The sequence below is a fragment of the Bufo gargarizans genome, chromosome 3 (assembly GCF_014858855.1).
Source record: "Bufo gargarizans isolate SCDJY-AF-19 chromosome 3, ASM1485885v1, whole genome shotgun sequence".
NCBI lineage: Eukaryota > Metazoa > Chordata > Amphibia > Anura > Bufonidae > Bufo > Bufo gargarizans.
In genome coordinates, this window is record NC_058082.1 from 27,947,217 (window position 1) to 28,091,395 (window position 144,179).

The window sequence follows — 144,179 nt, forward strand, 5'->3', positions numbered from 1 at the left end:
TATGCAAATTAGTTTTTACATGACAAAACTGTATTGAAAGGTTATTGAATATTATGTTAGGATTCTGAAAAAAATGTTGTCGCCCTAATGATATTAATCTAGGTGCGCAGGTCCACCCAAGCCATCCAACAGATAAAAAAAAATAATAATAATATTTAGGTTTACTGGTTCTCAGTCAGATGAGAGCTGGTTTAGAATATCTCATAGTGCACAAGGCTGCCATTGTAAGGTATGCTTGCTGTTATCTGTCTTATGGATAGAAGGGCCACATACCTGACTATTGGCATATACCATTTGTGTAGTTGTATGTAATAGGAGTCTAAAATTCATCCAGCCATCCTTGTAATGCTGTTTCCAAAGAATTTTGATAGGTTATCCATTAATTTCTAACCTATTTTTACCAGACACCCTCTTTTCCAACCAGGGGGTGCCTGGTTGTTTCCCATTGAGTTCCATTATATATGAATACTTTGGTGCTCACTCATCACTAATCATTAAATTAACATCTTATTAGTCATATGCTTAGATTGTCTCCTTAATCTTCATTGTGGGTGCTAGCCACATACTAGTACTCTTGACGCTTGTTAAGATTCCCTTCTAAGGGAGGGGCTAGGAATGACCTTTAAGTTACAGTAACTTTCCACAAAAAGCTCACAGTTTATTACACACAAAATGGCAGCATGAAATACAAACATGGAGGCTGAGGACACAACATGGAGCCTTAACCCTCACAATTCCCCCATTTTGAGATATTCACTCACCACAGGCATCAGATACATATACTTAAGCTAGACATTCCCCTTGCAGCTGGTTTCCCGGATTCTGCATATCTGCACCTGTGTGAGGGATCATCTCAACATGTCTCATAGTCTTTTCTACCTTTGTTCCTGTTACACACTCTGCTCAAGCACATCAATGTGAGCTTAATTACAATGTAAATGAGTGCAACATTCAACACAATCTGTATTATTCCCTGTACTATACCCATAAGCCACCCACCAACATTTTTAAACCAGTTTGCTGGATTCAAGAAAAAGAAGGTATCTGACTACCAAGAGTCCTTGTCAGCACTGTGCATCCAGCCATTTATCTCTGGTTTCTTTCATCTATTCGATACCTGCTCTCACTTGAAGGTTACCTTGTGGATCTATATAATGACAACAATCAGATCCTATTACTTGACACATTCCTCCTTCCTTAGCAGTAAAAGCGTCTAAAACTAGAGTATGCTGGTTAATAACTATGATTAACTGAGATTGTAGATTATTAGTTTGGTTTACAAGGCCTAACACATCCCATATTTGGTCATCTAGGTAGTCAGTGGAGTTAAACTTAAAACTAAAATGTTCTGGTATTCAGATAGATAAGAAGTCTCTACAATTTATGTCAGCAAGTTCTAACCACGGTAACGGAATCACTAAATAAGGCATAGTCTTTGAACTCACGGGACTATGAGTACAGATCCAACAGTTTTGATAATTGTCCGCATCTGTCATATATATTTTTTCTTTTAACATGACCTGATGATGCTTAATAAGAGCATTGTCCCAGTCACATTTTAGGTTCACATGTAGAGCTTGAATGCTCAGACCCAGGAGTAGCAGTGCAAGGATCTCCATCCTCAGGGTTGGGCATCTTTTTTGCAATGGAAGGCGTGAATCCAGTTAGGCTTTCCTTGCACCTTTACAGAGGCTGCAATTTTCAACAGGACTTGGAAGGGACCATCAAATCTGGGCTCAAAGGTTTTCCTCACATGCCTCTTTATCATCATCATCCAATCTCCAGGCTCAAGACTGTGTGTGCCTCCTACTGAATCAGGGTCTGGAATGGAAGCAAACACTTGTTTATGAGTGTGATCTAACCTTTAAGTAAGTGCCTTCATGTAACTGACCATACTATCAGTCTGCAACTGCAACTGTTGAAGAAAATACAATCCTAGCCTTGGAGCACTGCTAAACAATACCTCAAAGGGGGACAACCCTGTCTTCTTGTTCGGGGTGGTTCTTATGGAATATAAGGCTAGAGGCAAACACTCTGTCCATGGTCTACCTGTTTCCTGCATGGCTTTCTGAATTTTCAGTTTTATTGTCCCGTTCAAGCGTTCGTCGGGGCCGCTGTTTTGTGGGTGGTACTCTGTATGAAAGGCTTGGGTCACCCCTATGGCTTGCATAACCTCTCTCATTACTTCACCTGTAAAGTAGGAACCTCTATCTGACTGAATAACTTCAGGAACACCATACCTGCATATCAGTTCACTGACCAGTTTCTTTGCTGTGCTCTTTGCATTTGCCTTAGACACTGGATAAGCTTTCGGCCACCCTGAAAAGAGATCAATACACACAAGAACAAACTCATATACACCTACATTAGGCAGTTGTATATAGTCTATCTGCAGTCTCTGAAACAGGTAAAATGGCCTAGGAGTGTGCTTGCTTGGAGTCTTCACCACTTGGCCGGGGTTGTTCAATGCACAGACCATACATCCTTGTACAAATCGAGCGGCTACTGCAAAAAACCCTGGAGCAATCCACCCTTCATTTACCACACTTACCATGGCACCTTTCGACAGATGTGTAGGCCCATGGGCCTTCTGAGCCATAGCTGGGTACAGAGGGCATGGCAGACAGATTCTGTCTTTGTTTCTCCATAGTCCTTGGTCATCTGGCCCAGCCCCTTGTTTAGTCCATAGTTCTTTTTTTTCAAGTGGGGCCTGCTCATACAATTTGATCAGAGTGTATTTGGATATATTCACAGGTTTTAAGGCTCTTACCAGGCTGGAATCAGCATTCAGTAGCCAGGGCACAGCTTGCTTGGCTGCCTTATCAGCTCTGTCATTGCCTTTTACCTCTGCCATGGTACACCTTGTGTGAGCCTTTACTTTCACAATAGCAACTTCTTCTGGAAACAGTAAAGAGTTCATTAGTTCAAGCACAGAGTCTTTGTTTGTAATGGGCTGACCTGCAGAAGTCAAAAAGCCCGCCATATGGGTCCATAGTCATGTGCAATACCAAAAACATACCTGGAGTCCGTGTAGATGTTCACCTTCTTCCCTTTGGCCATTTTACACGCCTCAGTGAGTGCATTCAACTCTTGCCCAGACATGTGCGGAGGGAGTGGTTGAGCAACGGCTACCTCATGCTGTGTGACCACTGCATATCCAGTGTGGAACCGGCCATCTTCTCTTATAAACCTGCTTCCATCTACAAAATACTCAACATCAGGGTTATCAAGAGGTTTTTCATGCACATGAGAAAATCCAGAAGAGTCTTGTTGCATCAACTGTATCATGAGGATCATATTCAGCTAAATCAGACAAAAGCTACCTGTGCTACCCTCCCCCATTTCTGAATCTGTAATTGGTAAGAAAGTAGCAGGATTCAGAGTAGTACATCTTTTGAAAGAAATATTGTATGGCATGAGGAGGGCACATTGGAGTCTGAGTTGTCTAGCCATGGACATGTGTTTTGGCTGAACTTGAAAAACAATACAATAGAAGCTCTAAACGTGTTTAGGCTTATATAGCACTCCAGTGTCAATAGGCGAATAGGCCCCCTAGAGAGGGAGGAGTATCACTGTCTAAAATATAACTTTTAGTTCAAAATGCAACACAATGATGCAATATCTATGAAACATATGGGGTCCAAGCCTGGTATCCCAGTACTGGTAGAGAAATAATAAACCTGCTCAACCTGGTGAAAGGTGCGAGCAGTCTTACCAGACCAATGAAAATACTGGGATCAGCGAGGGTGTCCAGGTAGATCAATCCAAGGACATCAGGTATATACCGGATACGAGGTCACACTATGGGGTGGCGTCTGTAAAGTCGATGCAGATCCGGATACCTGTCCCTACTTCGGGCCTGATCCCTAAATCTAAAGAAAGTGGCCAGTTAATAAATTCCTAGTGACCTCCCAACGTGGCACGTTTCTGTCCGTGTCGACTCTTGGATAGATCTACCTGGAAACCCTCGCTGATCCCAGTATTTTCATTGATCTGGTAGGACTGCTCGCACCTTTCACCAGGTGGAGCAAGTTTATCATTTCTCTACCAGTACTGGGGTACCAGGCTTGGACCCCATATGTTTCACAGATATTGCATCATTGTGGTGTGTTTTAGTTGCAGTTTTAATTAAAAGTTATATTTTAGACAGTTATACTCCTCCCTCTCTAGGGGGCCTATTGGCTAAACTTGACTAAGAATAAGAATACCCTGGATGTCATGTGGTGTTTGTACCACTAGCGGGTAGTAGAGGACTATCTCAGATGCTTTTTTCCACCATGAGCTGGACAGCCGCCACAGCCCTGACATATGAAGGAGCTCCTTGAGATACAGGATCTAGTCTGGCAGAGAAGTATGCTACTGGTCTCAGCCTATCTTCATGTTTCTGGGTTAACACTGCTATGCTGTGTCCCTGGAGTTCTGAACAAAACAGACTAAACAATTGATCATAGTTTGGGATTCCTAATGCTAGTGCAGATAATATAGCCAATTTCAGAGTGAAAAAAAGACTTGATTGCATGTTCCGTCAGACAAAAAGGTTCTGATGATAGGCAACCATGCAAAGGCTGCATAAGCATGGATGCATGCCTTATCCAGGGTCTGCAGTATGAGACCAGACCCAAAAACATCCTGAGGGGTTTTGGCCCCTGAAATATGACACTTGCAGCTTGTCTCTGGAAACTTTGCAACCACTTTCTGCAAGAAATATTAACAATGACAGCGTATCTTCCCTACAGATTTTCCAGTTTTCTGCACACAGGAGTAAATCATAAACATATTGAAGTAACACAACATCATCAGGAATTGACCAACCAGATAAAAACTGACTGGAGGGCCTGCGTATACATAGTAGGCGAATTCTGTCCTCCCTAGAGTAAAACTGTCCAGGCATATTGATTACCTATAAATGTAAACGCAAACAGATATTGACAATCAGAATGTAGGGAAAAACTGAAAAATGCATTTGCTAGGTCTATCACAGTGAAATTTGTGGCAGTTGGTGGCACCTGGGACAACAAAGTGTGCGGGTTTGGCACAATGGGAGTCTGCAGCATCGTGACCTTATTGACCTCCCTAAGATAATGAACCATCCTGTATGTTACTGGTTGTCCCTTTACAGGCTTCTTAACTGGATACAGTAGTGTGTTTGCTGGTGAACTGGTCCTTACTAAGACCCCTATTCTCTCATACTGCTTCACCTGTAAGGCCACTGCATGCTCTTGGCCATGACTCAAGGGGTGCTGTTTTAACACAAGGTGGTTGGAAACCTGGTTTGAGTTGAACCATGAAAAGGGTAACATTAAGTTTCCCAATGTCCAACTTTGTGGATTCCAACAACTTGTTCCGCAGTAAGAGGTGGACTTAAATAGAGCCTCTAAAACAGCTAACGAGCAGAACCTGTGGAGAGGTGGGATCCAGCCCACAACAACAAACAGAGAGGAAACACAGAAAGACCTGTCAGATAGACTCACGTGCTGCAAGTCTTTATGATCTTCTCAGATCTCTCACAGGGCAGCCAGTGACAATTATAGAGAATATTTTCTTTGACTAACAATTGTGTTACAGCTGTGCCATCTTTAATTCTCAATTTTAACAGCATTGTTTCTTGAACAAAAATGATCTTCCCTGTGAAACCTGCTGCAGGTACATAATCTCCACTCATCTGGCATGATTGAATAGGTTTTGGATTTATCACTGTTTTGGCTGCCCCCATGTCCACCAAGAAAGGGACTTGTTTATTCCCCACTTGTACTGGTATTTGAATTTGAAACCCTTGCTTAGCTATACTCATGGCAGATAAGGACACTTGGTCTCCTATTGTGAACCAGCAGAGACAGGGTTTACGTCTGAGGTTTCCTGGGTCTGTTGATTCTCCTGCTGCTGGGGAGGAGCACGGCGGTTTCTCCTAATGTGTCCTGGCTTTCCACAGCTGTAACATTTGAAATCATTCCTCCTCTGCCTTCCCTGTCCCTGCGGACCTGACCATGTTTTCTGTTGACCTTGGACCATGTTTACTTTGGCTGGTCTGGAGCTAGACATGTCCAATTCTAGACCCTTGGCAGCAGCAACAAGTTGAGGCAGTGGTGACCCTCCACTCAGGCTTAGAGTTTAGCCTTCAAGGCTAGTCTCAGTCTTTCCATGAAGGCAGACGTGAGAAGTTTTTCTCTCATTTGCCCCGCGGCATCCCAACCCATGTCAGTCCAGACAGTTCTTAGTCTTGACTCAAAGGAGACTACATCCTCTTTAGCCTCCTGCACTACCATCTACCAAAAGTCCTGCAGTACTCTGTCCATGACTGTTCTGTCTTCTCCTAATCCCTCCAGGCCACATTTGGGTAATTTTTCACTCTGTCACACTCTAGGGTATTCTTAAGCGAGCTATACTGTGCCTCCCCTAACTTCAGGGCTGCCAAGTCATTTAATAAGTCTGCCCATGTTGCTCTTTAAGTGGCCTGTATCTGTTGTAACATTCGGGATGTTGGCATGGGTCGCATCAGTGGGTCAGGTATCCTTGACAGTAGTCTCAGTTGGTCCTTAGGACTCTATGGAACATACTGTATAACGTGTTGTTGAAAATAATGTAGAGCCTGAGGAGGTAGTGCTGCCTGTTGGCTATCTTTGTCATCTCCACCACCAGCTCCATAGGCGGCGGCAGGCACCTGAGGGACCTGTGGTATCATCCCTGTTGTCAATAGCACTGGATATAATCCAGTATGGTATCTGGGGGCACCACACGCTTTGCAGGTCTCAGTCCAATCTGGATTCTGATTCTCACAAGTCCTGCATATCCATCCCTCTGGTCCCTGTCCAGGGGCCGTGGGATAGGCATGAGCCCTTGGAGGATTATAAGGTGGTGGACCTCCAGATTTAACCTTTTCAGTTTACTCTTCAGGGGGTTTGTAATACAACTTTCCCCTGTAAACTTGTGGCTTCCAACCTTCGGTTTCTATCTATCTTGCTATCTTAATCCAGATGTTAACTATATCTTCACATGCATGGACCTTAATCCACCCACTGTGGGTGGGCTTAAACCTTTCCCAAACCTCTAAATAGGGTTTTCCATGTTTCATACCTGCTTTTTCCAACACTTTGTAAACTTTCTTTAACGTATCTTTGCCACCTGTCTAGCTACTGTTTAGCTACTGTATCTCATACTCTTTGGGAACGCTGTTCTGATTACCCATTGTCTATTCCTGAATCTGTGATTACTAGGGGGAACCTTAGACGTCTATTTTATCCACAAAAGGCTTCCCCACCCTATCCTTAGGGTTAATAAAGGGCTGATCTGAGATCCGATTGGGGTTAATAAAGGGCTGATCTGAGGTCTGATAGGGGTTGATAAAGGTCTGATCTGAGATCTGTTAGGGGTAAATAATGGACTGATCTGAGGTCTGATAGGGGTAAATAAAGGTCTGATCTGAGGTCTGATAGGGGTTAATAAAGTCAGTGAGGAGGGGGGAAGGGGGGGATGGTGTGGAAATTGGCATTTGGCACTAGTATATTCACAGATTATCGGTATTGGCTCTAAAAAATCTATATCGGTCAATCCCTAGTCAAAATGCCAGATGAGCGGTGGACTCCGAATTAGAAGTTATGGATATCCATAGAGAAAAACCAACACCGGCATAGAGCTGTGTTTCAAGAGTTTCTACTATATTAAAGAAAGCAGTGGTTAATAAAGTGATTTTCTGGATAATTTTTAACAGAAGACGTTGTCATTTATGTCATTAACTCATTAAAAACACAATCTGAAATAAGCATCTTCTTGGCTATATGCCTAGAACATCTCCTTAATCATAACTGTGGGTGCTAGCCACATACTAGTACTCCTGATGCTTGTTAAGATTCCTTTCTAACAAGCATTGGACGGGGCTAGGAGTGACCTTGAAGTTACAGTAACTTTCCACAAGAAGCTCACGGTTCGTTACACAAAAAATGGCAGTATGAAATACAAACATGGAGGCTGAGGACACAAAATGGAGTCTTAAAGGGGTTCTGCAGTTTGTTTAAACTGATGATCTATCCTCTGGATAGATCATCAGCATCTGATCGGCTGGGGTCCGACCCCAGGGACCCCCGCCGATCAGCTGTTTGAAAAAGCAGCAGAGCCGCCTTCTCACTGTTTACTGCTCGCCCAGTGACGTCATGACTAGTATCAACTTTCCTGGGCGGGGCTAAGCTCCGTTCACTTGAATGGAGCTTAGCCCCGCCCAGGCTAGTTGATACTAGTCGTGATGTCACTGGGCCAGCGGTAAATAGTGAGAAGGCCGCGGCGCAGCTGGAGTGCCGCTGCCTTCTCAAACTGCTGATCGGCGGGGGTCCCGAGTGTCGGACCCCCGCCAATCGGATGCTGATGATCTATCTAGAGGATAGATCATCAGTTTAAACAAACTGCAGAACCCCTTTAACCCTCATAATCCTGAGTTACATCCTGTATTATACTCTAGAGCTGCACTCACTATTCTGCTGGTGGAGTCACTGTGTAGATATATTACATCATTTACTGTGTACTAATCCTGAGTTACGTCCTGTATTATACTCCTGAGCTGCACTCACTATTCTGCTGGTAGATGTGGCATTTTTTTCCGCAAATTTTTCTATAGACATCTTACCAGAGGACGTTTAAGAAAAACTGTGTGGCAAAACCCCCCAAAAAAATTGAATGTGAAAACCCAGCTTTGACCAAGTTCATAGTTCAGTTATTTGGTCAGTTATTTCCATCAGTTATTGGGAGCCAAGACCCCCTGCGGGTCAAAATCACAGAACAGATAGATGCAGATCTTTCTATTATACTGTATCTTTGAGGAGACCACTACTGGTTTTGGCTCACAATAACTGATGGAAATAACTGAAGTGTGAACTCAGCCTTAGTATTTGTGAGATAAGGCAGCATAAAATGATGGAAATGAAAGGATTGAAGGTGCTGAAAATGTGCTGGAGCAATGAGACATCTCCATGAGAAGCCATTTCACTCTGAAACAGCCATTTACATACCCTAGTTTTTTAAGACAAGGTATTACTGAACAGTATAATGAAAGCCGGACGCTAGTACAGAATTTTAATTTACTTTCATTTATCTGAATATTTTAAGTGGTTGTAAAAAAAATTCATGTAGCCAACTTAACCCCTTAAGGAAGTAAGCTTTTTTGGACTTTAGGAAGCAGCCATTATTTCCATTTTTTTTCCTTTCAGCATTTCAGAAGTCATTTTTATTTTACCATCACTGCATGAGGGTCTGTTTTGTTACAGAAAGACTTGTGGCTTTTAATATCATTTTGGGTTGCATCTAATGTGTAATATTTTTTGTTTGTTTGTTTAATTTTTTTTTGGGGGGGGGGGAAGGGGCAGCATGATAAAAACACATTTATTTGTATTTTTGGGTTTAGTTTTTATGGCATTTTTGATAACTAAGACAAATTTTGTTTACTTTAGTTTATTTTTTTCATTTTTCCAAGCATTAGTTTTTTTTACCTTTTTGACTTTCTATATCCTACTAGTAGACCCCTATATAATACACTGCTAGACTTCTGTATTTCAGTATGTTAAAGGAAATCTGTCACCAGGATAATCGCTATTGAAGTAAATTCATGGCCTAATAGCACTTAGTACCTTATTTCCAGATGTCCCTTTGTTTCAGCAATAGATGTTTTCCATCTTCTGAAAATCCAGTTTATTTGGTACGCAAATGAGCCGGTAAGGTGCCCAGAGGGGCGTCACTCTTGCAGGAAGGAGCCCAGGTACGCCTCCTGCTAGTGCCCAAGCCCGCCCTCATGCTGGGAGCAGGGAAAAGGGGGGCAGAGTTATGGCTTGAATGTGATGTAGGAGGGGTGGGTGGACACATTCTGACAGGAGCCATGCCTGGGCTCCTTTCTGCCTCTGGGCACCTTACTGGCTCATTTGCATGCCAAATAAACTGGATTTTCAGAAGATAGAAAACATCTATTGCTAGAACAAAGACACATCTGGAAAATAAGGTACTAAGTGCTATTAGGCTAAGGCTTTACTTCAATAGTGTCTAAAAAAAGGTACAAGGAATCATCATGGATGATAGGTACGTGTCAGAGGTTCCTGGCCTCGGTGGATTATGAGCCGGTTTTTATGTGTCAGCAGCAGTTGCTGCTTGACACCTTGATACTTAGTATGGCTATAATAGCTGATCCGGGACAGCTCTTACTGGGAGTAGTCAAAGTGCTGGGTGGGTGACTACTCCCCATGTTCCAGACCGGGTTTTGCCAGGCATAAAAACCAGACAGCACTGCCAGGTAGAGAGGATTACCCCTGTCTGACAGTGGAGCTCAGGAGGTCTGTTTGCTGTGATCTGAGGGCTGTGTTGGGATCTGCAGCTTGAGCCGGGCTGGAGGGCTCAGACCCCTGTGAGGGCGAACAGGCCGCCTAACATCTGCCTGTGGACTTGACAAGGCAGAACTTCCAACAGGGTATGAAGTAACACCCAGGAGAAAATGTGACTGTTTTGTATATGAACTTTTCATGTGTGTTAACGATCACCAAGCAACTTGCGTTTTTGTTTTGCTTTCACGTATGAATAAACATTGATGTTTTGAACCAAGAACTTATACTTTGCCTCTGTGCTGCACCCGCTAATCCTAACTACCAGAGAGAATCCCCACAAGTGATTATCCTGGTGATAGATTTCCTTTAAGTCAGTTAAATTAAATCTGACATAATGCTTATTAGGCCTAATAGGCACCCGTATGTCGCAGGCCTAGAGGCCACTGTTAGGCCGTAGCATTCCCTGCAATCACATTAAAGGTGACCAATAGGGTGAGAGAGGGAGCCTAATTCTCGAAGTCGACCCTCCACCCCGCACACCGTATTTTACTGTACTTGCTATAAAGCAGCACATACCCCTCAGATCCAGGGCCTCCCAGGTGACATCTCCTCTGATCTCTTTCATCAGCTTCTCCATTCGGGTAGGACAACTTCTTTCAGCCCAGTCTCTGCAGAGTGTGACACACAGACATCTTAGCTTCCGCACTTTTCTATCATCATCCCTGAACCTCGAGTCCTAACAGTGTTATCCTGCTGTGCTCCCCAATACCCCCAAATACTATCCTGAATAAAAAACAGTGCCATACAGATAACCCCCCCCCCCAATATTAATAGTACTCCTCAAAGTCTCACCAATAGTAATTCCCTTCTAAAATGTCCTCATTAGTAATACTGCCCCTACAGTGCCCCTAACAGTGATAGTGCTCCCCAAGAGTGCCCCCATTAGTAGAAGAGCCCCCCAGTATTAATAATACCCTCACAGATCCCCCAGTAGAAATAAGGCCCCGCCTATTGTTCCCCCAGTGGTAATAAAGCTCTAAACATACCCCTCAGTAGTAATAAAGGGGTGGGATTCAAATTCTTAACAACAGGTTCCCTGCTCAACGGCCCACATGTTCACATATACATACACCATATACTGTATATGCAACACACATACACATAAATCCACCATATACATGGTACACATACAAACCGGATTCCCAAAAAGTTGGGACACTAAACAAATTGTGAATAAAAACTGAATGCAATGATGTGGAGATGGCAAATGTCAATATTTTATTTGTAATAGAACGTAGATGACAGATCAAACGTTTAATCCGAGTAAATGTATCATTTTAAAGGAAAAATACGTTGATTCAAATTTTCACGGTTTCAACAAATCCCCAAAAAGTTGGGACAAGTAGCAATAAGAGGCTGGAAAAAGTAAATTTCAGCATAACGAAGAGCTGGAAGACCAATTAACACTAATTAGGTCAATTGGCAACATGATTGGGTATAAAAAGAGCTTCTCAGAGTGGCAGTGTCTCTCAGAAGCCAAGATGGGTAGAGGATCACCAATTCCCACAATGTTGCGCAGAAAGATAGTGGAGCAATATCAGAAAGGTGTTACCCAGCGAAAAATAGCAAAGACTTTGCATCTATCATCATCAACTGTGCATAACATCATCCGAAGATTCAGAGAATCTGGAACAATATCTGGGCGTAAGGGTCAAGGCCGTAAAACCATACTGGATGCCCGTGATCTCAGGGCCCTTAAACGACACTGCACCACAAACAGGAATGCTACTGTAAAGGAAATCACAGAATGGGCTCAGGAATACTTCCAGAAACCATTGTCAGTGAACACAATCCACAGTGCCATCCGCCGTTGCCAGGTGAAACTCTACAGTGCAAAGAAGAAGCCATTTCTAAGCAAAATCCACAAGCTCAGGCGTTTTCACTGGGTCAGGGATCATTTAAAATGGAGTGTGGCAAAATGGAAGACTGTTCTGTGGTCAGACGAGTCACGATTCGAAGTTCTTTTTGGAAATCTGGGACGCCATGTCATCCGGACCAAAGAGGACAAGGACAACCCAAGTTGTTATCAACGCTCAGTTCAGAAGCCTGCATCTCTGATGGTATGGGGTTGCATGAATGCGTGTGGCATGGGCAGATTGCATGTCTGGAAAGGCACCATCAATGCAGAAAAACCGCAATTAGACTTACCGGTAATTCCGTTTCCTTGAATCCACCATGACGGCCCACAATGAGATTGACCCTTGACCTCTGTAGGGGCAGGAACACATAGAGATTTTAAGAACCCCCCACCCCTCCACCTCCTCAGTGCTTTACAATTACCCGAAAGGTGGAACAAAAAGTAAAAGGATATTGATCCATACCCTTAAACTCCTACTTATCTTATGTATATATATATATATATATATATATATATATATATATTATTTATTTTTTGGGAAGGGGAATAGTATGGGCCGTCATGGTGGATTCAAGGAAACGGAATTACCGGTAAGTCTAATTGCGTTTTTTTCCATTTCATCCACCATGACGGCCCACAATGAGATATATCAGATAACTAAGGCTACTTTCACACTAGCGTTCGGCTGTCCGCTCGTGAGCTCCGTTTGAAGGTGCTCACGAGCGGACCCGAACGCTTCCGTCCAGCCCTGATGCAGTCTGAATGGATGCGGATCCGCTCAGACTGCATCAGTCTGGCGGCGTTCAGCCTCCGCTCCGCTCGCCTCCGCACGGACAGGCGGACAGCTGAACGCTGCTTGCAGCGTTCGGGTGTCCGCCTGGCCGTGCGGAGGCGTGCGGATCCGTCCAGACTTACAATGTAAGTCAATGGGGACGGATCCGTTTGAAGATGCCACAATATGGCTCAATCTTCAAGCGGATCCGTCCCCCATTGACTTTACATTGAAAGTCTGGACGGATCCGTCCGAGGCTATTTTCACACTTCGCTTTTATATGCCAAAATAATGCAGACGGATCCGTTCTGAACGGAGCCTCCGTCTGCATTATTATGATCGGATCCGTTCAGAACGGATCCGATCGAAAGCTAGTGTGAAAGTAGCCTAAGTGGGTGGGGATATCGCCTTTAAAACCCTCCGGCCGAAAAGAGCTTCATTCGAGTCCGGAAGATTAAGACGATAATGTCTTACAAAAGTATTAGGGCTTGACCAGGTTGCGGCTTTACAGATCTGGTCCAGCGAGACCCCTCCTTTCTCAGCCCAAGAGGAGGCAGTGGCCCTAGTAGAGTGGGCCTTAACATTACCAGGACTGGGCTTATTCTGAATCCTGTAACAGCATTCAATGGTGGATCTGATCCATCTGGCTATGGAAGATCTAGCTAACTTCTTTCCCTTATTTCTTCCTAAAAACTGAATAAGGAGATGGTTATCAATCCTAAAATCTTTGGTAGAATCCAGGTAATGGATAACTGTATCCCTAACATCTAAGAGATGTAACTTATCGCTAGACCCTGTATACTCGGATTTAGGGATAGAGGGTAGGAAGATCTCCTGTTCTCGATGAAAAGAAGAGACTACTTTAGGGAGGAAACCTGGATCGAGAGTTAGACGGATGTGATCTTTGCTGATCTGGAGGTAGAGCTCACTACAAGAAAGGGCCTGGATCTCTCCAACACGTCTGGCTGAGGTGATTGCAATCAGAAAGGCAGTCTTCAGGGAAAGGTGTTTTAAAGAGATCTCCGACAATGGTACAAAGGGAGGTTTTGTTAGGCCTTCTAGGACGATGTTAAGATCCCAAGTAGGAGCTCTGGATCTCAGAGAGGGTCTCAATCTTGAAACCGCTCTAAAGAACCTCCTGATCCATCTGTGATTGGCTAGGCTGCAGTCGTAGAAGGAGCTGAGCAGAAATTTGGACCTTCAGAGTACTAGGTCTCAGGCCTAATTCCAGGCCGCACTGTAGAAAGTCTAAAATCCTATTGATGGGAGGAGAGGAGGTGTCTGGGCGCTCAACTCCTAACCAAGAACAGTATTTCTTCCAGATCTTTAGGTAGATGGAGGAAGTCACCTTTTTCCTAGCCCTTAGAGTAAGTATCACTTTTTCCGAAAGACCCCAGCTTCTTAACGTCTCGCTCTCAGGATCCAGGCTGACAGCTTGAATATACCTGGATCTGGATGAAGAAGAGGGCCCTGGACTAGAATGTCCCTCTGGAAAGGAATCTCCCACGGATCTTCCAGCGATAGCTGTTTTAGAGTGGAGAACCAACTCCTCTTTGGTCATAGAGGGGCTATTTGGATGAGAGTAGTTGGTTCCCCTAGGAGCTTCTGGATAACCCGAGGTAATAGAGGTATTGGGGGAAAGGCGTAGGCTAGTTTCCAATTCCAATGTATTGACAGGGCATCGATTGCCCATGGTCTGTCTTCTAGGTTTAGGGAGCAAAAACATTCTACCTGCGTATTTCTCCTGGAGGCGAATAAGTCTACCTCCGGGCGGCCCCATCTTTCTGAGATCTTCTGGAAGATACTCCTGTTCAGAGACCATTCTCCTGGATCTACTGTCTCTCTGCTCAGGAAGTCTGCTACTGTATTTTCGCAGCCCCTTGGAAAAAATGGATGGCGGGGAGAGATAAAGCGTTCTCTTCTGCCCAGGAGAAGATTCTTCTTGCTATCGCACCCAGAGGCCGTGATCTTGTCCCTCCTTGGTGTCGCAGATAAGCCACCGTTGTGGTATTGTCGGACATTATTCTTAGGTGTCGCCCTTTTAAAAGACTCTCTCCTTTTAATAACGCTTCCAGGACCGCGTACAGCTCTCTGTAGTTGGAGGATCTGTCCCTTATCTCGGCTGGCCAGGTACCCTGCAGAAGATGATCTCCTATTTTTGCTCCCCAGCCTCCGAGGCTTGCGTCCGTAATTACCTGAACGGCCGGATGGTTCTGCCACTGTAGGCCTCCGAGCAGTCTTTTTTTTACTTTCCACCAATCTAAATCTGTTTTAACGGCCTGTGGGATCCGGGAATTCCTGTCTATGCTTACTTGCTTTCCGTCCCAAATACTTAAGATCCAACTCTGGATCACCCTTGTGTGGCTTTGGCACCATGCAACCGAGGGAATGCAGGCAGTTAGGCTTCCAAGGAGACTCATGGCCTTTCGGATGGAGCAATTGCGAGCCCTCTGGAACGTTCAGATTTTTTCTGTCAGCGCAGTAGCCTTGTCCTGAGGGAGGAAGGTTTTCAACAGGGATGAGTCCAGTTCCACACCCAGGAACCTTATTCTTCTGGATGGGATTAGGGTGGATTTTTTTATATTGATGATCCAGCCGAGATTTTTTAAGAATTCCGAGAATCTTTGGGTTGCCAGAAGGTTTTCGGATTCTGTCTTGCCCAGAATTAAGAAGTCGTCGAGATATGGGATAATTGTAATTCCTTCCTGACGAAGGTAGGCCACCATCTCTACCACGACTTTTGTGAAGACCCTGGGAGCCGAGGAGATACAGAAAGGGAGGGCAACATATTGAAAGTGATGGATCGACCTGTCAGGTCCCCTTAGAGCGAATCTTAGATATTTCTGGGAGAGATGATGAATAGGGACATGGTAGTAAGCGTCTTTGAGATCGATTGACGACATGAACGCCCCTTTCTGGATCAGAGAGATTGTGGATGGTGTCGGGTGGTAATAATTCAATTAAGAATTATTAATTATGGTCATAAAAATAATTAACCATAAAAAAATGTTTTTTTATTAAATTTGTCATAAATTCTTAAAATCATGACCTGGTGAATTGTAGACAACCTAATTGATACAATTCACATCTGAGTCCGACTATTTCCTCAGATAAATAAGTTCTTTTTGACGTGAGATGACGTTAATGATAAAACATGTAGTTCTGCATTATACAATAATACACAGGTTTATAAAAATATGCAGATTCATTGGTTACAAGGTTATAAACATATATAAGTAAATAAACATAATGATACATGCAAATGAATATATATATATATATATAGCGTTAATATAAAGCATTACAAGCTTAACAATACATGTGAGTGGAAATAACTTGTCACATTATAACCAAGCTATTATTAGGTTAGGATATCAAAATATAAACATAAATTATATACATTACCACTGTTCAGAGAAAACCTCATGATATAAGGATGGGCATGTCTAATCCTAGACATCAATATGGAATGCTAAATACATTCCGTCCCCTTCTAACCAACTACACATCACATGACTTCAAGATGGGAAAATCCATTCAAGGATATAACTTAGAAGAGATAACTGTATCCTTCCGCCCCATCCTGGACTATTTTCACACATATAACTTTGGTAAGACTATTAAGACAAATAACAGGGATCTAGGATCTTTCCTAGACCATATCTTAAATGGGAAGGACTTGAAACAAGTCTTTCCTGTGGGAATCCATCAATTAGCTTGGCAAATAATGTTCTATCAATATATATATATATATATATATATATATATATATATATATAGATATATAAAAACAATTATTTAATGCTTTGCTAAATTATGAGTCATGATTCTTCTGCAGGTAGAATGAAGCTTCACAATATCCTAAGACTACATCTCAACATGGAGATGATCAATTAATTTAATTATTTATTTGCCAATCTAGATGCTATAATTTCGCCCACACTATCAAATTAGTCTTAATAAAATGAAATATTATTTTCTGTGTCTCTTACCAAGTCCTAGTAGAAATCTCACTTCTGCTCCTAGGAAAGCTGGGTGGTCCATCATAGCGCATCTCACCATGGCTTTCATCTTGATAGACCCCTCTAAAGAGCTTAACTTCTCTTTCCTCTCTTTCTTGTGTGTGTCCTCATCTCCCCACTGTGTATGGTTTATGATCACAAACTTATCAGTTAGACACACCTTCCTAGTATGGAACTTTCCAATCATTGTCGGATGGGTGTGACTATTGATAAGAAATATGACATCATAGCCTTACCCAGAATGCACTTTTGCTACTGTTGTAATGTCACCTACTGATACCTAGGTGGCACTGCTGTGTAAGCTATTTACATCATTGTATAAAGGGTTAACTTATGGAAGTCTAAATAAAATGTATTCTATACGTTTTGACCTTAAAAGCTTTAATTCAAAGCTAAAGGGATTTATTCTGACACTTGTAGCAATTAGAGACAGACCTCTAGGCGTCTCTCTGAATGTTTCTCACACTGTTTATTTGTGAATCATAAATAACTTCAATGGCTTTGTTTTCTCAGAGATATCAGTACCTCCTGTCATACCAAAGATGTGAATAATTGTTACAAAACACACATCTTCACAGACACTCTTTTAGAGACGAATATTCTCCTAATGAGAAATATATATAATATACTGGATACATGTCTTCATAACATATAACAATATAATATAAAGTAATATATATATATATATATATATATATATATATGTCCTACTGATTGTCTTATGCTAAGGACTAAGGCTCGTTAAATGAATACATACATATTATATATTTTGCTTCATTAATAAATGCCTAATTGTATAGGTAATTATCACCAGCTGCATAGAGCTTATCTTTATCTCCCGTCATAAATTTAAAAGTAGACAAGGAGTATTCTTCTCAGACTGGTACATTCATGAGAAGAATAACACTGAAGAGTAGAAACCTTTTGTGTGACCTTACTGTGGACTACTCAAGATATACAAAATTGTAACTATAGTCGAGCATGGCTCTTAAAGGTAATGAACATTCATCTTGACTAAAATAATTGGATATCAATGCATTTACCTATGAAAATGCACAACAATGGGATGGTTTCCATCCTGAACCTCCTGTATAGAATAGACCTGTTTAGGGGTTTTAGGTTTATTATAGTGCGAAAAGATTGGTCTGTTTTTTTTTACTAAAAAGAGGTTGGAATAAAACCCTCTCCTTTCCTCTAGGATAGGGACCTTATGAATTACCCCTAGGTCTAAGAGGTCCTGGACGCCCTGCCAAATTTTTGGAAGTTCTGATTTGCGCTGGGGTGAGATGCAGAATCTTCTTGGGGGGACTGATGTGAATTCTATCTTGTAGCCCTGAGAGATTACGTTTAGAACCCAGGGATTTGAGGTTACCTGTTTCCAGGAAGATAGAGAACCCATCAGTCGCCCCCCTACTCTGGCGTCATTGCTGTTTATTTTGTCTATTCTGGGGATTGAGGATGAAGCCTCTTCCTCTCCCCCCTTTTGGATAGCTCCATCGGCCAGTTTTCCCTTTCCCCCTGTAGGCCGTTGTTAGTTAAAATGGCCTCCGTAAGAGACCGTGACTACATCTTCAGGTGGAAACGAGAGATACAGACGGCGAAATACAACAACACTAATATAGAGATATACCCGGACTTTTCCAAGGTTACGCAAGATAAAAGAAGAGAATATAAGGAAGTAAAGAAGAGACTGATACAAGCCCAATTAAAATACTCCATGATGTATCCTGCGAAACTACAGGTTATTTACAGAGAAACAGTTCATTTTTTTTCCAGCCCAAGTGATGCAGCTGATTGGATGGACTCCAAGGGCATTAAATAAGTTATTTGCAGTAATACAGGGGGGAGCTGGGGGGGTCAACGGCAGGAGGGTGGGGGGGATAGCTCATTGATAGAGACCTATGAGAGGCATAAAAAAATTAATTATGAAAATCACGGTATCTCCGACCACTCCCCGGTTACTGTAATAGTGGATAGTTATAATAAACCTAACGAAAATAGAAATTTTAAACTCAACCCTCATTGGATAACGTTAATAAAGGACGTGGACAAGATTAATGAGGAAATAAAGCTCTTCTGGAGCGATAATATTAACTCAACAAACATACACATGGTTTGGGATTCGCTTAAGGCATACCTTCGAGGTGTATATTCATACCAAATCAGGAAACAAAAAAAAAATCTTTGCAAAAACTCAAAAAGAAATAGAAGGCACGCTTAATCAGATAATGAATGAGATCGTGCAGACAAATACTCCAGAAAAACAACTTCAATTAAAAAAAGCACAAGATGAATATAAACAATATCTATATAAAAAAGCACAAAATAAAATGTTTTTCTCGGGATTGAGGACCTTTGGCGAATCCGGTAAACCAAGTAGACTACTATCCACAATAGTAAAAAACCAAAGGGGAAGCAACAATATTAACGGTATTAGGACAAAGGTAGGAGATATCTTAAGAGACCCGGACGACATTCTAGAGGAATTCACGCAATATTTCTCCGTGCTATATCAGGCCGGCCCTATGGATCAGGGAGGAAAAATAGATCAATATTTAGATAACAAAGATTTCGGAATTTGACCAACAAGATATAGAATGGTTGAACAGACCGATCCAACTGAGTGAGTTACAGAATACGTTAAAAACTATCAAGGGTAATACGTCCCCAGGGCTGGACGGTTTTCCATTCGAAGTATACCGAAAACATTAGGGAATTATTTTTCCCCAAATGTTGGAAGTATTAAATCAATCATGGATACTGGGTTCCCTGCCCCCCTCATGGATGGAAGCAACCATCACATTGATCCCCAAAAAGGGGAAAGACCTGTTGTCAGTCACGTCTTACCGCCCCATCTCTCTGTTGAACACAGATTATAAAATTCTTGCAAAACTGTTGGCCAACAGATTAAAAGCTGTTATCCACAAAGTTGTCCATGCAGATCAAACTGGGTTTATCCCTAAAAGGAATATACAGGACAATATAAGGAGGGCCTTTCTGAATATTCAGATGGGGGGGGGGAGGACTGCTCCATCCTGTCTCTCGACGCTGCTAAGGCGTTTGACAGGGTGGAGTGGCCCTTCCTTTGGAGAGTGATGTCACGGGTGAAGATAGGTGAATATTTCTCTAGATGGGTTCACATTCTGTATCAAAACCCAGTATCCAGGGTCCGGGTGAATGGGGAGTATTCATCCCCCTTTCCATTGACCCGGGGAAACATAGAAACATAGAATGTGTCGGCAGATAAGAACCATTTGGCCCATCTAGTCTGCCCAATATATCTGAATCCTATGAATAGTCCCTGGCCCTATCTTATATGAAGGATAGCCTTATGCCTATCCCATGCATGCTTAAACTCCTTCACTGTATTTGCAGCTACCACTTCTGCAGGAAGGCTATTCCATGCATCCACTACTCTCTCAGTAAAGTAATACTTCCTTATATTACTTTTAAACCTTTGCCCCTCTAATTTAAAACTGTGTCCTCTTGTGGTAGTTTTTCTTCTTTTAAATATGCTCTCCTCCTTTACCGAGTTGATTCCCTTTATGTATTTAAAAGTTTCTATCATATCCCCTCGGTCTCTTCTTTCTTCCAAGCTATACATATTAAGGTCTTTTAACCTTTCCTGGTAAGTTTTATCCTGCAATCCATGTACTAGTTTAGTAGCTCTTCTCTGAACTCTCTCTAGAGTATCTATATCCTTCTGGAGATATGGCCTCCAGTACTGCGCACAATACTCCAAGTGAGGTCTCACCAGTGTTCTGTACAGCGGCATAAGCACTTCACTCTTTCTACTGCTTATACCTCTCCCTATACATCCAAGCATTCTGCTGGCATTTCGTGCTGCTCTATTACATTGTCTTCCCACCTTTAAGTCTTCTGAAATAATTACTCCTAAATCCCTTTTCTCAGATACTGAGGTCAGGACTGTGTCAAATATTCTATATTCTGCCCTTGGGTTTTTACGCCCCAGGTGCATTATATTGCACTTATCCACATTAAATTTCAGTTGCCAGAGTTCTGACCATTCTTCTAGTTTTCCTAAATCCTTTTCCATTTGGCGTTTCCCTCCAGGAACATCAACCCTGTTACATAGCTTTGTGTCATCAGCAAAAAGACAAACCTTACCATCGAGGCCTTTTGCAATATCACTTATGAAGATATTAAACAAAATTGGTCCCAGTACAGATCCCTGTGGAACCCCACTGGTAACATGACCTTGTTTTGAATGTTCTCCATTGACTACAACCCTCTGTTGTCTGTCACTCAGCCACTGCCTAATCCACTCAACAATATGGGAGTCCATGCTCAATGACTGCAGTTTATTGATAAGTCTTCTATGTGGGACAGTGTCAAAAGCCTTACTAAAATCTAGATATGCGATGTCTACTGCACCTCCACCGTCTATTATTTTAGTCACCCAGTCAAAAAAAATCTATAAGATTTGTTTGACATGATCTCCCTGAAGTAAACCCATGTTGTTTTTCATCTTGCAATCCATGGGATTTTAGATGTTCCACAATCCTATCCTTTAATAGGGTTTCCATTAATTTGCCTACTATTGATGTCAGACTCACTGGTCTATAGTTGCTCGATTCCTCCCTACTACCTTTCTTGTGAATGGGCACGACATTTGCCAATTTCCAATCTTCCGGGACGACTCCTGTTACTAATGATTGGTTAAATAAATCTGTTAACGGTTTTGCCAGCTCACCACTAAGCTCTTTTAATAATTTTGGGTGTATCTTATCAGGCCCCTGTGACTTATTTGTCTTCACTTTAGACAGCAAACTTAGAACATCTTCCTCTGTAAAGACACATGCATCAAACGATTTATTAGTCATCCTTTCTAGTGGAGGTCCTTCTTTTTCTTTTGTAAAAACTGAACTGAAGTATTCATTAAGGTAGTCCGCTAGCCCTTTATTCTCTTCTACATACCTTCCGTCCTTTGTTTTTAATTTAGTTATTCCTTGTTTTAATTTCCTTTTTTCATTTATATATCTGAAGAATGTCTTATCCCCTTTTTTCATAGACTGAGCTAGTTTTTCTTCTGCCTGAGCTTTAGAAGTTCTTATAACTTGCTTGGCCTCTTTCTGCCTAATCTTGTAGATTTCCTTATCTTCATTGCTCTGGTTTTTTTTATAATTACAAAATGCTAGCTTTTTATTTTTAATGATTTGGGCCACTTCTGCTGAGTACCACAGTGGTCTCTTCCTTTTTTTGCTTTTACTGACAAGTCTAATGCAATTTTCTGTTGCCTTCAATAATGCACCTTTTAAGTAGTCCCATTTCTCCTGGACTCCATGTAATCCGTTCCAGTCTGATAAGGACTCATTTATGACTAATTTCATTTTTGAAAAGTCTGTTTTTCTAAAATCTAAAACTTTTGTTTTTGTGTGGTGGGACTCTTTCACAGTTCTTATATTAAACCACACTGACTGGTGATCACTAGATCCCAAGGTTTCGCCTACAATGACATCATATACCGAATCCCCATTTGTGAATACCAAATCCAAAATGGCCTCCCTCCGGGTTGGCTCCTCAACCATTTGTTGTAGGGATAACCCCAGTAGGGAATTTAGAATATCTGTACTCCTGGTAGAACTTGCTATTTTGGTTTTCCAGTTTATATCTGGAAGATTGAAATCTCCCATAATGATAACTTCTCCTTTCATTGTCATTTTAGCTATTTCTTCAACTAGTAGATCATCTAGTTCTTTAACTTGACCAGGTGGTCTATATATCACACCTACACGAGTTACTGCATGATTAGCAAACTGCAACGTAACCCAAACTGACTCTATGTTGGCCTCACCAACTTGTATTAGGTTAGATTTAATGCTATCTTTCACATACAGGGCCACTCCTCCTCCTTTCTTGCCTTCTCTGTCTCTTCTGTATAAAGAGTACCCTGGTATGGTTATGTCCCAGTCATTTCTTTCATTAAACCATGTCTCCGTAACAGCCACTAAATCTACATTCTCAGATGCCATTATTGACCCAAGTTCATTGATTTTTTTACCTAAACTGCGAGCATTTGTAGACAGGACTCTGAGCTTATCATTTCTTAACCTCTGTGCTTCTGACCTGTTCTGGCATTGTTTCGGGGGGCAATTGGACTCTTTTATTTTCACTCTTTTGCCCCCCCCTTCCTAGTTTAAATACTCTTTCGCAAATTCTTGGAGTTGTTCACTAAGTACATTTGTTCCTTTGAGAGAAAGATGCAAACCATCTTTTTTGTACAGTTCCTTTCTATTCCAAGTAGAGCTATCATGAGAAACAAAGCCAAATCCTTGCTCTTGACACCATTTACCAAGCCATATGTTGAACTCCTTTATGCGCCTCTGCCTATCATTCTGAACATTATGCACAGGCAGAACTTCAGAAAATGAAATGGTGGATGCAAAATCCTGTACGTCATTACCAAGTGTGATAAAAGATTTTTTCACCTCTGACACTTCATTGCAAGCCAGGTCATTTGTCCCTAGATGGACAAGAACATCCACGTCCCCTTCCTGCTTTGCTTGCTTAACAATATTAATAATACGTCTTCTATCTCTTCTAGCAGTAGCCCCAGGGAGACATCTCACAAAACCATTTTCTTTAAGCTCCACACTTCTTATGATTGAATCACCCAGCAACAGCTGCTTCCTTTGAGACTTCACTTTATCTTTTTTGTCCTTGGCTGCAGTCTTGCATACATTAGAACACGTCAGGGATGCCCCCTCTCCCCTTTACTCTTCGCATTGCTCTTGGAGCCAATGGCATGTAAAATTAGAGCAGATGAGGAAATACAGGGCTTTGGATGTGAGGGAGAAGTTGACAAAATAAGTCTCTATGCGGACGATATCCTACTCTTTTTGGGGGGAGGGTATAGGAATTTGCCCAGGGTTATGGAAAGTATAGATGAATTTGGATGTCTATCTGGATATGAGATAAATTGGGAAAAATCGAAGTTTCTCCCATTAAAACTCCATGTACCGCCAGGTTATAATTCTCGGGTCAGTATGCTGACCCCATCAGAATCGCTAACATATCTGGGTATCCATATTGGTACCAAACTGGAGGACTATAAGAAACTGAATATACTTCCAACAATAGCTAAGGTCACGGAAAAAATTCGAACATGGCTAAGACTACCCCTGTCACAAATTAACCGCATTGCTCTTATAAAAATGACATTATTACCAATGTTACTACACGTATTAAATGCAAGTCCAATAGCGGTAGAAGATAAGTTTTTTAATAAACTGGAGTCCCTTCTGAATAAATTAATATGGGGGCGCAAACGAGTAAGAATTAAAATACAGTACCTGTATAAAGAAGAGGGCGGCATCTCTGTCCCCTTTTTAAAAGGATATTATCTGGCTGCACAGCTGAGATGGTGTGTGAGGAATCGAAAGAACAAATGTATACGGCTTATTTTTGGGGAGCACTGTGGTCCTTGGGAGGATCTCTTTCCCATTCTTAAAAAGGGCCCCATTGAGAAGAAAATTATAACAAACCCTTTTAGTAGAATGCTTGAGCACATTTGGCAACAAGTTAGATGTGTGGCTGGAGTATTCCAAGCGGTTCAGTACACCCCCCTGTGGGGGAATGCACATTTACCTCAAATCACGCAAATGGGTGATGTTAAATATTGGGAAAAACAGGGGATACATTTAATCACACAAGTTTTTGATAAAGGGCAGATTAAGACTTTAAATAAAAACCTCCCAGACACCACTTTAGGATTTATTGATAAATTTTGATACGAACAATTACGACACGCCATTCACCACACGGAGAATAAGAATTATTTAGATATCGCACATAACACTTTCTTAGATTTTTTTCAGGATACGACTTTAAATACTTCAGCTATATCTCATATCTATGCAAGGTTAAAACATGAATATACGAAATCAATCACATTTAGAGCCGAGGTCAAATGGGAAAGGAATCTGCAGAATGTGGAGCCTATTCCATGGAATATCGTTTATAAAAATATTAAAAGGTCCACAGTTTCCCCCGCCCATATGTGGATTCTTTTGAAAATTATACATCGCCTCTATTACACACCAGTATTACTCCACACTATTTACAAAGACAGAGAACAAAATTGTTATAAATGCAAGAAAAACAGAGGAGAATATAGGCACTTGTTGTGGGAATGCCCAGGGATAAAAGAGTATTGGATTAAAATATTTCAGTAATTGCAGAATAGTTCCCCTATAAAATACGAAATGTGTATTGATTATGCTATCCTGGGGACCTTTCCAGAGATAAATAAGAATAAATTGGAGCAATTACTTTGGTTACGGGGTATCGCTTTGGCTAAAATAATAATAGTTAAATATTGGGGCTCCAGTAAATATCCCAACGTCCAGGAATGGAGAGAATATATGAATAGGGTAAAGTTGTATGAATACAATCTTGCCCATACGGTGGGAAGGAAAGTAGCCTGGCAGCGGATACGGGGTAGCTGGAAATAAAAACATTAGGCGTGACGACAGCCCTGAGGAAGAAATAGGGGGGTTGGAGGGAGGGGTGGGTGGGTATAAAATAATATAGGACGAGATTATGTTGTACTGTATTTAGAATTTTGATAATGAATCGGTATATTGTAAACTTTTATATCTTTTCTGAAAATAAAAATAACAAAAAAATAAAAAATAAATAAATGCCTAATTGTATAGGTAATTATCACCAGCTGCATAGAGCTTATCTTTATCTCCCGTCATAAATTTAAAAGTAGACAAGGAGTATTCTTCTCAGACTGGTACATTCATGAGAAGAATAACACTGAAGAGTAGAAACCTTTTGTGTGACCTTACTGTGGACTACTCAAGATATACAAAATTGTAACTATAGTCGAGCATGGCTCTTAAAGGTAATGAACATTCATCTTGACTAAAATAATTGGATATCAATGCATTTACCTATGAAAATGCACAACAATGGGATGGTTTCCATCCTGAACCTCCTGTATAGAATAGACCTGTTTAGGGGTTTTAGGTTTATTATAGTGCGAAAAGATTGGTCTGTTTTTTTTTTTTACTAAAAAGAGGTTGGAATAAAACCCTCTCCTTTCCTCTGGGATAGGACCTTTTGAATTACCCCTAGATCTAAGAGGTCCTGGACGCCCTGCCAAATTTTCGGAAGTTCTGATTTGCGCTGGGGTGAGATGCAGAATCTTCTTGGGGGGACTGATGTGAATTCTATCTTGTAGCCCTGAGAGATTACGTTTAGAACCCAGGGATTTGAGGTTACCTGTTTCCAGGAAGATAGAAAACCCATCAGTCGCCCCCCTACTCTGGCGTCATTGCTGTTTATTTTGTCTATTCTGGGGATTGAGGATGAAGCCTCTTCCTCTCCCCCCTTTTAGATAGCTCCATCGGCCAGTTTTCCCTTTCCCCCTGTAGGATCTCTGCTGAGGCTGGAACTGACGAAAGGGCTTCTTTTTTGATTATTTGTCCTCTGGGAAACCCTTCTTCTTGTCTGCTGCTCCCTCTAGGATCTTATCCAGAGTGGGACCGAAGACAAATTCCCCCGAAAAGGGGATAGAACAAAGTTTGGCCTTGGATGCCTTGTCCCCAGACCAGGCCTTCATCCATAATGCCGGCAGGGCTGCATTAGACAGAGCAGCATCTTTGGCTGAGAAACAGATGGACTCTGCCGAAGCATCGGCCAAAAATGCTGTGGCGGAGCGGAGAAGAGGGATAGAATCCCTAATCTCCTCTCTTGGAGTCTTGTTTTTTAGATGTTCGTCCAGTTCTCCTAGCCATATATACATAGCCCTGGCAACGGAGGTAGCAGCAATATTAGTTTTTACCCCGAACATAGCTGATTCCTAGGATTTTTTTAGGAGCCCATCTGCCTTTCTATCCATAGGATCGCCCAACTGTGAGGAGTCTTCAAAGGGTAGGGCGGTCTTCTTTACTACCTTGGCCACCTGTAAATCGACTTTAGGGGTCTGATTATATAATTTGCTTTCAGCCGGGTCAAAGCAGAGTCTGTTTCTGAATTCTTTGGGAACGCCTAATCTTTTCTCCGGGTCTGACCACTCCTCCATTATCATCTCTCTTATATTCTCATTGATGGGAAAAACTATAGAAGTTTTAGATCTAAGACCCCCAAACATCTCATCCTGTACCGTACGGGGCTTAGGGGTATCCTCAATTCCCATTGTGGATCTGACTGCTCTTAGCAACTCCTCCATTTCGTCAGCGGAGAAAAAATATTTTTTATCCTCGTCCAAAATTTCCCCGTCAGACAAGGGTTCCTCATTAGGAAATTGTCTGGATGAGGCGGAGGCCACTTCAACATCTTCACCATCAGAAGAGGAGATAACGGACAGTTTGCGTTTCTTAGTAGGGTTAGGGTTACTAGCGGGGGCAGACAAGGTGGCTAAAGAAGACTTAATCTCGTCCGCTATAAAGGACTTCATTTCAGAGAGTATATCTGGTTGTTCTTCCTTCCATATTTCCGTTATGCAAGATTTGCACAGCCTTTTTTTGTAGTTCTCAGGGAGACGCTTGGAACAAGCACAGCATTTTAAGAGTTTAGATTTTGATTTTGACTCCTTGCTGCCCTGGAGTGAGGAAGCAACCAGATATGCCAAAATTAGTATTTTAAGACATAGAATCTGAAATATACACCCCCCTGAAGGGGACTCACAGTACTGGTGGCAGGAGGATCAGGACCTTCCTGGCGGGGAGCAGGTGTCTCAGACATCGCGGTGTAACAGGCGAAGGGCCGGAAGGAACCGCGGTCTTTTCTTTTTTTTAAAATCCGGCGTCTGACGTCATCTAGCTGCGCCCCTGGTGATGGCGTGAGCCTGCGCCGCACCAGCCTACTAGAGGATACGTGCGTCGCCCGGCCCGCCTCCTGAAGCGCTCCATGCGCCGCACCTGCTCCCCCTGCCGGTCACAAGCGCTGCCCGCCTCCAGGAAGAAGGGACGCCGAGTGCAGCACGCGAGATGTCCAGTGAAGCCGGCACCCCAACTGCTTCCTAAAAGAGGGAAGGAAGTTCGAAGGTATGGGAGGACCACAGGCCTCGGCATAAGCCAAGACGAGGGTCCTTGATGCTCCAAGCTGGCCAGCCATAGCCCATGCCGCGGGAGGCCAGCTGGAGAAACCTGTAAAGGAATAAAGCTGTTATCCTCCTTAAAGGAGGATCCTCTCCACGTGTTGGCCCCTGTAGGGGCAGGAAAGCACTGAGGAGGTGGAGGGGTGGGGGGTTCTTAAACTCTCTATGTGTTCCTGCCCCTACAAAGGTCAAGGGTCAATCTCATTGTGGGCCGTCATGGTGGATGAAATGGAAAAATATATTCAGGTTCTAGAACAACATATGCTCCCATCCAGACGTCATCTCTTTCAGGGAAGACCCTGCATTTTTCAACAAGATAATGCCAGACCACATTCTGCATCAATCACAACATCATGGCTGCGTAGGAGAAGGATCCGGGTACTGAAATGGCCAGTCTGCAGTCCAGATCTTTCACCTATAGAGAACATTTGGCACATCATAAAGAGGAAGGTGCAACAAAGAAGGCCCAAGACGATTGAGCAGTTAGAGGCCTGTATTAGACAAGAATGGGAGAGCATTCCTATTTCTAAACTTGAGAAACTGGTCTCCTCGGTCCTCAGATGTCTGTTGAGTGTTGTAAGAAGAAGGGGAGATGCCACACAGTGGTGAAAATGGCCTTGTCCCAACTTTTTGGGGATTTGTTGACACCATGTAATTCTGATTCAACATATTTTTCCCTTAAAATGGTACATTTTCTCAGTTTAAACTTTTGTTCTGTGATTTATGTTCTATTCTGAATAAAATATTAGAAGTTGGCACCTCCACATCATTGCATTCCGTTTTTATTCACGATTTGTATAGTGTCCCAACTTTTTTGGAATCCGGTTTGTACATAAATACACCATATATACACTACACACACATACCACCAAACTAAGGAGCTAAACTATCAGGGGGGCACAATGCAATGGAAGCGAACATCTCTAGCTGACCTGCACAGTATCAGGACTCAGTCGGTAACACAGTTCTCCGATCCAGTTGTAATTTTATCAACCGGATCTGGACAACTGGTGGTAACTGGCTGAATCCCATGCCTGTATAGAGCCCTAGTAGAAATAAGAACGCCTGTAATGTGCCCTAAATTTAAAATGCCCCTACTGTGCACCAAGTATTTATATTGCCCCCTACTGTTATAATGCTCACCTGAAGTGCCCCTAGTATTTATATCACCTCCTACTGTCTGTTATAATGATCACCTTAAAGTGCCCCCAGAAATTACATTGCCCCTATTGTTATAATGCTCACCCTGAAGTAACCCCAGTATTTTCTAATGCCCCCTGCAGTGCACCCTGTAGTTATAGTCCTCAATTTAGTGCACTTAGATTAATTCCTCAGCCCCTCCACCATACAGTCCCATGTAAATAACATCACCCCCTCCCCGGCCACCTCCAACATTCAGTCCCATGTATATGACATTTTTGTATGCACTTAAATAGAGCTGACATATTCCACAGCACTTTACAGATATTAGCATCAAGGTGTTCCCAATGGGGCTCACAATCTAACCTCCCTATGGGTATGTCTTTGATGTGGGGGAGGAAACTGGAGTACCCAGAGTAAACTCATGCAAAAACGGGGAGAACAAACTTCACTTACCTCTCCTCCTGTAGCAAACCTCACCACAGCTTCTTCCCAAGGACTTCTCCTAACTCCTTCACTGCTGAGCTCAGTCCTCTCCTGCACTGGTCACATGATGGTGACATCATTGCAGGTCCTTCTCAGCCACTGCCTTCCGCACTGATCACATGGACTGTGATGTCATCACAGGTCCTTTAGCTCTTTCATGCATTATATTCAATTGTATTGATGTCCTGAGGACAGCAATACAATTGTATCTAACTGGCAGGCTATTGCATCTAACTGGGACAAAACATAAGGGGGCCAGGCCCAGAATGTTTTAACCTAGCAACGCTCCTGATTGACGGCGGCATCTAAGGGGTTAAACAGTTGTGTAAGTGATTGAAGGACCATCAGAGCAGGGCTATCAGCTGTGTAACACACCTGCCACCCACAGGTGATGGTGCCAGCACAGCTTTCTAACAGTATGGCACTCTAAAGGGGTTGTCAAGCCTTGGAGCTGACAACCCCTGGGTCCTAACCTGTGCCCCATAATATAAAAATTACCACTCACGTCACCTGTCTACGGTCCCCGACACGGTTCTGTTCACGGATGCTTTCGATCCAAGCAGGACCAGGAAGAGGCTTGGTCCCTTCACCGAGGCAGCCAATCACAGACCTCAACAATCACAGCAGCATGACCGATACATCACTGCTTCTCCCAGACTTGACAATTCCTTTAACTACCATATTTTTCCCTTTATAAGACACACTTCCCCCCCCCCCCCCAAAAGTGGGGGGAAAATGGCTGTGCGTCTTATAAAGCGAATACTAGTGAGCACTTCCATTAAAGTGCTCATGGAAGTGCTCATTAGCATTCTTTAGGTGCTAGGAGTAGGAAGTGAAGCGCTACAAGCGCTTGTCTTCATTTCTGAGGCCGGCACTGCACTCAGTCAGGTGACAATGCAGCGCTGGCCGGAGAAGACGGGGAGCGAGACTGCTGCAGGAGATGAAGAGGAGCCGCAGCGCAGGAGAGGTAAGAGAATTTTTTTTTTTTTTTATTCTGATGTGAGGTCTGATGGGGGTTCTGCTAAGGAATGAGGCCTGATCTGAGGTATGATGGGGGTCTGAGCTGAAATAAAAGGCTGATCTGAGGTTTGATGGGGAAGGGGGGTCTGACAATGAGGGCTGATTTGTGGTCTGATAAGGGTCTGGTCTGAAATAAAGGGCTGATCTGAGGTCTGATGGGGGGTCTGACAATGAGGGCTGATTTGAGATCTGATAGGGGTCTGGTCTGAAATAAAGGGCTGATCTGAGGTCTGATTGAGTGCTGATATAAGACGTGATGGGGGTCTGAAATAAAGGGCTGATATGTGGGTCTAATGTGATGTCCTGATATGGGGGTCTGATCCGATGTCCTGATATTTATGGTGGTGTGACGGTCGCGTACACTACACACAGGGGAGAGGATAGTGACCACTGTGCTCCACCCTCATCCATGGCCCTGCCTACTTGCCTCGCAAGTCCTAATGACAGGGGACAACTAGACGGCAGTCCCTAACTTAGGATACGTGCTGGGAAGACAGACAAGACAAATAACGGAATTTGAACGGACCGGGTCAGAACCAATAGAGCTACGCAGTACAAAGGGTTAAGCAAAGAATGGTCAGGAGAAGCCGGGGTCAAATACCAGGAGAGTAGAGAAGTACCAGAGGAGTCCGCAAAGAGTAGTCAGGTGGGAGCCGAGGTCACAATACCAGGAAGGATGCGCAGTACAGGAGGAGCAGGCAAAGGATCGTCAGGGAACAGGATCAGGTGAGTAATCAGTGGTCCAACAAATAGCCAGGAACCTAGAATTAACAGGCAACCTGTGGCCAGCAGGCTGCCTGTATTTATAGTGGGGTCTGAGGGTCACGTGGCCAGCATCACATGACCGACAGACAGACAAGTCGAGCACCGAGTGATCAGCTCAGCGCTCAAGGCAGACCTAGGAGCAGGGAGCCTCCCAGCTAGCAAAGCCGCCCTGGGAACGAGGCCAAACACAGATCCTCTCTCCCGAAGCTAAGCAACAGGTCTGCAGCTGATGGGAGACCGAGTGCGCCTTTGGCGCACCGTGACAGGGGGTCTGATATGAGGTCTGATGAAAATATTTTTTTACTTATTTTCCTCCTCTAAAACCTGGGGTGTGTCTTATCATAGGGTGCGTCTTATAAAGCGAAAAATACGGTACCTCCGCACCGCAATGTGTTATTATAGCGCAGATTGTAGTGGGGACTAAAGAGACTCAAAAAATCGGGTTTTAAGCTGGAAACAAATTATATAATACACAGAGTGTACACAAAGGTAAGTGCACCTCAAAACCCTATGAAGGCAATTTATCATGAAAGGAATTTTTCAGTTTTGCTTGAGTCTGCGTTGCCATTATTGGCACCCAATTTATCAAATGTCACAAGTTGTTTGGTGCATCTCTAAATATGCCTGGCGAACTCAAATTCTATTGCCACTCCCACTTGAGACATTTGTGAGACTTTTTAGTTTCTTAAGACTGGGGCTACATTGCAATTTTGGTCTCGTGACCAAGAATTGCAGTGCAGCCATAGAAGTGAATGGGGTTGCAGTGCAAGTTGCGAAAACTACGACCCCAGAATCTCACAAATCAAACTTTGCTGTTGAGATCGCGGCATGCAGAGCTCGATAAATCTTCCCATTTATATTTTTTAAAAGCAGACAACTTGGCAATTGCAAAAAACATGACGTTTACCGGCATGTTCATCATCAAGTAAAATGATGGCAAATAATTATAATATAACAGGTATATGTATAATAATACATATAAATAGAGTTGAGCGAACACCTGGATGTTCGGGTTCGAGAAGTTCGGCCGAACATCCCGGAAATGTTCGGGTTCGGGATCCGAACCCGATCCGAACTTCGTCCCGAACCCGAACCCCATTGAAGTCAATGGGGACCCGAACTTTTCGGCACTAAAAAGGCTGTAAAACAGCCCAGGAAAGAGCTAGAGGGCTGCAAAAGGCAGCAACATGTAGGTAAATCCCCTGCAAACAAATGTGGATAGGGAAATGAATTAAAATAAAAATTAAATAAATAAAAATTAACCAAAATCAATTGGAGAGAGGTTCCATAGCAGAGAATCTGGCTTCCCGTCACCCACCACTGGAACAGTCCATTCTCAGATATTTAGGCCCCGGCACCCAGGCAGAGGAGAGAGGTCCCGTAACAGAGAATCTGTCTTCATGTCAGCAGAGAATTAGTCTGCATGTCATAGCAGAGAATGAGGCTTCACGTCAGCCACCACTGCAACAGTCCATTGGCATATATTTAGGCCCAGCACCCAGGCAGAGGAGAGAGGTCCCGTAACAGACAATCTGGCTTCATGTCAGCAGAGAATCAGTCTGCATGTCATAGCAGAGAATCAGGCTTCACGTCACCCACCACTGCAACAGTCCATTGTCATAAATTTAGGCCCAGCACTAGTGTTGAGCGGCATGTCCCATATTCGAATTCGCGAAATTTTGTGAATATTCGAAAGAATATTCGTAAAATATTCGCGATTATTCAAATTCGTTATTATTTCGCATATGCGATAATTCGAATTATCGCATAATACATATGCTATGCAAAATTCACATGTGCGCTAATGAAATCGCCTTACGAAGATTCGCAACTCAATTCAATCACTAATGTATGAATGCAATGCCCTTTGCCTCTGTTCTGGGACAAGTGTAGATATTCGCATGTGCGCTAATAAAATCGCCTTACGAAGATTCGCACCTCAATCACTTTCTAGGGAATGTGAGACTTTTGGGAATCAATCGAGATACAGTGGGGGGTGATGACAGTAGTTGACAGAGTACAGATCAATGTAATCTGTAAGGTGGAAAGTAAAATAAAAAATACGAATATTCGTAAATCGACTTTTACGAAGTTCTACGTATTCGCGAATATGGTGCTATACTATATGAATGCACAGGCCTTTGCCTCTCTGTTCTGGGGACAAGTGTAGATATTTGCATTTGCGTTAATAAAATCGCCTTACGAAGATTCGCAGCTCAATTCAATCACTAATGTATGAATGCAAAGCCCTTTGCCTCTGTTCTGGGACAAGTGTAGATATTCGCATGTGCGCTAATAAAATCGCCTTACGAAGATTCGCAACTCAATTCACTAATGTATGAATGCAAAGCCCTTTGCCTCTGTTCTGGGACGTGCCGATATTCGCATGTGCGCTAATAAAATCGCCTTACGAAGATTCGCGCCTCAATCACTTTCTAGGCAATGTGAGTAAGATCTGAGCTGTTGGACCTTTGGGAAACAATCAATTATATGTGTACTGTAATTTTGTGGGGGGGGGGGGGGGGGGGAAAACAAAAAACGAATATTCGTTTTTACGAATATATAGCACTATATTCGAAATATTCGCGAAATCGCGAAGTTGCGATATTCGCGAAAAAAATTTGCTTTTCGAATATTCGCTCTCAACACTACCCAGCACCCAGGCAGAGGAGAGAGGTCCCGTAACAGACAATCTGGCTTCATGTCAGCAGAGAATCAGTCTGCATGTCATAGCAGAGAATGAGGCTTCACGTCAGCCACCACTGCAACAGTCCATTGGCATATATTTAGGCCTAGCACACAGGCAGAGGAGAGGTTCATTCAACTTTGGGTAGCCTCGCAATATAATGGTAAAATGAAAATAAAAATAGGATTGAATGAGGAAGTGCCCTGGAGTCCAATAATATATGGTTATGGGGAGGTAGTTAATGTCTAATCTGGACAAGGGACGGACAGGTCCTGTGGGATCCATGCCTGGTTCATTTTTATGAACGTCAGCTTGTCCACATTGGCTGTAGACAGGCGGCTGCGTTTGTCTGTAATGACGCCCCCTGCCGTGCTGAATACACGTTCAGACAAAACGCTGGCTGCCGGGCAGGCCAGCACCTCCAAGGCATAAAAGGCTAGCTCTGGCCACGTGGACAATTTAGAGACCCAGAAGTTGAATGGGGCCGAACCATCAGTCAGTACGTGGAGGGGTGTGCACACGTACTGTTCCACCATGTTAGTGAAATGTTGCCTCCTGCTAACACGTTGCGTATCAGGTGGTGGTGCAGTTAGCTGTGGCGTGTTGACAAAAGTTTTCCACATCTCTGCCATGCTAACCCTGCCCTCAGAGGAGCTGGCCGTGACACAGCTGCCTTGGCGACCTCTTGCTCCTCCTCTGCCTTGGCCTTGGGCTTCCACTTGTTCCCCTGTGACATTTGGGAATGCTCTCAGTAGCGCGTCTACCAACGTGCGCTTGTACTCGCGCATCTTCCTATCACGCTCCAGTGCAGGAAGTAAGGTGGGCACATTGTCTTTGTAGCGTGGATCCAGCAGGGTGGCAACCCAGTAGTCCGCACAGGTTAAAATGTGGGCAACTCTGCTGTCGTTGCGCAGGCACTGCAGCATGTAGTCGCTCATGTGTGCCAGGCTGCCCAGGGGTAAGGACAAGCTATCCTCTGTGGGAGGCGTATCGTCATCGTCCTGCCTTTCCCCCCAGCCACGCACCAGTGATGGACCCGAGCTGCGTTGGGTGCCACCCCGCTGTGACCATGCTTCATCCTCATCCTCCTCCACCTCCTCCTCATCCTCGTCCTCCTCGTCCTCCAGTAGTGGGCCCTGGCTGGCCACATTTGTACCTGGCCTCTGCTGTTGCCAAAAACCTCCCTCTGAGTCACTTCGAAGAGACTGGCCAGAAAGTGCTAAAAATGACCCCTCTTCCTCCTCCTCCTCCTCCTCCTCCTCCTGGGCCACCTCCTCTTCCATCATCGCCCTAAGTGTTTTCTCAAGGAGACATAGAAGTGGTATTGTAACGCTGATAACGGTGTCATCGCCACTGGCCATGTTGGTGGAGTACTCGAAACAGCGCAACAGGGCACACAGGTCTCGCATGGAGGCCCAGTCATTGGTGGTGAAGTGGTGCTGTTCTGTAGTGCGACTGACCCGTGCGTGCTGCAGCTGAAACTCCACTATGGCCTGCTGCTGCTCGCACAGTCTGTCCAGCATGTGCAAGGTGGAGTTCCACCTGGTGGGCACGTCGCATATGAGGCGGTGAGCGGGAAGGCCGAAGTTACGCTGTAGCGCAGACAGGCGAGCAGCAGCAGGATGTGAACGCCGGAAGCGCGAACAGACGGCCCGCACTTTATGCAGCAGCTCTGACATGTCGGGGTAGTTGTGAATGAACTTCTGCACCACCAAATTCAGCACATGCGCCAAGCAAGGGATGTGCGTCAAATTGGCTAGTCCCAGAGCTGCAACGAGATTTCGCCCATTATCACACACCACCAGGCCGGGCTTGAGGCTCACCGGCAGCAACCACTCGTCGGTCTGTTGTTCTATACCCCGCCACAACTCCTGTGCGGTGTGGGGCCTGTCCCCCAAACATATGAGTTTCAGAATGGCCTGCTGACGTTTACCCCGGGCTGTGCTGAAGTTGGTGGTGAAGGTGTGTGGCTGACTGGATGAGCAGGTGGAAGAAGAGGAGGAGGAAGCCGAGAAGGAGGAGGTGGCAACAGGAGGCAAAGAATGTTGCCCTGCGATCCTTGGCGGCGGAAGGACGTGCGCCAAACAGCTCTCCGCCTGGGGCCCAGCTGCCACTACATTTACCCAGTGTGCAGTTAGGGAGATATAGCGTCCCTGGCCGTGCTTACTGGTCCACGTATCTGTGGTTAGGTGGACCTTGCTACAGATGGCGTTGCGCAGTGCACACTTGATTTTATCGGATACTTGGTTGTGCAGGGAAGGCACGGCTCTCTTGGAGAAGTAGTGGCGGCTGGGAACAACATACTGTGGGACAGCAAGCGACATGAGCTGTTTGAAGCTGTCTGTGTCCACCAGCCTAAATGACAGCATTTCATAGGCCAGTAGTTTAGAAATGCTGGCATTCAGGGCCAGGGATCGAGGGTGGCTAGGTGGGAATTTACGCTTTCTATCAAATGTTTGTGAGATGGAGAGCTGAACGCTGGCGTGTGACATGGTTGAGACGCTTGGTGACGGAGGTGGTGGTGGTGGTGTTGGTGGTACATCCCCTGTTTGCTGGGCGGCAGGTGCCAACGTTCCTCCAGAGGCGGAGGAAGAGGCCGAGGCGGCAGCAGCAGAATAGGCCGAGGCGGCAGCAGCAGAAGAGGTAGCAGGGGGAGCCTGAGTGACTTCCTTGGTTTTAAGGTGTTTACTCCACTGCAGTTCATGCTTTGCATGCAGGTGCCTGGTCATGCAGGTTGTGCTCAGGTTCAGAACGTTAATGCCTCGCTTCAGGCTCTGATGGCACAGCGTGCAAACCACTCGGGTCTTGTCGTCAGCACATTGTTTGAAGAAGTGCCATGCCAGGGAACTCCTTGAAGCTGCCTTTGGGGTGCTCGGTCCCAGATGGCGGCGGTCAGTAGCAGGCGGAGTCTCTTGGCGGCGGGTGTTCTGCTTTTGCCCACTGCTCCCTCTTTTGCTACGCTGTTGGCTCGGTCTCACCACTGCCTCTTCCTCCGAACTGTGAAAGTCAGTGGCACGACCTTCATTCCATGTGGGGTCTAGGACCTCATCGTCCCCTGCATCGTCTTCCACCCAGTCTTGATCCCTGACCTCCTGTTCAGTCTGCACACTGCAGAAAGACGCAGCAGTTGGCACCTGTGTTTCGTCATCATCAGAGACATGCTGAGGTGGTATTCCCATGTCCTCATCATCAGGAAACATAAGTGGTTGTGCGTCAGTGCATTCTATGTCTTTCACCGCTGGGGAAGGGCTAGGTGGATGCCCTTGGGAAACCCTGCCAGCGGAGTCTTCAAACAGCATAAGAGACTGCTGCATAACTTGAGGCTGAGACAGTTTCCCTGGTATGCATGGGGGTGATGTGACAGACTGATGGGGTTGGTTTTCAGGCGCCATCTGTGCGCTTTCTGCAGAAGACTGGGTGGGAGATAATGTGAACGTGCTGGATCCACTGTCGGCCACCCAATTGACTAATGCCTGTACCTGCTCAGGCCTTACCATCCTTAGAACGGCATTGGGCCCCACCATATATCGCTGTAAATTCTGGCGGCTACTGGGACCTGAGGTAGTTGGTACACTAGGACGTGTGGATGTGGCAGAACGGCCACGTCCTCTCCCAGCACCAGAGGGTCCACTAACACCACCACGACCATGTCCACGTCCGCGTCCCTTACTAGATGTTTTTCTCATTGTTATGGTTCACCACAACAACAAATATATTATTTGGCCCAATGTATTGTATTCAAATTCAGCGGGATATAAATTTGAGGCCTAGTATTTAGGCGCTGGGTGACCGGTATGGATTTAGTGACAGAATTAGACTTGGAAATGCACAGAAGCGTGTGTGTGAAGTTATTCTGAATGACCCTATGTGCACCTTCAATATTATATACCCTTTTAGGGATAGATTTCAAATAGCTCTGATATAGCAGAAACCACTAAATTATGAAATTGCTAAATTGGGAATTGTACTTCAACCCAGAACAAAAAATGTGCTTTGACGGACACTAAATATCTTGCCCAGCAACAACAGTACAGCGGTGGGTAACGAGAGATTTAGAGGGATTTAAATTTGAGGCCTAGTATTTAGGCGCTGGGTCACCGGTATGGATTTAGTGACAGAATTAGACTTGGAAATGCACAGAAGCGTGTGTGTGAAGTTATTCTGAATGACCCTATGTGCACCTTCAATATTATATACCCTTTTAGGGATAGATTTCAAATAGCTCTGATATAGCAGAAACCACTAAATTATGAAATTGCTAAATTGGGAATTGTACTTCAACCCAGAACAAAAAATGTGCTTTGACGGACACTAAATATCTTGCCCAGCAACAACAGTACAGCGGTGGGTAACGAGAGATTTAGAGGGATTTAAATTTGAGGCCTAGTATTTAGGCGCTGGGTGACCGGTATGGATTTAGTGACAGAATTAGACTTGGAAATACACAGTAGCGGTGTGTGTGAAGTTATTCTGAATGACCCTAATGTGCACCTTCAATATTATATACCCTTTTAGGGATAGATTTCAAATAGCTCTGATATAGCAGGAACCACTAAATTATGAAATTGCTAAATTGGGAATTGTACTTCAACCCAGAACAAAAAATGTGCTTTGACGGACACTAAATATCTTGCCCAGCAACAACAGTACAGCGGTGGGTAACGAGAGATTTAGAGGGATTTAAATTTGAGGCCTAGTATTTAGGCGCTGGGTCACCGGTATGGATTTAGTGACAGAATTAGACTTGGAAATGCACAGAAGCGTGTGTGTGAAGTTATTCTGAATGACCCTATGTGCACCTTCAATATTATATACCCTTTTAGGGATAGATTTCAAATAGCTCTGATATAGCAGAAACCACTAAATTATGAAATTGCTAAATTGGGAATTGTACTTCAACCCAGAACAAAAAATGTGCTTTGACGGACACTAAATATCTTGCCCAGCAACAACAGTACAGCGGTGGGTAACGAGAGATTTAGAGGGATTTAAATTTGAGGCCTAGTATTTAGGCGCTGGGTCACCGGTATGGATTTAGTGACAGAATTAGACTTGGAAATGCACAGAAGCGTGTGTGTGAAGTTATTCTGAATGACCCTATGTGCACCTTCAATATTATATACCCTTTTAGGGATAGATTTCAAATAGCTCTGATATAGCAGAAACCACTAAATTATGAAATTGCTAAATTGGGAATTGTACTTCAACCCAGAACAAAAAATGTGCTTTGACGGACACTAAATATCTTGCCCAGCAACAACAGTACAGCGGTGGGTAACGAGAGATTTAGAGGGATTTAAATTTGAGGCCTAGTATTTAGGCGCTGGGTGACAGGTATGGGTTTAGTGACAGAATTAGACTTGAAAATACACAGTAGCGGGTGTGTGTGAAGTTATTCTGAATGACCCAATGTGCACCTTCAATATTATATACCCTTTTTGGGATAGATTTCAAATAGCTCTGATATAGCAGGAACCACTAAATTATGAAATTGCTAAATTGGGAATTGTACTTCAACCCAGAACAAAAAATGTGCTTTGACGGACACTAAATATCTTGCCCAGCAACAACAGTACAGCGGTGGGTAACGAGAGATTTAGAGGGATTTAAATTTGAGGCCTAGTATTTAGGCGCTGGGTCACCGGTATGGATTTAGTGACAGAATTAGACTTGGAAATGCACAGAAGCGTGTGTGTGAAGTTATTCTGAATGACCCTATGTGCACCTTCAATATTATATACCCTTTTAGGGATAGATTTCAAATAGCTCTGATATAGCAGAAACCACTAAATTATGAAATTGCTAAATTGGGAATTGTACTTCAACCCAGAACAAAAAATGTGCTTTGACGGACACTAAATATCTTGCCCAGCAACAACAGTACAGCGGTGGGTAACGAGAGATTTAGAGGGATTTAAATTTGAGGCCTAGTATTTAGGCGCTGGGTCACCGGTATGGATTTAGTGACAGAATTAGACTTGGAAATGCACAGAAGCGTGTGTGTGAAGTTATTCTGAATGACCCTATGTGCACCTTCAATATTATATACCCTTTTAGGGATAGATTTCAAATAGCTCTGATATAGCAGAAACCACTAAATTATGAAATTGCTAAATTGGGAATTGTACTTCAACCCAGAACAAAAAATGTGCTTTGACGGACACTAAATATCTTGCCCAGCAACAACAGTACAGTGGTGGGTAACGAGAGATTTAGAGGGATTTAAATTTGAGGCCTAGTATTTAGGCGCTGGGTCACCGGTATGGATTTAGTGACAGAATTAGACTTGGAAATGCACAGAAGCGTGTGTGTGAAGTTATTCTGAATGACCCTATGTGCACCTTCAATATTATATACCCTTTTAGGGATAGATTTCAAATAGCTCTGATATAGCAGAAACCACTAAATTATGAAATTGCTAAATTGGGAATTGTACTTCAACCCAGAACAAAAAATGTGCTTTGACGGACACTAAATATCTTGCCCAGCAACAACAGTACACCGGTGGGTAACGAGAGATTTAGAGGGAATTAAATTTGAGGCCTAGTATTTAGGCGCTGGGTCACCGGTATGGATTTAGTGACAGAATTAGACTTGGAAATACACAGTAGCGGGTGTGTGTGAAGTTATTCTGAATGACCCTATGTGCACCTTCAATATTATATACCCTTTTAGGGATAGATTTCAAATAGCTCTGATATAGCAGAAACCACTAAATTATGAAATTGCTAAATTGGGAATTGTACTTCAACCCAGAACAAAAAATGTGCTTTGACGGACACTAAATATCTTGCCCAGCAACAACAGTACAGTGGTGGGTAACGAGAGATTTAGAGGGATTTAAATTTGAGGCCTAGTATTTAGGCGCTGGGTCACCGGTATGGATTTAGTGACAGAATTAGACTTGGAAATGCACAGAAGCGTGTGTGTGAAGTTATTCTGAATGACCCTATGTGCACCTTCAATATTATATACCCTTTTAGGGATAGATTTCAAATAGCTCTGATATAGCAGAAACCACTAAATTATGAAATTGCTAAATTGGGAATTGTACTTCAACCCAGAACAAAAAATGTGCTTTGACGGACACTAAATATCTTGCCCAGCAACAACAGTACACCGGTGGGTAACGAGAGATTTAGAGGGAATTAAATTTGAGGCCTAGTATTTAGGCGCTGGGTCACCGGTATGGATTTAGTGACAGAATTAGACTTGGAAATACACAGTAGCGGGTGTGTGTGAAGTTATTCTGAATGACCCTATGTGCACCTTCAATATTATATACCCTTTTAGGGATAGATTTCAAATAGCTCTGATATAGCAGAAACCACTAAATTATGAAATTGCTAAATTGGGAATTGTACTTCAACCCAGAACAAAAAATGTGCTTTGACGGACACTAAATATCTTGCCCAGCAACAACAGTACAGCGGTGGGTAACGAGAGATTTAGAGGGAATTAAATTTGAGGCCTAGTATTTAGGCGCTGGGTCACCGGTATGGATTTGGTGACAGAATTAGACTTGGAAATGCACAGAAGCGTGTGTGTGAAGTTATTCTGAATGACCCTATGTGCACCTTCAATATTATATACCCTTTTTGGGATAGATTTCAAATAGCTCTGATATAGCAGGAACCACTAAATTATGAAATTGCTAAATTGGGAATTGTACTTCAACCCAGAACAAAAAATGTGCTTTGACGGGCACTAAATAACTTTCCCAGCTACAACAGGACAACGGTAACGAGAGATTTAGAGGGATTTAAATTTGAGGCCTAGTATTTAGGCGCTGGGTGACAGGTATGGGTTTAGTGACAGAATTAGACTTGGAAATACACAGTAGCGGGTGTGTGTGAAGTTATTCTGAATGACCCTATGTGCACCTTCAATATTATATACCCTTTTAGGGATAGATTTCAAATAGCTCTGATATAGCAGAAACCACTAAATTATGAAATTGCTAAATTTGGAATTGTACTTCAACCCAGAACAAAAAATGTGCTTTGACGGACACTAAATATCTTGCCCAGCAACAACAGTACACCGGTGGGTAATGAGAGATTTAGAGGGAATTAAATTTGAGGCCTAGTATTTAGGCGCTGGGTCACCGGTATGGATTTAGTGACAGAATTAGACTTGGAAATACACAGTAGCGGGTGTGTGTGAAGTTATTCTGAATGACCCTATGTGCACCTTCAATATTATATACCCTTTTAGGGATAGATTTCAAATAGCTCTGATATAGCAGAAACCACTAAATTATGAAATTGCTAAATTGGGAATTGTACTTCAACCCAGAACAAAAAATGTGCTTTGACGGACACTAAATATCTTGCCCAGCAACAACAGTACAGCGGTGGGTAACGAGAGATTTAGAGGGAATTAAATTTGAGGCCTAGTATTTAGGCGCTGGGTCACCGGTATGGATTTAGTGACAGAATTAGACTTGGAAATGCACAGAAGCGTGTGTGTGAAGTTATTCTGAATGACCCTATGTGCACCTTCAATATTATATACCCTTTTTGGGATAGATTTCAAATAGCTCTGATATAGCAGGAACCACTAAATTATGAAATTGCTAAATTGGGAATTGTACTTCAACCCAGAACAAAAAATGTGCTTTGACGGGCACTAAATAACTTTCCCAGCTACAACAGGACAACGGTAACGAGAGATTTAGAGGGATTTAAATTTGAGGCCTAGTATTTAGGCGCTGGGTGACAGGTATGGGTTTAGTGACAGAATTAGACTTGGAAATACACAGTAGCGGGTGTGTGTGAAGTTATTCTGAATGACCCTATGTGCACCTTCAATATTATATACCCTTTTAGGGATAGATTTCAAATAGCTCTGATATAGCAGAAACCACTAAATTATGAAATTGCTAAATTGGGAATTGTACTTCAACCCAGAACAAAAAATGTGCTTTGACGGACACTAAATATCTTGCCCAGCAACAACAGTACAGCGGTGGGTAACGAGAGATTTAGAGGGAATTAAATTTGAGGCCTAGTATTTAGGCGCTGGGTCACCGGTATGGATTTAGTGACAGAATTAGACTTGGAAATACACAGTAGCGGGTGTGTGTGAAGTTATTCTGAATGACCCTATGTGCACCTTCAATATTATATACCCTTTTTGGGATAGATTTCAAATAGCTCTGATATAGCAGGAACCACTAAATTATGAAATTGCTAAATTGGGAATTGTACTTCAACCCAGAACAAAAAATGTGCTTTGACGGGCACTAAATAACTTTCCCAGCTACAACAGGACAACGGTAACGAGAGATTTAGAGGGATTTAAATTTGAGGCCTAGTATTTAGGCGCTGGGTGACAGGTATGGGTTTAGTGACAGAATTAGACTTGGAAATACACAGTAGCGGGTGTGTGTGAAGTTATTCTGAATGACCCTATGTGCACCTTCAATATTATATACCCTTTTAGGGATAGATTTCAAATAGCTCTGATATAGCAGAAACCACTAAATTATGAAATTGCTAAATTGGGAATTGTACTTCAACCCAGAACAAAAAATGTGCTTTGACGGACACTAAATATCTTGCCCAGCAACAACAGTACAGCGGTGGGTAACGAGAGATTTAGAGGGAATTAAATTTGAGGCCTAGTATTTAGGCGCTGGGTCACCGGTATGGATTTAGTGACAGAATTAGACTTGGAAATACACAGTAGCGGGTGTGTGTGAAGTTACTCTGAATGACCCTATGTGCACCTTCAATATTATATACCCTTTTTGGGATAGATTTCAAAGAGCTCTGATATAGCAGGAACCACTAAATTATGAAATTGCTAAATTGGGAATTGTATTTCAACCCAGAACAAGAAATGTGCTTGAACGGACACTAAATAACTCGCCCAGCTACAGCACTAGGGACAGATTTAGCTGGATATAAATTTGAGGCCTAGTATTTAGGCGCTGGGTGACCGGTATGGATTTAGTGACAGAATTAGACTGGGATATGGCCAAAAAATGAACAGACTATTGCTGGTTAAATGCACTTGGTGTGACAGCTTCACCCTGATGTAGGCTTTAGCCAAAAAACAACCACACCATTGAGGGTTAAATGCACTTGGTGACAGGCGCAGCTTGCCCCTGATTTTGTATATGGCCAAAAAATGAACAGACTATTGCTGGTTAAATGCACTTGGTGTGACAGCTTCACCCTGATGTAGGCTTTAGCCAAAAAACAACCACACCATTGAGGGTTAAATGCACTTGGTGACAGGCGCAGCTTGCCCCTGATTTTGTATATGGCCAAAAAATGAACAGACTATTGCTGGTTAAATGCACTTGGTGTGACAGCTTCACCCTGATGTAGGCTTTAGCCAAAAAACAACCACACCATTGAGGGTTAAATGCACTTGGTGACAGGCGCAGCTTGCCCCTGATTTTGTATATGGCCAAAAAATGAACAGACTATTGCTGGTTAAATGCACTTGGTGTGACAGCTTCACCCTGATGTAGGCTTTAGCCAAAAAACAACCACACCATTGAGGGTTAAATGCACTTGGTCGCAGCTTGTGCTGGCGCACCACAAGACACAAAATGGCCGCCGATCACCCCAGAAAAATGAGACTGACAAACGGTCTGTGCAGCCTAAAAACAGTGAGCAATTGAGGATCAGCAGCTCAATGATCCACAGCTGCAGATCGATCAGTTAATCAAGTCCTTTGGAGGAGTTAATCTGCCTAATCTCGCCCTACTGTCGCAGCCGCAACCTCTCCCTACGCTAATCAGAGCAGAGTGACGGGCGGCGCTATGTGACTCCAGCTTAAATAGAGGCTGGGTCACATGGTGCTCTGGCCAATCACAGCCATGCCAATAGTAGGCATGGCTGTGATGGCCTCTTGGGGCAAGTAGTATGACGCTTGTTGATTGGCTGCTTTGCAGCCTTTCAAAAAGCGCCAAGAAAGCGTCACAAAAGCGCGAAGAAAGCGACGAACACCGAACCCGAACCCGGACTTTTACGAAAATGTCCGGGTTCGGGTCCGTGTCACGGACACCCCAAAATTCGGTACGAACCCGAACTATACAGTTCGAGTTCGCTCATCCCTACATATAAACATACATACAGAAATGCAAAATAAATTAGGGATTATCAGGGGCGTAGCTAACGGCTCATGGGCCCTGGTGCAAGAGTTCAGCTTGGGCCCCCCTTCCCTTTGCATTGTGCATTGTGTGTCTTCTTATGTGGCACAAGGGTCTTTGGGCCCCCTCAGGCTCCTGGGCCCGGTAGCGACTATTACCTCTGCACCATCTATAGCTACGCCCATGGGGATTATACAGAATATGCATATGAGTTCCCATCACTCTATACAAACTCTAACCTAATCCATAATCAAAAGTCTCTAAAATAAATCTAATGAGTTAAAGAAGCACTCCAGTATTTGTTTCTTTTATATATATATTGCAGCATGGGCTATTAGTAAAGAATAATGGAGAGGCTCTTTTGTATCTATTTTGTACAACTGCTATAGTCTGCCATCCTGATTACTTCCTCCACTCTGGTATGGTTCCCCTTATGAAGCCTACATTTCCCACCATGCATCTAGCTTTGTAGAGACAACATCCTAAGGCCATGAAGTGTTTATAAAACTTCTGTCCCCTAACTCACACTGAGAGTCTCAGTGTATGTGATGGATCTTCAGCCTGTTTCCCCTGCCTTCTGCTTTTGATAGATTTCTCCCTGTCAGCCTTTCCAAGCAGGAGGCAGGGAAAGCAGTGTAAAGTTGCATATCATAGAAATACATAAGAGATTTTGCACAGAGCCCTTGTAGATAATAAAGACTTTTAGTATGATTCAGGGGAGTTTTAAAATTCTGCACCTAATCTTTGTAGCGACTCATCTATTAACGTATATCGATGAGTAGACGCTTGTTCTCAGGAACTCTATCTTTACTGACAATACAAACAGCTTCCAATGGCATGTACTGCTCAGGAGTTCTTGGCAGGGCTTGGGAAGTCCCACAAAATTTTGTCTGTACCTAGACAGCTATGTTTTAGCACCTGTTTCTGAAGGTTAAAGAGAGCCCCCCTCCCTACCAATACAAAATGTCCCAGTGCTTGGTCCACCTGTTATCTAGAGCTCTATCTCCACACTGACCATTGAGACCTCTACCTCTTACACAAATGGAGGTCTAAGATATCCCTAGAAGAATGGAAAGGTGACGCTTATGCACAGCCATTGCTTGATTGACTTCTATGGGACTGCTAGAGAGAGAACTGAGCACTGCTTTCAGAGGTTCCAAAGAAGTAAATGGGGGGGGGGGGGGGGGACACTTGCACACAACTAGTCTGTTCTCATAAGGGACTGCAGAACTTCCTTTTTTTAAGCACCTTCCTTAAAAAAAGCACAGAAATTGTACTAGTCTCTTATTGAAGAATACTGCCGGTACTGACTGCCCATATCTACAGTCTCTGAGATATACAATGGGATGCAGAATTACCTGGGGTTATGCTAATATTATACAGGCTCCACTGAACTTTTGTGTATTGCAGTGCAGTAGACTGGGAGATTGATGCTGCCTTCCCACTGTCTCTATTTCTGTGACGTGGCCACTTTTGCTGTCTCTCTGCCATCATTGTCTGACTGCTCTACTGAGGGTATCAAACTCAAATCCTTATCACTGGGCTTAGCGCATGTGCAGATAAAGAGTTGAGTCAGGGCACTCAGTGTGCAAGCACAAGTAGTCTCTTGCTCTGCACATTCGTGATATTTCTACGAGAAGTCCCGGGACCAGGAGGACAGAGTTGTGTCGAGAATGTGATGTCGTGGAGGGCGGGGAAGACATGATGGTGCAAGGGGCGTCACTGGAAACTCATCAAGAGGCGGGCTTAGGTTCTTCATGGAGGCAGGCTAGGGCACTAGCAAGAGGTGGGCTTGGGCTCCTACAGTCGACAATCATGCAACATTGGGCACTTTTATGCCTAATTTGCATTTCAATTAAACTTATTTTTCTGAAGATTGGAAACAGAGCTTTCTATAACAATAGTACAGTTGTGATGAAGGTACAATGTGCTGCAATGCAGTTCCCTTGGTTTGATACCCATGAATGAGGTGGCAGATTCTATTTAAGGGGAGCATATGCTTGCCCATGTTCATACACATACTTTAGCGTCGGAAAAAAACTGTGGTTTGTTCTGAACAAGTGTCTAAATATTATATCCTATTGGGGGTAGATGCCTGCCCAAGTTTATAAACACACATACGCTAGTATCAAAGGAAGCAGTAGCTTGTTATGACCAGTGTCGGACTGGGGTGCTTAGGACCCACCAGTAAAATTCATTCTGCGAGGGCACCACATAGATACATGCAAATATTACCTGTACCCACACAGTGACAGACAGCTACAAGATGTTACAAGGTGATTGATTATAGAGGTCCTGGAGTGACTTCAAGAAGGTGGGTGCATAGAAAACAAGAATACTGGCTGGTCAGCCTCGATGTCTAGAACTCACCGAGGGATTCACCTGTTCCCTGGTTGGCCAGTCCAAACCTGATACATAGTGCAATAACTCTACTGTACCATATGTACAAGTGGTGGTAGACTAGGGGCTCACCTTGCTCAGGGGCCAACCGGAGGAAAAAAAATACTGGCCTATGCGCACTCCCACAGTCTCGACCACCAGAGAGGTCGGCGCCTTTGCTGCTAGATTGAAGAGTGGTCATAACCCCTGGAAACGAGAGGTGTATAAAGTGATGGAGAAATGAATCCAGCCAGCAAAGAAGACAATATAGACAATCACAATACATTAACAAGTGGCTTGTATTAACTTTCTCTACATGATAAATGCCATTTGCTGAAGTGAGTAAGGGTTTTCTGCAGGCACGGGAATCCTAAGCAAGGCCACAGCCAGTACTTGTCAAGATGACAGGGGGGTGGTTCACCTCTCCACAAGATCTCAGGATCAATGGCTGTAGTATGGCTCACAGGCTGGACCCAAGTCCACTCTCACAGCATGGTATGCTGCTGTAGCTGTCTGTCACTTCTATGCAACTTGCCGCATCTACACCTTACATACCGTGGAGGAGATTTATCAAATCTGGTGTAAAGGAAAACTGGCTTAGTTGCCAAGAGCAACCAATTAGATTGATCCTTTCATTTTCTAGGAGCTCTGAAAAATGTAAGGTGAAATCTGATTGGTTGTTAGGGGCGACTAAGCCAGTTTTCCTTTAAACCAGTTTTGATAAATCTCCCCCTGTATCTTACTGCTCCATGTACTGTTCCCTGCTCATTACAAGGCAGCAAGCCTACCCCAAATATATGTTGCTCAGGGTAGACCTCCATGTGGGTGATTGTAACAGCAGTTTACGAGGTCGTTTTTGTTTCAATTTTTTTTATGTTCAACTTGAGTTTTACAGATTTTGTTTGCCCTCACAACATCAAAAGAGAGAAAAAAAATATTGTAGCCTTTTTTGTATTTTCACTCACTTTCATTTCCTTCGGCACTGATTCGGTGATCTCTTTGAAAGTGAATAACAAAATAAAATTAATTTGATGAACAATGCGGCTCTATGTGTCAGAATAATATCAGTGATTACATATAGAAGGACTCCATTAGAGATCAAAGTGAGAGGAGACGTACAGGTTCTGCCACATGGCTTTATTCAGAACTTTAGAAAGGGAAGGTAAGGATGGAAATTGAAAATAGGGAATAGAGATGTTTATCAGATGATCCCATTCCATAAACTTAAAGGGAACCTGTCACTAGAGTTAATGCGATTTAGGGTCCATTCACACGTCCGTGTGTGTTTTTCGTAATCTGCAAATTGCAGATTCGAAAAAAACACAGACACCGGCAATGTGCGTTCCGCATTTTGCAGACCGCACATCGCCGACATTCTCAAAGAAAATGCCTTTTCTTGTCCGCAATTGCGGACAAGAATAAGACATATTGATAAATAAGTGGTTGGCTCACACCTAGTGGCTATAATGGGTGCTACTAGCTCACAATTGGGTGCCCTGCCCCAAAATGAGGTAATAGGAAAGCGATTGAGAAAAAGGTGAGTGAGCACTCACAACATTTGGACCATAAGGATATATTTATTGGTAATTGCAGGAATACCCGGTATAATAAAAACCTTCTAAAAATGCATATATCAAACAAATAAAATACAATTGGTACCAAGAATTAAAACATTAAAAATAAAAATACTGGTGTTGGGGCGATGCCCCTATACCCACAATATTAAATAGCGTAATGTGCAGTGATAATATGTGGCGTTCAGAAATGTCTCTTTGAGCAACCAATTTGTTGTACTAAAAAATCACTGTTCATACGTTGAATACCGCAAACCGCAAGACAGAAAAAATGTCCTGTAGATGTGTATATAAATCACCTCAACGGATGCAGGCGGATAATATGATGCATCCGGAATTTACTTGTTATTTATTCAGCTGTTTAACAATGCCGCCAAGGTAAGTAAGATGATAGTTCCAGGTTCCTACCCATTGCACTGGAGGCACAGACATGGCACACATTCAAAACCAGGCACGAATTAGGCTGGCAGAGTACCCGCAAAACCAAAGCAACCACAGACTGAACATGAAAAGGTCAGGCACACAGAATAAAAATATAAACCAATGGAAAAGACACTGGGGAATGGCAAACAGAATTTAGGTCAGAATTCAGACACCTAACAAGCACTGAACAAGACAAAGTCAGGCACACAAAATACATACAAACTCACAAACAGACACTGGGGAATGGCAAATGGAACTTAGGTCAGAATTCAGACGCAGAAAATGCAGACAGAATCTGACCAGACTAGGGTTGTCACGATACCAAAATTTGGATTCGATTTCGATACCATGAAAAAGTATTGAGATACTCGATACCACGCGAAAAAAAAAAAACACGCGTGCATTCTGCATTTTATGGAATATTCGGCCCATAATAGAACAGTCCTAAAAAATGTTGAATTGCTCGTTTTTTTTTTCTGTTATGGCGCTCACGGCATAGGAGATATTTTTTTATATTTTAACAGTTTGGACTTTTTCGGGCTTGGAGATATCTAGTATGTTTATTTTTCTATTGTTTATATATTTTATATGTAAAATTAGGAAAGGGGGTGATTTAAACTTTTTTTTTTAACTTTTTATTAAAAAACTATTAGCACCCCCTTAGGGGCTAGAACCCTTATCCTATTCACCCTAATAGAGCTCTATTAGGGTGAATAGGACCTGTGCTTTGTGCACATGGCAGCAGGGAGCTCACCATGGCAGCCAAGGCTTCAGTAGCGCCTGGTTGCCATGGCTCAGACCAGAAGCTGCCAAAGTGATACATGATGGGGTTAATGTGAGGCACAGGTCCAACCGATCCTAGGGATAAAAACCCCATGTGCCTCAAAGTATCCATATTCTTGCATAATGGGCAACATAGGGTTAATGCAGGAGCTACATGAACAGTCAATTGCTATTGGCACAGTCTTATGACTTTTGACTTCCAATCCATGTGTATTCTGTAACTCACATTAACCCCATGTTGCCCATTATGTGAGATGGTACTTTGGGGGTCACTTACTATTTAGCTACATTCACACGACTGTATGTGTTTTGCAGACCGCACATGCCTGTCACTCTCATAGAAAATGCCTATTCTTGTCCGCAATTGCAGACAAGAAAAGGATATGCTCTATATTTTTTGCAGGGCCGCGCATTGAAATGAATCGGTCCGCGCCCGTTCCACAAAGCTGACGTTACCTCGTTCACCACGTGGTGAGCGGGATCATGTCAAAGGTCCTTTTGCAGGTCATGAAAGAAGAAGAAAGATGACGCCACCGTCTGCGCGATCAAGTGGATGAGGTGAGTTAATTTTTATAAGGGAAAATAATACAGTGAATTTACTTTAATGGAGTCCGGGTTCGCTCATCCCGATCATCTCCTAGCAAATATGCGTGAAAATCGCACCGCATCTGCACTTGCTTGCGATTTTCGCGCAGCCCCATTCATTTTAATGGGGCCTGCGTTGCGTGAAAAACGCAGAATATAGAACATGCTGCGATTTTCACGCAACACACAAGTGATGCGTGAAAATCACCGCTCATCTGCACAGCCCCATTGAAGTGAATGGGTCTGTAATCAGTGCGGGTGCAATGCGTTCACCTTACGTATTGCACCCGCGCTGAAAACTCGCCCGTGTGAAAGGGGCCTTAGTGACCACTCATACGCCTTTTTAGCGCTGTCACTAAGGGGCCTTAGGCTGGGCCGGCGTGAAAACGGTCCCCTGTGCAGCGAGGGCTCGGCTCTCACATGAGAGCCGCGCTCCTGCTCTAACAGCCCGAACCGGCAGGAGCGCTGATTCGGCTGTTTAACCCTTTACATGCCGCGGGCAATGTCACCTGCCGTATGTAAGCAGTGACAGAGGGAGCAGACCACCTCTGTATACCATCGGCCCCCCCGCCAATGCGATCACAGGTGACGATGTGTGTATAGGCTAGCTGGGATTTGGTGTAGGCTCCATGCCTGCCTTGAGTGTTCCCCAGCAGGCTGCGCCACTCTGCAGTCTGCTAGTCAAGGTCAGTATAGCACTGACATTAAAATGCAATGCACTATAGGGATTGCCTGTTATAGTCTCCCTGTGGGACTATTAAGTGGTTAACAAAAGTTAAAAAATATATATATATATAAAATTTAAAAAAATTCATTAAAAATACGCTTTTCAATGAAACAAATTGCAACAATAAAATCTCCACCACATGTTTGGTATCACCTCATCTATAACAACCCGCACTACACAAATATCATGGAATTTATCCCCTACGATGAACTCTGGGGAAAAAAAAAAAGAAGAAAATGCCAGTATGGCTAATTTATTCTCAGTCGCCACCGAAAAAAACGTAATAACAAGCATAGAACATACAACTCCATAGAAAGAAAAATAAAAAAGTTGTGGGTCTTGGGATGCGGCGATGCAAAAAGATTTTTTATTGCACAAAAGTAGTAAAATGTAAAAAAAAAAAATTATATGTTTTTGGTATCGCTGTAATCATACTGACCCAGAGAATAAAGATATTATGTTATTTATGCCAAAAAATGACCGGCACAAAATTTAGAACATAAAAACTCAGTGGCAGTATTGCTGTTTTATCCCCATCTCCCTCCCAGAAAGAGTTAATAAAAGTTATGACTCATGCACACGACAGTATGTATTTTGCGGTCCACAAAATACGGATCCGCAAAAACCATAGATGATGTCTGGGTGCATTCCGTATTTTGCAGAACGGAACAGCTGGCCCCTAATAGAACAGTCCTATCCTTGTCCGTAATGCGGACAATAATAGGACATGTTCTATTTTTTTGCGGAACTGAAAGGCTTCGTATAAGGTACGCAAAAAACCCAGAGTGGATACGAAAAAAAAACTGTTTGTGCGCATGAGTCCTTAATCAGAAAGTTATATGCAACCCAAAAAGACACCATTAAAAACTACAACTTGTCCCACAAAAATAAGCCATAATACAGCTACATAGACAGAAAAATAAAAAAGCTATAGCTCTTGCAAGACAATAATGAAAAAAAAGAAGAAAAACGCTTGGTCAGTAAGGCCCAAAACAGGCTGGTCATTGAGGGGTTAAAGAAGTTTTCCAAGAAAAACTTGTATTCAGTTTGGTCCATTAATGAGGTACATAATGTAGTTCGTAATGCAGGTAATCTGCCTACTGGCTTCATGCCTGAGTTAGGAGTCCCATTTCAGCCCTCTACTGTCCTATGTGGCCCGCACTCTAACTTGCCGAATCTTACAGGGTGGATTAGGGCGATGAGATGCAAAATCTGAGCCTCAGAGAAACTGTTTCAGGATGTTTGCCTCTCATCAGTGCAGAGTAGGATACTGGCTGGCTGAGAAAGATGCCTTAGACCGGGCTTAGGAGATGGCACCCCATGGAGTGTCTATAGAATTGCAGTATAGAACCATTTGGGAGTCATCGTCATCTTTTACATTGTGGCTCTCAGAGGAAACTCAATGGGGACGATTTACTACCTATCTAAAATATAGATAGCGTGAAATTGAGTTATGAATCAAATGCGCTGGGCAAGAAAATTGGAGTGATTTTGCCAGTTTAGTTGGTAGAGCAGACCTTTGTGACAAATGTATGAAGTGGTTGCGCCATTACTAAGGCTAGATGTTTTATGAAAGGAGCTGCATTTTTAACCAGATTTTTCTTTGCAACTTTTTGCAAAAAGTCACAAAAAAGCGGCAAGTTTGCACCATTCTCCCGGTGGCGTACAAACCGATGGAGCCTTTCAAATAAACATGAATAGGCTTTAGACAAAGAAATCACCATGTTATCTATGCGAAACATTTAACAAATGGCAGGCAAAGTTTTACAAATTTGTCACAAAAAATGATTTCAAACCAGACACCAAAAAAAACATACATTACCCCCTTAGACAATTCTGCCTAAAGATTTGCCAAATTTATAAAAGTGGATTATACTGGATGATAAATTTGGTGCATGATAGTTTTGTGTAACTTTATACCATCTATTGGTTGGCCTAGTTTGGCACAATTTTGGTATAAAATATCAGATCTTAGACCATACCACCTTCTCCAGCAAGCCACACACATTGCCTGCTAACCCACTCCCCCTTGGCTAACTAGGTGCAAATTTAGTTAGTTACATTTTTCTAAAACTAGACATGCCAAATTGTGGTGCATTTTTACATGGACTAGGCACAATCTGACCAGCAAATGCATGGAATTGTTTTTTCTTCCACATCACAAAACATGTCAGCCATCAGAGCTGCTGGGTAGAAAATTATTAAAGCTTCTGCAGCACATACAACAGGAGAGGGAAGGAAGTAGAAAGGTCAGTGTAGGGTGATGTTGTAGGGTGATGTTGCAGGGTGTGGACAGGGATTAATAATACTGTAGGGTGGAGAGGACATGCAGTGCCGCAGCATGACGCCGTGAGGGGGACATATAGAGGTAGGTGAAGTCGAAGAAAGGAAGGAGATGGAGATGATCCTGTAGGGGGAGGAAATGTCTCAGGAAGGGAGAGGAGGAAGATGATACAGAGGAGAAAGAGGTAGGTACTCTTAGATTATATTCACCCTGCATTCAGTGTGTATCTTTGGCATAAGTCCAGGGGAAGTTAAACTAGCCTTGGGCATACTAAAAGGGTGGTAGGGAAAGTGGTACCTGAATCCTGCTTCCTGAGGAGACCAAAGAAACTTCCAAATATAAAGACAGATCACTCCAAATAAAAGTATTATAGCTGGTACATCGTAGTTGGGGGAACCTGTTACCGTTTGCATATTGACACAGGAGCTTCAAGCTACATCTCTGCTCTTGATCAATACATGTCACGGCTGAGGATGGGGAAAACCCTCAGCCTTGCGATGCCCGATGATGTTGTGGCTGCTCGGCCAGGAGTCTCAATGGCCAAGCTGTTGGGAAAAGGGGAACTCATACAGCCTTACGGGTATGGCAGGCGAACTAATAGTTCCACCAACCTGCCACAGCCTTGCTGACTGGATCCCTGTGCAAACAGGAATCCAGAACCGTAAGCTTCACCAAAACACATAAGAAGGTCCCAACAGAACATAACATACAACATCACACACAGCAAGACATAAACATAACGACAATATCTTTATGACCACAGGGGTGGCTCTCACTGGCAGGTAATATGCACAGGAGGCTGCTCCAGCCAAGCATGACTGAAGCAACCTACTGAGCCATGCCAAACACCAAGGCTATATAGGCCAAGAGGCCACACCCCACAGTCGGACACACCCAGTGACATCACACACACACTGGGAAGGGAATTAACCCTTCCGGCACCACAGAAGGGAAACACACATAAAGGGGAAGTGACCAAACTAAGATCACACTGTGGCTGTTTCTGCAGGCAACGACATGGGTGGCAGCCGTCCTGGGAGACAGCCCGAAGGTCGGGACACTGCCACCACATGTACAACATACCAAACGTTGCCACGGGCAGCCACAGAGAAAGAAAGATGTCAAAGTGCACACCAGACAACACAAAGTGCACACCAGACATACAAACGTGCATACACACACGCACACAACTCCAAGGGAACCGCACACATAGCTGTTGTCCGCGGCAACCGCACTTGAGGCAAACAACATCATGCCTCAAGCTGTGGTTAAAACAACTACCCAAACCGCGGGCAACTGTATGCGGCTCCCAAGGAGTCACGGCCTTAACCGTGGCCGTGACACTCCCACCCCTCAAAGCCCCCCCCACCAAAAAAAAAACACGTGAGGGACTCAACACAAGGGGATGGGAGAAAGGGACGTCCACTCTCAGACACGGTTCCCAAAACGTTGCTGTCAGCTGCATCCTCTCCCAGCTCACACTAGCCAGTCCGACGAGGCCTGCAGCCCGCACCAGCGACACAGGGGAGAGAACCACTGAGAGATGGACGAGGGGGCTCTCCACTCACGTCCCCACTCCAGTCGCTGCCAGCAGACACTCCTAACCAGCACGCAGCCGGACCACTAACGGAGTGCTGCCAGCAAACGACCAGAGATGGGAACATGGAGAGGGAAGAGGGATCACCAACACGGACACGGAAGGGACGGTGGCGGGGAAAAGCCACCAACCGTGCCATTAACGGTGATCCCCCCGGGACGTTCTCCCTCCGGAGAACGCGCATGCAGGCCACAAGGGGATGGCACTGCATGCTGCACCCTCTTCCGAAGGTGTGCACCCCACACCAAAAAACACCAGGGTGAGGGGATAAAAATAACAGGGGACGCCAAATGAACACGGTGAGGAAGTGGCGGGGAAAAGCCACTCACCGCGCCGTCAGCGGCGAAACCCCCATAATGCTCTCCCTCCGAAGAGCGCGCATTTACCCCTTCCGCAGACGGCGGTACCTGCTTCACCCTCTTTCGAGGGAACGCCACGTGAGAAGCCTCTGTGGTCATACTGTCACGGCTGAGGATGGGGAAAACCCTCAGCCTTGCGATGCCCGATGATGTTGTGGCTGCTCGGCCAGGAGTCTCAATGGCCAAGCTGTTGGGAAAAGGGGAACTCATACAGCCTTACGGGTATGGCAGGCAAACTAATAGTTCCACCAACCTGCCACAGCCTTGCTGACTGGATCCCTGCGCAAACAGGAATCCAGAAACGTAAGCTGCACCAAAACACATAAGAAGGTCCCAACAGAACATAACATACAACATCACACACAGCAAGACATAAACATAACGACAATATCTTTATGACCACAGGGGTGGCTCTCACTGGCAGGTAATATGCACAGGAGGCTGCTCCAGCCAAGCATGACTGAAGCAACCTACTGAGCCATGCCAAACACCAAGGCTGTATAGGCCAAGAGGCCACACCGCACAGTCGGACACACCCAGTGACATCACACACACACTGGGAAGGGAATTAACCCTTCCGGCACCACAGAAGGGAAACACACATAAAGGGGAAGTGACCAAACTAAGATCACACTGTGGCTGTTGCCGCAGGCAACGACATGGGTGGCAGCCATCCTGGGAGACAGCCCGAAGGCCGGGACACTGCCACCACATGTACAACATACCAAACGTTGCCACGGGCAGCCACAGAGAAAGGAAGATGTCAAAGTGCACACCAGACAACACAAAGTGCACACCAGACATACAAACGTGCATACACACACGCACACAACTCCAAGGGAACCGCACACATAGCTGTTGTCTGCGGCAACCGCACTTGAGGCAAACAGCATCATGCCTCAAGCTGCGGTTAAAACAACTACCCAAACCGCGGGCAACTGTATGCGGCTCCCAAGGAGTCACGGCCTTAACCGTGGCCGTGACAATACACTGAATATGTCTGTAGGACTTTATTGGCCCAACATAAGCCAAAAGACTGTACTTTTGGTATGTACTGGACAGTTAAAATTCTTATGTGTTATTAATTTTATTGTTTGCTTCTGGCCATAGTTCCCAGCAAGGAATGGTTGGTAAAGGGAGGCAAGGAACAGGGATAACCACTCTGTTCCTCCCCTCTTGGTAGGAGTGGGCTGGTCCTGCTTCCTGCCATGAGACAGAGAGGAGAGGAAGCAGCAAGCAGAGCTCCTGCTCCTGTTACAGATTCTCCAGAAAGAACCAAATCAACTTTTCTCAAATTAAATGAGACTCCTGGCAGCAGAGTCAACTGCTACCATCAACATTGAATATACTGCTGCGAGGTGAGGGATTACAGCCAAGCCACCCAACACCAAACATCAGATTCACATATGCCAGTAGATTTGGTAACAATAGAGTCGTCCAGAAGTGGGCTACAGAGTGTTAAGTCATGGAACATGAAATGACAATTTGCAAAGGACTAAACGCCGTAGACACCAAAGACAGAAACAAAATGCTTAATCAAGTCAACGGTGGTAATCATCTCTGGAAATACAATACCATATAATAAGCATTGTACTGTACCTCTCGAAAAGCAGGCAAGTTAAAGAGAAATGAATTATGTGATTGCAAAAATATAAGATCTCATCTAAAACATAGAGTGACCCGTCACAACATTACACTACACTCCTCAATGTTGAAATTGCAACACTAAAATGAAAAGTCATGGAAGTATGGAAATCACTGTATAGATAGACATGTTACGTTATGCCCCATGACTGTATTTTTGGTCCACTTCCAATCCGCATTTTTTTTGGGCGGATCAGATGCAGACTCATTTCAATGACTTGGCAAAAAATGCGTACGTTACACCGTGTGCTGTACGCATCCGTATGTCCGTTCCGCAGTCCTGCAAAAAAAAGTGGAACATGTTCTATTCTTGTCTGTTTTGCAATGGATGCGCAAAAAAAAACGGATACAACGCAGACGTCACTCAGATGTTATCCATATTTTTTGCAGATCTGCGTTTTGCGGACTACAAAATACATACAGTTGTGTGAATGCACCGTGAAGGTTAATGATAATCAATCAACTGGCCTGCAACACAATGGGGGAGCTCCCCTCGCCACGCTACTCATGTTGCAGATGTCCGACGCCCCGTGGTAATATAAGAGAGAGATCGTAACCTACAACATCCTCCCTGGATAAGGCCTCTTTCACACGAGCGTGTCCGGAAAAAGGTCCGGATGCGTTGCGGCAAACCCGTGCGAGTGGGTACGCAATTGCAGTCAGTTTTGACTGCGATTGCATTCCGTTGTTCAGTTTTTAGCGCGCGTGATAAAAAACTGAATGTGGTACCCAGAACCGAACTTCTTCACAGAAATTCAGGTTTGGGTTCAAGGTTGTGTAGATTGTATTATTTCCCCTTATAACATGGTTATAAGGGAAAATAATAGCATTCTGAATACAGAATGCATAGTACAATAGGGCTGGAGGGGTTAAAAAAAATAAAATAAAAATGTAACTCACCTTAATCCACTTGTTCCCGAAGCCGGCATCTCTTCTGTCTTCATCTGTGAGGAATAGGACCTTTGATGACGTCACTGCGCTCATCACATGGTCCATCACATGATTCTTTACCATGGTGAGGGATCATGTGATGGACCATGTGATGAGCGTAGTGATGCCATCAAAGGTCCTATTCCTCACAGATAAAGACAGAAGAGATGCCGGCTGCGCGAACAAGTGGATTAAGGTGAGTTAAATTTTTTTATTAATTTTTTTAACCCCTCCAACCCTATTTTATTATGCATTCTGTATTCAGAATGCTATTGTTTTCCCTTATAACCATGTTATAAGGGAAAATAATAATGATCGGGTCCCCATCCCGATTGTCTCCTAGTAACCATGCGTGTAAATTGCACCGCATCCGCACTTGCGATTTTCACGCAGCCCCATTCACTTCTATGGGGCCTGCGTTGCGTGAAAAACGCACAAAATAGAGCATGCTGCGATTTTCACGCAACGCACAAGTGATGCCTGAAAATCACAGCTCATGTGAACAGCCCCATAGAAATGAATGGGTCCGGATTCAGTGCGGGTGCAATGCGTTCAACTCACGCATTGCACCCGCGCGGAAAACTCGCCCGTGTAAAAGGGGCCTAATGTTGTCAGTGGAGCCGAGTTCTTTGTCTTTATGCACAAAGGCTTAGACCTTTCGGGCCCTTCTCCAATGGATGTTCAGTATGCAGTACGCATGTCCTATGAGTTAACCACTCTGGAACGTGGCCTGGTGGTCATCTGACCAGAACAATGGCTTTGTATGTGTTGACGAACTATCCCTAAGTCACTACATTACAAGGAATATAGACGTTAATATAATAATTAAAGGGGATAGAACCAATCAGTAATTAATTATGTCAAATGCCAATTATTTCTTGTAAAATACGCTTACAACACAGCCACATTTACACAGGGAAAGAGGTGGTGTGGGTTTGGGGCTGTGGCTTTGCACCAGGTGTTTTTTGACACCACTGATTGATCAAATTATAAGTTATGCAGTTTTGTAAAAATACCACAATTTTTTTCAGTCATTTGTAAAATAAAAGGCAGCCAAAAATTATGCAGTAGCCTCATGTGTGAACAGGTGTTAATGCATGAGTTCTTACAGAGAAGCAAATAACCACAAAGCCAGGAAAAATCCATTCCCTACAATTACTTTACTGCTGCCACTCAATCGTGCGGCCCTATGCCAGAGCCCAGTTTGTCCTGGTTTGTCATACTGGTTTGTTTAACAAATTAAAAACAATGATATATGGACACAGTCAGTAAGATAACATGTCTTCTCTGACTGATGGGAACCTTGTCCATCTATTGGAAATATATTAGATCTCCTGTCTAGTGATAGCCGCTACTACTGGTAACAGGTGACGGTAGAGAAGCGCTCTGCAGGTTTTATGCACTGGAGGATAGTGTAAAATGTAAACTTGAGTGACGTTTGCAAATTTGGTGCAACTAATCTGACGCTGTGATCCTGACTTCCTGGGATGGAAGATTTCCTGGCTCTCCAACCACTTAACCCCATATAACCCAAGAAAGACACAAACACATGACTTTGTGTAAAAGGCCGTAGCTTAATTTATTAACACAATAAATTACTAAGTATTGTACAAATACCTAGTAGTGTTGATCACGAATATTCGAATTTCGAATTTTTATTGCGAATATAGGTACTTCGAAAATTCGCAAATATTTCGAATATAGTTATATATATTCGTAATTTCAAATATTCGATTTTTTCCCCCCTTTTTTTTTTTTATTCGATTTAGTTTTTTTAATCAGTACACATGATCCCTCCCTGCTTCTAGCTTGTGGGCCAATAAGAAGGCTGCAATATACTTGACTTTAGGATTAGTAGTGTTTGCGAATCTTGCTCTATATTTGTTTTTTCCAATATTCGCTATATTGCTATATATTCTTGTTTTAGTATATTACGAATATTCGAAAAAACAAAGTTATAGCAATATAGCGAATATTCGAAAAAAAATCGAATATAGAGCAATTTAGCTAATATAGTGCTATAATCTTCTTTGTCTAATAGTTGTAATTTTTTTCTCATCTGAAGTTCAGATTGGAAAAAAATTTGAACTATAAAAAAAAAGATTATAGCACTATATTAGCTAAATTGCTCTATATTAGTTTTTTTCGAATATTCGCTATATTGCTATATATTCTTGTTTTAGAATATTACGAATATTCGAAAAAACTAAGTTATAGCAATATAGCGAATATTCGAAAAAAATCGAATATAGAGCAATTTAGCTAATATAGTGCTATAATCTTCTTTGTCTAATAGTTGTAAGTTGAAAAATTCGCAATAAAAAATTTTAATCCGAAAATTCGAATTACAAAAATTCGCATATTACACAATCATTACCTTTCCGATTTTTCGAGTAAAAAAAATAAATAAAATCGCAAATTTTAGAATTTGCGAATATTCAATGAATATTCTACAAAATATTCGCGAAATATCGCGAATTTGAATATGACCCCTGCCGCTCATCACTAATACCTAGTAGCATAACAAATAGTCCAATAAATTGCACAAAACATTATTACCACGACAATCCTATATTAATCCAACATCAAAACAATATGTAACTTTTGAACATGAAGGGATCCTAGAAGGCAATCCAAGTAACCAGATTCGCCCCTCGCGAACCTCCTCACATGATCCAGGTTTAATCCAACCTTACCCTCGGCCGCACTCTCCGACCCAAGGGTACCAACTCTTGGAATTAAACCAGTGTCAGGCTATTAGCCCAAACAGGAACCCCCAGCTTGCCATTCACCACAACGTCCTAGATGCAAGCAGCAAAAGATATAGCCATGCACCTATTCCAAGTTTTGCCTCCCAGGATCCCTCCTTTAACCTGCCACCAGACGAACATAGGGGTCCCCTCACCTATGTTCGTCCCGCCATACCTTAAAGGCCACTTCCAAACCTTCCTGCAACCCCAAAGTCCACATGTCAATTCTGATCTCGTTCAAATGAACCCCATCACGCCTTAAAAACATACTGGACCCTTCCAACTCCTTATGCCATACTATAAAACCCTCTTGTCTCCTCACAAAACGGCCTACTTCCCTGTTAACCTTCTCCCATGCTCTGTTAAGCTTATCCACCGACCTTGCAAATCTAATGTCAGACCATACCACCAATAAGCCTGGTAAATCCGCTAACAATCTCAACAAGTCCAACTTGATGTCCCTGATAACACCCCGGGATCGACGAATGGACAAGTCGTTCCCTCCCGTGTGTAGAACCACTATATCCGGGGGTCGATGCAACGCTGCGTGATGACAAATTCGGGAAGCACTCGACCCCACATCAAACCCCGTATACCTATACATCAAATCTGTAACTCTCCGACATCAAAACCCAACTGCCGACTGTTCCTGCGTACGTCCGCTCTCTGACCCCCAATACACATAAGAGTGGGCAAAAATTCAGGCTAAACTCGTAACGGTCCCTGAAAGAAATGTAAAATAAAAGTCAGCAACATACACAAAACCATTCCTTAGAACCACCGCTAAACACCAACAACCACCATCCTCCCATCCCTCAGCCCGCATGGGACAAGAAATGCGGACAGATGTAGGAACGAAAACTTGTAGACTCCCATCTACCTATACGCTTAATCACAGCCTCTCCCAGACCCCACCTCGATGCTTCGGTGGCCGCACCAATCCTAAATGAGTGAGACGCAAACTCATTCGCCACCTTCTGCTTCCAGGCATTTTCGGAATATCACCAAGAACTGAAAACAAGACAATGCCGCTCCGTTCTGAAGTACTAAAAAAGGCCCCGTCATGTCCGGCCTTACCGCCAAAAAATCCCCAACACATCGAACCGGGCAAACCACTGCATCCCCCAGTGATCGCAACACAAAATGAGTGCCCCTTCCCTCCAGGTCTGTTTTTGATTTCTGCAAAAAACACCATAACCCCTTCGCACACAGTACCACGTCCCCTCGCTGCAAACCACCTGCCCCAAATTTACTCCACGCAACCAACTCCGATACCCTGAATGCACCAAAAAATGCCAATGAAAACGCTGCCCTAAACAAGCACACTTCATAACCTGCTTCACAAATCACACCCACCTGCCTCCACAGACGCTGCAACAATTTATATGATACCGGGCGTCGTTTGTCCCTGCTAAAGGTACTCCGCCGGAAACCTTTAAAAGCTTGACGCACCAGGAAACATTTTGAAACGTCCAACACACCCCAATGCGGAACCAAAAGGAAATCGCCGACACCCTCTTCGCCACCACAGAATAAGACAATCCATCGCTAAATGCTAAACCCACAAAATAAATGAATAGGATCCGAAAATCATCTGCCGTATCGCAACCCCCAACTTGCTCAATCAACTCGTTCCCATAAGGACCACACAGCGGCATAAGCCAACCACCTACCGGTACTCACTGACTGCCTGATCAGTGCTATGGAGACCCCAAGGCCACGCTCCAGAGCCACTGAGGACACCGGCGCCCCCACTCTGCTGCATCCGGCACCAGTCGACGAAAACGATCCCACTGAAAACGAGAAAGAGCGTCAGACACATAATTTTTTCCACACCTGGAACGTGAACAGCCACAAAACACGCATTTAACAACAAACCCCGTAAAACCAAATGCCACAACAAGCGTATCACAAGCGGTGAAATTGCCGATTGCGAATTGATAGCCTGAACTACACCCATGTTGTCACAGCAAAAACGCACTCGCTTATTCCGCAGCAAGTCCCCCCACAATTCAACTGCCAAAATAATGGGAAACAGTTCCAATAATGCCATGTTGGAAATTAAACCAGCCGGCTGCCATTCCTCAGGCCATGCACTAGCGCTCCATTCCCCTTGACAATAAGCACCAAACCTGCAAGAACCAGACGCATCAGTAAAAAGTTCTAAGTCGACGTTGGAGATATGCCCGTCCATCCACGTACTGCGACAAAAATTGCTCCCACACCGCCAAATTTGCCCTCATCTCCGCAGACAATCTCACGTAATGGGACGGGGAGACCACGCTCGCCATTGCCATAGCCAAACGCCTAAAAAAAACTGTGCCCATAGGCAAAATCCGACACGCGAAGTTCAGCTTACCCAAAACCGACTGTATCTTACGAAACTGCACCTTCTTAGCCCTCTGTAAACTCTCAACATCCACTACCAAGTCACTCAATTTTTCCTCCGGCAAACGACATTCCATCTTAACCGTGTCAATGACAATGCCCAATAATTTTACAGCAGTCGCAGGGCCTTCCGTCTTCTTGGGGGCCAACGGGACCCCAAACTCTGCCGCCACACGCTCTATCGTATGCAGCAAAATAGAACAAGTCCACTTGCCGGCCGGCCCCATAAGCAAAAAATCGTCCAGATAGTACAGCACTGACTGACAACCGGACTCCTGCTTTATAACCCATTCAAGAAACAAACTAAAAGTCTCAAACAACGAACAAGAAATTGCGCAACCCATAGGCAAACAATCAACATTTTGAAACCCAACAAGTGAAAACTCTCCGGATGTATAGGAAGCAGACAAAAAGCCACCTCTATATCTTCGCCAATAACGCACCCTGCCCTAAACGCCACACCCAAGCGACAGCTTCGTCGATAGACGTATAAGACACGGAACAAAGCTCCTGATCTATACCGTCATTCACCGAACTCCCCACTGGATAAGACAGATGATGAATAAGCCGAAACTTATTCGGCTATTTTTTGGGTACCAACACCAAAGGCGATATGCGCAAGTCTGGCACGGACTCTCGGCGAATGGCCTTGACAGAGCAGACACTAAATTTTGTACACTACCCCCAACTCCAACTGACGTGCACCTTTAACAAATCCTTTCCTCAGCAACTCCGCCGCCGCCCTCGTAGGGTATGTGTTTAGGAACTAAAGCATCTCTTCCACTCTCACCGGCGTCAGACCTCTTGAGCAGCCTCCTGTCCCTTCCCTTTTCCCCATTTAAAACACCGGCTAAAACTATGGGAGCCCCCACATCCCGAACATTCGTGTTCAAAACGGAAGTCGGACAAGAACTTACAATGCCCCTCGTTGAACTGCCAACAGCACCCTTTTCTACCGCCAGATGGCGACTCTGCTGCAGATGTAACCCCCAACGTCCCACAGCCATAAGTTGCATCTACAGACTGATATCCTTGTGGTGCCACCTTATACTGGGCCGGATTGCCCTGCGCTGGCGGAATTGCTCGTCATATCTCAGCCACACCCGCCACCATACACTCGATACGCCTCACAGATTGAGTCCATTTACCCAAAAAGCACGGAGCAATGTTCCGGCGCTTTTCCCCGACCACACTCGCCAATATCGCAAAAGCCTGTAACAAATTTGCGAATGTGCGCGGAATCAAATGATTCCGACGCCTTTCCTCCTCCTCCTTCTTGCTCTCGCCCGGCTTTACTCTATCAAGATTGAACTTCTCTAACGGTAAGAGGGAAAAAATCTCAACATATTCATATCTATGAATCTTCTCTTTAATCTCCGGCTTCAAATGAGCCCCCAACGGCCCCTCAAAGCACACATAAACTTCCCCTTTTGCTGCATCCGTTAACCGCACCGAGCTAGATGCCGCCTCCGCCGCCGGTGTAGCTACCGACACAACTGCCGCTGGCACGGAAACCATTTGGGGAATGGTGCTCCCCCAAACCACTCCAGTCTGACCCGCAACCACATTGGATCCCAAACTGGCCCTATCCGCCGGTGCCCACACCGCCTCAGGAGAAGGCACTACCCCTGAACCCACCATTGCTACCAAAACAGCCAAACCCGCCAGTAATTCCTGCACCGCCCTGCTGGCCCCACCAATACTTGACACACCCTCCCCCGCAACATAACCCAAAACCCCGCCCCCTCGTGACCCGCTCTCACCTGGCTGTCCCTGGGGATGGATCCCAGCAGACAACCGTGTTCTTGTACGACCCCGGAGTCAACAGCCGCCAGCTCAGCCGCAGCCCCGGACGTCGCATCCCATCCATCCTCCGAATCCTGAGACACTTCACCTTCTTCCTCTGATGGCGACGCTGGCGTCCTGTCTCCACGTCTGCAAAGAGCAGGATCATCTTCCTCCCTCTCAGTGTCCGGCCCACCAGCAGGTGGCCCCATGTCAGTGGATAATGATGCCGGATCTTCCCCCCTTGGTGCCTCGTCCGCTGCCATATTTAACTGAAGGCTCCCTTCCCCCACTGCTGCCATCTTCGGGGGAGGAGCCACAGCAGCATCACTCCTCACTCTTCTCCTGGAGTACCTCTGGCTCCCACTAGAGGGCCTCGGTGTCGACACCAGCTCCGACTTGGCTTGTCTTGCCTTCTGCTGCTCAGCTCTCTCTCTTCTGGACTGCAATGCCTTGGAGCCCACTCCGTCTGCAGATACCATCCTGGTCTGATCCCTGCCACAGGTAAGCTGCTGGGGACCCACTGCTCAATCGCCTAACACCGCACCCGCTGACAGAGAACAAGGACGGGGGTTAACACGTCCCTCTCCCGCTGTGCCCGGCCGCCAGCAGTTAATTGTGTGAGTGTTGTGGGCATGCTCTGTCACCTGTTACCATCAGTTATGTCAGTGATGGTGAACCTTTTACAGACCGAGTGCCCAAACTTCAACCTAAAACCCACTTATTTATCGCAAAGTGGCAACACGGCAATTTACCCTGAATACTGAACAATACCGGCCAAGTTAAACTGTGGGTGTGTGGCTTAACACAGGCCCCAGTAAAATGATTGCCCACGTTGGAGTCCCCTAGTATTAAAAATGTCCCATTAGTGGCCCCCAGTATTAATAATGCCCCAGTAGTGGCCCCTAGTATTAATAAGGCCCACATTAGTGGCCCCCAGTATTAATAATGCCCCAGTTGTGGCCTCTAGTATTAATAAGGCCCCCATTAGTAGCCCCCAGTATTAATAATGCCCCATTAGTAGCCCCCAGTTTTAATAGGACCCCCATTAATGGCCCCCAGTAACATTAATGCCCCCATTAGTGCCCTATTTTTCCTCCATTAATTTCTCGTGCATCCATTGAGCAGCGAGTGTTCCCCCCGACGCGATCAAATGGAGGAGGTGAGTTTTATTTATTTTAAAAACAAAAGCAGAAGATGCGGGCAAAGGCTGTACTAATGAGCGCTCCACAATGGAAGCGCTCGTTAGTAATAGTGCACAGGTAGCAACCCTATGCATGGCCCACAGAGAGGGCTCTGAGTGCCCCCTCTGGCACGCATACCATAGGTTCACCACCACTGAGCTATGTCAATGTAGATACTGTGTTATCTATACATGGGTGTTACCAGTCAATGCAATCCTGCCTGTGATGATAAAGAGCTGACTGTTGAGAAGTGATCTTTACAGAACATGCATTAAACTATTACCAGGCTCAGAGGTTAGTGTGAGAGCTGCACAATTTCACGATAGATAGATAGATAGATAGATAGATAGATAAAGTAGCAAAAAGGCAGCATTCCAAAATCAGTTAATAAAAAATGAAGAAAATGCTTTTATTCACCCATGTGGATATGGGCATATCCACATGGGTGAATAAAAGCATTTTCTTCATTTTTTTTAAACTAATTTTTGAGTGCTGCCTTTTTGCTACTTTGTGTATTGAGCAATAGTCTAGTCCCTTCGGGTGTGTACCCTTTTTTGTTCATGTTGGATGTAGTGCTGCCAGATTTTTGCTTTAGATAGAATAGATAGATAGATAGATAGATATTAGATAGATAGAATAGATAGATAGATGGATAGATAGACAGAGTAAGCTCCCAAGCCTCATCTAGTGGTGGCACACCACTTAAGCCAGTAATGGGAAGCAGTGGTCATATAGGTATACAGGCACATCATTGCTGCAGCCAAGTAAACACCTTAAGTAGTGGCGCTAGAGGTGTGAATTAGGTATTTTACTATTTTATGTTTTTTCCACCCCTAGCAAAAGTTTTTCAGAAATCGAAACCTCTTTTAATAGTAAATGCGAGGTTGACATTCAGTGAAATATACTGGAATAGTTAGGATGTACTGTACAACTGATCATTACCACAGACTTGTATTTCCAATCTCGAGGGTCATACAGTTGATCTACAGGTCACAATGCAATATTTCAGAAAAAGCAAAAAGATTACAGAGATGTTGTAAAGGTTACAGAAATAATCAAAAAACTGAAAACCAAATTAAGTATTAATATTTGGCAAACACTTAACATTGGGAGGGGCATCTGCAGCAGGGATAAGATATGAGGCAACATCTCCTAGAGAATACAAACTTACTGCTGAAGACATGTAAAACTTTGGATCTTCTTGGTTCTTTAAAGGGGTATCCCCCACTGCTGCTGTTATGATGGTGCCAGGGTCCCCACTGCTCTCCATTTCCTGCAAACATCTGCAGCGAGCCCCTGAGGAGCTAATGCAGAGGATGGGAGTGGTAGTAGCTATGATGAAATATTGTGTGATGGTGTACGCACTCAGGCCATTGCTCACTGGGCAGTGGAAATGTAGTTTGAAGAACCAGGTCAGAGTATAATAGTCTCTTTTTACCTAGTGCAAAATATAACCCGTGACACGTCCAGCAGCAGTAAATACAAAGTGAATTTTCTCAGGCACCAGATGGGGAGGTATGTTGGCTGGTTGGATGGCAATTGATTGGCAGTAGAAGGAATTTGTGGCTATATATGTCCATTATGATATAGGCTTGATGTAGGTTTGGCCTAGTGGTGGTTTAGGTGATAGGTGTCTGAGCTGTAGTCCCCCAGCTTGAAGCAGTATCTGTAAAGCTGTCTTGTTGCACTGATGCTTTCTTGAAGCTATATTCTCAAGTTTCCTGCAGGAGAACTAGACATAGGATCCCAGGAGTAGGAGCTCTGACTTGTGCTTCCTCTCCCTTCTCTCTCAAAGCTGTAACTCCCCCTCCTGGCAAGACATAGGATCAGCTCACTCCTACCGAGAGGGGAGGACCAGGGTGGTTAGCCCTGTTCTTGCCAACCATTGCCAACCATTCCTCGTCTGGTTGGAATAAATGGTCAATACATAAAATGCATTACAAAAACAATACATAACTATATACAATTGCAGATACTCCCAGGTCTGGGGTGCTTCACATCTTGAAACAGTGGGAAATGACTGTGAATATCACTCAGCCAATCACGGGTTTCAGCGACGAACCTCAGTGATTGGCTGATTAGCCATTTCCTGCTGTGTTATGACAGGAGCAGGAAGTGGAGAGCAGCAGTGTCAGACCAGCAGTGGCGGGGGATGGACAAGGCAATTATAAGTTTAGCAATTTTTTTTTTTTACAATTTGTACCCCAGGGAAAGTGTTTTCCTCTTGTGGTGGAATAACCCTTTCATCTTGGCCACCTGTACTTGTGTCACACCAGACATCTGAGAAGCTCTGACAGACGTCCTTCTGAACCTCCTCCTTGAGGTTCCTTTTGTTTTGCTTTCATTTTCTCATCTCATTAGCCTCTCTCAGCTGTCATGTAGTTGCACTGATTGCATCCCTTTAAATCCCTTCCCATACTGCATCACTTTGCGGTTTATATTACTTCCTGGAGTGTGTGCATGCTGATCCTACTACTGAGTCTTCTACAGATAAGTTTTGTTTGTTCATTTGTGTTTTCCTGTTTGCTGGATCCCAGGTGGCCCTGACTCCCTCCGTATCTAGTGTAGGGAGCCGGTGGTCGTGTCCCCTCACTATTATAGGGTGTTCAGATGTTATACAGTCGAGGTACGAGGATATGCGATCATCTACCATTGGGATTTTAGCATAGGCTGAGCAGTTAGGGAGAGAGCCAGGTCTGATGCAGGGCTCTCCCTTTTGTTCCTTAGTTTTGGATCCAGTCAGTCGGATCTTCATTTTGTGTCTTCTAGTTTTCTGTACACTTTCCGGGACAACTTGGCACCAGAAGCGGATGTTTCCCACGCTGTATTGCTTGGTCACACTAAAAATGGCTAGATATTTTTGGCAGATGTACTAAAGTAGATGGCCGTCAGAGCTGAAAATCGGTTTGGCAAGAACTTGGGATGGAGCGATGGACAGCATAGAAGTCAAGTGAGTGGTCAACGACAAACCTCTAAGGGGTTTCTACAGAGGACTATTACTGGCACCCTAAGGGCTTGTGCACCCACTACAAGGTATATAAACTATAATATGACTGTGAATGAGACCTAATAGACAAATAAATAAGATTGGAAAATGACAGTGTAAGTCTCTGTACATACAGTACATCATTTCCTAACTAAGTCCAGCTTATGTCAGAAAAGCTCACAAGCATATTGCCAGGCTGCTATGAGTTAAAAACGTTATTTTTAGGCATAAAGCATATACCACAGAATGGTGACATATAACACTGTATGACATAACGTGGTGAATCACAGCCAAAGTGTTTACTATGGTTAAAGTACTCTTTTGTTTGCACATCAAATGGTTGTCTATAGGCAGCAAATAGTTAAAACTGTCAGTCAGCGCAGTTGCTGAGCAGGTCAAGAGGAAGGACATGTTATTGAGAGCGGCTGAGAACTAGATCTAGTCCAGGGAACCATCATTCCTGAGTCTGAAACCTGCCAGAGAAGCAATTGAACTGAGAGAACAATTTCCAGAATGAAAGAGAATACAGTTTTTTGGATCGTTAAGAACCACTTAAAGGCCATGCTGGAAAGAGAGTAATGTAATTGATCGTTTATGGCTAAAAACTTTACTGCGCGTGGAAAGAGTTAATTGCCTCCGGCATCCGCCACACTTTTAAAACCAACTGGCCATCCAGTTCTGAGTTCTGCACCCCGCAGCCTGGGCATTACAGAAACTGTTAATGAGAACGGAATAGCACGCCCGTGGTTATTTGGAAAGTTTGGAAAGTGTATCTAGAGAGAGATTTAGGGAGGATGGCTGCCATCATTGCTACTGTCTATACGCAGCTATTGGGTAAACCTGTACTCTGTGATATACCTCAGAACTGTGCCTATTGCTGCTAAATGTACTTCCATCATCTATTCAGTAAAGAGAGAGTTTATTATAACCTAACGGGCCTGGTCAGTGACTCCATCATCATCCGCCTGTTCTCTGGCCTTGTACCTCCTAACCCACCTCCTACCCACCTACCTAACGTCAATGGCACCACAAATGCCACAAAGCAAGAGACCCCAAAAGTTCAGGGTGTGCAAATAAAGACAGCTATAGGTATCATCCACAGTGAGGATTATGATCACCCTAATTGCCATCACTGCCACTCCCATCCTCTCCAACCCTGCCTCTATGCCTCCTCTGCAGGCCAGCACATTGCACTACGAGTGAGGATCCTGTGTTTAGTACCCCTGTACTGTGACATCACTGCTTTTAATTTCTCTGTACTGTGACATCACTGTGTTTATTATCCCAGCACTGTGACATCACTGTATTTATTATCTCTGTACTGTGACATCACTGTGTATTATCCCTGTACTGTGACATCACTGTGTATTATCCCTGTACTGTGACATCACTGTTTATTATCCTTGTACTGTGACATCACTGTGTTTATTATCCCTGTACTGTGACATCACTGTGTTTATTATCTCTGTACTGTGACATCGCTGTATTTATTATCTCTGTACTGTGACATCACTGTATTTATTATCCCTGTACTGTGACATCACTGTGTTTATTAATCTCTATAATGTGACATCACTGTGTTTATTATCTCTGTACTGTGACATCACTGCTTTTAATTTCTCTGTACTGTGACATCACTGTGTTTATTATCTCTGTACTGTGACATCACTGTGTTTATTATCCCTGCACTGTGACATCACTGTGTTTATTATCTCTGTACTGTGACATCACTGTATTTATTATCTCTGTACTGTGACATCACTGTGTTTATTATCTCTGTACTGTGATATCACTGTGTTTATTAATCTCTGTAATGTGACATCACTGTGTTTATTATCTCTGTACTGTGACATCACTGCTTTTAATTTCTCTGTACTGTGACATCACTGTTTTGTTTATCTCTGTACTGTGACATCACTGTGTTTATTATCCCAGCACTGTGACATCACTGTATTTATTATCTCTGTACTGTGACATCACTGTGTATTATCCCTGTACTGTGACATCACTGTTTATTATCCTTGTACTGTGACATCACTGTGTTTATTATCCCTGCACTGTGACATCACTGTGATTGTTATCTCTGTACTGTGACATCACTGTGTTTATTATTCCTGTACTATGACATCACTGTGTATTATCCTTGTACTGTGACATCACTGTGTTTATTATCCCAGCACTGTGACATCACTGTATTTATTATCTCTGTACTGTGACATCACTTTGATTGTTATCTCTGTACTGTGACATCACTGTGTTTATTATCCCTGCACTGTGACATCACTGTGTTTATTATCCCTGTACTGTGACATCACTGTGTTTATTATCCCTGTACTGTGACATCACTGTGTTTATTATCCTGTACTGTGACATCACTGTGTTTATTATCTCTGTACTGTGACATCACTGTGTTTATTATCTCTGTACTGTGACATCACTGTGTTTATTATCCCTGTACTGTGACATCACTGTGTATATTATCCCTGGACTGTGACATCACTGTGTTTATTATCCCTGGACTGTGACATCACTGTGTTTATTATCCCTGTACGGTAGGGTGGCTAGACATCCGGTTTTAGGCCGGACAGTCCGGTTTTCTGGCTCACTGTCCTCTGTCCGATGCAGGGCCTGGTTGGACACAGGGATGTCCACCCTTTCAGTAGCTCACGCTCAGACAGCAGCACTGCGCTGTCTGAGCATGAGCTGCAGCAACTGAGTGAGGCTTCTCTCACCCCCAGTCAGTCACTAGAGCCACATACATGGCTCCCTGTGGCTGACTAAGGGGGAGAGAAGCGCCCCAACTGCCCCAGCTCACCTTCTCCTTCTTCCCTCTCCTCCCCTGTTTTTCCCCTGGAAACGATGGGCGGTGGCGTGAGTTCACGGGGGTTTGGGGTGGGCGTGGTTATTCACTTGGGGACATGGTCAGTGAGGTCCGGCTTTCTTGGGTGAAGCCAGTGGCCACCCTACTGTACTGTGACATCACTGTGTTTATTATCCCTGTACTGTGACATCACTGTGATTGTTATCTCTGTACTGTGACATCACTGTGTTTATTATCTCTGTACTGTGACATCACTGTGCTTATTATCCCTGTACTGTGACATCACTGTTAATGATCCCTGTACTGTGACATCACTGTGTTTATTATCTCTGTACTGTGACATCTCTGTGTTTATTATTCCTGGACTGTGACATAGCTGTGTTTATTATCCCTGTACTGTGACATCACTGTGTTTATTATCCCTGTACTGTGACATCACTGTGTTTATTATCCCTGTACTGTGATATCACTGTGTTTATTATCCCTGTACTGTGACATCACTGTGTATTATCCCTGTACTGTGACATCACTGTGTTTATTATCCCTGTACTGTGACATCACTGTGTATTATCCCTGTACTGTGACATCACTGTGTTTATTATCCCTGGACTGTGACATCGCTGTGTTTATTATCCCTGTACTGTGACATCACTGTGTTTAATATCCCTGTACTGTGACATCACTGTGTTTATTATCCCTGTACTGTGATATCACTGTGTTTATTATCCCTGTACTGTGACATCACTGTGTATTATCTCTGTACTGTGACATCACTGAGTTTTTTTATCCCTGGACTGTGACATCGCTGTGTTTATTATCCCTGTACTGTGACATCACTGTGTTTATTATCCCTGTACTGTGACATCACTGTGTTTATTATCCCTGTACTGTGATATCACTGTGTTTATTATCCCTGTACTGTGACATCACTGTGTATTATCCCTGTACTGTGACATCACTGTGTTTATTATCCCTGTACTGTGACATCACTGTGTATTATCCCTGTACTGTGACATCACTGTGTGTATTATCCCTGTACTGTGACATCACTGTGTATTATCCCTGTACTGTGACATCACTGTGTTTATTATCTCTGTACTGTGACATCACTTTGTTTATTATCCCTGGACTGTGACATCACTGTGTTTATTATCCCTGGACTGTGACATCACTGTGTTTATTATCCCTGTACTGTGACATCACTGTGTTTATTATCCCTGGACTGTGACATCACTATGTTTATTATCTCTGTACTGTGACATCACTGTGTTTATTATCTCCGTACTGTGACATCACTGTGTTTATTATCCCTGTACTGTGACATCACTGTGATTGTTATCTCTGTACTGTGACATCACTGTGATTGTTATCTCTGTGATTTGACATCACTGTGATTGTTATCTCTGTACTATGACATCACTGTGATTGTTATCTCTGTACTGTGACATCACTGTGATTGTTATCCCTGTACTGTGACATCACTGTGTTTATTATCCCTGTACTGTGACATCACTGTGATTGTTATCTCTGTACTGTGACATCACTGTGATTGTTATCTCTGTAATTTGACATCACTGTGATTGTTATTTCTGTAATTTGACATCACTGTGATTGTTATCTCTGTACTGTGACATCACTGTGTTTTTTATCCCTGGACTGTGACATCACTGTGTTTATTATCCCTGTACTGTGACATCTCTGTGTTTATTATCCCTGTACTGTGACATCACTGTGATTGTTATCACTGTACTGTGACATCACTGTGTTTATTATTCCTGTACTGTGACATCACTGTGTTTATTATCCCTGTACTGTGACATCTCTGTGTTTATTATCCCTGTACTGTGACATCACTGTGATTGTTATCCCTGCACTGTGACATCACTGTGTTTATTATCCCTGTACTGTGACATCACTGTGATTGTTATCACTGTACTGTGACATCACTGTGTTTATTATTCCTGTACTGTGACATCACTGTGTTTATTATCTCTGTACTGTGACATCACCGTGTTTATTATCTCTGTTCTCTGACATCACTGTGTTTATTATCTCTGTACTGTGACATCACCGTGTTTATTATCTCTGTTCTCTGACATCACTCTGCTTCTTTTTCCTTTATTGTGACATCTCTACTATTCTCCTCGATCTGTGTAGCATTTGACACTGTAGACCACCATCTCCTCTTCACCATGCTCTAATCTATGTTCCTTAAGGACACTATTCTCTCCTGGTTTCCTTTCCATCTCTCTGGCCGCTTTCAGTGTATCATTCGCTGGTTCCACTTCCCCTCCTCTCCCTCTCACTGTTGGGGTTCCTCAGGGTTCAGTCCTAGGTCCTCTTCTCCTCTCTCTACATAGCTCCTGAGTATTTTAGGAAGATGGGTCGGCACAGCGGTTTGCACGTAGTGCACGTGTCCAGGGAAGGCGTCCCACTAGTATATAGCGAAGAAGGACTGACTCATTTTCTTGATGATATGAAGAGACGTTTATTTAAGGAATAATAGCATCATCAGTGACTAGTTTGGGCTCAAGCCTGAACCTTTTTTCAAACTGCAATACTCCATTAGTGAGCAAGACAGGATTTAAATACATACACTCTGCCCAGTGATGTCATCATGTTACCATGACAGTATTAAACAATTGTCCCAAAATTTTGTTAACATAATATGATCTATCTAAAATCACCAGTGCGCCTCCTTTGTCAGCAGGTTTAAAAAAATCAAAGTGCCCTCTGACATTAGGTGATCGAGTGCAGCCTTTTCCTCCATGGATAGATTGTGATTCAGGTGAAGATGTCCCTGTTTAAAGTCCCAGAGCAAGTTAGTAACATCTTTCTGGACCAGGTTTATAAATGCCTCAATTGGGTGGTATGATTTGGGTGGAGTAAAATTACTTTTAAGCTTTAGGTTAAACTATTTTAGTGTCAATTTATCTGTGGCCCCAACGTAAAAACAAAATTTATCTACTCTTGCCCATACCTGATCACTTTGATGCTTGCAAACATAAAATACCACAATTATGATTTCAGATTATCGACCATGTTCCCCAACCACGTAGAGGTGGAAACCGCATACAGCTACAAAAAAAACCTGGAGGCATATTGGATCCATAGACTGCAGACACTGGAACCTATGGGTCTAAATAGAGATTATGAACTAAACAGCTTCTTGTATTTGCCTTTTATTTATTTAGTTTATCTCCCTCAATTTCAGAAAACATAAACAATGTTACAAAGATGTGCAGCTTCACCAAGAAGAATAACACTATGGACTTTTAAATCACTTTGGTACAATTTGCTGGATACATTGCCATGTCTGCTGTCTTCTCTCTGACACCTAATGTTTATTCACACTGTTTACTGTTTGTTATGGTAACATGATGACATCGCTGGGCGGAGTGTATGTGTTTACATTAGAGTTGAGCGAACACCTGGATGTTCGGGTTCGAGAAGTTCGGCCGAACATCCCGGAAATGTTCGGGTTCGGGATCCGAACCCGATCCGAACTTCGTCCCGAACCCGAACCCCATTGAAGTCAATGGGGACCCGAACTTTTCGGCACTAAAAAGGCTGTAAAACAGCCCAGGAAAGAGCTAGAGGGCTGCAAAAGGCAGCAACATGTAGGTAAATCCCCTGCAAACAAATGTGGATAGGGAAATGAATTAAAATAAAAATTAAATAAATAAAAATTAACCAAAATCAATTGGAGAGAGGTTCCATAGCAGAGAATCTGGCTTCCCGTCACCCACCACTGGAACAGTCCATTCTCAGATATTTAGGCCCCGGCACCCAGGCAGAGGAGAGAGGTCCCGTAACAGAGAATCTGTCTTCATGTCAGCAGAGAATTAGTCTGCATGTCATAGCAGAGAATGAGGCTTCACGTCAGCCACCACTGCAACAGTCCATTGGCATATATTTAGGCCCAGCACCCAGGCAGAGGAGGGAGGTCCCGTAACAGAGAATCTGTCTTCATGTCAGCAGAGAATTAGTCTGCATGTCATAGCAGAGAATGAGGCTTCACGTCAGCCACCACTGCAACAGTCCATTGGCATATATTTAGGCCCAGCACACACACAGGCAGAGGAGAGAGGTCCCGTAACAGAGAATCTGGCTTCATGTCAGCAGAGAATCAGTCTGCATGTCATAGCAGAGAATGAGGCTTCACGTCAGCCACCACTGCAACAGTCCATTGGCATATATTTAGGCCCAGCACACACACAGGCAGAGGAGAGAGGTCCCGTAACAGAGAATCTGGCTTCATGTCAGCAGAGAATCAGTCTGCATGTCATAGCAGAGAATGAGGCTTCACGTCAGCCACCACTGCAACAGTCCATTGGCATATATTTAGGCCCAGCACCCAGGCAGAGGAGGGAGGTCCCGTAACAGAGAATCTGTCTTCATGTCAGCAGAGAATTAGTCTGCATGTCATAGCAGAGAATGAGGCTTCACGTCAGCCACCACTGCAACAGTCCATTGGCATATATTTAGGCCCAGCACACACACAGGCAGAGGAGAGAGGTCCCGTAACAGAGAATCTGGCTTCATGTCAGCAGAGAATCAGTCTGCATGTCATAGCAGAGAATGAGGCTTCACGTCACCCACCACTGCAACAGTCCATTGGCATATATTTAGGCCTAGCACACAGGCAGAGCAGAGAGGTCCCGTAACAGACAATCTGGCTTCATGTCAGCAGAGAATCAGTCTGCATGTCATAGCAGAGAATGAGGCTTCACGTCACCCACCACTGCAACAGTCCATTGGCATATATTTAGGCCTAGCACACAGGCAGAGCAGAGAGGTCCCGTAACAGACAATCTGGCTTCATGACAGCAGAGAATTAGTCTGCATGTCATAGCAGAGAATGAGGCTTCACGTCAGCCACCACTGCAACAGTCCATTGGCATATATTTAGGCCCAGCACACACACAGGCAGAGGAGAGAGGTCCCGTAACAGAGAATCTGGCTTCATGTCAGCAGAGAATCAGTCTGCATGTCATAGCAGAGAATGAGGCTTCACGTCAGCCACCACTGCAACAGTCCATTGGCATATATTTAGGCCCAGCACACACACAGGCAGAGGAGAGAGGTCCCGTAACAGAGAATCTGGCTTCATGTCAGCAGAGAATCAGTCTGCATGTCATAGCAGAGAATGAGGCTTCACGTCAGCCACCACTGCAACAGTCCATTGGCATATATTTAGGCCCAGCACCCAGGCAGAGGAGGGAGGTCCCGTAACAGAGAATCTGTCTTCATGTCAGCAGAGAATTAGTCTGCATGTCATAGCAGAGAATGAGGCTTCACGTCAGCCACCACTGCAACAGTCCATTGGCATATATTTAGGCCCAGCACACACACAGGCAGAGGAGAGAGGTCCCGTAACAGAGAATCTGGCTTCATGTCAGCAGAGAATCAGTCTGCATGTCATAGCAGAGAATGAGGCTTCACGTCACCCACCACTGCAACAGTCCATTGGCATATATTTAGGCCTAGCACACAGGCAGAGCAGAGAGGTCCCGTAACAGACAATCTGGCTTCATGTCAGCAGAGAATCAGTCTGCATGTCATAGCAGAGAATGAGGCTTCACGTCACCCACCACTGCAACAGTCCATTGGCATATATTTAGGCCTAGCACACAGGCAGAGCAGAGAGGTCCCGTAACAGACAATCTGGCTTCATGACAGCAGAGAATTAGTCTGCATGTCATAGCAGAGAATGAGGCTTCACGTCAGCCACCACTGCAACAGTCCATTGGCATATATTTAGGCCCAGCACCCAGGCAGAGGAGAGAGGTCCCGTAACAGACAATCTGGCTTCATGTCAGCAGAGAATTAGTCTGCATGTCATAGCAGAGAATCAGGCTTCACGTCAGCCACCACTGCAACAGTCCATTGTCATAAATTTAGGCCCAGCACCCAGGCAGAGGAGAGAGGTCCCGTAACAGACAATCTGGCTTCATGTCAGCAGAGAATTAGTCTGCATGTCATAGCAGAGAATGAGGCTTCACGTCAGCCACCACTGCAACAGTCCATTGGCATATATTTAGGCCTAGCACACAGGCAGAGCAGAGAGGTCCCGTAACAGACAATCTGGCTTCATGACAGCAGAGAATCAGTCTGCATGTCATAGCAGAGAATCAGGCTTCACGTCAGCCACCACTGCAACAGTCCATTGTCATAAATTTAGGCCCAGCACCCAGGCAGAGGAGAGAGGTCCCGTAACAGAGAATCTGGCTTCATGTCAGCAGAGAATCAGTCTTCATATCATAGCAGAGAATCAGGCTTCACGTCACCCACCACTGTAAGAGTCAATTTTCATAAATTTAGGCCCAGAACCCAGGCAGAGGAGAAAGGTCCCGTAACAGACAATCTGGCTTCATGTCAGCAGAGAATCAGTCTTCATATCATAGCCTAGAATCAGGCTTCACGTCACCCACCACTGTAAGAGTCAATTTTCATAAATTTAGGCCCAGAACCCAGGCAGAGGAGAAAGGTCCCGTAACAGACAATCTGGCTTCATGTCAGCAGAGAATCAGTCTTCATATCATAGCAGAGAATCAGGCTTCACGTCACCCACCACTGCAACAGTCAATTGTCATAAATTTAGGCCCAGCACCCAGGCAGAGGAGAGAGCTCCCGTAACAGAGGATCTGGCTTCATGTCAGCAGAGAATCAGTCTGCATGTCATAGCAGAGAATGAGGCTTCACGTCACCCACCACTGCAACAGTCCATTGGCATATATTTAGGCCTAGCACACAGGCAGAGCAGAGAGGTCCCGTAACAGACAATCTGGCTTCATGTCAGCAGAGAATCAGTCTGCATGTCATAGCAGAGAATGAGGCTTCACGTCACCCACCACTGCAACAGTCCATTGGCATATATTTAGGCCTAGCACACAGGCAGAGCAGAGAGGTCCCGTAACAGACAATCTGGCTTCATGACAGCAGAGAATCAGTCTGCATGTCATAGCAGAGAATGAGGCTTCACGTCACCCACCACTGCAACAGTCCATTGGCATATATTTAGGCCTAGCACACAGGCAGAGCAGAGAGGTCCCGTAACAGACAATCTGGCTTCATGTCAGCAGAGAATCAGTCTGCATGTCATAGCAGAGAATGAGGCTTCACGTCACCCACCACTGCAACAGTCCATTGGCATATATTTAGGCCTAGCACACAGGCAGAGCAGAGAGGTCCCGTAACAGACAATCTGGCTTCATGACAGCAGAGAATCAGTCTGCATGTCATAGCAGAGAATGAGGCTTCACGTCACCCACCACTGCAACAGTCCATTGGCATATATTTAGGCCTAGCACACAGGCAGAGCAGAGAGGTCCCGTAACAGACAATCTGGCTTCATGTCAGCAGAGAATCAGTCTGCATGTCATAGCAGAGAATGAGGCTTCACGTCACCCACCACTGCAACAGTCCATTGGCATATATTTAGGCCTAGCACACAGGCAGAGCAGAGAGGTCCCGTAACAGACGATCTGGCTTCATGTCAGCAGAGAATCAGTCTGCATGTCATAGCAGAGAATCAGGCTTCACGTCAGCCACCACTGCAACAGTCCATGGTCATAAATTTAGGCCCAGCACCCAGGCAGAGGAGAGAGGTCCCGTAACAGACAATCTGGCTTCATGTCAGCAGAGAATTAGTCTGCATGTCATAGCAGAGAATCAGGCTTCATGTCAGCCACCACTGCAACAGTCCATTGGCATATATTTAGGCCTAGCACACAGGCAGAGGAGAGGTTCATTCAACTTTGGGTAGCATCGCAATATAATGGTAAAATGAAAATAAAAATAGGATTGAATGAGGAAGTGCCCTGGAGTCCAATAATATATGGTTATGGGGAGGTAGTTAATGTCTAATCTGGACAAGGGACGGACAGGTCCTGTGGGATCCATGCCTGGTTCATTTTTATGAACGTCAGCTTGTCCACATTGGCTGTAGACAGGCGGCTGCGTTTGTCTGTAATGACGCCCCCTGCCGTGCTGAATACACGTTCAGACAAAACGCTGGCTGCCGGGCAGGCCAGCACCTCCAAGGCATAAAAGGCTAGCTCTGGCCACGTGGACAATTTAGAGACCCAGAAGTTGAATGGGGCCGAACCATCAGTCAGTACGTGGAGGGGTGTGCACACGTACTGTTCCACCATGTTAGTGAAATGTTGCCTCCTGCTAACACGTTGCGTATCAGGTGGTGGTGCAGTTAGCTGTGGCGTGTTGACAAAAGTTTTCCACATCTCTGCCATGCTAACCCTGCCCTCAGAGGAGCTGGCCGTGACACAGCTGCCTTGGCGACCTCTTGCTCCTCCTCTGCCTTGGCCTTGGGCTTCCACTTGTTCCCCTGTGACATTTGGGAATGCTCTCAGTAGCGCGTCTACCAACGTGCGCTTGTACTCGCGCATCTTCCTATCACGCTCCAGTGCAGGAAGTAAGGTGGGCACATTGTCTTTGTAGCGTGGATCCAGCAGGGTGGCAACCCAGTAGTCCGCACAGGTTAAAATGTGGGCAACTCTGCTGTCGTTGCGCAGGCACTGCAGCATGTAGTCGCTCATGTGTGCCAGGCTGCCCAGGGGTAAGGACAAGCTGTCCTCTGTGGGAGGCGTATCGTCATCGTCCTGCCTTTCCCCCCAGCCACGCACCAGTGATGGACCCGAGCTGCGTTGGGTGCCACCCCGCTGTGACCATGCTTCATCCTCATCCTCCTCCACCTCCTCCTCATCCTCGTCCTCCTCGTCCTCCAGTAGTGGGCCCTGGCTGGCCACATTTGTACCTGGCCTCTGCTGTTGCAAAAAACCTCCCTCTGAGTCACTTCGAAGAGACTGGCCTGAAAGTGCTAAAAATGACCCCTCTTCCTCATCCTCCTCCTCCTCCTCCTGGGCCACCTCCTGTTCCATCATCGCCCTAAGTGTTTTCTCAAGGAGACATAGAAGTGGTATTGTAACGCTGATAACGGTGTCATCGCCACTGGCCATGTTGGTGGAGTACTCGAAACAGCGCAACAGGGCACACAGGTCTCGCATGGAGGCCCAGTCATTGGTGGTGAAGTGGTGCTGTTCTGTAGTGCGACTGACCCGTGCGTGCTGCAGCTGAAACTCCACTATGGCCTGCTGCTGCTCGCACAGTCTGTCCAGCATGTGCAAGGTGGAGTTCCACCTGGTGGGCACGTCGCATATGAGGCGGTGAGCGGGAAGGCCGAAGTTACGCTGTAGCGCAGACAGGCGAGCAGCGGCAGGATGTGAACGCCGGAAGCGCGAACAGACGGCCCGCACTTTATGCAGCAGCTCTGACATGTCGGGGTAGTTGTGAATGAACTTCTGCACCACCAAATTCAGCACATGCGCCAAGCAAGGGATGTGCGTCAAATTGGCTAGTCCCAGAGCTGCAACGAGATTTCGCCCATTATCACACACCACCAGGCCGGGCTTGAGGCTCACCGGCAGCAACCACTCGTCGGTCTGTTGTTCAATACCCCGCCACAACTCCTGTGCGGTGTGGGGCCTGTCCCCCAAACATATGAGTTTCAGAATGGCCTGCTGACGTTTACCCCGGGCTGTGCTGAAGTTGGTGGTGAAGGTGTGTGGCTGACTGGATGAGCAGGTGGAAGAAGAGGAGGAGGAAGCCGAGAAGGAGGAGGTGGCAACAGGAGGCAAAGAATGTTGCCCTGCGATCCTTGGCGGCGGCAGGACGTGCGCCAAACAGCTCTCCGCCTGGGGCCCAGCTGCCACTACATTTACCCAGTGTGCAGTTAGGGAGATATAGCGTCCCTGGCCGTGCTTACTGGTCCACGTATCTGTGGTTAGGTGGACCTTGCTACAGATGGCGTTGCGCAGTGCACACTTGATTTTATGGGATACTTGGTTGTGCAGGGAAGGCACGGCTCTCTTGGAGAAGTAGTGCCGGCTGGGAACAACATACTGTGGGACAGCAAGCGACATGAGCTGTTTGAAGCTGTCTGTGTCCACCAGCCTAAATGACAGCATTTCATAGGCCAGTAGTTTAGAAATGCTGGCATTCAGGGCCAGGGATCGAGGGTGGCTAGGTGGGAATTTACGCTTTCTATCAAATGTTTGTGAGATGGAGAGCTGAACGCTGGCGTGTGACATGGTTGAGACGCTTGGTGACGGAGGTGGTGGTGGTGGTGTTGGTGGTACATCCCCTGTTTGCTGGGCGGCAGGTGCCAACGTTCCTCCAGAGGCGGAGGAAGAGGCCGAGGCGGCAGCAGCAGAATAGGCCGAGGCGGCAGCAGCAGAAGAGGTAGCAGGGGGAGCCTGAGTGACTTCCTTGGTTTTAAGGTGTTTACTCCACTGCAGTTCATGCTTTGCATGCAGGTGCCTGGTCATGCAGGTTGTGCTCAGGTTCAGAACGTTAATGCCTCGCTTCAGGCTCTGATGGCACAGCGTGCAAACCACTCGGGTCTTGTCGTCAGCACATTGTTTGAAGAAGTGCCATGCCAGGGAACTCCTTGAAGCTGCCTTTGGGGTGCTCGGTCCCAGATGGCGGCGGTCAGTAGCAGGCGGAGTCTCTTGGCGGCGGGTGTTCTGCTTTTGCCCACTGCTCCCTCTTTTGCTACGCTGTTGGCTCGGTCTCACCACTGCCTCTTCCTCCGAACTGTGAAAGTCAGTGGCACGACCTTCATTCCATGTGGGGTCTAGGACCTCATCGTCCCCTGCATCGTCTTCCACCCAGTCTTGATCCCTGACCTCCTGTTCAGTCTGCACACTGCAGAAAGACGCAGCAGTTGGCACCTGTGTTTCGTCATCATCAGAGACATGCTGAGGTGGTATTCCCATGTCCTCATCATCAGGAAACATAAGTGGTTGTGCGTCAGTGCATTCTATGTCTTTCACCGCTGGGGAAGGGCTAGGTGGATGCCCTTGGGAAACCCTGCCAGCGGAGTCTTCAAACAGCATAAGAGACTGCTGCATAACTTGAGGCTGAGACAGTTTCCCTGGTATGCATGGGGGTGATGTGACAGACTGATGGGGTTGGTTTTCAGGCGCCATCTGTGCGCTTTCTGCAGAAGACTGGGTGGGAGATAATGTGAACGTGCTGGATCCACTGTCGGCCACCCAATTGACTAATGCCTGTACCTGCTCAGGCCTTACCATCCTTAGAACGGCATTGGGCCCCACCATATATCGCTGTAAATTCTGGCGGCTACTGGGACCTGAGGTAGTTGGTACACTAGGACGTGTGGATGTGGCAGAACGGCCACGTCCTCTCCCAGCACCAGAGGGTCCACTAACACCACCACGACCATGTCCACGTCCGCGTCCCTTACTAGATGTTTTTCTCATTGTTATGGTTCACCACAACAACAAATATATTATTTGGCCCAATGTATTGTATTCAAATTCAGCGGGATATAAATTTGAGGCCTAGTATTTAGGCGCTGGGTGACCGGTATGGATTTAGTGACAGAATTAGACTTGGAAATGCACAGAAGCGTGTGTGTGAAGTTATTCTGAATGACCCTATGTGCACCTTCAATATTATATACCCTTTTAGGGATAGATTTCAAATAGCTCTGATATAGCAGAAACCACTAAATTATGAAATTGCTAAATTGGGAATTGTACTTCAACCCAGAACAAAAAATGTGCTTTGACGGACACTAAATATCTTGCCCAGCAACAACAGTACAGCGGTGGGTAACGAGAGATTTAGAGGGATTTAAATTTGAGGCCTAGTATTTAGGCGCTGGGTCACCGGTATGGATTTAGTGACAGAATTAGACTTGGAAATGCACAGAAGCGTGTGTGTGAAGTTATTCTGAATGACCCTATGTGCACCTTCAATATTATATACCCTTTTAGGGATAGATTTCAAATAGCTCTGATATAGCAGAAACCACTAAATTATGAAATTGCTAAATTGGGAATTGTACTTCAACCCAGAACAAAAAATGTGCTTTGACGGACACTAAATATCTTGCCCAGCAACAACAGTACAGCGGTGGGTAACGAGAGATTTAGAGGGATTTAAATTTGAGGCCTAGTATTTAGGCGCTGGGTGACAGGTATGGGTTTAGTGACAGAATTAGACTTGAAAATACACAGTAGCGGGTGTGTGTGAAGTTATTCTGAATGACCCAATGTGCACCTTCAATATTATATACCCTTTTTGGGATAGATTTCAAATAGCTCTGATATAGCAGGAACCACTAAATTATGAAATTGCTAAATTGGGAATTGTACTTCAACCCAGAACAAAAAATGTGCTTTGACGGACACTAAATATCTTGCCCAGCAACAACAGTACAGCGGTGGGTAACGAGAGATTTAGAGGGATTTAAATTTGAGGCCTAGTATTTAGGCGCTGGGTCACCGGTATGGATTTAGTGACAGAATTAGACTTGGAAATGCACAGAAGCGTGTGTGTGAAGTTATTCTGAATGACCCTATGTGCACCTTCAATATTATATACCCTTTTAGGGATAGATTTCAAATAGCTCTGATATAGCAGAAACCACTAAATTATGAAATTGCTAAATTGGGAATTGTACTTCAACCCAGAACAAAAAATGTGCTTTGACGGACACTAAATATCTTGCCCAGCAACAACAGTACAGCGGTGGGTAACGAGAGATTTAGAGGGATTTAAATTTGAGGCCTAGTATTTAGGCGCTGGGTCACCGGTATGGATTTAGTGACAGAATTAGACTTGGAAATGCACAGAAGCGTGTGTGTGAAGTTATTCTGAATGACCCTATGTGCACCTTCAATATTATATACCCTTTTAGGGATAGATTTCAAATAGCTCTGATATAGCAGAAACCACTAAATTATGAAATTGCTAAATTGGGAATTGTACTTCAACCCAGAACAAAAATGTGCTTTGACGGACACTAAATATCTTGCCCAGCAACAACAGTACAGTGGTGGGTAACGAGAGATTTAGAGGGATTTAAATTTGAGGCCTAGTATTTAGGCGCTGGGTCACCGGTATGGATTTAGTGACAGAATTAGACTTGGAAATGCACAGAAGCGTGTGTGTGAAGTTATTCTGAATGACCCTATGTGCACCTTCAATATTATATACCCTTTTAGGGATAGATTTCAAATAGCTCTGATATAGCAGAAACCACTAAATTATGAAATTGCTAAATTGGGAATTGTACTTCAACCCAGAACAAAAAATGTGCTTTGACGGACACTAAATATCTTGCCCAGCAACAACAGTACACCGGTGGGTAACGAGAGATTTAGAGGGAATTAAATTTGAGGCCTAGTATTTAGGCGCTGGGTCACCGGTATGGATTTAGTGACAGAATTAGACTTGGAAATACACAGTAGCGGGTGTGTGTGAAGTTATTCTGAATGACCCTATGTGCACCTTCAATATTATATACCCTTTTAGGGATAGATTTCAAATAGCTCTGATATAGCAGAAACCACTAAATTATGAAATTGCTAAATTGGGAATTGTACTTCAACCCAGAACAAAAAATGTGCTTTGACGGACACTAAATATCTTGCCCAGCAACAACAGTACAGCGGTGGGTAACGAGAGATTTAGAGGGAATTAAATTTGAGGCCTAGTATTTAGGCGCTGGGTCACCGGTATGGATTTAGTGACAGAATTAGACTTGGAAATGCACAGAAGCGTGTGTGTGAAGTTATTCTGAATGACCCTATGTGCACCTTCAATATTATATACCCTTTTTGGGATAGATTTCAAATAGCTCTGATATAGCAGGAACCACTAAATTATGAAATTGCTAAATTGGGAATTGTACTTCAACCCAGAACAAAAAATGTGCTTTGACGGGCACTAAATAACTTTCCCAGCTACAACAGGACAACGGTAACGAGAGATTTAGAGGGATTTAAATTTGAGGCCTAGTATTTAGGCGCTGGGTGACAGGTATGGGTTTAGTGACAGAATTAGACTTGGAAATACACAGTAGCGGGTGTGTGTGAAGTTATTCTGAATGACCCTATGTGCACCTTCAATATTATATACCCTTTTAGGGATAGATTTCAAATAGCTCTGATATAGCAGAAACCACTAAATTATGAAATTGCTAAATTGGGAATTGTACTTCAACCCAGAACAAAAAATGTGCTTTGACGGACACTAAATATCTTGCCCAGCAACAACAGTACACCGGTGGGTAACGAGAGATTTAGAGGGAATTAAATTTGAGGCCTAGTATTTAGGCGCTGGGTCACCGGTATGGATTTAGTGACAGAATTAGACTTGGAAATACACAGTAGCGGGTGTGTGTGAAGTTATTCTGAATGACCCTATGTGCACCTTCAATATTATATACCCTTTTAGGGATAGATTTCAAATAGCTCTGATATAGCAGAAACCACTAAATTATGAAATTGCTAAATTGGGAATTGTACTTCAACCCAGAACAAAAAATGTGCTTTGACGGACACTAAATATCTTGCCCAGCAACAACAGTACAGCGGTGGGTAACGAGAGATTTAGAGGGAATTAAATTTGAGGCCTAGTATTTAGGCGCTGGGTCACCGGTATGGATTTAGTGACAGAATTAGACTTGGAAATGCACAGAAGCGTGTGTGTGAAGTTATTCTGAATGACCCTATGTGCACCTTCAATATTATATACCCTTTTTGGGATAGATTTCAAATAGCTCTGATATAGCAGGAACCACTAAATTATGAAATTGCTAAATTGGGAATTGTACTTCAACCCAGAACAAAAAATGTGCTTTGACGGGCACTAAATAACTTTCCCAGCTACAACAGGACAACGGTAACGAGAGATTTAGAGGGATTTAAATTTGAGGCCTAGTATTTAGGCGCTGGGTGACAGGTATGGGTTTAGTGACAGAATTAGACTTGGAAATACACAGTAGCGGGTGTGTGTGAAGTTATTCTGAATGACCCTATGTGCACCTTCAATATTATATACCCTTTTAGGGATAGATTTCAAATAGCTCTGATATAGCAGAAACCACTAAATTATGAAATTGCTAAATTGGGAATTGTACTTCAACCCAGAACAAAAAATGTGCTTTGACGGACACTAAATATCTTGCCCAGCAACAACAGTACACCGGTGGGTAACGAGAGATTTAGAGGGAATTAAATTTGAGGCCTAGTATTTAGGCGCTGGGTCACCGGTATGGATTTAGTGACAGAATTAGACTTGGAAATACACAGTAGCGGGTGTGTGTGAAGTTATTCTGAATGACCCTATGTGCACCTTCAATATTATATACCCTTTTAGGGATAGATTTCAAATAGCTCTGATATAGCAGAAACCACTAAATTATGAAATTGCTAAATTGGGAATTGTACTTCAACCCAGAACAAAAAATGTGCTTTGACGGACACTAAATATCTTGCCCAGCAACAACAGTACAGCGGTGGGTAACGAGAGATTTAGAGGGAATTAAATTTGAGGCCTAGTATTTAGGCGCTGGGTCACCGGTATGGATTTAGTGACAGAATTAGACTTGGAAATGCACAGAAGCGTGTGTGTGAAGTTATTCTGAATGACCCTATGTGCACCTTCAATATTATATACCCTTTTTGGGATAGATTTCAAATAGCTCTGATATAGCAGAAACCACTAAATTATGAAATTGCTAAATTGGGAATTGTACTTCAACCCAGAACAAAAAATGTGCTTTGACGGACACTAAATATCTTGCCCAGCAACAACAGTACACCGGTGGGTAACGAGAGATTTAGAGGGAATTAAATTTGAGGCCTAGTATTTAGGCGCTGGGTCACCGGTATGGATTTAGTGACAGAATTAGACTTGGAAATACACAGTAGCGGGTGTGTGTGAAGTTATTCTGAATGACCCTATGTGCACCTTCAATATTATATACCCTTTTAGGGATAGATTTCAAATAGCTCTGATATAGCAGAAACCACTAAATTATGAAATTGCTAAATTGGGAATTGTACTTCAACCCAGAACAAAAAATGTGCTTTGACGGACACTAAATATCTTGCCCAGCAACAACAGTACACCGGTGGGTAACGAGAGATTTAGAGGGAATTAAATTTGAGGCCTAGTATTTAGGCGCTGGGTCACCGGTATGGATTTAGTGACAGAATTAGACTTGGAAATACACAGTAGCGGGTGTGTGTGAAGTTATTCTGAATGACCCTATGTGCACCTTCAATATTATATACCCTTTTAGGGATAGATTTCAAATAGCTCTGATATAGCAGAAACCACTAAATTATGAAATTGCTAAATTGGGAATTGTACTTCAACCCAGAACAAAAAATGTGCTTTGACGGACACTAAATATCTTGCCCAGCAACAACAGTACAGCGGTGGGTAACGAGAGATTTAGAGGGAATTAAATTTGAGGCCTAGTATTTAGGCGCTGGGTCACCGGTATGGATTTAGTGACAGAATTAGACTTGGAAATGCACAGAAGCGTGTGTGTGAAGTTATTCTGAATGACCCTATGTGCACCTTCAATATTATATACCCTTTTTGGGATAGATTTCAAATAGCTCTGATATAGCAGGAACCACTAAATTATGAAATTGCTAAATTGGGAATTGTACTTCAACCCAGAACAAAAAATGTGCTTTGACGGGCACTAAATAACTTTCCCAGCTACAACAGGACAACGGTAACGAGAGATTTAGAGGGATTTAAATTTGAGGCCTAGTATTTAGGCGCTGGGTGACAGGTATGGGTTTAGTGACAGAATTAGACTTGGAAATACACAGTAGCGGGTGTGTGTGAAGTTATTCTGAATGACCCTATGTGCACCTTCAATATTATATACCCTTTTAGGGATAGATTTCAAATAGCTCTGATATAGCAGAAACCACTAAATTATGAAATTGCTAAATTGGGAATTGTACTTCAACCCAGAACAAAAAATGTGCTTTGACGGACACTAAATATCTTGCCCAGCAACAACAGTACACCGGTGGGTAACGAGAGATTTAGAGGGAATTAAATTTGAGGCCTAGTATTTAGGCGCTGGGTCACCGGTATGGATTTAGTGACAGAATTAGACTTGGAAATACACAGTAGCGGGTGTGTGTGAAGTTATTCTGAATGACCCTATGTGCACCTTCAATATTATATACCCTTTTAGGGATAGATTTCAAATAGCTCTGATATAGCAGAAACCACTAAATTATGAAATTGCTAAATTGGGAATTGTACTTCAACCCAGAACAAAAAATGTGCTTTGACGGACACTAAATATCTTGCCCAGCAACAACAGTACAGCGGTGGGTAACGAGAGATTTAGAGGGAATTAAATTTGAGGCCTAGTATTTAGGCGCTGGGTCACCGGTATGGATTTAGTGACAGAATTAGACTTGGAAATGCACAGAAGCGTGTGTGTGAAGTTATTCTGAATGACCCTATGTGCACCTTCAATATTATATACCCTTTTTGGGATAGATTTCAAATAGCTCTGATATAGCAGGAACCACTAAATTATGAAATTGCTAAATTGGGAATTGTACTTCAACCCAGAACAAAAAATGTGCTTTGACGGGCACTAAATAACTTTCCCAGCTACAACAGGACAACGGTAACGAGAGATTTAGAGGGATTTAAATTTGAGGCCTAGTATTTAGGCGCTGGGTGACAGGTATGGGTTTAGTGACAGAATTAGACTTGGAAATACACAGTAGCGGGTGTGTGTGAAGTTATTCTGAATGACCCTATGTGCACCTTCAATATTATATACCCTTTTAGGGATAGATTTCAAATAGCTCTGATATAGCAGAAACCACTAAATTATGAAATTGCTAAATTGGGAATTGTACTTCAACCCAGAACAAAAAATGTGCTTTGACGGACACTAAATATCTTGCCCAGCAACAACAGTACACCGGTGGGTAACGAGAGATTTAGAGGGAATTAAATTTGAGGCCTAGTATTTAGGCGCTGGGTCACCGGTATGGATTTAGTGACAGAATTAGACTTGGAAATACACAGTAGCGGGTGTGTGTGAAGTTATTCTGAATGACCCTATGTGCACCTTCAATATTATATACCCTTTTAGGGATAGATTTCAAATAGCTCTGATATAGCAGAAACCACTAAATTATGAAATTGCTAAATTGGGAATTGTACTTCAACCCAGAACAAAAAATGTGCTTTGACGGACACTAAATATCTTGCCCAGCAACAACAGTACAGCGGTGGGTAACGAGAGATTTAGAGGGAATTAAATTTGAGGCCTAGTATTTAGGCGCTGGGTCACCGGTATGGATTTAGTGACAGAATTAGACTTGGAAATGCACAGAAGCGTGTGTGTGAAGTTATTCTGAATGACCCTATGTGCACCTTCAATATTATATACCCTTTTTGGGATAGATTTCAAATAGCTCTGATATAGCAGGAACCACTAAATTATGAAATTGCTAAATTGGGAATTGTACTTCAACCCAGAACAAAAAATGTGCTTTGACGGGCACTAAATAACTTTCCCAGCTACAACAGGACAACGGTAACGAGAGATTTAGAGGGATTTAAATTTGAGGCCTAGTATTTAGGCGCTGGGTGACAGGTATGGGTTTAGTGACAGAATTAGACTTGGAAATACACAGTAGCGGGTGTGTGTGAAGTTATTCTGAATGACCCTATGTGCACCTTCAATATTATATACCCTTTTAGGGATAGATTTCAAATAGCTCTGATATAGCAGAAACCACTAAATTATGAAATTGCTAAATTGGGAATTGTACTTCAACCCAGAACAAAAAATGTGCTTTGACGGACACTAAATATCTTGCCCAGCAACAACAGTACAGCGGTGGGTAACGAGAGATTTAGAGGGAATTAAATTTGAGGCCTAGTATTTAGGCGCTGGGTCACCGGTATGGATTTAGTGACAGAATTAGACTTGGAAATACACAGTAGCGGGTGTGTGTGAAGTTATTCTGAATGACCCTATGTGCACCTTCAATATTATATACCCTTTTTGGGATAGATTTCAAATAGCTCTGATATAGCAGGAACCACTAAATTATGAAATTGCTAAATTGGGAATTGTACTTCAACCCAGAACAAAAAATGTGCTTTGACGGGCACTAAATAACTTTCCCAGCTACAACAGGACAACGGTAACGAGAGATTTAGAGGGATTTAAATTTGAGGCCTAGTATTTAGGCGCTGGGTGACAGGTATGGGTTTAGTGACAGAATTAGACTTGGAAATACACAGTAGCGGGTGTGTGTGAAGTTATTCTGAATGACCCTATGTGCACCTTCAATATTATATACCCTTTTTGGGATAGATTTCAAATAGCTCTGATATAGCAGAAACCACTAAATTATGAAATTGCTAAATTGGGAATTGTACTTCAACCCAGAACAAAAAATGTGCTTTGACGGACACTAAATATCTTGCCCAGCAACAACAGTACAGCGGTGGGTAACGAGAGATTTAGAGGGAATTAAATTTGAGGCCTAGTATTTAGGCGCTGGGTCACCGGTATGGATTTAGTGACAGAATTAGACTTGGAAATACACAGTAGCGGGTGTGTGTGAAGTTACTCTGAATGACCCTATGTGCACCTTCAATATTATATACCCTTTTTGGGATAGATTTCAAAGAGCTCTGATATAGCAGGAACCACTAAATTATGAAATTGCTAAATTGGGAATTGTATTTCAACCCAGAACAAGAAATGTGCTTGAACGGACACTAAATAACTCGCCCAGCTACAGCACTAGGGACAGATTTAGCTGGATATAAATTTGAGGCCTAGTATTTAGGCGCTGGGTGACCGGTATGGATTTAGTGACAGAATTAGACTGGGATATGGCCAAAAAATGAACAGACTATTGCTGGTTAAATGCACTTGGTGTGACAGCTTCACCCTGATGTAGGCTTTAGCCAAAAAACAACCACACCATTGAGGGTTAAATGCACTTGGTGACAGGCGCAGCTTGCCCCTGATTTTGTATATGGCCAAAAAATGAACAGACTATTGCTGGTTAAATGCACTTGGTGTGACAGCTTCACCCTGATGTAGGCTTTAGCCAAAAAACAACCACACCATTGAGGGTTAAATGCACTTGGTGACAGGCGCAGCTTGCCCCTGATTTTGTATATGGCCAAAAAATGAACAGACTATTGCTGGTTAAATGCACTTGGTGTGACAGCTTCACCCTGATGTAGGCTTTAGCCAAAAAACAACCACACCATTGAGGGTTAAATGCACTTGGTGACAGGCGCAGCTTGCCCCTGATTTTGTATATGGCCAAAAAATGAACAGACTATTGCTGGTTAAATGCACTTGGTGTGACAGCTTCACCCTGATGTAGGCTTTAGCCAAAAAACAACCACACCATTGAGGGTTAAATGCACTTGGTCGCAGCTTGTGCTGGCGCACCACAAGACACAAAATGGCCGCCGATCACCCCAGAAAAATGAGACTGACAAACGGTCTGTGCAGCCTAAAAACAGTGAGCAATTGAGGATCAGCAGCTCAATGATCCACAGCTGCAGATCGATCAGTTAATCAAGTCCTTTGGAGGAGTTAATCTGCCTAATCTCGCCCTACTGTCGCAGCCGCAACCTCTCCCTACGCTAATCAGAGCAGAGTGACGGGCGGCGCTATGTGACTCCAGCTTAAATAGAGGCTGGGTCACATGGTGCTCTGGCCAATCACAGCCATGCCAATAGTAGGCATGGCTGTGATGGCCTCTTGGGGCAAGTAGTATGACGCTTGTTGATTGGCTGCTTTGCAGCCTTTCAAAAAGCGCCAAGAAAGCGTCACAAAAGCGCGAAGAAAGCGACGAACACCGAACCCGAACCCGGACTTTTACGAAAATGTCCGGGTTCGGGTCCGTGTCACGGACACCCCAAAATTCGGTACGAACCCGAACTATACAGTTCGAGTTCGCTCATCCCTAGTTTACATCCTGTCTTGCTCACTGACTTTTTAGAGCCGATACCGATTATCTGTGAACTTTCAGGCCGATAGCTGATAATTTATACCGATATTTTATATCTTATAATATATATTATATTAGTTGGTAGTCACTGATGTGGTGGAAATTTGCATTTGGCACTAGTATATTATAAATGTAAATTATAAATTAATAAATCCCTTAGTTGGTAGTCAATTTATAATTTACATTTATAATATACTAGTGCCAAATGCCAATTTCCACACCATCCCCCCCTTCCTCACTGACTTTATTAACCCCTATCAGACCTCAGATAAGCCCTTTATTAACCCCTATCAGACCTCAGATCAGCCCTTTATTAACCCCTATCAGACCTCAGATCAGCCCTTTATTAACCCCTATCAGACCTCAGATCAGCCCTTTATCAACCCCTACCAGACCTCAGATCAGCCCTTTATTAACCCCTATCAGACCTCAGATCAGACCTTTATTAACCCCTATCAGACCTCAGACAGACCTTCATTAACCCCTATCAGACCTCAGATCAGACCTTTATTAACCCCTATCAGACCTTTATTAACCCCTATCAGACCTCAGATGAACAAAATAAAAAAATCCACACCTCTCCTGCGCTGCGGCTCCTCTTCATCACCGGGTCCGGCCTCTCGCTCTCCTGTCTTCTCCGGCCTGTGCTGCACTGTCACCTGACAGCATGCAGTGGCAGGTCATAGTGCATGCACTACGCCCTGACGCTGTACGGGGTCAGGACAGTGCAGCGCGGGCCCCATCAAAGAAAACCAGGGAGGCTGAGTATCGGAAGCGCTTGCTGTGCTTCTTCCCCGCTCCCAGCACCCGATGCATACTAGTGCGCGCTTGCATAATGGAAGCGCTCACTAGTATTCGCTTTATACGCATTACTGGTATATCGACAAGGTTAGATGCCGATATCGATAATGTACAAAATCCTGAATATCGTCCGATAATATCGGTACTTCCGATAATCAGTCGATCCCTATTGCTCACTAATGGAGTATTGCAGTTTGAAAAAGGCTCAGGCTTGAGCCAAAACTAGTCACTGATGATGCTATTATGCCTTGTCTCTTCATCTCATCAAGAAAGTGAGTGCCGGTCCTTCTTCGCTATTTACATAGCCCATTTCAGTGTGTGACACTACCATAAACTTAGGCAGCACCCCCGCTGTCTCAGTGTTATGTTTTACACAGATTTTTCCTTTGCCCTCTTTATATTAAATTGCTTGCCCGCTCATGCCGCTTGCACCTCTCTAGAATCCGCCCATTTCTTACTGGGGAAACAGCAAAAACTCTAATTGTTTCTCTGATCCATTCCCCTACTAATTGATCTTTCCCCTCTCCAATCTTTCCTGAGCATATTAACCAGGCTAATCTATCTGTATAATCGCTACTCAAAACACCCATAAACAGACTAGCATAACTAGTGCCCATCGCACAGCCCCTGCACTGTTGGTATAGAAGACCCTGAAACTGAAATACATTATGTATTAAAATAAACTACATGAACTTAATGAGGAAATCAATCAGTATAAATATATGATAACCCCTCCAAACACTGGTTGTGTTCAATATTGGTGTACAAAGAGGTCACATCCAAAGTCAGAAATGAATATTGATCCGGCGTCTTTAGCAATTCAATGAGATAGCTCAAGTGTCTCAAATCGGATGGTAATTCTCCAACATACTCCTGTAAACGCTGATCAATAAAATGAGACACTGATGAAGAGATAGAAATCAACTCCTGAAATAATAGATCTCCCTGGAAGATTGGGAAGAGATTTATGTATCTTTGATAAGAAAAAATAAACATTAGGGACTCTATATGTAGCAGCTTATTCAAAATGGCTGACTCCTTCACCCATTGGATAAGGGCCCTATATTCTCCCAGAATGGATTCAGATGGAACATTGGGTAAGACAGTATAATAATCTGTATCGGATAATATTCTAGTGACCTCTGCAACATAGGCCTCACAGTCCATAATGACCACCCCTCCTTTATTGGCAGGTTTTATAGCAATCCGAGTCTGAAGGCTTCGAGATTTCATAGTTTGTTTTCCTTTAGGTGTAATGTTCTGTGATACATGTTGGTCTACCTTAAGTTTCCTGAAATCACTAGATTTCATGGCAAAAAAGGTTTCCAGAAAACTGCCCTGTGGTAGATGGGATAGAAGCGGGAGGGAGCTCTCACTAAGTTTGAAGGCATCCTCAGGGGTATGAGAAAAGCAGTTCCCAAGTCTCCACTTTTGTCTAAGATAGCATGTCTTTTGATGGTAAGTTTATGTATGTATTCATTAAAGGGGTTGTCTCACTTCAGCAAATGGCATTTATCATGTAGAGAAATTTAATACCAGGCACTTACTAATGCATTGTGATTGTCCATATTGCCTCCTTCGCTGGCTGGATTAGTTTTTTCACCACATTATGCACTGCTTGCTTCCAGGGTTATGACCACCCTCCAATCTAGGCAGCGATGGTCGTGCCTGCACATTCTCTGGTGGCCAGGACCATGGGAGCGCACATAGGCTTGTGCTTTTTTCTGTAGTGAGCATAGTGAGCAAGCACCACCACCGATGATGGATTGCAGGGTGGTCGTAACCATGGAATAGAGCGGTGTATAATGTGATGGAAAAATGAATCCAGCCAGTGAAGGAGGCAATATGGACAATCACAGTACATTAGGGAGTGGCTTGTAATAACTTCTCTACATGATAAATGCCATTTGCTGAAGTGATACAACCCCTTTAAGATCTAAGACCCATAGAACGCTACACTAAGCCAAATACATATACATATATAAAGTGCAATGTGTAAAATACAAAGAAATGGCAGTGTAGATAAACAAGGTAATAAATAAATGATTACATAAATACCAGAGTGATGATCAGCAGCACTTTATATATGTATATGTATTTGGCTTAGTGTAGCGTTCTATGGGTCTTAGGGCAGAATTTTTAATTCTATACCTTTCTGGGTATTTTGTCACTGTCACTTATTGATTTTTGTACCTTTTATGACCTATCTACTATATGCTCATGTTATCCAGATTGTGATTTTCTATATATCCTGTGTGTCTTTTATCTACTGCTGTATTGCATGTATTTGTATTTTTTATCCATTATATGGTTTAAATAAATTGTATTTGTTATTAGTTGTGCTATGCTTTTTTCATTGGTGTTGTCCTTTAAGATCTGCAAACAATTGGAACAGTTCTAGTCCTGACGTGAGGCACAAAGAAAGGCCCTTCCTTTGTAAGGGTTAAGGGAATGCCGGGATAAATTAAAAATCTTAACCTTTACATGATTATTATGGGTTAGGGTAATGTTGTTTTGGGGGATTTTATTTAATACAATGTTTTGACCTCGCTCCTCTGCAATCCCTATTCTTTTTTTTATTTTTCGTGAGGCCAATAAGGGTTGGAAACGTGGTTTGGTGAGACCACTCGGATAAAGGGTGTGGAATGGAGTGATGTTTATAGTGTTCTGCTTACTGGTAGTTGCTATGGTTACAGTGCCAACATTGGCACCCTGGGTGCTTAAAAAACAGGAATCAGAAATATGAAAATACCGGTAAATATCTGATAAAGACAGCGAACTCCCAGGATCATTTAAGAGAGAACCTTGATCAGGAAGCCCTTCCTATGAGATAGAGGGTGAGGTAGAATGTGTATTGCAATGACCAGAATGAGGTGCTATACAGTTGCAAGAAAAAGTATGTGAACCCTTTGGAATGATATGGATTTCTGCACAAATTGGTCATAAAATGTGATCTGATCTTCATCTAAGTCACAACAATAGACAATCACAGTCTGCTTAATCTAATAACACACAAATAATTAAATGTTACCATGTTTTTATTGAACACACCATGTAAACATCCACAGTGCAGGTGGAAAAAGTATGTGAACCCCTAGACTAATGACATATCCAAGAGCTAATTGGAGTGAGGTGTCAGCCAACTGGAGTCCAATGAGTGAGATGAGATTGGAGGTGTTGGTTACAGCTGCCCTGCCCTATAAAAAACACACACCAGTTCTGGGTTTGCTTTTCACAAGAAGCATTGCCTGATGTGAGTGATGCCTCACACAAAAGAGCTCCTGCTCCTGACAGATTCTCCATAGTGTTCAAACCCTCAATGTAAAGTCTTGAGAGACTAAACAGCAGATTGAACTGATACATCCAGCATTGAAGAGACTGCTGCAAGGTGAGGGATTTCAGCCAAGACACCCATCACCAGACTACTATTAGGCCAGTATAACTTTAGTGCTAAACTGCAGCCATCCAACCTGCCTCCATATCCTTACTGGTGCCAAAGAGAAGATTTTCACTTATTGTCTGCTCTACTGAATGTATTGTATTTGAAGTTCTATGCTACACTTGGTAAAAAGACATTGTTACGTTTAAAGGGGTCGTCCACTTTATTTATATTGATGACCTATCCTTAAAGTCAGTTTGGGTTACGTTGCAGCTTGATAATCATAAGGTAACTCGTGTAGGTGTGATATATAGACCACCTGGCCAAGTCAAAGAATTAGATGATCTACTAGTTGAGTAAATAGCTAAAATGACATTGAAAGGGGAAGTTATCATTATGGGAGACTTTAATCTTCCTGATGTAAACTGGAAAACCAAAATAGGTAGTTCTGCCAGGAGTACAGATATTCTAAATTCTGTACTGGGATTATCTCTACAGCAAGTAGTTGAGCAGCCAACCCCAAAGTAGGCCATTTTAGATTTAGTATTCACAAATGGGAATTTGGTATCTGATATTACTGTAGGGGAAAGCTTGGGATCTAGTGATCACCAGTCAGTGTGGTTTACTATAAGCACAGTGACTGAGTCACACCATACAAAAACAAAAGTTTTAGATTTTAGAAAAACTGACTTTATACATACGAGTCCCTATCAGATTGAAACAGTTTCAATGGAGTACAGGAGAAATGGGACTAATTAAAAGTGGCACTATTGAAGGCAACAGAAAATTGCATTAGGCTTGTCAGTAAAAGCAAAAAAAGGAAGAGACCACTGTGGTACTCAGCAGAAGTGGCCAAAATCATAAAAAATTAAAAGATAGCATTTAGTAAATATAAAAATAAAAAAAAACGAGGATGACAGGCAAATTCATAAGATTAGGCAGAGAGAGGCCAAACAAGTTATAAGAGCTTCTAAAGCACAGGCAGAAGAGAAATTAGCTCAGTCAGGGAAAAAAGGTGATAAGACATTCTTCAGATACATACTGTAAATGAAAAAAGGAAATTAAAACAAGGAATTACCAAATTAAAAACAAAAGAAGGAAGGTATATGGAAGAAGATAAAGAACTAGCTGACTGCCTCAATAAATACTTCTGTTCAGTTTTTACAAAGGAAAATGAAGGAAAAGGACCTCAGTTAGGGAGGAAGACTAATTAATCTTTTGATGCATGTGTCTTTACAGAGGAAGAGGTTCTAAGTCAGCTGTCTAAAATTAATACAAATAAGTCACAGTGGCCTGATGGGATACACCCAAAGCTATTAAAAGAGCTTAGCAGTGTTCTAGCAAAACCATTAACAGTATTTTTAACCAATCACTGGCAACAGAAGTCGTCCCAGAAGATTGGAAATTATCAAATGTGCCCATTCACAAGAAAGGTAGTAGGGAGGAATCAGGCAACTATAGGCCAGTAAGTCTGACATCAGTAGTGGGGAAATTAATGGAAACCATACTTACGGAGAGGATTGTGGAACAGCTAATGGATTGAAAGATGAAAAACAGCATGGGTTTACTTCAGGGAGATCATGTCAAACTAATCTTATAGATTTTTTTGATTGGGTGACTTAAATAATAGATGGAGGAGGTGCAGTAGATATCGCTTATCTAGAATATAGTAAGGCTTTTGACACTGTCCCACATAAAAGGCTTATCAATAAATTGCCGTCTTTGAGCTTGGAATCCCATATTGTTGAATGGATTAGGCAGTGGCTAAGGGACAGACAACAGATTGTTGTTTAACCCCTTAGTGACCACCCATACGTGTTTTTACGGCGGTCACTAAGGGGCCTTAGGCTGGGCCGCCGCGTTTTTACGGCGGCCCGGTCTAAGCGCTGCACGGCTCCCCCATGCAGCGGGGAGCACGGACTCGGCTCTCACATGAGAGCCGGGACCCTGCTCTAACAGCCCGGACCGGCAGGAGTGCCGATCCGGGCTGTTTAACCCTTTACATGCCGGGCGCAATGGCGCCCGCTGCATGTAAAGTGGTGACAGAGGGAGCGGACTCCCTCTGTCTCCCATCAGCACCCCGAAAATAAGATTGCGGGGTGCTGATGTGTTCGGAAGCTTACCTTGCTTCCGTTCAGGGCCCCGAGCCTGTCTTCAGTTATTTCCAGCAGGCTGTGCCTCTCTGGCGCCACCTGCTGGTAAAGGTTTGAATAGCATTGCTATTGAAATGCTATTGAAATGTAATGCCTTATAGAGATAATGCATTACATTTTAAAAGCAATCAAAATACTGTATATTATAGTCCCCTTGTGGGACTTTTAAGTAGTAAAAAAATAAATAAATAAATACACATTTATTAAATAAAAAAAATTCCATAAAATAAAAAAATATGCTTTTTTTTTCATTGAAAATACGCTTTTCAATGAAAAAAATTGCAAAAAGAAAATATCCCCCATATGTTTGGTATTGCCGCGTCCGTAACGACCCGGACTACATAAATATTACATAAATTATCCCCTATGGTGAACGCCGTAAAAATTAAAAATAAAAAAAAGACAGAATTTCTAATTTATTCTTAGTTTCCACCGAAAAAAACGTAATAACAAGCGATCAAAAATGAAAAATACAAGTTGTCCCTCAAAAATTAAGCCCTCACACAACTCCATAGAAAAAGAAAAAAAAAAGTTATGGGTCTTGTGAAGTGGCAATGCAAAATAATTTTTTGGGTTAATAAAAGGGGTTTTATTGGAAAAAAAGTAGTAAAACGTAAAAAAAATTATAAGTATTTAGTATCACTGTAATCGTACTGACCCAGAGAATAAAGATATTATGTTATTTGTACCGAAAAATGAACGCCGTAAAATTTATAATGTAAAAACGCAGTGGCAGTATTGCTATTTTCCCCCATCTCCCTCCCAGAAAGAGTTAATAAAAGTTAATCAGAAAGTTATGTGTACCCCAAAATGGTTCCATTAAAAACTACAACTTGTCCCGTAAAAAACAAGCCCTCATAAAGCTATATAGACAAAAAAATAAAAAAGGTGTATAAAGTAAGGCGGTGGCTCACTGTGGACGGAACTCAGGAACAGGTGCTGCTAGCCCAAAATGAGGGACACCCTCCCTCTAAAGCAAAATGGATTTATATAGTTAAAGTGATGGGCGAGCACACTTCATTTGGATCATAGAATAAAATTTAATTAAATCACGATGTTCAAACGTAACGGTCCAATTAAATAAAATACAATAAAATACAATGTTAGTAACAAATAAATCTTACACGAATGAGGATAATAAATGGGGCAATTAATTCATGTGAACCCTTTAGGTCTAGTGTGACCAGAGTGCTAGACAGTGTCAGTGTCTTCTCAAATCCACAGATGTTCCAATGGTTTTGGATAGCATTAATCCAGCATCAATGTAGATGAATATATAAAGATGTCCAGAACAGTTCAATCTCTGGTCAACTAGTTAGCTCAGATTCGTTCAAAAAAACACGTGTAGAAACGTTGGGTGCAGATCTTGTGCACCTATTATTAAATGGTGATAAACAGTCCCGTAGCTACTGTACTGACTTGGCTTTGTGAGTTAAATAACTCCTTACCTCCCTCGTTGTATGCGGTCGCTTGTAGTTGCTTTCAAACGTGAGTCGGGCAGCGCGGGATGCTTCCGGCGTCTTACTTCATTCAGCTGCAGCTGACTTACCCGAAGTCTCACGAGATTTCCAAGCGAAGTTACCGTCCTCGAGGGAATACAGTATGTCTTTGGTATCGTTGCAATGAATATCAAAGTCCTGTGATCTAGTTGTATAGCATGGCCATGCTTAAGGTGCTTTTCTTACAGGTGTGCGATCCGGCCCATACGCGTTTCGGGAACACTCTTTCCCTTCATCAGTGGTCACGCCTCACCTGTTGACCTACTCCTTATATATCCTGGATAGCACCAAGAAATGGACAACTGGATTTCTTATTTCCTGAATTTTCATGCGTTATAATACATGCGTTTTTTGATGCGGTTTTTTTCTACTTATGCGTTTTTCAGCCCATACATTCAGATTGTCAGTCTGAACATAACTATGTAATCAGAATTAATAAAATCGATTGCATATGTGAGTTATGGAATTATTAAGTTCTCTTTGTCTATGGGATCATTCATATAGCATTCTATATTCCTCTGCTTCGGGTTCTAACCCTTTCATCAAAAATGAATAATAATAAAATATTAAGATTGGACCTTTTATTAAAAATAATAAAATAGAATATCAGATAACTCCGTAATGTATTAACCAATTGTCAAAATTTTCCATTTTTATTCTTTACTAAGGATTTCAAGTGAGAAAACTAGACATAGGGATTGCCATTTTTCTAATGATTGATGTCATGTGAGGGTCTATGTAGTAAAGGGCTGGGGGCCCCCGTCCGAGTACAGGACGCTGTGCCGATCAACGGCCAAACAGCGGCCTGCAGTCAGTTGAGGGGCACCCAGCCTACAAAAACCCGAACAATTCCAGTTCTGCATTTAGACCCGCTGGTATCATTGTTCCAAATTCATATATGCGTCTCGATTCTAGTTTCGACATTTGTTTGATATAGTTGCCTCCTCGCCAATGTCTCTCTACCTTTTCCAGTGCCATGAAGATTAATTTAGAGGGGTCTTTATTATGTACGTCCCTGAAGTGTCTCGATAGACAATGTTTATCATACCCCTTTCTTATGTTGGCTACATGTTCTGCCAGTCTCGTTTTCATGGGACGTTTGGTTCTTCCTATATATTGTTTTTTACAGGGACACTGGATCAGGTAGATGACACCGGTAGTGTTGCAAGTGAGGCAATCTTTTATTTCCCATTTATGTGTATTTTGGGTTGAGGAGATTGTGGTTGTTTTCTTGGGTGTAGGATTAATTTTACAAGCCATACACTTGCCACATTTAAAGAAGCCTGTAAGTTTCATCCAGGTCCCCATAATTGTATTTTCTTTTTTCTTTGATTTTACAGAGGGGGCTATCTTTAAACCTAGATTTGGGGCTCTAGTAAATGTCAGAGACGGTATATTTGGCAAGAGATGACCTATCACTCTATCTCCCTGAATATGATGCCAATGTGTTTGAATGATTTTTCGCATTTCCTTGTGTTTATTGTTAAAAGGAAGAATGATTCTAGTATTTAATGTTGTACTATCTGTTTTGGTTTCTATCTCGTTATCTTTCTTTGAGAAGAATGTTTGTCTATCTAAAATCTTTGTCTTCTCCAATGCTATATCCAAAATTTTTTCAGGGTAGTGTTTATCCAAAAATTCATTCTTCATTTTTAATGCTTCTATCTCAAAATCTTCGTCATAAGTACAGTTTCTCTTAATCCTTCGAAACTGACCAAACGGGACATTTATCAACCAGTTGGGAAGGTGACAACTAGAATATTGTATGAAGCTATTTTTGGATATCGACTTAGAGAATGTATTACATATATATTTGTTGCCCACCTGTTTGATCTTTAAATCTAAAAATTCAGTTATTTCTGTAACATTCGAGGTGAACTTCAAATTTAATTGATTCTGATTGATATCATGCAAGAATATTTCAAGTTCTTCTTTACTATGTTTCCAGATGAAAATGATATCATCTATATATCTACGCCATAGGGCCAGATCCGCCCCTAGTTTGGGCCGAATGTAGTTGGCCTCCCATTCTGCCAAAAATAAATTGGCATAACTAGGGGCGAATCTGGTCCCCATGGCGGTACCTCGTTTTTGTAGGTAGAAGTTCCCCTCGAAATAAAAATAATTATGGGTTAGAATGTAATTAATTCCATCTATAATAAAATTAATATGTGCCTCATCTAATGTCTTGTCTTTCTTAAGTTGTTGTTTAATCGCTGATGTACCTTGTTGGTGGTCAATTATAGTATATAATGACTGTACATCCAGTGTACCCATAATCCAGTCGGGTTCCACTATTAGTTCCTCTAGAGTTTGTATAATATGGGTAGTATCTTTGATATAAGAGCTGGTCTTTTTCACAACTGGTTGTATCAATATATCTATATATTTTGATAAATTAGAGGATAATGACTCTATGCCCGAAACTATTGGTCTCCCTGGTGGTTTCTCCAGGGATTTATGGATTTTGGGGAGACAATAGAAGACAGGTAGTCTCCCTTGTGTCCCCAAAATAAAGTCATATTCTTGATTAGAGATTAATGATAATTCTAAACCTTTCTTACACAATCCTTTTAGTTCTAGATCAAATTCTGCCAACGGGTCTTTTTTGAGCCTCATGTAGATCTCTGTATCATTAAGTTGTCGGAGGCACTCCTCATTGTAGTCTATCGTATTCAATATGACTACCGCGCCCCCTTTATCAGCGGGGCGTATAGTGATAGCTTCATTTTTTTGGAATTCTTTAATGGCATTAAATTCCCGTTTGGTCAGATTTTTCCGACTTGAAGATCCTATTTTAATCTTGCGTACATCTGTTTCTACATTTTTATAAAAGGTAGACATTTCCACACTAATTTCATTCCTCGGAAATAGAGTTGATTTCTTTTTCAATAGAGGTTTGTCTACTTGCCCTATAGTGTCAGTACTTATTGTTGGGTTTTTTATAAAATGTTTCTTTAAACATAAGTTTCTTATATATTTCTGAATCCCTATGTAGACAGAAAATTTGTCCAATTGCTCAGTGGGGGCAAATTTCAGGCCCTTCTCCAATAAACTAATCTGTGGGTGAGTGAGGTTAATTGTGCTTAAATTTATTATTATTGTATCTTTCTGTGTTGTTGTTACTGTCTCCTGTGTTGTCTTGTTCTTCCTGTGACTTCTTCTTGTCTTCTTATTCCAGGAATAATAATACAATAATAATAAATTTAAGCACAATTAACCTCACTCACCCACAGATTAGTTTATTGGAGAAGGGCCTGAAATTTGCCCCCACTGAGCAATTGGACAAATTTTCTGTCTACATAGGGATTCAGAAATATATAAGAAACTTATGTTTAAAGAAACATTTTATAAAAAACCCAACAATAAGTACTGACACTATAGGGCAAGTAGACAAACCTCTATTGAAAAAGAAATCAACTCTATTTCCGAGGAATGAAATTAGTGTGGAAATGTCTACCTTTTATAAAAATGTAGAAACAGATGTACGCAAGATTAAAATAGGATCTTCAAGTCGGAAAAATCTGACCAAACGGGAATTTAATGCCATTAAAGAATTCCAAAAAAATGAAGCTATCACTATACGCCCCGCTGATAAAGGGGGCGCGGTAGTCATATTGAATACGATAGACTACAATGAGGAGTGCCTCCGACAACTTAATGATACAGAGATCTACATGAGGCTCAAAAAAGACCCGTTGGCAGAATTTGATCTAGAACTAAAAGGATTGTGTAAGAAAGGTTTAGAATTATCATTAATCTCTTATCAAGAATATGACTTTATTTTGGGGACATAAGGGAGACTACCTGTCTTCTATTGTCTCCCCAAAATCCATAAATCCCTGGAGAAACCACCAGGGAGACCAATAGTTTCGGGCATAGAGTCATTATCCTCTAATTTATCAAAATATATAGATATATTGATACAACCAGTTGTGAAAAAGACCAGCTCTTATATCAAAGATACTACCCATATTATACAAACTCTAGAGGAACTAATAGTGGAACCCGACTGGATTATGGGTACACTGGATGTACAGTCATTATATACTATAATTGACCACCAACAAGGTACATCAGCGATTAAACAACAACTTAAGAAAGACAAGACATTAGATGAGGCAATTATTAATTTTATTATAGATGGAATTAATTACATTCTAACCCATAATTATTTTTATTTCGAGGGGAACTTCTACCTACAAAAACGAGGTACCGCCATGGGGACCAGATTCGCCCCTAGTTATGCCAATTTATTTTTGGCAGAATGGGAGGCCAACTACATTCGGCCCAAACTAGGGGCGGATCTGGCCCTATGGCGTAGATATATAGATGATATCATTTTCATCTGGAAACATAGTAAAGAAGAACTTGAAATATTCTTGCATGATATCAATCAGAATCAATTAAATTTGAAGTTCACCTCGAATGTTACAGAAATAACTGAATTTTTAGATTTAAAGATCAAACAGGTGGGCAACAAATATATATGTAATACATTCTCTAAGTCGATATCCAAAAATAGCTTCATACAATATTCTAGTTGTCACCTTCCCAACTGGTTGATAAATGTCCCGTTTGGTCAGTTTCGAAGGATTAAGAGAAACTGTACTTATGACGAAGATTTTGAGATAGAAGCATTAAAAATGAAGAATGAATTTTTGGATAAACACTACCCTGAAAAAATTTTGGATATAGCATTGGAGAAGACAAAGATTTTAGATAGACAAACATTCTTCTCAAAGAAAGATAACGAGATAGAAACCAAAACAGATAGTACAACATTAAATACTAGAATCATTCTTCCTTTTAACAATAAACACAAGGAAATGCGAAAAATCATTCAAACACATTGGCATCATATTCAGGGAGATAGAGTGATAGGTCATCTCTTGCCAAATATACCGTCTCTGACATTTACTAGAGCCCCAAATCTAGGTTTAAAGATAGCCCCCTCTGTAAAATCAAAGAAAAAAGAAAATACAATTATGGGGACCTGGATGAAACTTACAGGCTTCTTTAAATGTGGCAAGTGTATGGCTTGTAAAATTAATCCTACACCCAAGAAAACAACCACAATCTCCTCAACCCAAAATACACATAAATGGGAAATAAAAGATTGCCTCACTTGCAACACTACCGGTGTCATCTACCTGATCCAGTGTCCCTGTAAAAAACAATATATAGGAAGAACCAAACGTCCCATGAAAACGAGACTGGCAGAACATGTAGCCAACATAAGAAAGGGGTATGATAAACATTGTCTATCGAGACACTTCAGGGACGTACATAATAAAGACCCCTCTAAATTAATCTTCATGGCACTGGAAAAGGTAGAGAGACATTGGCGAGGAGGCAACTATATCAAACAAATGTCGAAACTAGAATCGAGACGCATATATGAATTTGGAACAATGATACCAGCGGGTCTAAATGCAGAACTGGAATTGTTCGGGTTTTTGTAGGCTGGGTGCCCCTCAACTGACTGCAGGCCGCTGTTTGGCCGTTGATCGGCACAGCGTCCTGTACTCGGACGGGGGCCCCCAGCCCTTTACTACATAGACCCTCACATGACATCAATCATTAGAAAAATGGCAATCCCTATGTCTAGTTTTCTCACTTGAAATCCTTAGTAAAGAATAAAAATGGAAAATTTTGACAATTGGTTAATACATTACGGAGTTATCTGATATTCTATTTTATTATTTTTAATAAAAGGTCCAATCTTAATATTTTATTATTATTCATTTTTGATGAAAGGGTTAGAACCCGAAGCAGAGGAATATAGAATGCTATATGAATGATCCCATAGACAAAGAGAACTTAATAATTCCATAACTCACATATGCAATCGATTTTATTAATTCTGATTACATAGTTATGTTCAGACTGACAATCTGAATGTATGGGCTGAAAAACGCATAAGTAGAAAAAAACCGCATCAAAAAACGCATGTATTATAACGCATGAAAATTCAGGAAATAAGAAATCCAGTTGTCCATTTCTTGGTGCTATCCAGGATATATAAGGAGTAGGTCAACAGGTGAGGCGTGACCACTGATGAAGGGAAAGAGTGTTCCCGAAACGCGTATGGGCCGGATCGCACACCTGTAAGAAAAGCACCTTAAGCATGGCCATGCTATACAACTAGATCACAGGACTTTGATATTCATTGCAACGATACCAAAGACATACTGTATTCCCTCGAGGACGGTAACTTCGCTTGGAAATCTCGTGAGACTTCGGGTAAGTCAGCTGCAGCTGAATGAAGTAAGACGCCGGAAGCATCCCGCGCTGCCCGACTCACGTTTGAAAGCAACTACAAGCGACCGCATACAACGAGGGAGGTAAGGAGTTATTTAACTCACAAAGCCAAGTCAGTACAGTAGCTACGGGACTGTTTATCACCATTTAATAATAGGTGCACAAGATCTGCACCCAACGTTTCTACACGTGTTTTTTTGAACGAATCGGAGCTAACTAGTTGACCAGAGATTGAACTGTTCTGGACATCTTTATATATTCATCTACATTGATGCTGGATTAATGCTATCCAAAACCATTGGAACATCTGTGGATTTGAGAAGACACTGACACTGTCTAGCACTCTGGTCACACTAGACCTAAAGGGTTCACATGAATTAATTGCCCCATTTATTATCCTCATTCGTGTAAGATTTATTTGTTACTAACATTGTATTTTATTGTATTTTATTTAATTGGACCGTTACGTTTGAACATCGTGATTTAATTAAATTTTATTCTATGATCCAAATGAAGTGTGCTCGCCCATCACTTTAACTATAAAAAAATAAAAAAGTTATAGCTCTTGGAACGAGACCATGAAAAAAGGAAGAAAAACGCTTGGTCATAAAGGCCCAAACAGGCTTGGTCACTAAGGGGTTAATGGAGTATATTCAGACCATGGTCTTGTTACCAGTGGGGTACCTCAGGGATCTCTTCTGGGACCCATATTGTTTAATATCTTTATCAGTGAAATTGCAGAAGGCCTCGATGGTAAGTTGTGTCTTTTTGCTGATGACACAAAGATTTGTAACAGGGTTGATGTTCCTGGAGGGATGCACCAAATGGAAAAGAATTTAGGAAAACTAGAGGAAAGGTCAAAAATCTGGAAACTAAAATTTAATGTTGATAAGTGCAAGATAATGCACCTATGGCATAAAAACCCAAGAGCAGAATATAAAATCAGTGATACAGTCTTAACCTCAGTATCTGAGGAAAGGGATTTAGGGTCATTATTTCAGAAGACTTAAGGGTAGGCAGACAATGTCACAGAGCAGCAGGAAATGCTAGCAGAATGCTTGGGTGTATAGGGAGAGGCATTACCAGTAGACAGAGGGAGGCGCTCATGCCACTCTACAGAGCACTAGTGAGACCTCACTTGGAGTATTGTGCTCAGTACTGGAGACCATATCTCCAGAAGGATATTGATACTTTAGAGAGAGTTCAGAGAAGAGTTACTAAACTAGTGCATAGATTGCAGGATAAAAATTACCAGGAAAGGTTAAAGGACCTTAACATGTATAGCTTGGAAGAAAGACGAGGCAGGGGGGATATGATAGAAACGTTTAAATACATAAAGGGAATCAACAAGGTAAAAGAGGAGAGAATATTTAAAAGAAGAAAAACTGCTACAAGAGGACAGAGTTTTAAATTAGAGGGGCAAAGGTTTAAAAGTAATATCAGGAAGTATTACTTTACTGAGAGAGTAGTGGATGCATGGAATAGCCTTCCTGCAGAAGTGGTAGCTGCAAATACAGTGGAGGAGTTTAAGCATGCATGGGATAGGCATAAGGCCTTACTTCATATAAGATAGGGCCAGCGGCTATTCATAGTATTCAGTATATTGGGCAGACTAGATGGGCCAAATGGTTCTTATCTTCTGACACATTCTAGGTTTCTTTGTTTCTAATATCAGATGGGCAGGGGTCCGATACACGGCACCACCACTGATCAGCTGTTTGAAGCAATGGCTGTGCTCCTACAAGTGCTGCCTTCCCTTCAATGTTTACCTGCTTGCCGCTACAACTGCATTGGTGAGCAGGTGTGATTACTAGTGTTGATCAAGCACCAAAGTGCTCAGATGCTCAAGTAGAGCACCTCGGGATACTGAGCACCCGAGCACAATGGAAGTCAATGGGAGAACCCGAGCATTAAACCAGGCAGCCCCTGCTCTGAAGAGGGGAGGGTGTCTGGTTCATAGGAAAAGGTCAGAAATTGATAGAAACACCACTGAAATGGTTCAGGAACAGCATGGGAGGATGTCTGGATGCATCTTGGACTCCCAGGTCTCTGCTGGGAACGATGCTGTCCGAGTAGTACGCCACTTTTACAGACTGACAATAATACGCACCAAACCAAAGCTAAAATCAATTTTAGAGGAAAATTTGTTAGGAAACATTCTTTCCTGTATATGTACTTGTATATAAAGTGCAAGTGCTGCCAAAAATTACAAGAAAGAGACACTCCGATATAACCTGTATATCACATAAAGGAGGGCCTCATTCACATTGCTGAGCTGACCGTCTAAAACATTAGGAGAGAAGGCAGCCTAACAAGCATGTTGATATGATGGAGGAGGAGGACAAGAAAAGGGAGATTGAACCATATACCCTTTTTAGTGGTGGAAGTGGTGCATGGGAATACAGTGTATTCAATACACCATAAAAGCCATATTTAGAGTGCCTTTATGTTCAGCCGCTTTCCTTTGGTGGAGTAGAGAAGTCAGGGGCAATCCAGGCCTTGGTTATTTTTATAAGAGTCAACTGGTCAGCATTTTTAGTTGACAGGCGGAGGCGCTTATCAGTTATTATGTCCCCAGCAGCACTAAATACACGCTCTGACAAAACGCTGGCGGGAGGGCAGGCCAGCACCTCCAAGGCGTAGAGCACCAGTTCGTGCCATGTGTCCAGCTTGGACACCCAGTAGTTGTAAGGCACACAGGGATTACTGAGGACGCTGACACAGTCTGCTACGTACTCTTTCACCATCTTCCCAAATTTTTCCCTCCTTGTGACACTAGGCCATGCATCAGGTTGAGGGTGCTGGAGGAGTGTCATAAAACTGTCCCAGGCCTTGGAGAGTATTGCCCTGCCTCTGTTGGAACTGATGTGTGTTCCCCTCGTCTCCCCTCCTACTACGCACACTGCAGCCAGCGTTGTCAGCTGGAAATTTTTGGAGTAATTTTTCCACAATGACCTTCTGGTATCATTTTGCTCGTCCTCTCCACCACAAGAATGAGAGATGAGAAGTTCTCTTTGTAGCAGGGGTTCGAGAAGGGTGAACAACCAGTAATTGGTGTTGGCCAAAATGCGTACAACCCGAGGGTCACGGGAAAGGCAGCCTAACATAAAGTCAGCCATGTGTGCCAGAGTCCCAACAGACAAGACATTGCTGTCTCATCAGGAGGATGACTCTCAATCTCCTCATCCTCTTCCTCCTCTTCTACTCATCCACGCTTAACAGATGGAATAAAACGTCCATGGGTACTACCCTCTGTAGCGGAGGCAACCGTCTCCTCCTCATCATCATCATTATCATCCAATTCGCGCTGAGAAGTCTGGCTATCACCCTGTGTACTTTCTTCCCCCATTGCCACCTCTTCCATATGCAAAGCGTCTGTCTTAATTGTGAGCAGCGAGCATTTGAGTAGACACAGAAGTGGGATGGTTACGCTGATAATAGCGTTATCGCCGCTCACCATCTGTGTTTATTCCTCAAAGTTGTGTAAAACCTCACAGAGGTCAGACATCAATGCCCACTCGTTGCTTGTGAAGAGCGGAAGCTGACTGGAAAGGTGACAACCATGTTGCAACTGGTATTGCACTACTGCCCTCTGCTGCTCACAAAGCCTGGCCAACATGTGGAACGTCGAGTTCCAGTGCGTGCTTACGTCGCACAACAGTTGGTGAGCTGGCAATTGCAAGCGCTGCTGCAACGTTGCCAGACCGATGGAAGCTGTCAATGACTTGCGGAATTGGGCACACATGCGGCGCACCTTTACCAGTAGCCCAGGCAAATTGGGGTAGGTTTTGAGAAACCTCTGAACCACTAGGTTGAACACGTGGGCTAGGCATGGTATGTGCGTGAGCTTGCCGAGCTCCAAAGCCGCCACCAAGTTACGGCCATTATCAGACACAACCATGCCTGGTTGTAGATTAAGTGGTGAGAGCCACAGCTCAGTCTGGTCCCTTATCCCCTGCCACAGCTCTGCGGCGGTGTGCTGTTTGCAGATCAGTTTAAGCATGGCCTGTTGCCGCTTCTCCACTGTAGTTCTACACTGCTTCCAGCTACTGACTGATGGCTGACTGGTGCTGCAAGATGATAATACAGAGGTGGAAGTGGAGGAGGAGGAGGAGGAGGAAAAGGGGGGGTTGCAGCCACTAACTTAGGTCAGAATCCCTGATGGAAATAGGGCCCGCAATCCTTGGCGTCGGTAGCATCTATGCCATCCCAGGGTATGATTTGCTAACAGCCTCCACAACGTTCACCCAGTGTACCGTCAGGGAAAAGCAAAAAGCACTTGTCCATGTGTCAGTCGTAAAGTAGACCTTCCCAATAATTGCGTTGGTCAGGGCATGGGTGTCACCACCGGTCCTGGGAGAGATCTTAAAAGTTCAGATAGATGGAAGACTCAGGAGTCTATCTGACAGATCTCTCTTGTTGCTCATTATCAGTCAGGTGGCTCTTTAAATGTTCCACCTCTCACTTGCTTCCCTGCGGCTGATAGTTCTTCTGTGGAACGCTCTGCTTGTGTGGTGGTTCTCCTGTTCCAGTTGCTTCTCAAGCTAAGTCCTTTTCCCTTTTCTTGGTGTGTCCATTCTTACTAGGCCTCAGGGAGACACTAGCTCCTTCAGTTTGGAAAGAGCCATTGCCTCTATCCCTGTTCCCTAAGCTGAGGGTTTGGTGCAGTGTTTCAGCAGTCTCAGGTTCCTGTGCATGTTCATTTCTACCTCTGAGATTTGCACATGTTAGCAGCTTAGAGAGAGAATCAGGGATTGCTAGGAGGTGACCTCTTTGTTCCCTAGGTTTAGGGCTTAGTCTGTTGTTGTTTTGTTGTGGTTCCCTTTGGTTGTCTTTCCTTCCCCGTATAACCCGTGACATTGGGTGATGTTATGGGACACATGCTGGTGTAAGGCTGGGACTGCACATCGTGAAAAATATTGACGGCTGGGGACATCGTACAGCAGGACAGCCGCCTCCATCAGGCAACATTTCCAGGGCCAGCAATTTGGAAAGGTGCGCATTTAGTGCTATGGTCTGTGGGTGGGTGGCTGGGTATTTGCGCTTTCGTTCAAAGGCCTGGGGTATAGACATCTGTATGCTGTGCTGGGACACAGAAGTGGATGTGCTAGATGATGGTGCTTGCGAAGGTCCAGGTGCATGGCGAGAGGCATCTGGGCCTGCGTGTGACCCGCAGACAATGGTTGTGGATCCAGGCGTGCGGCCCACCTATTAGGGTGCTTTGAAGCCATGTGGTGGATCATGCTGGTGGTGCTGAGGTTGCTAGTGTTCACACCCCTGCTCATTTTGGTACAGCACAGGTTGAAAATGACAATGCTTTTATCGTCCGCACTTTCCTCAAAAAAGTGCCAGACTGTGGAACACCTACCCCTTGGCAAGGAAGATTGCCGCAAGGGGGTGCTCCGGGGAACAGTTGCTGGCCTTTTTGGTGTGGCCCACCTTCTCTCTTTTGCCACCCCACCACCTCCTCTTCCACTTCCTCACTCTGCTCATCCTCCTGACTTCTTGACCTAACAACAACCTCAGTTATTGACAACTGTGCCTCATCCTCATCATAAACCTCTTGAGACACTAATTGCGGTTGACTTATTGGCAACTGTCTCATCATCATCCACCTAGTGAAACACTAATTGCTGTTCCCCACCGTCATCTTCTTCTGACTGTGGATGCTCCAGAGTTTGTGAATCAGGGTACAAGATCTCCTCATGTCCCTATTCAAGCGGGCTTGGCGAAAGGCCCAAGTTAAGGAATGGCGATGAAAACAGCTCCTCGGTGTGTGGGATCACTTGTTTGCCAAGACTCTCCATGGTGGGTGGAAGGAGTATCAGCGTGAGGATTCTGTTGACCAGACTCTTGGCTACTGAGACTGGACTTTGTGGAAGGCAGAATGGTGCTTAACCGACTGGAAGCATTATCTGCTGCAATCCAACTGACCACCTGGTCGCACTGGTCTGACTTCGAGAGTGGTGTTCTGCGCCGCCCTACAAACTGGGACATGAAGCTAGGTATCGTGAATGAGTGTGTTTCTTGTGCTCTAGCAGCAGGCACAGTTTCACTGCGCCCAGGGCTACGGCCTCTGCGTGCACCATCAGCAGCACAGCCACTTCAACGTCCCTTACTGCTCGCCTTGCGCATATTAAAAGGTATATATGCTTGCAAGTATGTCACAAGTACAGTAGCACAGGTTTTCTAAGTGTATGCGCAAATATATTACACAGAATTTCACAGATATTTTTTGGATGTGCACGCATTAAACAGGAGGTATAGCGCAAGTAATGTCGCTGTCACCACCGCCTAATAAAAAATTACACTGAATGAATGTCACTGATATTTAGGATGGGCAAACGTTATAAAGGAGGTATAGCGCAATAAAAAATTACACTGAATGTCACTGATATTTCGGATGCACTAACGTTATACTGGAGATGTAGCGCAGGTAATGTCACTGCCACCAGCAGCAAAAAAATTAGACTGAATGTCACTGATATTTCGGATGTGCTAACGTTATACAGGAGATGTAGTGCAGGTAATGTCACTGTCTGCAGCGGACACCGTCTACAGAAAAAGTACAGATGTCACAGATATTTTTAGGCTGTGCACACTTTGGACAGGAAATGTAGCGCAGATAATGTCAGGCTGGCAATACTTACCTGCACATTTATTGGCTGCATAGCAGTAAACAAACGTGCGGGGAGGAGACTGAAGCATTGCGCTCCAGCACACGCGGTATTCGGCCGAACACTGCGATTTGCCGAGCATTGCGATGCTCGAGCCGAACTAGTGTTTGGCCGAGCAAGCTCGCTCAACACTAGTAATTACACCTAAGCAGTCCCATTCACGTCAATGTGATGGCTCGTTCCTATTCAAGTGCATAGAAAGGAGCCGTCCCATAGAAGTGAATAGGGTGGTTTCCTCGTAATTACACCTGCTCACCGCTGCAGTTGCGAGCAGATAAACAATGAAGGGAAGGCAGAGCTTGTATGAGCACGGCCTTTGCCTCAAACAACTGATCGTGTCGGACCCCCACCGATCTAATATTGATGACCTAGGTCATCAATATAAATAAAACGGACACGCCCTTTAATTCTGGCCTCCTTCTTCAGTACTACATTTCCAATGCACAGATCTCCAGGGAGAAACAGGGATATCACTAAAGGCAAGAATCTAAAACGTAACTTTTATTACATACAATAAAATCATATAACTTGGATCCATAAAGGTCCTATACACCGCAATAAGCTATCACCAAAAACAACATGGGCTCAAGCAGTGGGATGAGTACTCAGGGAGACTGTGTGAAAAAATATATATAAGACTGTCCCTGATCTCACCCCCCAAACTGCTCAGCCCGGGGTCGCACCTTGGTGGTAGATGCTCCCCGTCCTCGTGCCTAGGACTAGTGATGGACGAACATCTGACGAACGCGATCAAATGTTTCGCAAACCGCAAGTTTGCGGCGGGTCCCATTCATTTTAATGGCAGGCGAACCTGAAAAACCTTCAGCTCATATTTGCAGCCAAGGAATAATTACTAGAAGTGCACAAATAGTCCCACAAAATAGACAGTGACATACCAGATGAATTATTCGAATTTGCGATCTCCATTTATTATTTTTTTCAATGCGAAATATCGGCAATATATTTTTCGCGTACGCGCATGCGCAAATGCACTATACAGTACCCAAATGCACTATAAAGAAAGTACACTCACCTAAAGAATTATTAGGAACACCTGTTCTATTTCTCATTAATGCGATTATCTAGTCAACCAATCACATGGCAGTTACCTCAATGCATGTAGGGTTGTGGTCCTGGTCAAGACAATCTCCTGAACTCCAAACTGAATGTCAGAATGGGAAAGAAAAGTGATTTAAGCAATTTTGAGTGTGGCATGGTTGTTGGTGCCAGATGGGCCGGTCTGAGTATTTCACAATCTGCTCAGTTACTGGGATTTTCACGCACAACCATTTCTAGGGTTTGCAAAGAATGGTGTGAAAAGGGAAAAACATCCAGTATGCGGCAGTCCTGTGGCCGAAAATGCCTTGTTGATGCTATAGGTCAGAGGAGAATGGGCCGACTGATTCAAGCTGATAGAAGAGCAATGTTGACTGAAATAACCACTCGTTACAACCGAGGTATGCAGCAAAGCATTTGTGAAGCAACAGCACGCACAACCTTGAGGCGGATGGGCTACAACAGCAGAAGACCCCACCGGGTACGACTCATCTCCACTACAAATAGGAAAAAGAGGCTACAATTTGCACGAGCTCACCAAAATTGGACTGTTGAAAACTGGAAAAATGTTGCCTGGTCTGATGAGTCTCGATTTCTGTTGAGACATTCAAATGGTAGAGTCCGAATTTGGTGTAAACAGATTGAGAACATGTATCCATCATGCCTTGTTACCACTGTGTAGGCTGGTGGTGGTGGTGTAATGGTGTGGGGGATGTTTTCTGGGAACACTTTAGGCCCCTTAGTGCCAATTGGCCATCGTTTAAATGCCACGGGCTACCTGAGCATTGTTTCTGACCATGTCCATCCCTTCATGACCACCATGTACCCATCCTCTGATGGCTACTTCCAGCAGGATAATGCACGATGTCCCAAAGCTTGAATCATTTCAAATTGGTTTCTTGAACATGACAATGAGTTCACTGTACTAAAATGGCCCCACAGTCACCAGATCTCAACCCAATAGAGCATCTTTGGGATGTGGTGGAACGGGAGCTTCGTGCCCTGGATGTGCATCCCTCAACTCTCCATCAACTGCAAGATGCTATCCTTTCAATATGGGCCAACATTTCTAAAGAATGCTATCAGCACCTTGTTGAATCAATGCCACGTAGAATTAAGGCAGTTCTGAAGGCAAAAGGGGGTCCAACACCGTATTAGTATGGTGTTCCTAATAATTCTTTAGGTGAGTGTATATTGGTATATAAGACCCTGCTTCAATCAGTTTTTTGGGGGGGCGACTGGTATATCACACCAGTAGAAATTATTTGTTCCAATAACGCTTGTCCCTCTATATACCTGCAGTATCGCAGCAGAACCGCACACAACTGCCGCACAATACAAATGCGCTATAATATACTGTCTAACATAGAAAGTATATTATAACATCATACAAGGAAGGCAATCCGTTAGAATATACATAAAGATAAAACGTAACCTTTAATAATTTTACTATGAGGGTCCATTCACATGTCCATAAGTGTTTTGCGGATCCGCAAAACACGGACACCGGCTATGTGCTTTCCGCAATTTGTGGACCGCACATTGCCGGCACTATAATAGAAAATGCCTAATCTTGTCTGCAATTGCGGACAAGAATAGGACATGTTTTATCTTTTTGCAGAAACGGAAGCACAGATGCGGAAGTGCGAATCCGCAAATGCATATGCGGACAGCACATTCCGGCCCCATTGAACATGAAAGGGTCTGCACCCGTTCCTCAAAATTGCGGAACGGATGCGGACCCATTTTGCGGACGTGTGAATGTAAAAGATATCCCTCAAAATGAAAATAAATTTAATTATTAAAGTTAAAGGGGTTCTGCACTTTGTTTTAACTGATGATCTATTCTCTGGATAAATCATCAGCATCTGATCGGCGGGGGTCCGACACCCAGGACCCCCGCCGATCAGCTGTTTGAGAAGGCAGCGGCGCTCCAGCATCGGCATGGCCTTCTCACTGTTTACCGCTGGCCCAGTGACGTCATGACTAGTATCAACTAGCGTGGGCGGGGCTAAGCTCCATTCAAGTGAACAGAGCTTAGCCCCGCCCACGCTAGTTGATACTAGTCGTGACATCACTGGGCCAGTGGTAAACAGCGAGAAGGCCACGGCGCTGCTGAAGCGCTGCTGCCTTCTCAAACAGCTGATCGGCGGGGGTCCTGGGTGTCGGACCCCCGCCGATTAGATGCTGATGATCTATCCAGAGGATAGATCATAAGTTAAAACAAAGTGCAGAACCCCTTTAAGCAAAAAGCATAGATGTGGTAGGCAATGACAAGTGCTCGGCGGCACTAAATCAGGTGCTCGACGGCACTAAATCAGAAACCATATGTCCTACCACAATCCGGGGGGTTCCAGTGTACATCGATGAATCCAGGAGGAAAAGCAAAATACATCTATCCCTGGGCTAGATGATGATGTGGTATTAAAGGACAGGGTGGCCAAAGAACTGTCCCTGATATTGCTCTACAGGCAGGGGGGTGCTAGAGCGACCCCGCCCTGATAAGAGCGACCCCGTCCGGAACCTTACCCTATATAAAAATGGCCCTAGTAAGCCCCTAGCCCCTAGGCCCCTGACTTCCAGGTGATCACTATAAAGATCTATCTGTTTTTGACTTATTATAAAAGTATAAGTATATTGCACCCCTCAGTATATCACACCTATCGATAGCACACCTATACTAGTCCTTAAAATGACTTTTGTGGCCCTATTAGCTAGCGTTTGGTGTCCCTAACAGCCTGTCCCTGCTCCACACAGCAACCTCTCCCTACACTGGCAAAACACTGAATGTAAAATGGCGGCCAGATCAGGTTTATTTATAAGGTAGGGGGTATTTCCATGTGCTGAAATGTCGAAATTGGCTGTTCTGTACCACCTGGTGGATGTGTCATGGGTCAAAGTTCTTCATAATGTAAAAGAATATGGCGGGCGCGAATATCGCCATATGTTCGCATGTTCGGCGAATCGCAAAGGCCATCTTTACCTAGGACTGCACTTTCCTTATTATGTCCTTGGCCTATCCTTTACCTAGGACTTCCTTATTATGTCCTTGGCCTATCCTTCGGACACTGTTTATTATACCTAAGTACAGCCGGTCCCAGAATGCACACATAAATAGTCAGTCTCAACGCGTTTCCTCCGTCAGATGGACAGAGGATTCCTCAGGGGATTAGACCGAAAAGTTAAACGGCAAAAAACAATAAGATACAATGGAACCAGATCCACAAATAGTTAATCATACCAAGTGTCATTATAAGGCCACCATATATGTAGAGGATAGCAGATAATAAGGTTATCCTACCATTATGCTGGGTGTTGCCAGATGAGTCATATACTCACAGACCCGATATGTGGATCAACAGATGTGGTTCCTGGGGCAGATGATAGCTCCAGGGAGAAGCAGCCTCAGGTAGGTCACCGTGACACAACACTTCATCAAGGCCAATACCACTCCCATCCTCTAAACCAGCTGCTCAGGGGCTCGCTGCGGATCTTTAACTCCTTAAGGACTTAGGACGTATTGGTACGCCCTGTTTCCCGAGTCCTTAAGGATTTAGGGCGTACCAGTACATCCTAAGTTTAAATTTACATTGCGGCACAGCGGGCATCCTGTCACAATGCCGGGGGGGGGGGGTCCCGTGACCCCCCCGTATCGGCGATCGCCGCAAACCGCAGGTCAATTCAGACCTGCAGTTTGCGGCTTTACCTGCGGTTTGCGGCGGTGATCGGACGGTGCCATCGGGTCCCCATGCGACTGTGGGGGGGACTCGATGGCATGGAAGGGAGAGCGATGTCTAAGGAAGGCATCGCGCTGCCTTCCGGTGAAGAGCCTGTGAGATCCAGCCCCCTGGATCTCACAGGCCCCGAAAGCTGTATGAGTAATACTCACTGGCTCTATAAAAATATCACATGACCTAATTCCTCAGATGAACACCGTAAAAAAAATAATAAAAAAATGGGCTAAATAAACAATTTTTTGTCACCTTACATCACAAAAAGTGTAATAGCAAGCGATCGAAAAGTCACACGCACCCCAAAATAGTGCCAATAAAACCATCATCTCATCCCGCAAAAATCATACTCTACCCAAGGTAATCACCAAAAAACATGATTTTTTTGCTTCAAAAAATAAATCATTGTGTAAAACTTACATAAATAAAAAAAAGTATACATATTTGGTATCGCCGTGTTCGTATCGAACGGCTCTATAAAAATATTACATGACCTAACCCCTCAGATAAACACCGTACAAAAATAAAAACTGTGCTAAATAAACCATTTTTTGTCACCTTACATCACAAAAAGTGTAATAGCAAGCGATCAAAAAGTCATATGCACCCCAAAATAGTGCCAATCAAACCGTCATCTCATCCCGCAAAAAATGAGACCCTACCTAAGATAATCGCTCAAAAACTGAAAAAACTATTGCTCTCAGAATATGGAGACACTAAAACATGATTTTTTTGTTGTTTCAAAAATGATATTATTGTGTAAAACTTACATAAATAAAAAAAGTATACATATTAGGTATCGCCGAGTCCGTATCGACCAGCTTTATAAAAATATCACATGACCTAACCCCTCAGATAAACACCGTAAAAAATAAAAACTGTGCTAAATAAACCATTTTTTGTCACCTTACATCACAAAAAGTGTAATAGCAAGCGATCAAAAAGTCACACGCACCCCAAAATAGTGCCAATAAAACTGTAATCTCATCCCGCAATCATACCCTACCCAAGGTAAGGTAATCGCTAAAAAACTGAAAAAATTATGGCTCTCAGACTATGGAAACACTAAAACATGATTCTTTTTTTGCTTCAAAAAAGAAATCATTGTGTAAAACTTACATAAATAAAAAAAAGTATACATATTAGGTATCGCCGCATCCGTGACAACCTGGTCTATAAAAATATCACATAATCTAACCTGTCAGATGAATGTTGTAAATAACAAAAAATTAAAACGGTGCCAAAACAGCTATTTCTTGTTACCTTGCCTCACAAAAATTGTAATATAGAGCAACCAAAAATCATATGTACCTGTAATGACCGGCAACACACACAGGGAGGAAAACAGGGAAAGCCCTGCCCAAGGGAGAGGGAAAGGTGGTGACCCCTAACTCACCTTGCAGCTGGCACCTGCCTGCCCTGACGTCCCTAGACGGGTTCCTCACCCGTGCGGCGATCACGTGCCTAAACCCTGGCTTTCCCTAAAATGAGCCCTAGATAATGAACGGGCCGGTGGGATCGCTAGTCCTCACCACTGCACTAAGAGGGAAACACCAGGGAGAGGACAGACAAACACAGACAAACACAAACACCCAGGTGGACGGCAACAATTGTCCACAAAGGTCCAACAGGGATCCGGAGGGTAGCGTTCTAAGGCAACACTCAGAGAACGCAGCAACACAGCTCCAGTGGGTCAGAATAGATGTCCAGGCAGGAAGCTCTATATCTGGCAACCAGAGAAGTGTGAGAGGGGAATATAAGGAGGATTGGGAGTGCTGGACAAGGAACAGCTGAGAAAAGGAGCTACGGATCCCTGAGTGAGCCAAAAGGGTTTGTAAAGCAAACCCAGAAAGCTACAATAAGGAAACTTCCCTATCTGACATAGAGCGTGCAGCCAACCGCCGCAACCTCCTGACCCCGGGTACAACGGAGTCAGGCGTGGCTCTTGACACCCTCGTGACAGTACCCTAAACTAGTACCAACAATACTGCCACCCTATACTGTAGTTTCTAAAATGGGGCCACTTTTTTGGAGTTTCTACTCTAGGGGTGCATCAGGGGGGCTACAAATGGGACATGGTGTCAAAAAAAACAGTCCAGCAAAATCTGCCTTCCAAAAACCGTTTGGCATTCCTTTCCTTCTGCGCCCTGCCGTGTGCCGGTACAGCGGTTTACGACCACATATGGGGTGTTTATGTAAACTACAGAATCAGGGCCATAAATTTTAAGTTTTGTTTGGCTGTTAACCCTTGCTTTGTAACTGGAAAAAAATTATTAAAATGGAAAATCTGCCAAAAATTTGAAATTTTGAAATTGTATCTCTATTTTCCATTAATTCTTGTGGAACACCTAAAGGGTTAATGACATTTGTAAAATCAGTTTTGAATACCTTGAGGGGTGTAGTTTCTTAGATGGGGTCACTTTTATGGAGTTTCTACTCTAGGGGTGCATCAGGGGGGCTTCAAATGGGACATGGTGTCAAAAAAACAGTCCAGCAAAACCTGCCTTCCAAAAACCGTATTGCATTCCTTTCCTTCTGCACCCTGCCGTGTGCCCGTACAGCGGTTTACGACCACATATGGGGTGTTTCTGTAAACTACAGAATCAGGGCAATCAATATTGAGTTTTGTTTGGCTGTTAACTCTTGCTTTGTAACTGGAAAACAATTATTAAAATGGAAAATCTCCAAAAAATGTGAAATTTTTAAATTGTATCTCTATTTTCCATTAATTCTTGTGGAACACCTAAAAGGTTAACGACGTTTGTAAAATCAGTTTTGAATAACTTGAGGGGTGTAGTTTATAGAATGGGGTAATTTTTGGGTGGTTTCTATTATGTAAGCCTCGCAAAGTGACTTCAGACCTGAACTGGTCCCTAAAAATTGGACTTTTGAAAATTTCTGAAAGATTTCAAGATTTGCTTCTAAACTTCTAAGCCTTGTAACATCCCCAAAAAATAAAATATCATTCCAAAAATGATCCAAACATTAAGTACACATGGGGAATGTAAAGTAATAACTATTTTTGGAGGCATTACTATGTATTATAGAAGTAGAGAAATTGAAACTTGGAAATTTGCCATTTTTACTTCATTTTTGGTAAATTTGGTATTTTTTTATAAATAAAAATGAATTTTTTTTTTACTTCATTTTACCAGTGTCATGAAGTACAACATGTGACGAAACAACAATCTCAGAATGGCCTGGATAAGTCAAAGCGTTTTAAAGTTATCAGCACTTAAAGTGACACTGGTCAGATTTGCAAAAAATGGCCAAGTCCTTAAGGTGAAATAGGGCTGAGTCCTTAAGGGGTTAAAGTGTAACTATTATTCATTTTTTTATTTTGTAATGTATAGGGGCAGTGAAACGGACAATTTTAGTAATATACTTTAATTAATTAATTCTTACATTTCTATTAGAAAAATAGCTCTAAAGTGGCCAATTTTGAGCCTTAGCAACGCTCCTCTGTCTTCTGTTTACTGACTGTGTTATGTAAACAGAAAACAGAGAAGCGTTTCTAAGGCTGAAAATGGGCCACTTTAGAGCTATTTTCCTAATAGAAATGTACGATTTCAGTTATTAAAGTATATTACAAAAATGTTCAGTATCACTCCCCTATACATTACACACAAAAAAAATGACAGTTATACTTTAAACTTGATATGTTATATCCTGGTGGCCGTGTCCTTAACAAGATCATTGACACACCCAAAAAATGATTTTACCGAGTTCCATGTATCTATTTTGATATGGACACTGCCCCTCCTGTTTATAATTGTATTCCCTATTTAATATTGCAATTTGTTTTGAGTTATCCTAAGCTTTAGGTATTTCAGTCAATATCTACATCTGGTTCTCCTAATAACTCGCATTTTCACTCTTTGTTTCTTCACATCTCTGTTTGTCCGGTTTCCCTCTTTTTCTTCACTTAACCGTTTGTCACATTGTATGTCATTTGACTCATCTCTTTCACAAAATGTGCTGCTTATAGACTTGATCTTGGCAGCTTACTGGTGTGCACCAGTGTTCTCTTCATGCATCTAATAACAGCATTTCCAATATACAGTTGAAACTCGAAAAATTTTAATATCGTGCAAAAGTCTGATTATTTCAGTAATGCAAAATAAAATAAATTGCATTAATGCAGCTTAAAATTAGAATTTTGTGAAAAGGTTCAATATTCTAGGCTCAAAGTGTCACACTCTAGTCAGCTAATTAATCCATACCCCCTGAGCAAAGGGGACCTCAAAATTGAGACTTTGGGGTTTCATAAGCTGTAAACAAATAAAGGCTTGAAATATCTCGCTTTGCATGTAATGAGTCTATCTCCTATATTAGTTTCACCTTTCAAGTTGCATTACTAAAATAAATGAACTTTGCACGATATTCTAATTTTTCGAGTTTCACCTGTAGGTGGAGGTAACTGATTTGGTCACAACCTTACTTTGCTCTCTATCTCTGCTGTTGTAAGGGGTACCGGCTCAGTTTTTTGCTTGGTGGGGTGTGGACATATATAATTGTTCTCTTCTTATTTATTGCCATTTGTTTTTGGGGTAATTTATATACTTATGTATGAACATATATACAGCGTTTCCTTCCCCCCCCCCCCGTCAACCCATGGTAGTCCGTGGGGAACAGACACCCATCCTGCTCTTTGCCTGTTCCCAGTAAGAGCCAACCCGGACCGCTGTGTGAACAGCACTCACTGCTGTCAAAACACAAAAGACCCGGCTCTTACTCCACCGGGGCCACAACCCCCGGTGGCATGTATCTTCCGTCCACTGCCACTCCAGATACTCCCCTACAGCTCCAAAAGTTGATAAATTTATTAAAACTAAATAAAGAGCAAAAGGGCTATGTGTTTTGAGAGTGAACCACAACTGTGATGTGCCTGACAAACAGACTAGTTCACTTTCAAAACGCGTAGCACCTTAGCACTTTATTTTGCTTTAAGAAGGAGTGTCAACTTTAGGAGTGCTCTGAAATCTTATTTATTTATTTTTTACTTATCTGCTATATATCAGAACCTTGGTTTCTGTGGAGTCGAGCTGCAACCAGTTGATATCTGGACCTGATCTGCACGCTCTCAGCAGAGTTGTGCTGGCTTATACACAACCTGATCTGGTAAGTTCTGCTAGTTTATGGGCAAGTCATCTATTTATGGGTATTCACACTACGCAATGCACCACTACTTTTCTTAACCACTGTGTTTATTATCCCTATTCTGTGACATCACATTGTTTATTATCCTTGTACTGTGACATTACCGTGTTTATTATCCCTGTACTGTGACATCACTGTGTTTATTATCCCTGTACTGTCACATCACTGTGTTTATTATCCCTGCACTGTGACATCACTGTGTTTATTATCCATGTATTGTGACATCACTGTGTTTATTATCCCTGTACTGTGACATCACCGTGTCTATTAGCCATGTATTGTGACATCACCATTTTTATTATCTCTTTACTGTGACATCACTGTGTTTATTATCACTGTACTGTGACATCACTGTGTTTTCTATCTCTGTACCGTGACATCACTGTGTTTATTATCCCTGCACTGTGACATCACTGTGTTTATTATCCATGTATTGTGACATCACTGTGTTTATTATCCCTGTACTGTGACATCACCGTGTCTATTAGCCATGTATTGTGACATCACCATTTTTATTATCTCTTTACTGTGACATCACTGTGTTTATTATCACTGTACTGTGACATCACTGTGTTTATTATCCCTGTACTGTGACATCACTGTGTTTATTATCACTGTACTGTGACATCACTGTGTTTATTATCCCTGTACTGTGACATCACTGTGTTTATTATCTCTGTACTGTGACATCACTGTGTTTATTATCTCTGTACTGTGACATCACTGTGTTTATTATACTTGTACTGTGACATCACTGTGTTTATTATACCTGTACTGTGACATCACAGTGTTTATTATCCCTGTACCGTGACATCACAGTGTTTATTATCCCTGTACTATGACATCACTGTGTTTATTGTCTCTGTACCATGACATCACTGAGTTTATTATCCCTGTACTGTGACATCACTGTGTTTATTATCCTGTACTGTGACATCACTGTGTTTATTATACCTGTACTGTGACATCACAGTGTTTATTATCTCTGTACCGTGACATCACAGTGTTTATCATCCCTGTACTGTGACATCACTGTGTTTATTATCTCTGTACCATTACATCACTGTGTTTATTATCTCTGTACTGTGACATCACTGCGTTTGTTATCCCTGTACTGTGATATCACTGTGTTTATTATCTCTGTACTGTGACGTCACTGTGTTTATTATCTCTGTACTGTGACATCACTGCGTTTATTGTCCCTGTACTGTGATATCACTGTGTTTATTGTCTCTGTACTGAGATCACTGTGTTTATTATCTATGTACTGTGACATCACTGTGTTTATTATCTCTGTACTGTGAGATCACTGTGTTTATTATCTCTGTACTGTGACATCACTGTGTTTATTATCTCTGTACTGTGAGATCACTGTGTTTATTATCTCTGTACTGTGACATCACTGTGTTTATTATCTCTGTACTGTGACATCACTGTGTTTATTATCTCTGTACCGTCACTTTACAGTGTTTATTATGTCTGTACTGTGATATCACTGTGTTTGTTATCCCTGTACTGTGACATCACTGTGTTTATTATCTCTGTACTGTGACATCACTGTGTTTATTATTTCTGTACTGTGAGATCACTGTGTTTATTATCTCTGTACTGTGACATTGTAACACCCCAGAGTTGTGTTACAACATTTTTCTACCCCGCTACTTTCTGTTAAGAGCTTTTACCTTGTCATCTGATATAATTTTACATTATGTCACTCACAAATGTACATAAACCATGTTAAATGTAAATTATTGTTAATTATTTGCAATGTGTTGGTAAGGAGTTAGCTACAGTTTAGTACCTCTTAGCTGGAATGGTTCATTCCAGCTTAGCTCCCCCTCTGTGGAGGTGTGGACTATTCCCACAGCCTACACCCTGGGTGGAGAAGGAAGTTAGTGAGGAGTGAGCCCACACCCTGCTAGGGGTAGGGTGTGTGTGTTAGGAGCTCCCGGATTAGAGAACCAAGCCAGGATCTTGTCTCGACTGAGACATTGATCACAATCCCCATTCTGAGCCCTGCAGCCTCAGCTGGATGAAGCAAGCAGACAACCTCCAGTTCCAGGAAGAAAGCATTCCCTGAGAAAATAACTGTGAGTAAAGTCCAGAGACCTAGGAGAAGCCATATTTCTCCTCAGCTAGTCAGTCCCCACAAAGTAGAAGGTAAAGAGAAGTGCAGAAGCCAAATTCCTGCCACCGTTTTAGAGCTATTAAGCAGATGTCCTTTCCTGCAAGCTCCAGGTTTATAGAGCAGAACATGCATTCCTGCCAACCATTGCCAAAGCCTGCTGGGACCTAAGACCAAAGCTGTACCTTGTGTGGATGTTATCCTCAGTAAAGAAAAGTTTGAACTTCACCAAAGGTCTGGATATCAATTTCTGATGCAAAATCCCTCTATTACTCCTACTATCACTACACTCAATTTATTGCAAGTGAGCCAGGAGTCCAGCCGTACCCAGGTAGGAGACACCGTTGACACCATTATCATCACCATACAGAGATACTATAGGCAATCCTACCACTCTGGCATTCCTAACCTGGGACGTGAGTTATAACACCTTTGAAGGGCCCTGTGATAATACCCTGCGCACACTGCAAATGGCGTCACGAAAAATACTGAACAATTTAATAACCCGTTCCTGGCCACTGCAACATCACTGCGTTTATTATGTCTGTACTGTGACATCACTGTGTTTATTATCTCCATATAGTGACATCACTTATTATTCCTGTATTCGATCTGATGTGTGTCGGATCCAGGACGCATTACGAAGATGTATGGAGGATCTTACATCCCAGAGAGAGGCATTTTTCCCATTATTCTCCAGCACACTCATCACACAGCAGATTGGGTATGTTTTTTGTTTCTCAGTTTGCTTTGAACCTCCAGCCGATGGCGTCCATTGGAACCTCAGTCTGGTTGAATCATGGCCTTTTTCTTGTTCTTGTGCCGGCTGGAGTCCAGGGAGTGGAATTGGAGGGTGAATAAACATCTGTTGGGGGATGTGGTATATAAAGCGGCAGTTGAGAAGGCTATTTCGCATTTCATAGCGGATAATGCATTGGATGCCACCTCCCTTCCTATGCGATGGGAGGTCTTGAAGTGTAAGGCGAGGGGAGTTTTGGTTCAGCATGGATCTAGGTTAAAGAAAGAGAAAGCAGCCACCCTAACATGTCTTTGCTAGGTTGGCAGACAGATAGACAACATAAATGCTCTTCAGGTCCTGAGATCCTATTAGAACTTACTAAGACCAGTGAAAGATATCATTGCTGAGAAGTGTAAGAGATCCCGGGATAAGTACCGTAGTTATTTGTGTGAATTTACCCCCCAAAAAGTGGCAAGTCTTTAGCTCACCTGCTGCCTGTGGCCTAGGGGGTGCTGTTCTCAGCTGGTTTCAATCCTTCCTATCTGGCAGGTCACAGCAAGTGTGCCTGGGCACCCTCTACTCTAATCCTGTGGCACTTACTTTCCACAGGGGTCGGTGTTATTCTTTGCAGCCTACATGCTCCCAGTGGGCAAAATTATCCAGAACTATGGCCTAGGTTACCATTGTCACGCAGACGACACACAACTGTATCTGTCCTTCAAGCCTGGCACTCAAGACCCATCAGCATCCATCAATGCCTGTCTAGTGGAATTCCAAAACTGGATGAACACCAGCTGGCTGAGGCTGAACTCGGACAAAACAGAGGTGTTGGTAGTAGGTGGTCCTCACATGGTGGATAAAGTCCAAAAGTCCTCACACTTCAAACTAGCAATTGGGGGAGATACCGTGCAATATAAAGACTCGAAACCTGGGGGTTATCCTGGATGGAAAGCTAACACTCAGACAGCAGGCTTCAGCGGTCGTCAATTCCTCTTTCTTCCATCTGAGAAATATAGCGAGAATTAAACACCTTATCCCAGCAGAAGACCTGCCTACACTAATTCATGCATTTGTATCCTCCCGCCTGGACTACTGCAATGCCCTATTCATCGGATCCCCGGATAAAGTTCTAGTTACAACTAGTACAGAATGCAGCAGCCAGACTTCTAGCCAATTCCCCACGTGGCTCACACATCTCCCCAGTACTGCAAACTCTTCACTTGTTGCCAGTAAAATGGAGAATCCATTTTAAGATCTGCCTGATGACATTCAAGGCACTAAACCACAGGGGACCCAAGTACATAGCGGACCTATTGGAATTTTATGCCTCTACACGGCCCCTCCGCTCCGCTATTAAGATGAATTTGGTTATTCCCAGGATCCACTTAAAATCATTTGGTGCACGGGCAGTTTTCCTATGCAGCCCCTACTCTGTGGAACTCACTCCCACAAGCAGTGCGAGAAGCAGCTTTAAGATAAGGCTAAAAACCCACCTCTTTTCCCGAGCCTTTGAGACTGCAAAATGCAGGGTCACAGCGCTTTGAGTCCCCAGGGAGAAAAGCGCTATAAAAATATCATTATTATTATTTGTCGTAGCGAATCAATTTAACTTGAAATAGTGTCAAAACAAAAAAAATTAATACTTGCCTCCTCCATTTGCTCGCAACGGGCCGGCCGCAGCCATCTTGATTGAAGATCTCAGCCTAAATCCCATGCGTGGTGACATATAATGGTCAACCAATATTAACCGGACAGAATAAATATCGAATAAATCGAAAAAACTGACCCCCAAGGAGTCATAATAATCACCAAAAAATGAAACTGACTTTCGTATATATATATAAATACAAAAGACTTTATTATAAATATATATAAACAATACATACATGCATGATAAAAGAAGGCAGCACAAGGCAGGACACACAGATGAGGAGCAGGACCCAAGGAGAGGCCGGGAGATCAGTGCACGAAAATAACAACAGGGAAAAAAAAAAAAAAGAATGCTAGCTAAAAAAGCGTACCTCAAAACCTCATGACAGCAACGCCCCAAACAAAGTGCAAAGGAGGCAATTGTAGAGATTGAGGTTAAAGTACAAGGACAAGATTAAACATACCCTGAGTGGTGCAAAGATCTCTCGGCTGACTCCTGACCCAACGCCGTTTCGCCAGTAAACCTGGATTCTTCCGGGGAACTTGGTGAAACGGCATTGGGTCAGGAGTCGGCCCGTCATCTTGGGCCGTGCAAATTGACAAGCAAGATGGTGGCGGCCAGCCCGTTGCGATCAAATGGAGGCAGTAAGTATGATAGAAAAAAAATTCAGTTAATTTTACACTGTTTTTACTCTCAGATGCCGTGATCATGTATGAACGCGGCATCTGAGGGGTACAATGATGGGGAGCAGCGCTATCGTTGCTCCCTGTCATTGCACCCGCTACTTAGAAAAAAATGCATTTCGGATCGAGTCCCAGCAGTCAGATTCCCACCCGTCTAATAGTTATCCCACATGCTGTGGCTAGGCGATAACTTGTTGCAACTGGATTACCCCTTCAAATTGTGAATCATTTTTAGTCAACGTCAAAACCAAGAACTTCACTGTCACAAAGCAGCCATGTGTGAACAAAACCTTTTCTAATGCTTCTCGTGGAAGCCAAGGATAAGCTCACAAATGCATGCTAACTGGTTTGTAGCAGCTGCACTGTGCGTGGGTAGCATAAGCAGCAAAACAATCAAATCTACAGTAAATGTCACATTGCCACTAATTATGTCACACCAACTGCACATCGCAGGCTTTATGTTAATCTCAATATCACTAAGTCTAAGTTAATCAAACTAGGAAGACACAAACCATGATAGCTATAGACAAGCATAATGATTCCCTCCGGAGACCATGACCTGAAATCTGCTCTGTATACTGTATATCAATGGTGCAATAGACAAGCTAAAGAACTCCCAGAGGGTCTATTATTGTGCAGATCATTGCAGTTAAATCCCTCTAATTACTTCCTAGAATTTGATATTTTACCTTCTAATCTGTAGTCAAAGAACGAATATACAGTAAACGAGTGTGATATCTCATCTGTAGCAGATGTCATTGATTCCACCAGATATCAAATGAACAATTTATGGCAAAGTTTTAGTGTAAAGTTATCAGATTATCAATATTTTTTGTTGCTACTGTAGCTACTGTCGAGCATGTGCCCACCTGCTCCATTCCAACTCTATGTGACTGACAGAAATAGCTGCGTACTGCACTTGGCTATCTCCGGCAGTCCCGCAAAGTTGAATGGAGTGAAGTGTACATGTACGACTGACACTACATTCATAAGAGTGCAAACAGGACCCCCATTCTTGTGATCAGTGGGCGTCCCCGTAGTCACACCTCCACTGACCTAGCAGTTATTGCTTATCCAGTGTTCTTACTGGAATACCTCTTTACAAACAAAAATTTCTTGGATCTTGGGGTGTTGAGGGGGTATGTAGATATTGATTATGAGATGTTCCTTAAAAGGACTCTCTGCTTTGGACAGTCCTTACTTGTTAGAAGGGTTCCTTGACGAAAGATGACCAAAAATATCTCCCAGCTGTAAATTGTGGGAAAATATGACTGTAAGTGCACACCAGCGCCACCACAGTAGAAGTTTAGTAGTATTAAAGAGGACCTTTCACCACTCCTGACATGCCTGTTTCAATAGTTTCAAGCATTCCCCATGTAATAACAGTTCTGGGGCATCTATTCTTATGGATCTGTGTTGTGCCATTCCTTTATTATTTCTACTAGAAGTAATGAATGAATTGCTAGCAGTCTGCAGTAAGGGTACAGAGGGCTGTTGCCAGTTGGGGGTGTGTTCCTGCACAGACTCACTCTCTCTAATCAGTGCTGCCATTTTCAGACTGTCCAGGGACACGCACCCAACTTGTTTCCACCCCTCAGTACCCTTACTGCAGACTGCTAGCACTTCATTCATTACTTCTAGTTGAAATAATAAAGGAATGGCACAACACAGAGTCATAAGAATAGATGCCCCAGAATTTTTATTTCATGGGGAATTCATGAATCTATTATAACAGGCATCAGGAGCGTTTTACTGTTGGATCCATTCAAATAAATTTTTACTTACTGCCTATCATGCCCACCTCCAAGCATGGCTTAAAAGACAGTTTGTTATGGCAGGCCTGAGAGCCTTTACAGGGTTCCAGGCTGCCATAATAACCACTCAAAACACCATACATTTTTCTGCAGGAGCACCCTTTGGTGGACAGTGTGAGCCCCCTCCCTCTGTCTAACCACTCAGATGCCACAGTTGCTATTGACCGCAATTACCAGTATCAGTTATCTCTCATCAGATGTACTGTATAACACAGCTAGTACCAGCCTCATATGCTCCATACATTCCTTACACGCAGATGATGTACAGTTATGTAATTTTGTGTCAAAGGGTTAATAGGCAGCCAGTGAAAATCCCATAGACTGCAGAGGTATACTATTGCAATCTATGGAATAAGCTTTCAGAGGAAAAATTCCCCTAAGGGGAAGTAGATTTAAAAATGAAGCTTTGAAAAATATAAAACAACACAAACATATTAAAAATCACTAACTCCTTAGTCTAAAAATCACATTATTATTTCTACATCATTCAGCAAAAGTTCTCACCTACACCCTGTATGTCGGCTCATCATTATTTTGAATAAGACCCACCATTGTTGTATCGTCTGCATACTTTATAATATGATTTGAAGCATGCAATCGCCGGTCAACAGAATAAATAACAATGGACGTAAAACACAGCCCTGTGGTGCTCCAATATTTGTTAGGGCATAAGCGGATACATTCCTGCCTACCCTAACATATTGAAATCGGCCGGTAAGAAAACTCAGAATCCAATCACACAAAGCAGTGCCGAACCCTAACATAACTTAGGCTACTTTCACACTTACGGTAGCCTTTTCCAGCAGGCTGGTTCAGAGAGGGAGCGCCTGCTGGATCAGTGCTACTGCAAGTCCGGTCCGGCCCCATTCACTATAATGGGGGCGGGCCGGAGGTCTGGCCTCAGCATGGCATATAACGCTGTGGTATTTGTCTGGCTGCCTCTCGGCATGTTTGCTGTGCTGCAGCTGGACCTCCGGACCATCATAGTAAATGGGGCCAGGCTGGATCTCCAGTGGCACGGTGGACATGTGGTAACACGGAAAAGGCTACTACAAGTGTGAAAGTAGCCTAACTTCCTATCCAACTGTTGAGGAATTATCAGGTTGAACGCCGAGCTAAATTCGACAAATAACATAGCTTGCTGCTTTTTCAAGGCTGCTATTTCAAGTGCTGCTTGTTATAAGTGCATTGGAGATATTCAGGAGATACTCAGGAGGTAATCTAGAGGTGGATACAATCTAAACAAGTAAGATTTGTTTGTTTAAAATCTTTCCCCTCTTTACAATGGCAGACCTGGTTCTGTGCAGGAATTGTTGTGCTTTTATTTCAGGTTCCACTCTTCAGAGGTTTGGATACTGTCTGATCTGTAGACAGCTCTCCATAATGCAGCAGGAAATTACCTTTTTGAAATATGAGATTTTTAAATTAATCACTAAACAAACTCAGGCTGAGAACATTGCAATGCCACTGCCACAGAGGCCCCCTAGAAATGGAAGATGGGTTACTGTAGGTTCAGGTAGACTGAGAGTTGTGGATAGAAGGCATGTCCCACAGTCTGTGGCTCTCCATAATTCATTTGTAGCACTTTCAGAGTGCAAGAGCAACATAGAGGATGGCTCAAGCACAGTGGGTGAGAAACAATCATCTCCCATGCCTAAAGTATGTAAGACTGCAGCCAAAGACAAAAAGGAGAAGGTGAGGATTGATAGTAAGCAGCTGTTGGTGGGCGATTCCATCATAAGAGGTGTGAAGTTTGAGGAGAATGGTGTTGTGAGATGTCTCCCTGGTGCTACCACTAGCAGGGATAGCCGACAGATCCTAAATATTGTTAGGCAAGCAAAGCAGGAAAGGGAAGTGGATGTTATTCTCCATCTTGGGACAAACGATCTGGCTTGCAATGAGGTTTCAAAGGTGAAAGAAGCTTTTCATACACTTGGAAAGGATATACTGGAGGTTGCATCAACTGTTTCATTCTCTGCAGTTTTGCCTGTGCAGAACCTTCAGCATGACAGGAAGATGCGCATTAAGGAATTCAATGTATGGCTTGGTGAATGGTGTCTGAACCAAGGGTTTGGCTTTGTGTCTCATGTTATCTCTTGCTGGAATGGAAAAGAACTGTACAAGAAAGATGGTTTGTATCTTTCTCTCAAGGGAACGAATGTCCTCGGTGAACAGTTCCAAGTATTTGATAAGAAGCATTTAAACTGGGAAAGGGGGGCAAAAGAGTGATAATCCAACAGTCCGACTGCCCCCCGGAACAATGCCAAAAGAGGCCAGTAGCACAAAGGTTAAGAAATGACAAGCTCAGAGTCTTGTCTACAAATGCTCGCAGTCTAGGGAATAAGATCAATGAACTTGAGGCTATAATGGCATCTGAGAATATAGATGTAGTAGCTGTTACTGAGACGTGGTTCAAGGGGAGTAATGACTGGGATATATCAATACCAGGGTTCTCTCTATACAGGAAAGACAGAGAAGGCAAGAAGGGGGGAGGGGTGTCCCTGTATGTGAAAGATAGCATAAAATCTAATTTGATACAAGTTAGCGAGAACAATTTAGAGTCAGTTTGGGTTACCTTGCAGCTTGATGATCATAAGGTAACTCGTGTAGGTGTGATATATAGACCACCTAGCCAAGTCAAAGAATTAGATAATCTACTAGTGGAGGAAATAGCTAAAATGACATTGAAGGGGGAAGTTATCATTATGAGAGACTTCAATCTTCCAGATGTAAACTGGAAAGCCAAAATAGCTAGTTCTGCCAGGAGTACAGATATTCTAAATTCCCTACTGGGATTATCTCTACAGCAAAAAGTGGAGGAGCCAACCCGGAAGGAGGCCATTTTAGATTTAGTATTCACAAATGGGAATTTGGTATCTGATATTACTGTAAGGGAAAGCTTGGGATCTAGTGATCACCAGTCAGTGTGGTTTACTATAAGTACAGTGACTGAGTCACACCACACAAAACAGAAAAGTTTTAGATTTTAGAAAAACTGACTTTTCTAAAATTAGATTAGTGGTATACGAGTCCCTATCAGATTGGAACAGTTTCAATGGAGTCCAGGAGAAATGGGACTACTTAAAAGTGGCACTATTGAAGGCAACAGGTAATTGCATTAGGCTTGTCAGTAAAAGCAAAAAATGGAAGAGACCACTGTGGTACTCAACAGAAATGGTCAAAATCATTAAAAACAGAAAGATAGCATTTGGTAATTATAAAAAAAAAACTAGGCTGACAGGCAAATTTATAAGATTAGGCAGAGAGAGGCCAAACAAGTTATAAGAGCTTCTAAAGCACAGGCAGAAGACAAATTAGCTCAGTCAGTGAAAAAAAGCGATAAGACACTCTTCAGATACATAAATGAAAAAAGGAAACTAAAACAAGGAATTAACAAATTAAAAACAAAAGAAGGTATATGGAAGAAGATAAAGAACTAGCTGACTGCCTCAATGAATACTTCTGTTCAGTTTTTACAAAGGAAAATGAAGGAGAAGGACCTCAGTTAGGAAAGAAGACTAATGAATCTTTTGACGCATGTGTCTTTACAGAGGAAGAGGTTCTAAGTCAACTGTCTAAAATTAATACAAATAAGTCACAGGGGCCTGATGGGATACACCCAAAGCTATTAAAAGAGCTCAGCGGTGAACTAGCAAAACCATTAACAGATTTATTTAACCAATCACTGGCAACAGGAGTCGTCCCAGAAGATTGGAAATTTCACAAGAAAGGTAGTAGGGAGGAATCGGGCAACTATAGGCCAGTAAGCCTGACATCAATAGTGGGGAAATTAATGGAAACCATACTTAAGGAGAGGATTGTGGACCATCTAAAATACCATGGATTGAAAGATGAAAAACAGCAGGGGTTTACTTCAGGGAGATCATGTCAAACTAATCTTATTGATTTTTTTGATTGGGTGACTAAAATAATAGATGGAAGAGGTGCAGTAGACATCGCTTATCTAGACTTTAGTAAGGCTTTTGATACTGTCCCACATAGAAGGCTTATCAATAAAGTGCAGTCATTAGGCTTGGACTTTCATATTGTTGAATGGATTAGGCAGTGGCTGAGGGACAGGCAACAGAGGGTTGTAGTCAATGGAGTATATTCAGACCAAGGTCTTGTTACCAGTGGGGTACCTCAGGGATCTGTTCTGGGACCCATATTGTTTAATATCTTTATCAGCGAAATTGCAGAAGGCCTCAATGGTAAGGTGTGTCTTTTTGCTGATGACACAAAGATTTGTAACAGGGTTGATGTTCCTGGAGGAATACACCAAATGGAAAAGGACTAGAGGAATGCTCAAAAATCTGGCAACTAAAATTTAATGTTGATAAGTGCAAGATAATGCACCTGGGACGTAAAAACCCAAGAGCAGAATATAAAATCAGTGATACAGTCCTAACCTCAGTATCTGAGGAAAGGGATTTAGGGATCATTATTTCAGAAGACTTAAAGGTAGGCAGACAATGTCACAGAGCAGCAGGAAATGCTAGCAGAATGCTTGGGTGTATAGCAAGAGGAATTACCAGTAGAAAGAGGGAGGTGCTCATGCCGCTCTACAGAGCACTAGTGAGACCTCATTTGGAGTATTGTGCTCAGTACTGGAGACCATATCTCCAGAAGGATATTGATACTTTGGAGAGAGTTCAGAGAAGAGCTACTAAACTGGTACATGGATGGCAGGATAAAACTTACCAGGAAAGATTAAAGGACCTTAACATGTATAGCTTGGAAGAAAGACGAGGCAGAGGGGATATGATAGAAACTTTTAAATACATAAAGGGAATCAACAAGGTAAAAGAGGAAAGAATATTTAAAAGAAAAAAAAATGCTACAAGAGGACATGTTCATTGGGGGCGTGGTTTGCTGGCTGAGCAAGATGGCTGCGTGAGGTGAGAGCTCCGGCGTGCTCCTGCTCAACTACCCAGCGACATCGGTATAATAGTCCTTATACCCCGCGACTGAGCCTATACTACGCTACACTACGCTACAGCTGAGAGTGGGAAGCGGAGATGACCAGAGGCATGAGATCAGCGAAGAAGCAGGGGAAGCTGGATGCCTTTATGGAAAAGGGAACCCCTTTTGGAGAGATTCCCCCATCTCCACTGCGGCCTTTATCACCTCGGCACAGCAGTCGGGAGGAGGTGGAGACCCGGAGTGTGACCAGACATGGGCCGGTGGCAGACTCATTGTCGGGGTCGCGTTCATCCGAGGCGGCGCATTCATCTGGAGCGGTGTGCTCTCAAGTCAGACGTGAAAGGTTAGGAGAACCTCGTGGTCTGCAGATGGAGATGGAGAGCTCCCAGAGGTATGTCAGCTGTTTACCGTCGGAACCGCCTGGAGCGGGACGGATGCAGGGAGGAGTGCAGCCTGAAGGGGAAACTCTGGCTCCGGTGCATGGTGTGAGTGAGGTGGTTGATTCTGCCACCCCAACAATCCAGGCGATCCCTACTGACGATAAACCTGCATCGGGTAACCTTCTAAAAGACATGCTAGTCTTATTTAGCAATTCTATGCACAAGGATTTAAGTGCCCTGGTTCGCCCGTTGCAGATGGCGGTGGTAGAGGTGGGGTGCAGGGTGGACTCTATTGAATTAAGGATGGAGGATTATGCAGTATCCTATAATCAACTTAAAGAGGCTCATAGCGATATGAAGGGGGAAATAGCGTGGCTTAAGGCCAAGGTAGTTGATCTAGAAGATAGATCACGCCGCAACAACCTTAAATTCCGAGGAATCCCTGAAGAAATTGTATTAAAAGATCTGATTCCCTACCTACAAAATATAATGAAAATCCTGACCCCTGACCTCACCCCACAGGACTTGATTTTAGATAGAGCACATAGGGTGATGAGACCAAAGTATCTCCCTAGTTCATTACCGAGAGATACGGTGGTACGGATTCACTTTTTTCACGTTAAAGAATTGCTATTAGCAGCATCCAGAAAATTGAGTATTTTGCCCTCCCCGTACCATCAGATTAAGATCTTTGCAGACGTATCTGCTACCACCTTGCAACAGCGCCGTCAACTGGGTGTGTTCACTGCTGCGCTGCGACGGAATAATATCCCCTATAGATGGGGATTTCCGACCAGAGTCCTGATTCATCACCAGGGAACTGTACATGTGGTAATTTCCATGAAGTCCGGGAAACAGTTGTTAGACTCTTGGAATATCAAGATGGAAATCCCAGATAAAACCCCACTTTCTCCCCTGGACTCTGAGTGGCATTTAGTGACTCAGGAGAAAAGGTCCCATAGTTGAGGGGGTCCAAGGGAATTTAGTAGGGTAGAGGATGTGGGGGCAACGCCGAGCAGCCCCTTCCGGCCATGAGCCAAAATATATGCCCCTCCAAAGGATTAACGGCATTATATGCCGGGTTTTTGTTTGTCTTATAATAATTATGTTCTATGTTATTGTTTTTTTTTTTTCTTTTTGTGTTTGTGTTTTATGTAGAGGTGTTTGTGATTTATGTATTGTTATGCAGTGCGAAGATAAGATACATTGTTTACAGGTTTTAATATGGCGGAGATATGATCCGATGAGGGTTCAATCCCTCCACAGAATGGACCCATGGATAGATGGTTCATAAAATTGTTGCAATAAATGTGAAGGGTCTAAACAGCCCGTTCAAGAGGTCCATGCTGTGGAGGGAAGTAGAGACCATGAAAGGGGATATAATTTGTGCAACTGAGACACATCTCCTGAAGGAGGATGCATTTAGACTTAAAAATGCTCATTTTCCACATGTTTTTCATTCCCATTATAAGAAAAAACAGAGAGGTGTGATGGTTGCAATTAGGGATTCGGTTGTATTCCAACTGTATGAATCCATGGTTGACCAAAATAGGCGATACATTATCTTGGTGGCATCCGTAAATAGCGTGACTTTCACCATGGTATTCGTATATGCTCCGAACAGACATCAGTTGCGCTTCCTACGTAACTTAGTGACTAAGGTGAATAGGATTAGGAAGGGTCTGATTCTTTGGGGTGGAGACTTTAACTCTATATTGGATCCAGCTATGGATTCGTCAATGGGGGTGAGTGGGTCCATCCGGGGCCTCAACGCCCTCTTATTGAGAGAGGATCTCTATGATGTTTGGAGGTTTCATCATGAGGGAGAAAAGGATTTTTCTTTTTTTTCAAATGTCCATCAAACATATTCTAGGATTGACTTTTTCTTGGTAGATCGCCACTTGTTAAACGTGGCAGTATGTTCATCCATAGGGATGATTACATGGTCTGACCATGCGCCTGTCACTTTAACAATTGGCGACGACTCTAACAGACCCTTAGGCTTTCTTTGGCGCGATAATATTCATTTATTAGAGCATCCCAAACATAAATTAACATTGCAGGAGGGTTTAAAGGAATTTTTTCGTACCAATGAGGGATCAGTGACCAATCCCTTCTCTCTCTGGAATGCCCACAAGGCCTATATGAGAGGTCTGCATATTAAAATTGGATGTATAGCAAAGAAGGAGAGAGAGGAACGGACAACCGCCTTGACCTTGCAGATTAGGTCCCTGGAGTCTAAAAACAAAAGCAATCCCACCGCTATTATAGGAACTAGGTTGCAGAATCTACGTCTCCAATTGAAGGAACATTTACTTTATAGGTATGAGAAGGATCTAAAAAAGACCCGTGCATTATATTATGCACAGGATAATAAATCTGGGAAATTATTAGCACATAGATTGAAGGAAAGAACTACTAAAAATAAGATCCCATATATAACGTCAAAAACTACGAATAAAAAGATCATTGATCCACAGGGTATAGCAAATTCCTTCCGGAGTTTTTATAAAACTCTCTATAATTTAGAATCCCTTCCGGATACATCTTCTGGAAGCCCGGTGACCATAGATCAGTTTCTGGACTCAATTGATCTCCCTAATCTTACTGAGGCCCAGTTGGGGAAATTAAATTCCCCAATGTCAGAGCAGGAAATTTTGGATATCATTACAACATTACCGAATAATAAAGCACCAGGGCCAGACGGCTTTTCAAACACATATTATAAGTTATTTCAAAAATAACTTTCTCCTTATTTATGTCAGATTTTTGGGGAAATGGTGAGTAACGGTCATCCTCCAAAAGAGATGCTGGAGGCGAGGATAGTCACCATTCCAAAAACTGACCTTCTTTCGGATGACGTAAGGGATTATCGTCCGATATCACTGTTAAACACAGATGCAAAAATATACGCAAAAGTGTTGGCAAGTCGTCTGGCTCCTTGTATTACTACTCTGGTTCATACGGACCAGGTTGGATTCGTAAGGACAATACCAGGCGGACATTAAATATTGTGGACTATGTCCAGAGAGGAAAGATTCCAACACTTCTGGTTACCCTAGACGCCGAGAAGGCGTTCGACCGCATTAATTGGCGGTTCGCCTTCTCGGTGCTGGAGAAAATGGGATTTATGGGGGCAATCCTGGCGGCTATCAAGGCACTTTATACTCAACCAAGTGCTAGAGTGTGGGTCAATGGAGCACTCTCTGACCCTTTTAATATTAGTAACGGTACCCGCCAGGGATGCCCCCTGTCTCCCCTGATATTTGTCTTGACTATAGAACCCCTGGCCCAGGCCCTGCGCCAATGTCCTGATGTGAAGGGAGTTGATATAGGGGGCACGGAATATAAAATCAGTTTATATGCAGACGACATCATTCTGACGTTGTCAAATCCCCAAACCTCTCTAATAACTGCCATCGATGTCATAACCCGATTTGGAGACGTTTCGTCCTATAAACTGAATGCTGTTAAATCTCAGGCCCTCCCGATAAATATCCCGTCTGTGCAGATAAAGAAGTTGAAGGGTACCTTTGACCTAGATTGGCAAAACAACCAAATTGATTATTTGGGGATAAAGCTTACAGCATCATTTAAGAAGTTATATGTAGCAAATTTTCTCCCACTATTAAAACTTCTGGAGAAGGGGCTCGACAATCTAACTAAATATGAGGTGTCCTGGGTAGGTCGTATTGCATCATTTCAGATGCTTATACTCCCAAAACTCCTGTATACATTTAAGACATTGCCTATTATCCCCCAAAATAGCTTTTTTCAAAAGTGCTCCAAATTGATTAATGCCTTAATCTGGAAAAGACAAAAACCGAGAGTAGCAACTTCAATAATGCAGAGATCTAAACTTCGGGGGGGATTGGGCCTTCCGAATATCCATGAGTATTTTTTGGCCTCACAAGTATCACAGTTGAGGGAATGGTGGGTAGGTAATTATGCGAAACAGTGGGTACATATAGAAACAATACTATCACCCGGTAATAATTTAAAAACTCTTTTGCTCGCAGTCCTCCACCCGACATTTAACTGGCCACCCCTTCCGACGCTAGTACACATGGCTCTGAAAAGTTGGGTCCGATTTAATGGACTGTGTACTTTGGAGTCTGGACCCTTTCCACCCAGCACCCTAGTAACTGTTCTTAACTTTCTTATTCCGAATATTTCAGTGTTGTCTTGGGCGCGGGCTGGATTGGATCTTCTCTCCAAATTATTTATTTCGGACACCCTCCGCTCCTTTGAACACCTCCATGAGCAGTTCCTGATTCCACACACAGACTTTTATAAATATTTGTGTATTAGACATTTTTTTACAGCTAACTGTCCGTTCAATCTGGTGTGCAATCGGGAGGTGTTTAGTCTGTGGTCATTGGCTCCGCCACAGTGCACACGACTCCGGCCTTTATATATGATGATGAGGGATAAGGGACTTTTTGTTAAAACGATCCCGCTACTTACATGGGAAAGGGATTTGGGGTTGGTGTTCACAGACGAACAGTGGCTGGCAGCCTTTTCTTGCATAAAAAAAAATATTAGATGTGCTTTGCATTATGAATCCTTGATGAAGACCATACTAAGGTGGTATTATACACCAGATTGCCTGAGCCATATATTTTCGGACCTTTCGTGTCTATGTTGGCGGGGATGTGGCAATAGAGGTACATTATATCACATTTTGTGGTCTTGTCCGAGGCTGCAAGATATCTGGAGGGCTACATTCTCTCTTGCCTCGGATCTACTGGGTTCTCAGCTCCCGCCATCCCCCTCACTGGCCCTTCTATGGATTGACTTGGCTGAGATACCTTGTGAGGGGAGGGTGGTGTTGGGACACCTCTTTCTCTCAACCAAATTGGCCATAGTTAAAAATTGGAAATCACAGAATACCCCTTGCCTAATGGAGGTTATCCGAAGGTTAAATTCTACCTATATATATATGAGCGTGTGTTGGCGGGAGCTGGCGACGCGGCCGCGAGGTTCGAGAGGGAATGGAGCATATGGAGAGCTTCGCCGCTCGCTGCGCCATCCCCCGCTTGACATACTTAAATATAATTGATTTCTATAGTTAAGGCCTTGTATATGAGATATCTGATAAAACTATGCCTGTACAATGTATTCCGACAACTGCACTGTGTGTCTGTTTGTTTGCTTTATCTTTTGTTGTCTTCTTCTATGTTTTATGTTTTGTCTATGATGTATTGTCAGTCATTTTTGTTGTTACATATTTTAATGTGGTATGCATATATTGGCTATTAATGTGGCTTCTATGTAGCCATCTATGTTTTCTGTCCTTTGTTCAATAACAACAATGTATGTCCTTTTCTTTTCTTAAAATTAATAAAAAGTATTAAACCAGAAAGAGGGAGGTGCTCATGCCGCTCTACAGAGCACTAGTGAGACCTCATTTGGAGTATTGTGCTCAGTACTGGAGACCATATCTCCAGAAGGATATTGATACTTTGGAGAGAGTTCAGAGAAGAGCTACTAAACTGGTCCATGGATTGCAGGATAAAACTTACCAGGAAAGATTAAAGGACCTTAACATGTATAGCTTGGAAGAAAGACGAGGCAGAGGGGATATGATAGAAACTTTTAAATACATAAAGGGAATCAACAAGGTAAAAGAGGAAAGAATATTTAAAAGAAAAAAAAAATGCTACAAGAGGACATAGTTTTAAATTAGAGGGGCAAAGGTTTAAAGTAATATCAGGAAGTATTACTTTACTGAGAGAGTAGTAGATGCATGGAATAGCCTTCCTGCAGAAGTGGTAGCTGCAAATACAGTGGAGGAGTTTAAGCATGCATGGAATAAGCATAAGGCCATCCTTCATATAAGATAGGGCCAGGGGCTATCCATAGTATTTAGTATATTGGGCAGACTAGATGGGCCAAATGGTTCTTATCTGCCGACACATTCTATGTAACATACAGTACAGACCAAAAGTTTGGACACACCTTCTCATTCAAAGAGTTTTCTTTATTTTCATGACTATGAAAATTGTAGATTCACACTGAAGGCATCAAAACTATGAATTAACACATTTGGAATTATATACATAACAAAAAAGTGTGAAACAACTGAAAATATGTCATATTCTAGGTTCTTCAAAGTAGCCACCTTTTGCTTTGATTACTGCTTTGCACACTTTTGGCATTCTCTTGATGAGCTTCAAGAGGTAAGCACCTGAAATGGTCTTCTAACAGTCTTGAAGGAGTTCCCAGAGATGCTTAGCACTTGTTGGCCCTTTTGCCTTCACTCTGCGGTCCAGCTCACCCCAAACCATCTCGATTGGGTTCAGGTCCGGTGACTGTGGAGGCCAGGTCATCTGGCGCAGCACCCCATCACTCTCCTTCATGATCAAATAGCCCTTACACAGCCTGGAGGTGTGTTTGGGGTCATTGTCCTGTTGAAAAATAAATGATGGTCCAACTAAACGCAAACCGGATGGAATAGCATGCCGCTGCAAGATGCTGTGGTAGCCATGCTGGTTCAGTATGCCTTCAATTTAGAATAAATCCCCAACAGTGTCACCAGCAAAGCACCCCCACACCATCACACCTCCTCCTCCATGCTTCACGGTGGGAACCAGGCATGTAGAGTCCATCCGTTCACCTTTTCTGCGTCGCACAAAGACACGGTGGTTGGAACCAAAGATCTCAAATTTGGACTCATCAGACCAAAGCACAGATTTCCACTGGTCTAATGTCCATTCCTTGTGTTCTTTAGCCCAAACAAGTCTCTTCTGTTTGTTGCCTGTCCTTAGCAGTAGTTTCCTAGCAGATATTCTACCATGAAGGCCTGATTCACACAGTCTCCTCTTAACAGTTGTTTTAGAGATGTGTCTGCTGCTAGAACTCTGTGTGGCATTGACCTGGTCTCTAATCTGAGCTGCTGTTAACCTGCGATTTCTGAGGCTGGTGACTCGGATGAACTTATCCTCCGCAGCAGAGGTGACTCTTGGTCTTCCTTTCCTGGGGCGGTCCGCATGTGAGCCAGTTTCTTTGTAGCGCTTGATGGTTTTTGTGACTGCACTTGGGGACTGTTTCAAAGTTTTCCTAATTTTTCGGACTGACTGACCTTCATTTCTTAAAGTAATGATGGCCACTCGTTTTTCTTTACTTAGCTGCTTTCTTCTTGCCATAAGGCCTCATGCACACGACCGTTGTGTGCATCCGTGGCCGTTGTGCCGTTTTCCGTTTTTTTTCGCGGACCCATTGACTTTCAATGGGTCCGTGGAAAAATCGGAAAATGCACCGTTTTGCAGCCGAGGCCGTGATCCGTGTATCCTGTCCGTCAAAAAAATAGGACCTGTCTTATTTTTTTGACGGACAACGGTTCACGGACCCATTCAAGTCAATGGGTCCGTGAAAGAACACGGATGCACACAAGATTGGCATCCGTGTCCGTGATCCGTGGCCGTAGGTTGCTTTCATACAGACGGATCCGAAGATCCGTCTGCATAAAAGCTTTTTCTGATCTAAGTTTTCACTTCGTGAAAACTCATTTCCGACAGTATATTCTAACACAGAAGCGTTCCCATGGTGATGGGGACGCTTCTAGTTAGAATACACTGCAAACTTTGTACAAGACTGCCCCCTGCTGCCTGGCAGCACCCGATCTCTTACAGGGGGATATGATAGCACAATTAACCCCTTCAGGTGCGGCACCTAAAGGGGTTAATTGTACTATCATATTCCCCTGTAAGAGATCAGGGCTGCCAGGCAGCAGGGGGCAGACCCCCCCCTCCCCAGTTTGAATATCGTTGGTG